General features: G+C 40.9%; 1 long non-coding RNA gene across 1 annotated transcript; it reads right to left on the reverse strand.

Moving 5' to 3' along the window:
* Positions 1–38,497: 38,497 nt before the first annotated feature.
* Positions 38,498–115,863, reverse strand: LOC136397742 (uncharacterized). The gene is made up of 3 exons (XR_010749911.1): positions 115,672–115,863; positions 114,292–114,343; positions 38,498–38,573 (listed from the first exon to the last, which is right to left on the reverse strand). It is a non-coding gene; the product is annotated as an uncharacterized lncRNA (long non-coding RNA).
* Positions 115,864–144,179: the final 28,316 nt, after the last annotated feature.

Here is a 144,179-nt window from a genome sequence, read left to right on the forward strand (position 1 = left end):
TTTACTTTGTTAAATCTGTACAAATAAAGTAGGAATATGAGATTTCCATGCTAACTTTTTTGACTTAACAAGCTTTACATTGTGAGATCTTTTTTAAAATAATGTGATTTTTAAAAATTATTTTAGAGAAGAGAGATTTGTTGTTCCACTTATTTATGCATTCATTGGTTGTTTTTTGTATGTGCCCTGACCCGGGATCAAGTCTGCAACCTTAGCATATCAGGACAAGGCACTAAACATATGACCTACCCAGCCAGGGCTAAGAAAGATCTCTTGATAATTGAGTTTGAATATGACAGCAAAAAGGAAGGCATTTGGTAGAAAAGTCAACTAGAATCAAAATTACAAAAATTTAATTGATAACATTAAATCTTGTCTAAATTTATTTCTCTTTTCGCCTCAAAATAAATACAGCAAATATACCACTGGTTATTCTGGTTTTGAACAGAATTAATCATCATGCTATTCTCTTATAAAGAAATATACTATGTATTATTTAATAAAGTTTGCTAAAGTTTTTACTTACGTTCGCATAAGTAAAGAATGTAAAATGAATAATGAAAGATTTTATTTTTAAAATGTTGTAAATCACTTAGCTAATAACTTCACGTTATAACTGATAAATACACATTTAGAGTTCTATTAAGCCCTGATGTGCACAGGGAAACTATTCTTCTTGCCGTGTAATTACAGTATTTTTCTTAGTAATTGTCAGTGTGTATAAGAATTGTTAAGATTTTACTCTGGCACTTCCTTTGTACCCAAACTGAGTATCTAGAGATAAAGGAGAGATTCTGACTCAGTTTCTTTTTTAATTCAGTTACTCCATTTTAAAACTTACATGAAATTTCAAATATACATTAGAGGTTCAATTCCTCTAAAATTTTCATCCACTTTCAAAAAGTACCATATTTCCCCATGTATAAGACACACCTTAATTTGGGGGCCCAAAACTTTGAAAAAAAAATATTACATAGTAAGTTATTGAACTCAAATTTTATTCATCATAAAATATATACAACTCCTCATCACTGTCAAAACTCGCATCCATTATTAGCCTGTCTTTATCTGTGTCTGATGACGAATCACTGTCTTCAACAAGTACAAACACAAGCGTGAAAAAGAGGGAAATGCCAGTAAAATACTCTATAACCACTGTATAAGATGCATGCAGTTTTTAGACCTCAAATATACATGAACTCTCATTTAATCTCTTGAAAATTTTAATGATTATCTTACTATCTTTACAATAAGCTTAGTCATCACTGCTGATTTTAGCAGTAATTTTAAATAAATTTCATTGTTAAAATATAAAACCTCTATAAGTGGGATAGCTGGGTCAAAGGGCAGTTCCATTTCTAATTTTTTGAGAAATCTCCATACTCTTTTCCACAGTGGCTGCACCAGTCTGCATTCCCACCAGCAGTGCAGGAGGGTTCCCCTTTCTCCACATCCTTGCCAGCACCAATCGTGTGTTGTTTTGTTAATGAGCGACATTATGACTGGTGTGAGGAGGTATCTCATTGTGGTTTTAATTTGCATTTTTCTAATGATTAATGATGTTGAACATTTTTTCATCTGTCTATTGGCCATCTGTATGTCCTCTTTGGAGAAGTGTCTATTCGTTTCTTATGCCCATTTTTTGATTGGATTGTTTGTCTTCCTGATGTTGAGTTTTACAAGTTCTTTATAAATTTTGGTTATGAACCCCTTAGCAGATGTATTGTCGAATATGTTCTCCCATTGTGTAGTTTGTCTTTTTATTCTGTTCATATTGTCTTTAGCTGTGCAAAATTCTGGCTTTTATGGCTCTTTAATATTTGGTTTCAGAATTTAAATCAGAGTCTTTTTCCAAAGTACAGAATGTTGGGCCTTTAAGAGAAGGAAATTGTCTTGCTTTGAAGCTCCAGATGCATTGCTTAAAAGTATCTAGATCTTCTTGTCATTCTTCATTCTTTCAACAGATACGTGCCAGGCACTGTATTTGGCTCTACAAATACAAAAAATAGAAAAGGGATACTTATCCTCAAACAACTTACAGATCAGAGACAGACCTTACAAACATGATTATTCAGACAATTGTTTAATTGCACTTGTAAAGGGTACTATGAAAGACCAGCATGGGGTTCCTTGGGGATTTATAATAGGTGAATCAACATAAAAAGTCAGGGAGAGCCTTTCTTAGGAAGAGGCAATTTGGCAGAGACCAGAAGGATGGATGCATAAGCATTGGTCAAATGAAGACGAGGGGCTAAGAAAAATTTCCAGCAAAGGAAAAAGTGTGTGGGAAGACCAGGGTTTTTGGTCATTGGAAGAACTAACAGAGGTGACTGTGTCTGGAGCATGGTAGATGATAAGCTCAGGTGATTCTAAATGAGTCCAGAGGTTAGGCAGGGGCTAGTTTTGTCAGCCCAGTTAAGGAGTTGTGATTTCATGTCCTTTGAGAAATGGGGAAACTATGGAAGGGTTTTAAACTAGGGGAAAGGATTCCATTTTAGTTTTAAAATCACCAATCTGCCCTCTCTTTGGGGACTGGATTGTAGAGCCCAAAAGTGAAAGCAGAAAGACCATTGGGAGGCACCTATAAGAGATTTAATGGGGGATTGGATGAGGGCAGGTGAAACGGCTGTAGAGAGGATAGAATATTTAGGAAGTGGAGTGGGTACAATTTGCTGATTGGTGAGGGGAAGAAGGTATATTAGTTCTCTGTAGATGCTACAAAATAACTTTACAGACTGGGTGGCTTAAACAGCAGGAATTTATTTTTTCATCGTTCTGAAGGCTAGTAGCCCAAGGTCAAGGTGTTGGCAGGTTTGCTTTCTCCTATGGCCTCTCTTCTTGGCTTGCTGTGCCCTCATATGGCCTTTTCTTTTTTTCCCCCTGCACATGCACATCCCTGGTTTCTCTGTATGGTCCACTCTTTTTTCATAAAGACACCTGTTAGATTGGATTAGGGCCCACTCTCATGATTTTATCTTAAGCTTAATGACCTCATTAAAGGTCCTATATACAAATACAGGGTGGGCAAAAGTAGATTTACAGTTGTGAGTCTGTGAAACACAGTTTATTTCTATATTATTATTCATTAATTATTGTATTATTTTCCATATGAACAGCTATAAACCTACATTTGCCCAATCCTGTATTATATTTTGATTTTGCCTTCCCATATTTATTCAGCTAAACTGCTAGATTTCCACAAGGCAATAGTTTCCAACTTTTGCTTAATCACAAAGGACTCCTGGGTTTTTCATTTTAGTGAGTCTAATAAGTTTTCTTGTAGACAAATGTTCAATGGATATTAGATCATTTCTTAAATGTTGAAAATATCTTTTGGATTCTTCTAATTATAATAGAGCTTAAGGATTCAGGGATCCCAAGCTAGGGATCCTGGTCCTAAAAGAATTGCTTTTCTTTGGTTGCCAGAGGGATTACCATGTCACAGTCTCTTCTTTCTCTTTTATCCTGCTCTCAATGTACCTGTCATCAGCAAGTGACAGGTTTTCCTAATGGAAACATTTTAGTCCCACCAGGAGTTAAACAACTTCCCTGTCTTCATATTTCTCCAAGAGACAAGAATATCTCAGTTTATATCTCATGGCGGCTCTCAACCAAAACACCCAAGTGTATTTTCTATTTGAAACAATAACTTGCCCTGCCCAGTTGACTCAGTCATAGAGCATTGGCCCAGCATGTGGAAGTCCTAAGTTCAATTCCCTGTCAGGGCACATAGGAGAAGCGCCCATCTTCCCTCTTCTCTCTTCCCTTCTCACTTCTCTTTCTCTCTTCTCTTCCCTTCCTGCAGCCATACCGGATTGGAGTGAGTTGGCCCAGGTTCTGAAGATGGCTCCATGGCCTCCTCCAGTTGCTGAGCAATGGAGCAATACATCTAGATAGGCAGAGCGTCGCCCCCTAGTGGGTTTGCCAGGTGGATACCGGTCGAGGTGCATTTGGGAGTCTGTCTCTGCCTCACTTCCTTTCACTGAATAATAATAGTAAAAAAGAAAACAATAACTAAACATTGTAAATATATCACATTATGCAACAAAGTATATAATCTGAACAAATATAATCAGACATATGGCTGAATTAAGAATCATCCTATCTGAATTTCTGGCTTTATTATTGGAAATTTACGAAAATGCATTTAGTTTTGCATTTAATAAACAGTACTTACAATTTGAAGGTTTAAATATTGCATATGAATAAAAATGATGATAGAATATTCTTACACCAAGGATTTTCAACCTCAGCTCCACTGATACTGTACACCAGAGAAGCAGTGTTGGGGTGAGGGCTGTCCTGCGCACCGCAAGGCATCTAACAGCCTCCCTGACCTCTACCTCCTGGGCCCGTCTCACCCCTTCCCCAAGTTGTGACAACCAAAAATGTCTCCAGACATTGCCGCTCTCTTCTTGGATTTACCACTCCAGATTGAGAACCACTGTTTTATGATAATAAAAAGAATCCACAGCTCCACAACCATATTTTCCTCTTTAGATGATATGTCCCTCTTAAATGTTAATGGATATTGTCTTCACACATGGTAGATACTAACGTGCAAATCTAATGTCACCAGACTCCAGCACTAAATCATGATTTATTTTTTCATGTTTTTTATGACTTAAACATGTGTCCTGATTTATGTATGTCCATTTTTTAAAATAGCCCAGCTTTTCAAATCATATTCCTATTTACACACAGCACCTGTTATGGGAAGTAGGCCTCTCTGGGGTCTGGGTCCATGATCCACGCATGGAAAAGGCAGCTTTCTCATGTTTGAAAATTTTCAAGGCGTCTGGCCACAGGAGGGAGCCCTGTTTCCATGCTTGGTGGTTTATTTATTTATTATTTTAATATATGCTTGTTGGAGAGAATTAAATGATGCAGGAACATTCAAATCTAGAAATCAGAAAGAGAGCTAGTATATTAATCAGGATTTTCCATAGAAACAGAGCAATAGGACAAAAGGAGATTGATTATGAGAAATTGTCGCACACAATTATGAACGCTGAGGAGTCCCATGATCGCAGTCTGCGAGCTGGAGACCCCGGACAGCTGATGGTGCATTTCGGTGGGTCTGAGGCCTAACAACCAGGGAGCCAATGCTGCAAATGCCCGTCTGAGGGCACGGAGGGAGATAAGAGGTTCCAGCTCAACAGTGAGGAAAAAAGAAAAGTGGTAAATCCCTCTGCTTTTTTAAAAAAATTAAATTTATTGAGGTAACATCAGTTAATTACATGATATAAATTTCAGGTGTGAAATATTATAACTAGATACCTGTATACTCTATTGTGTATTCATTACTCAAAGTCTAGTTTCTTTTTTGTTACCATATATTTGACCCCCTCCACCCAATTTGCCATCCCCCCAACCCCTTCCGTGCTGGTAACCACCATTCATTCTGTTGTCTGTATCTGTGAGTTTGTTTTGTTAATTTGCTTATTATTTTTCTGCCTTATTTTTTATAATCAGGCTCTCAAATAAGTAGATGATGTCCACCCACATTGAGGACACCAATTTACTGAGTCCACTGATTCAAATGCAAATTTTATCTGGAAATACCCTCACAGACATCCTGAAATAATGTGTTAATCTGGGTACTCCAGGCCTAGACAAGTTGATACATAAATTAACCATCACAACTAGATTATACATTCAGAATCTAACCACATCTCCATTTTTGTTTTTGAGAGAGAGTGAGAGAGAGAGAAAGACAAGGATAGACAGACAAGAAGAGAAAGAGATGAGAAACATCAGCTTGTAGTTGTGGCTCCTTAATTGTTCATTGATTGCTTTCTCATATGGGCCTTGACAGGGGGGCTCCGGCTGAGCCGGTGACCTCTTGCTCAAGTTAGTGACCTTCGGCTCAACCCAGTGACCATGGGGTCATGTCTATGATCCCACACTCAAGCCGGAAACCCTATGCTCAAGCTGGTGAGCCCGCGCTTAAGCTGGCGACCTCAGGGTTTCAAACCTGTGTCCTCAGCATCCCAGACTGATGCTCTCTCCACCGTGCCACAGCCTGGTCAGGCCATATCTCCATTCTTATCATCTAAGCTCATGCCTACCTGTTGCTGCATTTATTTTTGTAGTTATAATTTTTGGAATCAGTAATGTAAGATAGCACCTTTGGAAGATTGCTGCACTACACAGTTTTACAAAAACTCGGGATAAAGGTATTAAAATGAACATCCTCTCTTTTGAAGAAAACACATGGTATATGGTGACATTTGACAATGGGTAAGTTCCACCTTTCTATACTATCTACCAGTATATTGAGAAGGTGTTAAGGATAAGGTAGCATTTTTTCTTTTTATAAAGATTCAGTGTCTGTCCAAATGTTTAAAATTTTGATTTGTGAAGATGGCCTTAATAAGTGTACATCTGAATTTATTAGAAAATAAATGTACACATACTCCTTATTGTAATAAGCTTGAATTGGCTCTAGACCAGGGGTCTCAAACTCGCGGCCCGCTGAACAATTTTGTGCGGCCCGCAGACTAATCCACGAAGTTCAAAATAATGAGTTTGAGACCCCTGCTCTAGACAATATTAGATTTGGGTCCAAGTCCCTTTGAACTCAAACTCCCCCTCACCCAACCTCCTGCTGGGGCAACTTCCTCAGTAAGCATCTCCCTCACCCAATCTCCCCTTTCCCTCGAATAAGTCCCCTCACCCTGGGAAGGTTCTGGGAAGTGTCCTTCAGACAAGGCCTTCAAGAGGGGCCTAAGGTCTGGAGAAAGGGAAACGGTCTGTTACCAAGGCCACAAACCAGAATGTGCTAATCTGAGCGTGTCCAGGTGCACCAGCAGATGGCTGCAATGGTCCCTGTGTCAGACACCCCTTTCTGCAGCTCTCTGCTGATGCCACTAGGGTCTGTTTGCAGATACATAAATAAACTTCTCAGAATTCATCAGGCCCTGATGTCCCTTCTTTGGCCAAGCCTAAAAGACAACAGCTATGAATGATGTTGAATAATTTGATCAAAATTTACTTTATGGTAATTTAGATTGGGGGAGATAGAGTTAAGTAGAATAAAGCCTGTATGACATGGCCTGCTATTTGTTAAAGATGTGAAAACATGTGCATTATGAAGTAAATGTAATAGGGTGTTTGGTTTCTTCTTTCTTGTCCTCCTACTTCTGGCTTGAGCAAATTCCTGATATAAACTTGTTTTGTCATTTGTCTCCTTCAGGTTAAAATTACTCGTGGGAAACATCAATCAGGTTACAGTGTGTGCTGGGTGCTTATTATGTACACTTTTACTGCATTTTAATTTAATATGTTCTTAAAGCCTTTTCATTTGTTCACAGAGAAGTTTTTAAAAGAGCTCTTCAAATCCATACCCTGTATGATCTTACTGCAAAATCTAAAAATGTCATTGTCGTTGGGAAATGATCAAATAGGTCATAATACTGAAGGTTGATAAATGTTACATTGTGTAATCATTGACACTTCTGTAGTTAGTTTATCATTAAGTTAGAAATCAATGTATATGAGTAGAAAACATTAGGGTTTCTGGCCTTCATTAGGTGTTTACCTTCCATGCTAATCCTGGTCTTATATACATTTAATAAAAATGTTTAAAATTAGAATTCCCAAACTTTGAATGACATTAGAACATAATAGTTCACTAAAGTAGCTCTTTCCATTAATCTAGAAAGTGGACTGCAGTTAACCAATAACTTCTGTATCAGTGACATAATTTCCTGCAAAATTGTTATGTTGTAATGGTTAACTTCTCTCTCAGTTCTTCGCAGCAGGGGGTAGTTTTCTTTTATCAAAACTCTCTGTGCTACAATTCACTGTGGTTTAGGCATATTACCCTAAAACAAAACAAACAAAACAAAAACCTCCCAGGTACTAAGAGACAGTACTGGTTTACCTCAGCAACTGTTAGTAAACTAAAGAAAATACTTCAAAGCACTAATTAGAAAAATGATGGTCCAAACTAGACATCTAACATTTTCCCAGCAGAAGCCTCTTGGTGATGACGGAGCCAGAGACAGCCATTCAAGCACACTTGATGGTGTTAAAGGACAGTGACTTCGATTTTGAAATTTAAAAAACAAGAACAACAAAACGTTGGTTCTGAGGTTGTGTAGAAGAAAGGTCAGTGGAGAGATTTAGCCTGTTTGTAGTGTGACAATATGAAAGAAGCCTCTGGAATATTGGAGAAGTTTTATTGCATTGTTCTGTTGTTTCAAATTTGAATCACAGAAGGATTAGCACATTTTACCAACAAAAATATCAGCAACCTTAGATATACATTACTCCAATTTTTACTTTAATGAAATCTGATACTACTTTGGACAGGCAGCAAGTTAAATTATGGACCCACAGTACCTTGAATTATTTGGGTGTTGGCGGGAAGGTATTAACCACTTGTAAGCTTTGGTTTGATTTGTTTTCATAAACACTGCTACTGACTTATGTAAAGATGTTTATACCTACTTAATGGTTATAAAAATTAATAATTGAGAGCTGAGACATAGGAAAGTGAAACTTATTCTGGCACAGTAAAACCCTTTATAAACTATTTGCCAGTTTGTAAGGTCAAGCCAAGAAAGTGAGTAACAATCTTAACTCAGAATCTAAGAAAGTCTTGCTTCTTTTGAAACTGACAAAATAATTTCATTATAAGTGAAGGGAACTGAGACTTGCCTCAAGTATGGAAGGGATTTTCAGTTTAGGTTGCCTAGTTTCGTGAAAGTTTTTTTCTGCCGATAGCTGGACTATTAAGTCACCATGCAGGTGAAGTTCTTTCTTTAAATAGCTTTCCTGTTCAAAGACTCAAAGTATCACAACAAACTCTTTGTGAGAGACAATGAATTGGGCCATAAGTGGTGTCATCAATGAAAAGTTTCAATATTACATGTCCTTCCAGCTGTCCTGTGGGCCAGTAAAGTCGGCCTAGCAGCTGCTTACTCCTCCCACTGAGGACATCATTTAAAAAGCCAAGTCCTGTGCCCTGGTTCTCATTTGTCACACTTAAATGTCACAAAGGTTCTGGTTTCCTGTAAGATAATGTAGTACTTTGTTCTTCGGTTTTCAGAAACTAGGGTGTATAAGAACTTAACAAATCAATGATACAAATGATGTATACGTTGTAGATCCACTGAAACAAATCAAAGAGTGAACAAATTAATAATTATTTCACTGAATGAATTCCTAATCACTGTAGTCCTGACTCTGGCCACATCCTTCTCTAGTACCTCATGCATTTAAAGGCTTTTCTAGACATTTGAGGGTTATCATGTTTCCATTTCCCACCAGCTTTAATCTCACCTACAGTTCATTCTAACCTGTAGGCCTAGCCACTTTTCCAGAAAGAAAGTAAATGGGCATAACTGTATAGTAGATGTATGAAACAAAAAGGGTGGTGACTGGTTAGAATTGGCACTACTGAAATGACTAATGACACGAGGAACAAATTTTATTTTCATTTTCTGTTGCATGAGGTTTTAGAACTGTTTCTATATATCTCTACATCGCTGATTCCAAATCTTAAATCTGTTTTTTGGTGCATGCTCTAGTTTTTATGCAACTTTAATTTCTTTTTGTTACAGTTAATGACATGCATTGGTTTTCAAATTGGAATTAAAGGGCAATGACTCTTGGATTGAACATAACCACAAGGCAATTAATGTTTTACAAACATCACTTTTACATAATTGTAGTTGGTTTTAAATATAAAAAATTAGGCCTGACTTGTGGTGGCGCAGTGGATAAAGCATCAACCTGGAAATGCTGAGGTTGCCGGTTCAAAACCCGGGGCTTGCCTGGTCAAGGCACATATGGGAGTTGATGCTTCCTGCTCCTCCCCCTTCTCTCTCTCTCTTTCTCTCCCTCCCCCCTTTCTATAATGAATAAATAAAATCTTTAAAAAATTAAATATAAAAAATTATTAACTGATAAAACATCCTCTTATTTTGTTTTAAGATTGAATCATGGCTTCTTTGAGTAGGCGTAAATGTAAGAATAGTCCCGACACCTTCTGTTATATATGTGGCTGTTACACACTTTAACATCAAAGGCATAATATTTTATCATTTGTGACATATGCATAATATTGCCTATTTTCAAGTTCCCCTTGACAATCAAGACAAGAATTGGGCTCCTCATATTGTGTGTCAAAATTGTGAGGAAATGCTTCGTGACTGGACAAAAGGAAAACACAAAGGAATGCCTTTTGGTATTCCCATGGTTTAGCGTGAACCTAAGGACCACTGCAGTGACTATTATTTCTGTCTGATCCATACAAAGGGCACTGGCAAGAAAAAATGGCATATGATCGCATATCCTAATATTCCTTCAGCAATATGACCTATCCCACACTCTGAGACACTCCTGGTTCCAGTTTTCAATGGTTTTATTTCTTCTAAGGATGAAGAAAGTGAACATGGTGATCAAGTGTATTTTGATAAGATGCATGAGGAAATGGTTGTAGAATCTGAAGGGTCTTCTTCTGATGCCAAGCAGTCATTAACCCCTCAGCAGTTTAGCAAACCCGAATTGAATGACTTAGTAAGAGATTGGGGCCTATCAAAGAAAGCAGCTGAGTTATTAGCCACCAGCCTTCAAGAAAAGAATGTATTTCACGGGTCAGCCAAAGTATCCCATTTCAGGAAGCATGAACAAATTTTTGTGGACTTTTTTTCGAAAGACAAACACTTTGTTTACTGTCATGATATCGGTAGTCTTCTCAGCCAGCTAGGTGTTACCACTTACAGACCAACAGAAGGGCAGTTATTTCTTAACAGCTCTAAACGGAGTCTGAAATGTGTTCTCCTACACAAGAGTAATGTTTATGCAGCGGTTCCAATTGGTTATTCAACTCATCTGCAAGAAGATTATAATGACATAAAAATTGTCCTCAACTTTCTGAAGTATGAGGAGCATAACTGGATCATTTGTATGGATCGTAAAATGGTAAATTTCTTGCTAGGACAAAAGAGGGGTTTCATGAAGTATCCTTTTTTTCTGTGTTTGTGGGACAGCCAAGCTTGGGAGAAACACTAGACACAGAAGGAGTGGCCGAAACGTGAAGCTCTGGAAGTAGGGATGCAAAATATTGTGAATGAACCTGTAGGTAATCGAAACGGGATCATTTTTCCCCCACTTCACATCAAACTTGGCTTAATGAAGCAGTTTGTTCAGGCTTTGAATAGGGAAAGTGAATACTTTCAACATACTTTTTCTGTTTTTTTCTGCCTTGCCTTTCAAGAAGATAAAAGCAAGTGTATTCAATGGACCTCAAATTTGAACCCTCATACATGACGAAGAATTTGCCAGGAAGATGAATAAGGAGGAGAAAGCAGCATGGCAGTCTTTTGTGACAGTTATAAAGAACTTCCTTGGCAACAAAAAAGCAGAGAACTATGAACTTCTGGTTCAAAGGATGCTGTTGGCTTTCTGAGTGATTGGATGTAACATGAGCATTAAGATACTTCCTAAACAGTCACTTTGATAAGTTTCCCGAAAATCTTGGAGCTGTTAGTGATGAGCAGACTACTGCTGGAGCATCAAACGAGATTGTCCTCAACAAGTACACAAACGCAAGAGCTACAAACGCAAATTTTTGCCTGAATAGAATTTAAATAAGTTTTGTGTAATTTTATGATTAAAATAAGTGTTTTAATATATCCTATTTTGAAATTGTAGACAAATTTTGATGCAATCATACCTTTTAAAATATTAGTGTATTTACTGCATTATATAAATTATTATATTTTCACAATGGTGATGCCCAAGAAGACATTCTACTTCATTATGTTAAATTAAATGTTGAAAATTTTACAATAAGATGAAAACCTAAAATCTTGAATTACAAAAAAACTGTAGCTTACAGAGAAAACTAATGTCAGATTTGAGATCAACACACTTGAATTAGGTAAGAACAAGTGTTTCTGTGGATGCAACAAAAATTTTGTTCCCCATTGTAATAGGTATTTGAGCTGAATTATGCACCCCTCATAATTCATATGTTGAATTACTAATCCCCTTTACTCAGAATGTGACTATATTTAGAGATAGGTCTTTAAAGAGGTAAGTAAGTTAAAATGAGGACCCTAATCCAATATTACTAGTGTCTATAAAAAGAAGAAAGTAGGGTATAGACATATACAGGGAGAAGACCATGTGAAGACACAGCAGAAACACAGCCATCTCCAAGTCACACAAGAGAGGCCACAGAAGAACACAACCCGACCAACACCTTGATCTAGGACTTCCAGCCCCTAGAACTGTGAGACAATAAACTTCTGTGGTTTAAGCCCCCCAGTCTGTGCAACTTTTTTATAGCAGCCTTAGCGAACTAATGCAAATGGCATGTAAATATTCTATAAATGGGAAGACTCCCTCCACAGGAACTTCTTACTTTAAAAAACTCTAATGTTATGCTGTTCTTTTAATGTAAATACATAGGGTTTTATTTATATTATGGGCTAAATATTTTAACCCCAGAACTTACCATTATGCATTTATTATACTTTTTTCTTATGAGCATATAGAAAAAAGATGTTTTGTAATACAAGAACTTTTTAATTGAAGATTTTGAAAGATATAACAATTAGGAAAGGAACAAATAGATGATTTTTCAAAATATAACAAGCACTAGAATTTATAATTAGCTGTGCTAAATGATCTACATGCATTATGTCACTTAGTCATCACTACAATATTAAGTAATATTATTCCTCTACCATCTTCTGTATGAGAATACTGTAGGCATAAAGAGAATAAGTAACATGCCCAATGTACAAAATCAAAAGTTAACACCAGGCAGTCTATTAAGAACCCACTCCTCAAACAAAGGATAGAAAAACAAAAGAGAAGAATCAAACAAGATACAAAACTAACAGAAAGCAATTTATAAAATGGCAATAGGGAATCCATAAGTGTCAATAATTACACTAAATGTAAATGGATTAAACTCACCAATAAAAAGACACAGAGTAGCAGAATAGATTAAAAAAGAAAATGCAACTGTATGCTGCCTACAAGAAACACATCTAAGCAAAAGGGATAAAAACAAATTTAAAGTTAAAGGCTGGAAAACAATACTCCAAGCAAATAACACCCAAAAAAAAAAGCAGGCGTAGCAATACTCATATCTGATAATGCTGACTACAAGACAGCAAAAGTACTCAGAGACAAAAATGGTCATTTCATAATGATTAAGGGGACACTGAATCAAGAAGACATAACAATCCTTAATATATATGCACCAAACCAAGGAGCACCAAAATATATAACACAGCTACTTATTGACCTGAAAACAAATACTGACAAAAATACAATCATACTTGGAAACCTCAATACTCTGCTGAGGCTCTAGATCAGTCATCCAAACAGAGAATCAATAAAGATATTTGGCCTTAAACTAAACACTAGAGCATCTGGATATGATAGACATCTACAGGACATTTCATCCCAAAGCAACAGAGTATAATTTTTCTCTAGTGTACATGGAACATACTCAAGAATTGACCATATGTTGGGCCACAAAAATAACATCAGCAAATTCAGAAAAATCGAAGTTGTACCAAGCATATTTTCTGATCATAAGGCCTTGAAACTAGAATTCAACTGCAAAAAAGAGGAAAAAAACCTCACAAAAATGTGGAAACTAAACAACATACTTTTAAAAAATGAAGGGGTCAAAGAAGAAATAAGTGCAGAGATCAAAAGATATATACAAACAAATGAAAATGACAATACGACATATCAGAATCTATGGGATGCAGCAACAGTAGTAATGAGAGGGAAGTTCATATCACTTCAGGCCCATATGAACAAACAAGAGAGAGCCCAAGTGAACCACTTAACTTCACACCTTAAGAAACTAGGAAAAGAAGAACAAAGACAACCCAAAACCAGCCGAAGAAAGGAGATAATAAAAATCAGAGCAGAAATAAATGAAATAGAGAACAGAAAAACTATAGAAAAAATTAATAAAACAAGGAGCTGTTTCTTTGAAAAGATCAACAAAATTGACAAACCCTTGGCAGACTCACCAAGGAAAAAAGAGAAAGGACTTCATATAAATAAAATCCAAAATGAGAGAGGAGAAATCACCACAAACATCATAGATATACAAAGAATTATTGTAGAATACTAGGAAAAAATATATGCCACTAAATTCAACAATCTAGAAGAAATAGATAAATTCCTAGAACAATACAACCTTCCTAGACTGAGTCATGAAGAAGCAGAAAGCCTAAACAGACTGATTAGCAGGGAGGAAATAGAAAAAACTATAAAAAACCTCCCCAAAAATAAAAGTCCAGGCCCAGATGGTTATACTAGTGAATTCTATCAAACATTCAAAGAAGACTTGGTTCCTATTCTACTGAAAGTCTTCCAAAAAATTGAAGAAGAAGCAATACTTCCAAACACATTTTTTGAGGCCAACATAACCCTTATACCAAAACCTGGAAAGGGCGGCACAAAAAAAGAAAACTACAGACCAATATCTCTAATGAATACAGATGCTAAAATACTAAACAAAATACTGGCAAATCGAATACAACATATTAAAAAAATAATACATCATGATCAAGTGGGATTCATCCCAGAATCTCAAGGATGGTTCAACATACGTAAAACGGTTAACGTAATACAGCATATCAACAAAACAAAGAACAAAAACCACATGATCTTATCAATAGATGCAGAAAAGGCTTTCGATAAAATACAACACAACTTTTTGTTTAAGACACTCAACAAAATGTGTATAGAAGGAAAACATCTCATCATGATAAAGGCCATATATGATAAATAATCAGCCAACATCATATTAAATGACATAAAACTGAGGACTTTCCCCCTTAAATCAGGAACAAGACAGGGTTGTCTACTCTCTCCACTCTTATTTAACGTGGTGCTAGAAGTTCTGGCCAGAGCAATCAGACAAGAGAAAGAAATAAACGGCATCTATATCGGAAAAGAGGAAGTAAAGGTATCACTTTTTGCAGATGATATGATCCTATGCATCAAAACCCCCAAAGACTCCACAAAAAGATTACTAGAAACAATAAACCAATACAGTAAGATGACAGGATACAAAATTAACATTCAAAAGTCCATAGCCTTTCTGTATGCCAACAATGAAATATTAGAAAACGAACTCAAAAAAATAATCCCCTTCACGATTGCACCAAAAATAATAAAATACCTTGGAATAAACATAACAAAGAATTTAAAGGACCTATATAACAAAAACTACAAAGCATTGTTAAGGGAAATCGAAAAAGATACAATGAGATGGAAAAATATTCCTTGTTCATGGATAGGAAGAATAAATATAATCAAAATGGCTATATTATCCAAAGTAATATACAAATTTAATGCAATTCCCATCAAAATTCCATGACATTCCTTAAAGAAATGGAACAAAAAATCATCAGATTTATATGGAACTATAAAAAACTCCGATTAGCCAAAGCAATCCTAAGGAAAAAAAATGAAGCTGGGGGCATTACAATACCTGACTTCAAACTATATTATAGGGCCACGACAATCAAAACAGCATGGTATTGGCAGAAAAATAGACACTCAGACCAATGGAACAGAATAGAAAGTCCAGAAATAAAACCACATATATATGGTCAAATAATTTTTGATAAAGGGGCCAAAAACACACAATGGAGAAAAGAAAGCCTCTTCAACAAATGGTGCTGGGAAAACTGGAAAGCCACATGCAAAATAATGAAACTCGACTACAGCTTCTCCCCTTGTATGAAAATTAATTCAAAATGGATCAAAGACCTAAATATAAGATCTGAAACAATAAAGTACATAGAAGAAGACATAGGTACTAAACTCATGGACCTGGGTTTTAAAGAGCATTTTATGAATTTTTCTCCAAAGGCAAGAGAAGTGAAGGCAAAGATAAATGAATGGGACTACATCAGACTAAACAGGTTTTGCTCAGCAAGAGAAACTGACAACAAAATAAACAGATAGCCAACTAAATGGGAAATTATATTTTCAAACAACAGCTCAGATAAGGGCCTAATATCCAAAATATACAAAGAGCTCATAAAACTCAACAACAAACAAACAAACAATCCAATAAAAAAATGGGAAGAGGACATGAACAGACACTTCTCCCAGGAAGAAATACAAATGGCCAACAGATATATGAAAAGATGCTCATCTTCTTTAGTTATTAGAGAAATGCAAATCAAAACTGCAATGAGATACCACCTCACACCTGTTAGATTAGCTATTATTAACAAGACAGGTAATAGCAAATGCTGGAGAGGCTGTGGAGAAAAAGGTACCCTCATGCACTGTTGGTGGGAATGTAAAGTAGTACAACCATTATGGAAGAAATATGGTGGTTCCTCAAAAAACTGAAAATAGAACTACCTTATGACCCAGCAATCCTTCTACTGGGTATATAACCCAAAAACTCAGAAACATAGATACGTAAAGACACATGTAGCCCCATGTTCATTGCAGCATTATTCACAGTGGCCAAGACATGAAAACAACCAAAAAGCCCTTCAATAGAAGACTGGATAAAGAAGATGTGGCACATATACACTATGGAATACTACTCAGCCATAAGAAATGATGACATCGGATCATTTACAACAAAATGGTGGGATCTTGATAACATTATACAGAATGAAATAAGTAAATCAGAAAAAACCAAAAACTACATGATTCCATACATTAGTGGGACATAAAAACGAGACTAAGAGACATGGACAAGAATGTCGTGGTTACCATGGGTGGGGGGGGAGGGGGGGCGCAGGAGGGGAGGAGGGCAAGGGGAAGGGGGAGGGGGAGGGGCACAAAGTAAACTAGATAGAGGGTGACGGAGGACAATCTGACTTTGGGTGATGGGTATGTAACATAATTGAATAACAAGAAAACCTGGACATGTTTTCTTTGAATATATGTACCCTGATTTTTTTATGTCACCCCATTAACATTAATAAAAATTTATTTATAAAAAAAAAAAAAAGAACCCACTCCTCTAAGCACTACATTCCTTGATTCAAAACACATATAAACAAAGTGCTTAACACAGTCCTTGCTGGGCACACAGTAATTATCAAATGCTAGTTGCTTCCCTCCCATTTTAAAGACATACTTGGCACAATGAAAAAATTCATAACCAGATGAACAACATGCTGATATTATGCATCATGTGTCAGGATCTGGAAATGTGTTTCTTTGGAAATTTTAAACCCCAAATTACAGTGGGTATCCTACTCAAAAAATGGCAACATAATGGAATTACAAAGTAATATTTTTTATGTTGACCAGTAAGAATTTATTTACAGAATGGTGTTTATTTGCAACTACTATTGAAAAAGAATTTTTTTAAGCAAAAGAGAGAGACAGAGAGAGGGATAGATAGGGACAGACAGACAGGAAGAGAGAGTGATGAGAAACATCATTGTGCCTTGAGGTGGGGGGACTCCAGCAGAGCGAGTGACCACTTGCTCAAATCAGAGAACTTGGGCTCAAGCTAGTGACATTGGGCTTCAAGCCAGTGACCTTTGGGCTCAAGCTAGCGACTATTGGGTCATTTCTATGACCTTACATTCAAGTCAGTGACCCCGAAATCAAGCCAGAGGAGCCCGCACTCAAGCTGGCAACATGGGGCTCGAATCTGGATCTACTGCATCCCAGTTCAATGCTCTATTCATTGTGCCACCACCTGGTCAGCTGAAAAAGAATTTTTTAAAATCTGGTGGGTTTTTTTCTCCATTGAGAGACATAACGAGTTTCTGAAATAGTAAGCCAGAGTAATCCTTTTTTATTTTTGAGAAGAATTTATACATATATATATATATAAATTATATTATATTACATTATTATTACTGTCAGGAATATAACATAATGATTCAATATTTGTATATATTGTGAAATGATCACCACAAAACTCTAACATCTATCATCATATATAATTATACACAAAAAAATTTTTTCTTGTGATGAGAACTTTTAATATCTACTCTCTTGGCGACTTCCAATTATGCAATTCAGTCTTATCACACAGTCACCATTCTGTACATTATACCCCATGACTTAATTATTTTATAACTGAAAGCTTGTACCTTTGACCACCTTCATCCATTTAACCCACTCTCACCTCTGGTAATCACCCATCTCTTTTCTGTATCTATAAGCTTGGGATTTTTGTGTTTTGTTTTGTTTTTAGAATACATATATAAATGAGATTATATGATATTTGTCTTTGTCTGACTTATCTCACCTAGCATAATGCAAGACAATCCTTTTAAAATACTTCAAAAATTTTATAAGACTCTCAGGGGACCCAGAAACTTTGTTCTATCTCTGCAGGACTTTGCTTATTTTCTCTCTTAAAAAAATATCCTCGGTCCTGGATGGTTGGCTCAGCGATAGAGCATTGGCTTGGCGTGTGGAAGTCCTGGGTTTGATTCCTGGCCAGGGCACTCAGGAGAAGTGCCCATCTGCTTCTCCACCCTTACCCCTCTCCTTTCTCTTTGTCTCTCTCTTCCTCTCCCACAGCCAAGGCTTCACTGGAGCAAAGTTGGCCCGGATGCTGAGGATGGCTCCATGGCCTTCACCTCAGGTGCTAGAATGGCTCTGGTTGCAATGGAGCAACACCCCAGATGGGCAGAGCATCACCACCTAGTGGGCATGCCTGATGGATCCTGGCCGGGTACATGTGGGAGTCTGCCTCTATGCCTCCCCGTTTCTCACTTTAAAAAAATAGAAATATATATATCTTCTTAGTGGTGGTTAGAAGATGATGAAGAGACTATGCCATTAAGTGAAAGAGGGACAGAAAATTGAGATGGAGGGAAGTACCAAAGGTAAACCTTGTTTTAGCCCCACAGTTTCTGAGTGATGGATTAAGATTGTCTAGCAACTGAACAGAAATTGACCACATCCTAGTCTTAATTTGTAGTTTACCACAGGTTAGAGAGTAAGAGGGTGTTGTTGACAGTGTGTGTGCGTGCATTTATGTTCCTAAGATCTACTGTTGAATTCAGTTAACAATAAAACTTTCTTCCCTTCCTATTCTTTTCTCCCTTTCTGTTCTTATTCTAGGATATACAGTTAAATATTGGAACTATAGAAGAGACAAAAAGAAGGTGGAGATAGGTGGAGAAAGGGCTGAATGTTAGTTGTACTATATAAATGAGAAATAGTGCTTTGCCCAGAGTAGGTTCTGAGATAGTATTTGATAATGATGAACGAATGAATGAATGAATGAAGTAGGTAGGTCCCTAAGGTCTAGGACTGGAGGTTAAAGAGTCAGAATGGGAGAATAGGTAGAATCATAGGTTTGGATACAGTGACTTATTACAGAAGTGTTTCCAGGGTAATTGATAAGAAGCCAGGTAAGGGTATGATTTCAGACAGCATCCCACTGAGGGCAGCTTCAACTTGATTCCATAGGGGAGATCTGAAGTATACTTTATGCTTCAGAATTAGCCCAACCAAAAGCAAGAGAGCTTGGCTTTTATACACTTGCACTGGTTAGTCAGTCGAAGGGTAAGGAACAGTGGGTAGATGTGGGGTGGTGGCGGTGGAGGTGGCAGGATAGAAATAAATTATCTGACACTCTTTGCTCTTGCCAGCCTAAGTAATGCTGTCTCCGTGCCTAAAGTCCGCCTGTGAAAAAGAGTCACTCACGTGGCACATAGAAGCCAGGGGTGCAACACACAGCATCCCAGGGATTCAAGAGGATCTGCACTGATCACTGACAGTGTCCTATTTCAGATAGCAATCAGCTTCAAGATTAAACCAAGACAGGGTTGTTCTCTCTTTGCTTTGTTGTATTACACAAGTTTGGTCATTTGCTGTATGTGTCACTGGGAATTGACAACACTCATATACACAAGAGAAGAAGAAAGATTTACCTTAAAAAATAAGAGATAATATTTACTTGGTGGATACTATGGGTCAGGAACTCCTCAAAGCACTATACATTCATGATCTCTTTCAAGCTTATGCAAATGGGGTTTGTTTCTCATTATATTATGAAGAAACTCAGGCTTAGAAAAGTTAAGTAATATGCCCATGATAGCACAGCTATTAGGCGATGGAGCCAAGATTCAAAACCAGGTTACACATTTCATGTTTAAATAAAACAACACAATCTATTTTGAAGTATATTGACATAGTCAGTGAAGCAAGTTAGAATCAGTTTTACAACCATCCCTGTGAAATAGATGCAAATTTTTCCAAGTCTAAAGAGTTAAATAATTTGACAAATGCAGTACAATGTGCATGCATTTAAAAAAATGTGTCTCTAGCCTGTCCAGGCCGTGGCGCAGTGGATTGAGCATCGGACTGGGAAGTGGAGGACCCAGGTTCGAGACCCTGAGGTTGCCAACTTGAACGCGGGCTCAGCTGGTTTAAGCAAAAGCTCACCAGCTTGGACCCAAGGTCGCTGGCTTGAGCAAGGGGTCACTCGGTCTGCTGTAGCCCCCAGGTCAAGGCACATATGCGAAATCAATCAATGAACAACTAAGGAGCCGTAATGAAGAATTGATGTTTCTCATCTCTCTCCCTTCCTGTCTGTCCTTATCTGTCTCTCTCTCTCTGACTCTCTCTGTCTCTGCCACACAAAAAAACCCATTTAAAAAAATAAAATAAAAAATGTGTCTCTAGGCATCAGTTTTCTTAGTTTCTCTCCTATATTATGTCTATTGAGTGAATCAGTTTCAGAGACTGGATTCTTTGTCATCAGGAATATAGGATTTTTGGTCATATCTATATGCTATCCAGTGTAGGAAAGAGCAGTCTTTCAATATTAAAGTTTTGTGCTTAACTGACCTGTGGCAGCTCCACAGACCATCTGACATGTTTATTGACTCCAGTGAATGTGACTCCCATTGAAAACCTCAGGCAATATTGTCTTCCCTTGCTGTGAAATAATTGTCTAGAGACAGGGAATCCTCCAGGCGGCTAGTTTAATGCTTCCAGAAGGCTTGGGGCTTTGATGAATCCCTCAGAGGATTTCTGTAGTTTACCAACTGCCTTATTGGTCAAAGGATCTCTTTAGTCACACCCCCTTTGGAGTGGCAGCTCCAGGATTGCTGTGTTTGTGGTGGAATCATGAGGATGCTGCGTCTCTGCAATTCCAGATGAAACTCTCAAGTGCAGAGTGTTTCTCATCTTTATAAACCCACGCCGGTATTTAGAATAGTTACTAACTTGTCTTTTTCACTCTTACAAGGTTCTATTAGTTTTTTGCATATACCTTTCTCCCTCACTCTCACAGTTCAGAGTCCTATATTTCACCGGACCATGCCAGGCCTGGGGGTAAAATGGTCAGAATTAGCTAGGCAAAGTTTGGCAAGCTCCTGCTTCCTAGGAAAGGGACATGCGCATCCCATAATCACCCCCTCAAAGTTTCCCAGGTTATTTCATGAGCTCCCAGGAGCGAACCCTTAAGTCTGCACAGCCTCTGTATGCCCCACACCCCCTACTCTAGCTCCCTTTGGTGCTGTTTACTACTGACAACGCCGCTGCTTGTGCAGTCAGGGCCGGCACCTGTGCACCTTTATCAGGGTTGGATGACGCAGTCGCTGGTCAGACGTCACTGCCGTGGGTGCCGTGTTAGGGTCCTCGGGGTCTAGGGAGGCACTGCAAAGATGACTTTGCTCCCTGCCCTAGAATGCCTCTTTCCTTCTCCCTTCCTTTCTTAGATTACTCTTTGCAGACGGTGTAATAGGGCTGTTGTATTGTACTTAATGCTTTAGATAACTTACAGTAAAATAGTTATTTCAGGTGTTCCTTACAGTCGTGTCTAACTCCCCAGATGGCTACCTGGGGATTGGAAGCTGACAAATGAGAGCTAAGCTGCAGTTTGCCCTCTCCATCTAAGCTTTGTTACTAGGACCAAGTTTACTTCTCTCACCAGTTGTTACTACAGGATAAGTATTTTTCCTCAGGAGATGCCCCAGCTGCTCACAGAAACACATTCCTGTCGGCCCACCTGGCAGCCTGGCAGACATGCTCAGATATGGGTGAATCCCTGAAGTGAACACAGACCTGAGACTCGGGCTAGAACATCTTTCCGTTACTACTCCCTCCCTTCCTCCCCTCCACCCTTTTTTATCTCTCTCCTTTAACACTGTGTGCCAGGCACTGCTCTAGGCACTTCAGATGGAGCAGTGATGAAGTATACAATGTCCCACCCTCCTGGCCACTCTAGACAGTGGCAAGTACTATGAACAGGAACTAGAATAAAGTGTTTGAGAGACAGTAACTAGGGGATACTTTACATGGTGTTATTCAAAGGCCTTTCTTTTTTTTTTAATAATTTTATTTTTAATGGGGCGACATCAATAAATCAGGATACATATATTCAAAGCTAACAACTCCAGGTTATCTTGTCATTCACTTATGTTGCATACCCATCACCCAAAGTCAGATTGTCCTCTGTCACCTTCTATCTAGTTTTCTTTGTGCCCCTCCCCCTCCCCCTTTCCCTCTCCCTCTCCCCCCTCCCCCCCGTAACCACCACATTCTTATCAATGTCTCTTAGTTTCACTTTTATGTCCCACCTACGTATGGAATAATACAGTTCCTGGTTTTTTCTGATTTACTTATTTCACTTCGTATAATGTTATCAAGATCCCACCATTTTGCTGTAAATGATCTGATGTCATCATTTCTTATGGCTGAGTAGTATTCCATAGTGTATATGTGCCACATCTTCTTTATCCAGTCATCTATTGACGGGTTTTTTGGTTGTTTCCATGTCCTGGCCACTGTGAACAATGCTGCAATGAACATGGGGCTGCATGTGTCTTTACGTATCAATGTTTCTGAGTTTTGGGGGTATATACCCGGTAGAGGGATTGCTAGGTCATAAGGTAATTCTATTTTCAGTTTTTTGAGGAACCACCATACTTTCTTCCATAATGGTTGTACTACTTTACATTCCCACCAACAGTGTATGAGGGTTCCTTTTTCTCCACAGCCTCTCCAACATTTGTTATTACCTGTCTTAGCCAAGACCTTTCTGATGTGATAAACTTCTGGCTGAGAACTGAATGACAAGAAAGAGCCAAGGCTCTGGCCGGTTGGCTCAGCAGTAGAGCGTCAGCCTGGCGTGCAGGGGACCCGGGTTCGATTCCCGGCCAGAGCACATAGGAGAAGCGCCCATTTGCTTCTCCACTCCCCCCCTCCTTCCTCTCTGTCTCTCTCTTCCCCTACGGCAGCCAAGGCTCCATTGGAGCAAAGATGGCCTGGGCGCTGGGGATGGCTCCTTGGCCTCTGCCCCAGGTGCTAGAGTGGCTCTGGTCGCGGCAGAGCGACGCCCCGGAGGGGCAGAGCATCACCCCCTAGTGGGCAGAGCATCGCCCCTGGTGGGCGTGCCAGGTGGATCCCGGTCGGGCGCATGCGGGAATCTGTCTGACTGTCTCTCCCCATTTCCAGCTTCAGAAAAATACAAAAAGTAAAAAATAAATAAAATAAAAAAAAGAAAGAGCCAACTATACAAAAACCTGTCATCTAAGCATTCCGTGAAGAGAATAGCAGTACTTTTAGTTTTATTTATATTATATGTTTATTCTGCCTCTAGAGCTTCCATTGCCCCAGAAACATGTCAGGAGTGGGATTTTACACTGAACCCAACTCTGCTGGCTTCTTACACTCACCCAGAGATGATGTTGGAGCCCAAATGGACCGAGATCATAGGAGTGGCCCTGTCTCATGGAACCTCAGCTGTAGGGATCCTCTGCTGATCCGCTGTGAGCACAACCACATTTCCAAATTGCTGTGCACTGTGACAGGGCCTCCAGGCGTATGGTTTTCCGGGTTCCTAATCTAACTCCACAGGGAGAAGAGCCTTAGGGAAATCCCAGCCCAGGTGCGAATCCCAGGGAGGCAAAGGCAGTGGGAAGCCCGCATGCCCCGTTCTTAGGGAATTCCAGAGTCCACATAATTAAGCGCTAGAGCTGAAGAGTTGGGATTTCTCCAGCCACCACGGGGCATTTCTGCTAGATCAGGAGCATGAGGCCTGTATTCCCTGAGATGGTCAAGGGACTCAAGGAGCTCTAGTGGCCCCGTGAGGGCATGATGGTCAGGGTCTCCCTTTCAACTCCTTGGAGGGGACACAGAGCACCACAAGCTGGCCTCCTCTCAGGCAGCTTCACCGCCTTCTCCTGGCCCCCCTTACCCCACCATGAGACTCTGCCATGTAGCATCCCTGTCCTTCCACACAGGCACGCCAACAGAGAGAGGCCTGCTCACCATCTCCTCAACAGGCCTCTGGAGACCGCTTGTCGTTTGGAGTCTTCCTGGTTTTATTCCTCCATTTTGTCTTTGCTTCTCTTCCTTTCCTCTCCATCTCTTCACTATATCACATGCAACCAATTCTTTAAGGCCTATGTGAAGACTCACCTCCTCTGGGTTGTCCCCCTGATTGCTATTGCTATCATTAATTTCTTCCTGCTGAATGCCCACAAGCACCTAGAATCTTACTCATAGACTCCTTGTGGTTCCTTTCCCTCCTCACTTTCTCCTCCTCTTCCACCTCTCCTTTCCCCTTTCTCCCTTCTCTTCCTCCCTCCCTTTCTTCTAAATAAGAATAAACTTATTCTTCTCAGTTCTTCTTTTTATTTTTTAATTGAATTTTATTGAGGTGACACTGGTTAACATAATTATACTTGTTTCAGGTGCCCGATTCTACAACACATCTCTCTGTACATGGTATTGTGTGTTCACCTCCCCAAGTCAAGCCTTCGTCACCATTTACCCCACACACCCTCCTCTACCTCCCTCATTAACTCATTTTGGAAAAAAAAATTATTAGAGTGCCTGGATAGCTCAGTCGGAAAAAAAATTATTACTAAATTTTGAACATATAACAATAACATTTTTTTTAAGAACAGGAAACAGCTTTATTACTTATACATGACCCAGAAAAGGTAAACGTGGCAAAAAATAACAAAGTGGACAACGTGTATTTGTTGGGAAAGACAGGCCTGCTACTATGGGAGGAAGGGGAGAGTAAGACTTAAACAGAAACAACCAGCTTCATGGCCTTGTTCCACTCACCAACCTTCTGCTTATAATCAGTAAACAATAACATTTTAAATGTATGTGAAGGGTATAAAATATTAACAATAATATGAAGACATGTACAATTCAGTGGTTTTTAATATATTCACCACTTTATAGAATCATCACCACTAATTCCAAAACATTTCCATCACTCTCAAAAGACATCCTTTACCTTCCAATTTTACCCTTTCCCTAACCTCTAGTTACCACTAATTGACTTTATGTCTCTATGTATTTACCTTTTCTGTACATTTTTTATAAATAGAAACATGGTGTGTGTGACCTTCTGTGTCTGGCTTGTTTTCCTTAGTATGTATATAATGCTTTTGAGTTTTGTCCATGTTGTAAATGCATCAGTACTTTTAACAAGTAATATCTCATTGTATGGATATTCCAGTATTTGAGTCTTTTACTAAATAAATTCTAGCATTTTAAATATTTGCAGATCTGCTCCCCCTCCTCCTTTTTTTGGTCTGCTGTGTTTCTGTGCTGCTGACTTTCTCAGCCATCTGACAGCATTTCTAACCCCAAATTACTTTAAATTTAATTTTCTGCTTCACATTTTTTAGATTGTCAACACAGAGCAATTAGGTGCCTAGCCACCCAGGAGGCAACTGTTCGAATTATGAATTCTTGGGGAAATTCCTTGATCCCTCTCTCCACCTCTGCCTTTAGGACAAATGTAACTCTTTTATGTAGCTCTTTTGAGGTTCCAGGTATACACAAAGGGCTCCTCTTCCACTGTGCATGTTGGAAAGGACCTGGACTTCCCCTTGTGCTGCCTCCCTCCCTGTGCAGCCTGCAGAACAGCAGTCCCAGGTCATCAGGGCACACGCAGGGGTACTTAGGGAAATGCTGATTTCGGTGCCGATTCCTTCCCAAGGTTTCTGTTTCACTCAGCTTTTGGTTTTTCTGAATTCTATTCATTCTTGCCAAATTGGCAATGCATTTTAAAAAATATTAAATATATTCTTTAATCTAACATTTTTGATTGTTTTAGAAAAAGTGATTTTAAGACATTTAGCTTAGCATGTTGTTGAAAATGGAGTTCTATCAAAATCTTTCTCTCTCTTTTTTTTTTTTTTTTTTTTTTGGTGAGAGGAGGGAAGACAGTGAGGCAGACTCCTGTATGTGCTTTTACTGGGATCCACCTGGCAACCCCATCTGGGGCCAATGCTCAAGTATAAAGCTATTTTTAGCACCTGAGGCTACTGTGCTCCAACGGAGGTATTCTCAGTACCAGGAGCCATGCTGGAACCAACTAAGCCACTGGCTGCAGGGGCAAAGAGGAAGAAAAGGGGGGAGAGGGAGAGAAGGAGAAACAGATGGTCGCTTCTCTTGTGCGCCCTGACCAGGAATCAAACCTAGGACCTCCATATGCTGGGCCAACATTCTATCCACTGAGCCATCAGCCAGGGCCAATGAAATATTTTTTATTTGCTGATCTGAAACCATGTTTCCTTCTAGAGGAATAGTTTCTAATTTTTTGAAGTTTTTCTTAAATTGTAAATTTAATATATTTTGCATTCACTCACTCATTAAATAATTATTTAATACTGAAGGTATACTGGCCTCTTTACTAGGCACTGGAGATACGTGAATGAATGAAGTGGCCACAGTCCTTTTGTTTAGGGAATTTATACATACAAATATATAATTCTACAAAGAATTTGGTAACTGACTGAAGAACTCTTATAAGCCCAAGGTCCAATGTGATTTGTTTTCAGTGCAGTATTAGGTTAAAATAATTATTATTTTATCAGAAAAATATAATTGGAATCATTTCAGAGATTTACTCAGGCTCTCTAGAAAGTGGCAAATATCTTCATGGTATTATTTCTAATGCACTATAAATCTTCTTTAAGAATTGTCTTTTAGGCCCTGGCCGGTTGGCTCAGCAGTAGAGTGTCGGCCTGGCATGCAGGAGTCCCGGGTTCAATTCCCGGCCAGGGCACAAAGGAGAGCGCCCATCTGCTTCTCCACCCATCCTCCTCTCCTTCCTCTCTGTCTCTCTCTTCCCCTCCCGCAGCCGAGGCTCCATTGGAGCAGAGATGGCCCGGGCACTGGGGATGGCTCTGTGGCCTCTGCCTCAAGCGCTAGAATGGCTCTGGATGCAACAGAGCAACGCCCCAGAGGGGCAGAACATCACCCCCTGGTGGGCATGTCGGGTGGATCCCGGTCGGGCGCATGCGGGAGTCTGTCTGACTGCCTCCCCGTTTCCAGCTTCAGAAAAATGAAAAAAAAAAAAAAAGAATTGTCTTTTGTTATCTCTCACTCTCTATATCTTTCATACACTTAGGAAGAAGCTTAAAAACAAAACTTCCTGGTACTTCATAAATGCTCCATAAATATATGTTGAGTAGATGAATGAGTGAGCAGATAGATGAATGGATGGACAAATATACAGCATGCTTTGGGAGCATTGTGGAGAAAGGAACAAATTCTGCTATTTATTTTTCTAAGTCAGAGCATGGAAATATAATTCAAAGTCTCTGCTTTCTATGAGATGAAAACTGTCTGCCGTTAAAGGTCACTTACTCAAAGAAGCCCTTTCTGACACACCTCTGGAAGTTAGTTCTCCTTTGACTGTCTCTCATATTGCTCTGCACTTTCATTTTCAACACACTTTGTGATGACATACAGATTTGCGGAATTGTTTGTCTCTCCCAGTAGACTATGCGCCAAAAGAAGCACCATGACTCTCTGCTTATCATTGTCTCCCTGGAGCCTTGTTTCATGCCAGACACATGGAAAACTCAATAGCACAGATTCTAAACTGCGCATGAGTGCCTCCTTCACAAGAATTTTAAAGCAGGAAACTCATTACACATTATTTAATTTTAAAAACTAGACATTACAAATTACAGAATAGTAAGACATAATTCTGAAGTTCATTCACTGAATGCAAAGAGTTAAGTCATGACCTTGGTTCTGGCATCAACTTTCCCTGTGACCAATGGTCAATTAGTCAACCACACTGGGTCTCTGTTTAATCATCACTCTTCCAGGTGTACTGTGAGAACTAATGAGCTCATATTTGCCTGTACACAGAAGAGATTCCACTCCAAAGTTCTAAAGAAGAATAAGAAGGTAAAATTTCCAAACCCTAAATTCATGGATTTATTTAGCTTTATCGTGGCTAATACATACTTTTCAGCTATTGAATATTCTCCATATCGCTTCTCTCTATACCCATAATATAGCTGCCTCAAGCTGGGGCCCTCTGTGGCTCTCACTGCAGTCTCTCTCCAGGCCTCACACACCAGCCTCACACTCAGTGACACGATGAGGACTGTGCCCTGCCAGGCTGTGCTGAGTGCTAGGAACACTACAGTGACAGGTATCTGCTCTTCAACCATAACCATTATGTGGATGAACTTTCAAATCCACATCTGATACCCACATCAGGCCACAGACTCCACCATTTATAATTGCTTGCTAAACACTTTATACTAGATTTTATGATGACACATACAACTTATATGTTTGAAATTCAGCAGGTCATTATTTCTTCTAACTTCTTCTTGGCCATAGTACTACCATTTTCTCAGGCATCCAAGCTCAAAGACTTGCAGTTACCTTTGGCTTCAACTTCTCCAATAACCACATGTACCCATTACCAAGCAAGTCTCTCATTTATTCATGGGCAGTAATCCCTTCCTGCTCCCTCTCCATCTACCCATCTAGACTCATTACTTTATGCCAAGCCTATTGCTTATAACTGCCACATAATTGAGGTCTCATCTATGACCTCTCACCATGTAAGTCTTTCTCCACATAAAAGATCTGGCCTTCCTAGAATGAATTTGGATTAACATTCTCACCTCTCAGAAGCCCTCATGAGCTGCCCTCTACACAAAGATAAAGACTAGACTCTTCATTCTGACATTCAAAGTCATCCAAAACTGCTATCCCCTACCATTTCAGGCACCTCACACCCCTCACACCACGATGGACCTCCTGTTCCAGTAGGTCAGCCTGCACAACTCACTGTCCCGAGGTCAGAAGCACCAGCGTCCTCCCGGCAAGCCCTCTGGATGCAACCCCTCCCCTGCCATTTGCTCAACAGAAACCTCTATAGTCTGTGCTTCCTTTTCTCATTTTTAAATGCAGTAATAGTAGTGCCTGCCTCGGGGGGTGAGGATTAAGTAAATCCTATCTGTAATGACACTCAGTGTTGAGCCCTCAAGTGTTCACTAAGTATCAGCTGGCATTACCGCTTCTCCGCATGCTCGCTCATCTCCTCCCTCACACCGTCCCTGCTGTCGGGACCCTCTCCCCCACTGACCTGTGCCTGAACCTTAAACTGTCCTCAAAGGCACAGCTCAAACTCAACTTCCTCCATCTACTCCGAACGATGTACATTGATTCCTTCACTCTCATTTTTACCAATCTCACCATAAAGTCAGAGTTTAGCTTGTTAACCTATCTTTTCAACCTATCTTCTCTATTTCAATGAGACTGTAAGTTTTTTTGAGGCAAGTGCTTTGGCATAAGTAGTATGAATCTCAGCAAATGGGTGAGTAATACATGTCTGCTGTTTGTTATGCTGGGTTTAGCTCTATTTCTTTGCATAAAATTATTTTTCTTTTTTCAAGAATTTCAAGTGATATAACCAAAAGGATAGAAGAGATACAGATACCTAAACTGTCACTAGGAGACAGTATCATTGACAAACAGTCACTTATTTTTACACAACAGCATTATAACACTTTTGCTCAGTTAATTCAGAGACAAGTAAGTGTCAAATCAATCCTGATTGCTACTGGTTTGGAAATTCAATCAGAAAAGTAGAAGGAAAAGCCTCAGCTGAAAAAAAATAACCTGTCAAAGCAAAGCTACAGCAAGACATCAAACCCATCTCCATGAGGGTACAAACAAAACATACAGAGAAGTTACGAGGTTACCTACCAAATGCCTGTCACAGTTCCCACATAATGGGTATTTAATAGATGGTTGCTGAATTAACAAATAAACAATGATGAATAAAAAAGATGCTGATAGGGAGTAAATATTTGGAATGATTCTCAATCTTTTTAAAAATATATATTTTAGGGTAACCATTTACTTTCAAACACTGTTTTAGTCTTTGTCAGAGAGAGGAACCGAGACTGGGTGACCACTGGTGTGACTCCCACAGCATTTCTTCTCGTTTTATGTGTCACTGCCGAGGTTTCAACATGATATAAATTGTACCAGGTCTCTACACAAAGAAAAAGAGATCTATTTCATAATCTATATTTTTTAAATGTTAGCATTAAGATCTTAATTGTAACATTAATGTTCTAGTGTTATTTCACGTAATAGCTTATATGCCCACCAAGTTTTATGTCTTCAAATTTAATTGAAACCCAAAGGATAGTGTCTCTGCATTATATAGAAATATAGAACACTAACAAGTAAGCCTATGATACTTACACTCTCTTTAGACTTTTGGGATCCTACAATAGGAGGCAGTGAAGAAGCTTTCTGACCGTGGAAACAGATTACAATTTAGAAGTATGAGTGTTACTGACAAATAACATATAATACAAGATAATTTTCATCCAAACTTGTCATTTCAACCTGAAAGCCAACTGTTTACTGATATCAGTGTTTCACAAAAAGTACTATATACTTTCCCAGATTCACAAAGACCACCATAAAATTTCTAAATTCTATCCTGAAAGATGTTTAATGTTTTCCTATATACTACTGTAATTGATACTTACTTTTAGCACCACCTTAAATTATTTCATAGCATTTTTAATTCCCCAAATTTTCTATATAAATTAGAAAAAAATCATTTCTCAAGCTGAGTAATGATTCTGCCAAATTGAGTTTAAAACAATATATTCTCCCCCCTTTTGTTAAATGTCCATGCTGTCTACTTCTGATAGAAGCTCAGAATGATAACACACTGACATTTATAGTCAGGGAGTTTCTAAACCACTCCTGTCAAAAAACAAAAACTGTCCTCAGCCATAGGAATGTTGTTTCACAGATGTCTATATGATTAGGAAAAGACCAACTGAACCTCTCTGTAAACAAGAAGATACAAAGATAAATGTAAGTCTTACTAATTTGTCTGAGAAAGTCCACTATGAGTTACAGGGCTCCCACTGCCACCAATTATACATTGAAGCTAACAGCAGACTAACCTGGTGTCACTTAGCAGATTGTGGAAGGATTTAATTTCATGGATGGGTAAAAATGGTTAGCAATAGATCCGCTAGTAAATAATTCTAAAGTGCTGGAAAACCATGTGCTCTTGCATACATCAAACAGCACCCCTGAAATTTCATTTCATCTGATACTTCTCTAGAACGCAGCTAGCTTCTTCATCAGGCTTCACAAATTGCAAAGTAATGGACAGCACGTTGGTGATATTCTGCTCTATCTCAATAAGCATCACCCACCCTAACAGAGAATAAATCCGTTTCCAATAGCAAAGTGGCCACAGAACTTCTGTAAAATGTAGCAGAAGTGGATCCGGGACACCATGGGCAAGCCGAGGGAGGGACCCTGCATGTGCCAAGGGCCAGGGCTCTTCATGCATGTCCCCGCAGTCCAGCTACTCAGCTGGAATAAGGCATCTTTCACAAATATATGACATTTCATAGAGAAAAAGATTCATAGTGCATTATCTGTAATTAACATTGTAATTTTTAAAATTTTGCATGTATTAACTATAAAGGCAGTCAATCTACTTATGTAACACAAGGGACATTATATTATTTTTATATTTTCCAGTTATTATTAAAAAGTATACAAAAATAGTATGGTTTCTTAAACACTTTTAGATGTTTTATATGACTAGCTGAAAAATTACTTGATCTAGCTAAAAAGTTGACATTAGAACTGCTAATAATGTATGTGTTATAGAAGCTCATTGCTCCAATTCTTCTTTGCAAGAGTAAATCTTTATATATACTATAAAATCAAAAGTGAATGGTAAAAAAAATAAAAGTACAGGCAGTCCCTGGATTATGAGTGAGATAAGTTCTGTAGATTTGCAAATGTTGAAGTATTTATATGCACAGAAAGGTCAAAATAAATACTATGTTAAATCTGTCTAAGTTACATTTAATAGGTAAATGTTCCTGTTCCAATTTACATACAAATTCAACTTAAGAACAAACCTACAGAAACTATTTTGTTCATAACTCAGGGACTGCCTGTATATAGTAAAAAATATACCATACAGTCTTTCATAGATTCTCCAAAATTATTGTGTAATAGCTCTCAATCTCTAATCATGACAAAGAAAAAAAGATCAATATATATGATACATGCTTTCCAGTCTAACTGATAAACAAGATTATATAAAACATAGTGATCAGCAAAAGACTCAATGCTATTTCAAGCGATAACTAAAATATGAGAAGTGAATGAGGATGGAAACTTACCCAAAAGACCTTCTCATTGTTGACTTGTCAAAGAGTAATTCACTGTAAGGCAATTTCTTAAACTTATCTCTGCCAACAGCCACATAAAATTGCCCGTTCTCCAACTCTGCGCCACTTTCAACCAGCTTTCCTTGTAAAGTATAAAGTCTGCCAAAATATGAATGCCAGCAATTAAAATTTTAACAAGCATGGGAAGAACTGCTTAAAATAAGTAAGGCCCTGGCCGGTTGGCTCAGTGGTAGAGCGTCGGCCTGGCGTGCAGAAGTCCTGGGTTCGATTTCTGGCCAGGGCACACAGGAGAAGTGCCCATCTGCTTCTCCACCCCTCCCCCTCTCCTTCCTCTCTGTCTCTCTCTTCCCCTCCCGCAGCCAAGGCTCCATTGGAGCAAAGATGGCCCGGGTGCTGGGGATGGCTCCTTGGCCTCTGCCCCAGGCGCTAGAGTGGCTCTGGTCGCGACAGAGCGATGCCCTGGAGGGGCAGAGCATCGCCCCCTGGTGGGCAGAGCGTCGCCCCCTGGTGGGCAGAGCGTCGCCCCCTGGTGGGCATGCCGGGTGGATCCCGGTTGGGCCCATGCGGGAGTCTGTCTGACTGTCTCTCCCCATTTCCAGCTTCAGAAAAATACAAAAAAAAAAAATTAGTAAGTAAATAAAAACATTCTGTTCTTAATTTGGCTCATTTGTTATCCTAATTATTGCATTACAAATTCCTTAAAGTCATTAGATTCAGCTAAATGCCAATGTTATAATACAGGCACAGTTGCCATCTAGCTGTACAGGGTTTCCATCCCAATGAACTTAACAATCTAACCAGAGTATCCCCTGTGGCTGCCTTATTAAGATTTCAGAAGGAAAGCTTTAACTTGTACAGAATGAAGTGCTTTAAATAAAGCTCAACTTCTGTTGAAGTTTGACTGTTCTATGCATATTTTGTAAGCACTTTTAAATTTTATTTTCTTAATTTGTTTCTCAGATTGATATATCTCTTAAAGCAGTAGTCCCCAACCTTTTTTGGGCCACGGACCGGTTTAATGTCAGAAAATATTTTCACAGACCGGCCTTTAGGGTGGGACGGATAAATGTATCACGTGACCAAGACAAGCGTCAAGAGTGAGTCTTAGACAGATGTAACAGAGGAAATCTGGTCATTTTTAAAAAATAAAACATCACTCAGACTTAAATATAAATAAAATGGAAATAATGTAAGTTATTTATTCTTTCTCTGCGGACTGGTACCAAATGGCCCACGGACCGGTACCAGTCTGCAGCCCAGGGGTTGGGGACCATTGTCTTAAAGCACTTTGTATACAAGCAGCCATCAGCCAAAATATTACATCCAAACACACATAACTGGGTCAGAAAACAGGGGGCTAGAGAGAGGTCAGCAGGTGGAAGAACCCATTACCAGCATTAATGGTGCAGAACTGCATAACATTCGTGCTTCTTTCTTTTTTCCCTGCCTTCTCTCATTTTCCCAGAATAGATTTCACAAGAATCTCCCTTTACTGTAAAACTATAATTAATAAGTTACTTATTAAAACAACAGTAATAATTTCCTAGACAATCTAGAGTGTCCAGAAAAGTTCTTTAAAGAATGAGAGACCAAAAAACAGACTCTTAGAGACAAAGAAAGACAATGTATATATTTGAAGATTAGAAGCAAGAGTGAGCAACCAGAAGGATTTCAAAAAAATTATTTAAAAAATTCTCAGACTTCTTATATTACATAATAAAGGTTAGTGGCATTTGCAAAGAAAGAAAAAACATCCGTTGACCTGTCTGCTTGTTTACTGACTATGTAAATGGCCCATCATCTGGAGCCATGAAGTACAAAGAAACTAGTCACCAAAATCCTTGAAATGTGTTTAATAGAAAGATGCCAAAGTCTGTTCTTTTACAACATTGTACTCCTGTTCCTACAAGTCCCTACAACTAGTGCTGGTTTTCCTACTTTGACCTAGACCAGGGTTTCTGAACATTGTTGACATTTTGAACACGACTATTCTCTGCTGGAGAGGTGGAGAGGCTGTCCTGTGAACTTTAGCATAATAGCACCCCCGGCTTCTAGCCACTAGGTGGCAGTAGTAGCCGTCCCATCCCCAGTTGTGACTATCAGAAGTGACTGGACACTGACAAATATCCTCAAGGGGCAAAAGCGCCCCTGGTTGATAAGCTCTGGCTTAGGCCCAAACATTCTCCTTTCATTTTCCTTCAAAATAGGAAGTTCTGAATCAGTAATTAACTTTTATAGAGAGAAATTAAAAGGTAGCATAGCTGTGGACTTGGAAACAAACAAGATTTGACTGGTTTCCTCTGCAAGAGGGGACAGGGTGCTGAATAAAGCTGAGCCCATGATTTTATCCTTTGTTTGAGGGACTCCTGTTGACCTGTTTTCTTCCTTTGCTACAAAATACAAGAAATATAAGTAGGAAGTTAAAACAATTTTTATGGGATACTTTTAATATCTAAATATACTGGTGTGCAGGGAGGATCCAACCGTAATATTTTTAATGTCCTGTTAAAGAAAGATGGACATGTTCAAAGTGAACAGCAACCAAATCTTACTCATATCTAACCTTATATTAAGAATTTTAACTATTTAAGTGTTCAGGGCATATAAAAAAACTTAATTTCCTTTCTGTATTTTTACTTGCATAAATTTTATTTCTATGTATGAACTTGTTCATATTAATATATGTATGAATAAATGTATCTTGGGCATGAAATGGTGTGTATATATATATATTGTGCTTTATATAATTTATTTAGTAGGTTTATGTCTATGTATATGTCAAAAGATACAACTATATACTTAAAATAAAATATCAATATATAACTATTGAGATCTGCTTTCACACTGATTCCAAAATAAAATCTAGAAGGATCAAAAGTTTAAATAAAATTTAAAAGTACAAGATGAAAACAGAATATTTTTATAATCCTGGAGTGAAAAAAGACCTAAACTAGTCATAAAACTCAATGATCATAAAAAAAAATTGAAAATTCAACATATCCGTATGCAAAAAGAAACAAAGAGTATCGAAAATACAAACTAGAAATATACTTAAAACTATATGAGCAAGGGCTAATTTACCTAATATGTAAAAAGTGCTTATAAAGCAATAAGACAAATTTGCAAAGCCATGACAGGTAGTTACTATATAAAAGAAGATAAATATCTGGCAGTTATTAAGAGAATAATCAAGAGAACAGGCTCTGGAGCCATACTGCCCACTAATTTGGTTGAATCCAGTGCTGCTAGCCACTATCTACATAATCTTGGGCAAGTTACTTTCCCCCTCTGTGTCTCATGTTTCATTAAAAGAGAATAATAACACTGTTTACCATGTAGAATTGCTAAATTAAGTTAAAAATGTAAAGCACTTGGAATAATGCATTGCACAAAAGAAAAGCTCAGTCTGACAGGTGGTGGTGCAGTAGACAGGGCTTCAACTTGGGACACTAAGGTCCCAGGTTCCAGGTTCGAAACCCCGAGGTCACTGGGTTGAGCATGGGCTCATCAAGCTTGAGTGCAGGCTCACCAGCTTGAGTGCAGGATTGCCAGCTTAAGCATGGGATCATAGACATGATCACAGGTTGCTGGCTTGAGCCCAAAGATCACTGCCTTGAAACCCAAGGTCACAGGCTTGGGCAAGGGGTCACTGACTCAGCTAGAGCCCCAGTCAAGGAACATACTAGAAACAGTCAATGAACAACTAAAGAGCCACAACTATGAGTTAATGCTTCTCATCTCACTCCTTTCTTATCTCTCCCTCTCTCAAAAAAAATTAAATTAAATTAAAAAAAGAAAAGTTCAATATCTGTTGTCACTGAATTTACATAAATAAAAATAAACAAACAGTGAAATATTTTTACTCAATATGAATAAAAAGACAAAATGTTAACTTTACAGTGCAGATGAGAGTATAGAAAACAGGCCCTCTCCATCACTTCCAGTGAGAGCACAGGTTAGAGCAGACTCTCTGGAAGACACCTGGCAGCACCTACAAATATTTAAAATGCATCTGCCACTAGGCACAGCAATTCCACTTCTAGACTTTAGTTTGATGATAAACTCTACTTATCTACAAGGACATGAATAAATAATAGTGAGTGACTGGGAATGATATAAGTTTCCATCAAGAGTAGACTGTTAAATAGATCATGGCACTCTCATAAAATGGAATATTTCGTAGTCATTAAAAATAATAAGAGTAGAGCTGTTTGTGCTAATAAAAATCCCAAGATTTGTAGAAACAGTAAAAAAGTAAGGTATATTTATATATTTATTCATGTATCGCCTGACCAGGTGGTGGCGCAGTGAATAGAGCATCGGACTGGGATGTAGAGGACCCAGGTTCGAGACCTCAAGGTCACCAGCTTGAGTACAGGCTCATCTGGTTTGAGCAAAGCTCACCAGCTTGGACCCAAGGTCGCTGGCTCGAGCAAGGGGTTACTCAGTCTGCTGAAGGTCTGCGGTCAAGGCACATATATATGAGAAAGCAATCAATGAACAACTAAGGTGTCACAACAAAAAACTGATGATGGATGCTTCTCATCTCTCTCCGTTCCTATCTGTCCCTATCTATCCCTCTCTCTGACTCTCTCATTGTCCCTGTAAAAAAAAAAACATAGATATAGATGTAGATATGTAATATTCATTCATGCATGTATGGTGTGTTCCCATTTGTGTTTCTAAAAAATAAAAGATGCATGGGTTTTCATATGCCTAGAATATCTCTGGAATAATGCAGAAAAAGTGCTCGAAAAAGGGACTAGGGAGGGGAGAGAAGTAGTGTTTATTTATACCTTTTGTTTGTTTGGAATTTTTTTTACCACATGTAAAATATTACTTTCAATTATATATATATTTATATATATACCTAATTGTATTTAAAATCCAAATGGCTATGAAACTATATATAAATATATGTGAATTATGTATACACATTAAACTGAAAGACAATATGCAATCATCTGAGAATTTATCATATGCATGCATAGATAGATATATAGATAAGAAAACAGGTATACGATCTTGAAAGCAGGAGTGTATTCTACCAGTGGAGTATGTTAGAGAGACTGGGATGAAGACAGGACTCAAGAACTACCAGAAAACTCTTTATTACATGTTAAGTATTTGTGTATCACATGTTATATATATTCTTACTATGTTCTGTACTTGTGTATGGTATTTACAAGCCTCCCACCTACAAGAATATGTCAGCTTCCATCAAGAAATAATTTCATAGGCTTCACAATTTAAAATCCATGATTTTAGTCTTCACTTACATTTCAGATCTTGAGAAAAATGTTTCTGATTTCTTAAGTTTCAGCAACCCCATTTAATCAACTTCTCTGGCCTGCCTCTTCCTCAAATCCACTAACAGCTCCTGATGCCTGATGTTTTATGCTAGGCAAATATTTTGGACCATCAGAGAATCATATATATCTCCTGAATAAAAGGACAGCTAATTAAGAGCCAAAAATCTGGCTCAGTCAGAATAAAGTTCTTAACAAAAAGAATGCTGCCTATTTGCTCTAAAGCAAAAGAATAAAAATAGTTAATATCTGTTGACATGCTACTATGTGCCAAGAACTGTTTTAAGTGCCTTATATTCATATTATTCCTTAAAGCAACCCTATAAGGTAAGTACTATTATATACCCATTTTACAGATAAAGAGACTGAGGCATGTGGAGCCTAACTTGAGCCAAAATCCAAATTTGGGACCAGCAACTTGAGAGCCTCTTGGGAATATTTTTAACAGTTCTGAAAACCATCCACTTATAAGATTACTCTGACATACCTGTGAACAGCCCCACTCCTCAAAGTTATTTTTTCTGTGACCATCTGTAGCACATGATCCCACTGATTCAAGGCCTTTCTAGGGATGAGGAGGCAAGACGCTGGGCTAATAAGGTCTCCATTTGCAATCAAGCTGGACAAAAAGCAAAGCCAATGAGCCACACCATTCAAAACAGTAATGCCATTAACTACAGCACAAACCCCAAATGGAAGGGAAATCACAGCCAATTTTCATTTGAACGGTAAAGGCCTCCTACTTACAAGATGGTACAGAGTTCTGAAGTGATTTTCTAAATTGTGCTGACACATTGATCCTGCTGTGGATTACTGGTTTTACCTTTAAAAGCAAAGAAATACAAATCACTAAGCTTATGTTGTAATAGTTGCTTTGTTTTTTTCTACTAAGGAAATTCTATAGGTTTCCAGAGAAATGGCTGAGAACTGTTATGACTGTGGTAAAATCTTGCTTTCTCCCCCACTTATGTAAATGTCTGGGCTCGCCTTCTATTGATATTATGTGGTTTTAACAAATGCTTTTAAAAAATCGCTTACACCCTGGGAATACCGCTCATGATTTTTCCAACATAGAAATTGTTGGGCTGTTATGAGAATTTCAAGGCAACTTCTTTAAAAAATGCTTTCTGTAAAACAAAAATAAAATAATCCTATAAAATCTTGAACTCTGAGGTTCTCCTTCCAGCCTGTCTTGTCCCCTCTCCTCTCCCACCTTCATTGCATCTACTCCCTAAATTAGACCCCAATGCATCACTGACTCCATCCTATTCTCTTAAGACTGACTATGTCACTTTTTCTAGATGTTGCTTCTTCCTCTATCCATCAGCTGCCTTTGAACCAGTGCCCTCAATTCCTGAACTCCTTGCATCTGAGTGGGTCTAGTCATCACTCCTTCTTTGCTTCTAGAGTCCAGGCTGCTGTTGGCAAGAACCAGATGGCCCCCTGGCGCCTTCACCCATGACAAAGCTTTTGTATCAGCCAGGCTTTTGCTCCTCCCAAGTCAACTAGTTCTCACATTTCCTACAGTGGATGATCCAAATCCCCGCCTCTCATCTTAAACCCTACAATCCCACTCCAGACATGCACACTCTCAGCAGACCATTTTCTTCCAAACTTCAAGAAAAGAGGCTGACAGGTATGCAGCTTTCCAACCTCCACATCCTGCACAACCACTTCCACTACACCCTCACTGCTTTTTGCCTTTTATGCTTGCCTCAAAAGGAGCTTTACCCCTTTAAAAAGCAAACACCCATCTGGATTTAGTCCCCTGATGTTTCTATTTGTCCCATTAATTGTCTAGGTCCCTTCACCCCTTTGGCCCCATCAAGCCCTATCCTGTCCCTATCTGTCCTCATCCTTCACATTCCTACTTCCTCCTGCCCCATCCTCTCTTCCATCTTCTGCTATCCAGCTTCCATCTCTACCACTGAAAGACAACACCCAAGTCCTAAGCATGGCCTATAAGAACCCCCCATGACCAACCACTGCTTACTCAGTTTCCTCACCTCCTACCAAACCTCCTTCCATGCAGACCCTTAGTCGCGAGCTTTAATTGAACTAGCCTACTCCCCTCCAGTCCCAAAACATACCACTCACCCACTTCCATGCCTTTGTTCACCTCGCTCTCTGCCTACAATGTCCTTCTCATTCTCCATTTGCTGGGTTCAGCTCAGTTATCACTAGCCTTTCTCTTTTGTTTGTTAGCTTTCTGTACCAAACTGCTACTGCTACTGTAGTATAGATGACAGTACTTTTGTTTTTAGGGTTTTCCCCCCTGATTCGAAAAGAAAACTTATAAGCAAAGGAAAATTATTAATAAAAATAGCTAACATTTATTGCACTGTACTTAATGGAAAGCACTGTACTAAGTAATTAACATGCATCATATATTATTTAATCATCAAAGCCATGCCCTGAAGTACTATTACTATTGTTCTATTTTATAAATGAAGACACTAGAGCTTACTTGTTTAAAATCACACATAATAAGGGGCCAAGTTGTTAGTGAACCTCTAACTATTTGTTATACAATTTATGAGTTATTTTAGAGCTCAAATATTAACCCTACATAATTAATAGGACTCTCTCCTTTGTCAAAATATACCATTTTGAGAAGAACAAAAAGCATGAATGTTTCTGACTCTCACTGATGATTAAAAGGAATCTTTGCAATGGGTGCTAGTTGTATAAAAATGTTTGTTACATTTTAATTTAAAAATTATCCAATTTAAGGTACATGGATCAATGGAACAAAACAGAAAGCCCAGAAACTAACCCACACATATATGGTCAATCAATTTATGACAAAGGAGCCAAGAATATATGTACAATGGGGAAAAGACAGTCTTTTCATGCAAACTAAACAGCTATGTGCAAAAGAATGAAACTAGACCCCTATTTTACACCATTTACAAAAATCAACTCAAAACAGATTAAAGATTTAAATATAAGACCCAAAACCATAACTGCTAAAGGAAAACATAAGGGTAAGTTCCTCAACAAGAGATAACAAGTGTTGGTGAGGATGTAGAAAAAGTCAACCCTGTGCACTGTCAGTGGGAATGCAAATTGGTTCAGCCACTATGCATTCACTCCACAATATGGAGGCTCATCAAAAAATTAAAAATAGAACTACCAAATGATCCAGCAATCCCATTTCCAAGTATTTATTCAAAGGAAATGAAAAAAGGATAGTTGAAGAGATATCTCTATAGACTCTCATGTTCGTTGCAGCATTATTTATAATAGCCAAGACACAGAAACCGCTTAAGTGTCTGCTGATGAATAAATGGATAAAGGAAATGTGGTATATATCTCACACATTTACATATACAGTAGAATATTATTCATCCATGAGGAAGAAAAATATCATGCCACTTATAACAACATGGATGACTTTGATTGCATAATGCTAAATGAAATAAGTCAGACAAAGAAAGACAAATACTATATGATATCACTTAAATGTAGAATCTTTAAAAAAAAAAAAGAAGTCAAACTAATAGAAACAGAGAATAGAAAACTGGTTGCCAAGAGGTGGGGTGGGTGGGAAAAGTGGAGAGAGTAAATAGACACAGTGTTCAACTATAAAATGAATAAAGTCTGAGGATTTAATGTACAATATGGAAGAAAAAAGAACTCCAACAGTGAATAAAAAAATTTTAATTCAATCATAATTCAACGTTTTAAATTCAGGGATTCTTAGACCTAAGCTAATATTTACAATGATGTTAACTTTTTAAAATAAATTTGTTTAATAGGCAATGCAGGCACCTAAACAACCCTTGATTTATTTAGTTCATATTATAGCATAAGAAAATAAATTGATTCACAAAGACTGTGTTATGAGACCATGTGGTTTACAATGCCTTTCGGTGACCACAAATCCCTCTCCCATCAGATTGCTTACTCGTAAGGCTCTGCATGAGTAACTGCAATAAGTCTTCAGTTGGGTGAATGACAGGCCTCTCTGACTTTTTGTCTGGGTTAACAATATCTTCCTTTTGAAATCTTCCACAGTTTTTAAATATAGCTATACTGCCTCCTTGATAACTTGACTTAAAGCTGTGGCCACATCCCTGGTTCTCTGTTGCATTCCTACCCTTATTATTTTTGCCCATAACACAACCATCTGACATATTGTACATTTTATTCATTTGATTTTTATTTTCTTGTCCCTCTTGTTACCTTTTAGTTATTCTCAATATTAACTAGTAACATACTGAGCACATATTTCATACCCAGTTGTTAATTTTTCAAAAGTCTTGCCTATCATTGATTGTTTAATACCTTGTTCAATTATTAAATTCAAGATAAAGATAATAAATTATATAAACAAATGGTATTACAACTTTCATTGTTGGCTAACATGCTACTTTTCTTTGGAGTATACATATTTATAATACACAGAATTTCATAAATAACACGATTTTTAGAGTAATTATATAACTATTGTGACTCTATAAGTTGTTTAAATTAAAGCAAATCATCTGCTTAAATAATTTGATTTTTTTCATTCAACATAACAAAAATATTTCCCAAATGTTCATAATTAACCAGCTGAATTAAATAGTAATCTTAAGTATATATTTCTCTAAGTCATTGTAGTTCAAAATAACTGAATTAGTCTGTTTTCAGGTATACTAATAAAAGAATCTTAAGGTCCTGGCCAGTTACCTCAATCAGTAAGAGAGTCATCCTGAAATATCAAGGTTGCGGGTTCAAGTGTGAGTCAGGGCACACACAGGGAAGTAACCAATGAATTCACAACAATTGAATGCTTTTCTATCTATCTATCTATCTATCTATCTATCTATCTATTTATCTATCTATCTATCTTTAACTCAATCTCACTCCCTTCTTCTCTCTGTCTCTCCAAAATCAATCAATAATAATAAATCTTAAGAAAATAATCCAAGTAATATTGGATTGAAATCTGAATTGAAAAAATATATACAAGACCACTTTATAAAACAACTGGAACTTTTTGGAAAATAATACTTTTTTTCTTTAAAATGTATTTTTCCACTTGGCATTTTAAATAATAAGTTAATAATAAAATATTAAGTTACCCTGGCAGGGTGTCTCAGTGTATAGAGCATCATCCCAATGCACCAAGGTCCCATGTTTGATCCCCAGTCGAGCAGGTATGAGAAGCACCCAATGAGTACACAACTAAAATAGAACAACTAAGTGGAGCCACAAGCTCATGTTTATCTTTCACTCTCTTTCCCTTCCCCCATCTTCCTTCCTCATCCCTCAAGTCAATGAAAAAAATTCAAAAATTAAAAACATAAGCTAAATCTACTACATATAAGGGAGCCTTTCCAGAGAGCCCTTACAGGGATTAAGTACTGGTCACTTGACACTAATCTAGAGATATGGCTGTAGACAATGGAAGGTGACAGAAGACAATTTTATCAATGTTACCCCATTAAAATTAATTTAAAAAAAAAAGAATTTGTCTCACGGCTAATTCAGGCAGTTAGAAGAATAGTATAAGGATGCTAATTCTGCTTCTCAGGCCACATCCTGCAAAAGGGGCCCCAAGCAAATTGGTGATTTGGCTCCTCTGATTTTGCCAATTGGATTAAAAAAAATAAGTCAGGAATGCCCTGAAATGGAACTAACAATACATGAGCAAAAATTTAAAGGACTTTTAGATACTGGAGCTGATGTATCTGTTATTGCTAAGCTTCCTGGCCCACTCATGCAGCAGCCACAGAATTACAAGGTATAGGGCAGAGTAAATCCCCTCAACAAAGTTCTAGTTTTCTACATTGGGAAGATTAAGAAGGTCATTCTGGATTTTTTAAGCTTTATGTGCTCCCTGGATGGCCAGTTAATTTGTGGGGTAGAGATGTTTTAAAAAATATGGGAGGCCCTGGCCGGTTGGCTCAGCGGTAGAGTGTTGGCCTGGCGTGCGGGGGACCCAGGTTCGATTCCCGGCCAGGGCACATAGGAGAAGCACCCATTTGCTTCTCCACCCCCCCCCCTCCTTCCTCTCTGTCTCTCTCTTCCCCCCCCCCCCCCAGCCGAGGCTCCATTGGAGCAAAGATGGCCCGGGCGCTGGGGATGGCTCCTTGGTCTCTGCCCCAGGTGCTGGAGTGGCTCTGGTCGTGGCAGAGCGACCCCCCGGAGGGGCAGAGCATTGCCCCCTGGTGGGTAGAGCGTCCGCCCCTGGTGGGCGTGCCGGGTGGATCCCGGTCGGGGGCATGCGGGAGTCTGTCTGTCTCTCCCTGTTTCCAGCTTCAGAAAAATACCAAAAAAAAATAAAAAAATTAAAAAAAAATAAAAATATATGGGAGCGTTGCTTGTCACCCTAATGGTTTAGTCAGTACTCAGATGCTTGATCGGGGATTTTTGCCCACCAAGGGACTAGGGAAAGAACAGCGAGAAATTTTCACCCCCATAGAAGGGGCACCCAATGCCAGAAGGTGTGGATTAGGATATCAAAATTTAGCATAGGGGCTTTGGTAGCTCCTGCTACCTCAATAATGCATTGTGCAGACCCAATTACTTGGAAATCAGATAATCCTGCATGGGTAGACCAATGGCCCCTTTCTCAGGAGAAATTTAGGGCAGCTGCTCAATTGGTACAAGAGCAGCTACAGCTTGGGCACATTGAACCATCTAATAGCCCATGGAATACACTTCCATATTTTGATCTTGTTGCCTCCTGGATTATCAAGGGGCATAGGCGACGCTTACAATTTATAGGTTTTGAGCCTCAAAATTATTGTTGTTCCTGTTTTCAAAGGATCAACAACAATGGCTCTGGGAAACTTCCACTAAATGGCAAATCGCTCTTGCAAATCAATGGACAACTTTATACTGAAACTGTCAACTTAAAATCAGCTCAAAGACTAGAATTATATGCCATTATCATGGCTTTTCAGCATTTGCCATATTCTCCCTTTAATCTATATACAGACAGCAAATATTTACTTATGGTGTTTCCACTATAAAGACTGCTGTCTTAGGGACAAATGCTGATGAACTATTCCAGCAGTTCCTACTTCTTCAAAGACTTGTATGTCAACATAGAGCTCCATGTTTTATAGGACATACTCGAGCTCACTCCATGCTCCCTGGAGCTTTAGCACAAAGGAATGCCCTTGTTGATCAAGCTACCCAAAAGAAAATTATTTGGAGCAACCATGACAGATCAAGCAATTCAGTCTCGTACTACTCATCACCAGAATGCTGCAACCCTGTGTAAACAGTTTCAACTTTCTCGGGAAGCAGCACGGCAGATTGGGAAATCCTGTCCAAGGGGTCCTATACTACAATCTGTCCCTTCATTTGGAGTTAACCCTCAAGGACCCCTACCAGGACATCTTTGGCAAATGGATGTTACTCATATACCTTAATTTGGCAAACAGTCCTATGTCCACGTTACAGTGGATACCTATTCTGGATTTATAGTAACCTCTGTCAGAACAGGAGAGGCTGCTAAGCATGTTGTAGCTCATTGTCTGTATGCATTGTTCTATTATTGGATTTCCTAAACTGGCTAAACTGAAAAGGCTCCTGCATATGGAGCAAAAGCATTTGCTGTATTTTGTCAAACCTTTCGAATTATGTGTATTTCTTACAATCTTTAAAGTCAAGGTATTATTAAAGTGTACCCAGCAAATATTTTAAGGTCAATTTAAAAAAATTTTAAAGGGGGGAGTCATACCTTGGAAATCCTATGGGTCTACCATATCATGCTTTTTACTTTAAAATTTTTAAATTTCTTTTGAATGCTGATGAACAGGAGATGCCAAATCTTTTTCTCCTGCAAACTACTACCTTCTTTTATTTGATCCAGCTAATAACACTGTTTTGTCTTTTTCCAAATAGCTCCAGATATATGGAAAAGATTTATATAGGTGGATAGGGATCCTCAAACCCCTCAGCGAGATCTTCTGAGCATGGCTTTTAAGATACCAAGAGGCAGAAAAAGCCCAATAGAGATCAGGGGAACTACCAGCTTTTAGGATACGCCCTTAAAGGCTCCAATGCCCCAAAGGGGTCTCCTAGGATGCCATCTGGGTCCTGCTTCAATAGTGGCAAAGGAAGGTCATTGAGCTAAAGCCTGCCAGACTTACATGCCTCTGCTGTGAGGAAACAGGGACACTGGAAGGTAGGCTTCCCCCTCGCTCCTGTAAGGGAGGGTTCAGTCTCTTCCAGCCCTGCTCCAGCCACCTATGACCTAACCTTGCCCAGAATGCTGGGGTTTGCCACTGAAAGCTGAAGGTCCCCAGGGCTGTTGGTCCCATCTACAACACTGTGGACGAGCCTAGGGTATTTCTTCCAAGAAACAGGTAAACTGATCTCATTTGCACAAGGGCCACTTAACTATGTCTTGCCTGAATAGTCAGGTTTTTTATTCTTCCCTTGAAGATCTCTGTTGTGGGTGTTGATAGTCCTATTTTCTGCTGTTTTGTTTAATATATAGTGTTTCCTCTATTCCTTCTACCTCAATGCCCCACTCATATTTCAGGCTGGGACCTACTCCTAATTTAGAGCTCTCTTTACCCCTTTTGCCAATTTCTATTATGAATCTACCTTTGCCACTCAGCTTAGTGTATCCCAAGGTTCTCTTTACCACGCCACAGTCCCAGAGCTCCAGGGAAAGCAACCTGGTCTCATCTCTCCAGGCAGAGGAGAACAGAAGCTCCATATCCACGCATGCTGCAAATGGCTTTTCCAGTCTACTTGAATCATTACTAGCTAGAAGCAGCGGTCATTGGGACTTGGACGTGAGCTGCAAAGTACAGAATTGTGACAACAATTCCAGTGCCATGCGGACTTTTCCTGGGTGTGGACTTTTCCTGGACTCCTGCTCCTTGGGATAGCTCCTAACAGAACTGGGGCTGGGTTGCATTTTCAGGGATTTGGCATGGTGATTGTGCCAACTTGGACTTGGTGAACATGTTAAGGACACTACTCTTTTATGGATTCTTGCTGTATTGGCCAAGAGTTTGCTTAAAGGCTTTAATCATGTAAAAAAAAATAGAAGACTGGATAAAGAAGGTGTGGCACACATACACCATGGTATACTATTCAGCTATAAGAAATGATGACATCGGATCATTTACAACAAAATGGTGGAATCTTGATAACATTATATGGAGTGAAATAAGTAAATCAGAAAAAAACAAGAACTGCAGGATTCCATACATTGGTGGGACATAAAAATGAGACTAAGAGACATGGACAAGAGTGTGGTGGTTACGGGGGGTGGGGGGAGGGAAGAAGGGAGAGGGGGAGGGTGAGGGGCACAAAGAAAACTAGATAGAAGGTGACGGAGGACAATCTGACTTTGGGTGATGGGTATGCAACATAACTGAATGACAAGATAACCTGGACATGTTTCCTTTGAATATATGTACCCTATTTATTGATGTCACCCCATTAAAATTAATAAAAATTTATTTATAAAAAATATATATATATGTTTTTAAAATTTGTGTATTTTCTTAGTAACTCATATACTTTCCATTGTCTCTTGAAAATAAATAGTATTTGAAATAAAATAACAATGTTAAGAGCCAACACACCTAGTTACAGCAGTACAGACACATAAGGATGAACTCTGAGGTACTCCCACTCAGATCCCTGTGTACCAGGAATGGCTATCAATGGTAAGCAGGCTGACCAGTGTTCGTTATGCAATCTGTGACCACAAAAATCAAATGAAATATATCAATACAATTTTAAACCCAGCAGAGCTAATATTCCTAAGTTGGTCTAGTCAGTTGGTGAGAGAATCACCACCAAGCAAAAGTAGGACGTGCTTATAGCAGACTTGGGCCTTGAGTCTGCTCTGGGCCAGCATTATTTTAGAAAATGCAGTTTATTTGGGTATTGAGAAGTAGGTTAGCTGGGTGAACTAGAGAGAGAAGTAATTCCATGAGTAAGTTGATGTAGATAGATAGATAGATAGATAGATAAACAGACTGACAGATACAAACTGTCTAAATATTCAGCTAACACACTTCCTCGAAATATTTTCAAAGTCAAAGATGGCAAGGATGACTTAACCATGTTCAGATGGCTAGAATGAGTGAGCCAGGACTGCAGTGCAAGTCTTTGGTAACAAATCACACAGGCTTTCCAATATATCACTCTGTCTATGGTAGCTTATTTAGCCTGTGGTTATGTCACAAATGTCCATTCCAAAAACAAAAACAAAAATATCAATGCTTCCTGTGAAACTGACAAATCTAAGTACATAATTTACCTAAGTTCACAAATTCCACATGGCACAGCAGGACAGCACAGCAGCTGGGTAAAATTCAAGTTAAAGCCTGCCTGACTAAAAAATATGAATGTATTCATTATACCAAAGTCAATGAAACTAGAAGTGTTGCTGTGAATATACAGTGTGTCTATAAAGTCATGGTGCACTTTTGACCGGTCACAGGAAAGCAACAAAAGACGACAGAAATGTGAAATCTGCACCAAATAAAAGGAAAACCCTCTCAGTTTCTGTAGGATGATGTGGCAGCATGTGCGTATGAACAGATGATGATGTAACACCGTGTATACAGCGGAGCAGCCCACGCCATGCCAGTCAAGATGTGGACAGTACAGAGGAAAGTTCAGTGTGTTCTGTGGCTCGCGAAATTAGAATCCATGACCAGACTGCAATGTGAATATTGGTGCATTTATAACGACGCGCCACCACATAGGAATAACATTACTCAGTGGGATAAGAAGTTGAAGGAAACCGGCAGTTTGGTGGAGAAACTCCATTCTGGTAGGCCATCAGTCAGTGATGAGTCTGTAGAGGCTATACGGGATAGCTACTTAAGGAGCCCTAAAAAATCTGTGCGTAAGCCCACATCGAACTGCACTGAATAGGTATGAAACTGGGAAAGTTTTCCTTTTGGGGGAGCAGATTTCACATTTCTATCATCTTATGTTGCTTTCCTGTGACTGGTCAAAAGTGCACCATGACTTTACGGACACGCTGTATATATTTGGAATAATAAGATCAAAATCTATAAACTAAGCAACTGACTAAAGGTCTAAAATTCTAAGTTCCAGGACTAATTGCCAATTCAGTGCCTTACCTACCTCATTTTCTTGATGAGTAAAAATAAGAAAAATCCTACTAAACTAGCCCAGAGGGATGCTCCATGGACTAATTAATGAAGTGGCAATATGACCCTGGGGCTGTTAGGCTGATGCTTCAGAGGATCCACCTGCCTCAAACCTCAGCACCCCCATCGCTAGAACCTCAAGCCTAGGAAACCAAGCTCAGTCTAAGGACCCCAGGAAAATGATTATGCTAAACAAACACCACTTCAAAAATCTAGTAACCACTGAGCTCTTATAAAAACTCACTATCCTATTTAAAAACTCAAATGTAACTCATACATAAAAACTCACTTTTAAAGACTATTTCAGAATTCTGTGACTGTCCATAACACAAACTTAAACCTTAAGGAAAAAGTTAAGCACTAAAGTTATTTATTTGCAAAATATAGGCCAACCTACACAAAGATACTTTGACACTATTCCTTATTAAGAAAAGTGAGTTCTCAAAATAATAATCCTGAGGAAATTTTGTTACTATTTTGAAAAGACAGCACACAGCATCAAAGAGGAGGACCAAATCCTTTATAAATTAATTATTTAATCAATTTGCACCACTCTCTGATAAATGAGAAGGGATAAAAAATTTTAAAAGACAACAGAGTAAGAAAATAACTTACCCTAGAGGCAATATAACAGATGCAAACAAACTATAGATTACCTTAAAGAGCTTCCTAAAGTAACTATCCATGTGTTTTTACATTACTATTTTTTTATATGGACAAACAACTAGCTAAAATGCCTGACACATGGTAATGGTATGATCCACCAAGCTGAGCATGTCTCCTGTGTGGATGCTGTGTATCACAACTGACCATTGGAACGTGCCTCTATCAGAGGAGGTATCATGCTGAGAACTCCTAGACTTCAAGGAATAAAACTATTTATCATGAAAATACTTCAGATGCATGAACTAAAAGAGAAACTTAAAAATGGAAAGGCAATATAGCAAGAGGTTGAGGACAATAATCAAACTTTTCAAAAGGAAAGTTGACTAACCCTCTCCTTGGATTTCTACCAATGTTGTTACATCAAATCTTAATAATTATGAGTTCTGACATACCCTAATCTGCTGATTAAGATAGATCTCCTGAGACACAAAAATTACATTGTTGTATTCTCATTATCTTCACTTTTTCATATCTAAGGAAATAAATACTGATAAATTGGTACAAAATTTGACAAATAAAATGCACTTGTGCTGTACCATTATGATTATACTTTCATCACTATATATTTCAGTGTTTCTCTTTCCATTTTAAAATAAACTAAGAGAGTTCCATTTCTGGAGGTAAAAGGTTGAAGGAGACTATTATTCCCAACATAACAATGAAAACTGAGAAATTAGCTAGATGTAATAATTTTTAAAAATGCATTAAATCTTGATGAACTAAATCCAGAGAAGAATGAGCCCTTTCCAAGTCAAAGGAAACATACAGCTGTTTTCATCCCCAAGGGCACAGCAGGCAGAGGAACAAACCTTCCCATAATGAACAGCCAGTATGTAGGCTGGCATGACAGAGAGACTCAAGAGCAAGTCCACACTGCCCACCAATTCTTCACCATGGGATCTTCTTTAAGTGTCCAAAAGTGCAACTAAGCTAAGAGCAGAGTAAAAGAGCAGAGAAAGAAAGCTCATGGTGTGGAAAATTGGGGGTGGAAATGGCAGAGAAAAAGAGATAAATTCCAAAAGATGTAAACAGCTAACAGTTGAAATAAAAGTTTAAAGAAAGTTGAAAGATGTCTCTAGAATTTCACCAATATCAAACCCAAAGCCTTGCTGGAAAGAGAGCAAGGCCTGATTTCACCGACTAAATGTTTGAAACCACTGTTCAACTGAAACTAAAGATGCAACTCAGTCTACACCCAGCTCAACAATGAATTACACTGATATCAGTCCTTCACACTAGCAGCTCAAATGAAAAGGGGGTGCACTTTTTTCCTGTGGGTAAATATTAACTTTAAATTTCTAGAAATTTTATACGAAATGACAAGTATACATGAAACTATAAATCATGTCAATAAAGAGGACAATATGACCCATTATCAAGAGAAAGAAATTCAAACTCACAAATGATTGAGATAAAACTAGCAAATTAGGATTTTTAAGTAATTATAAATATGTTAAAGAAATCAATAGAAACAGTAAACAAAATATATGAAAGATGGACAATTTCAGCCCACAAATTAAAACTATAAAAAATAACCAACTGAAAATTCTAGAACTAAAAAACATAGTAGATAAAACAAAGAATTCATTTCATGGGCTTACTAGCAGATTAGATGCAAGAGAAGACAGATAAGTCAACCAAAAGAAAAAAATTATTGAAGGTAAAGCATAAAAAAGTAAAAACTGGTCAGAACATCAGAGATATGTAAAACAAAGATCTAATGAGAAGTCTGAAGTCAAGGAGAAGAGAAAGAGAATTAACTGGCCAGAAGAAATACAGAGAAAATGGCAAAAAGTTTTCCAAAACCAATAAAAAACATCAATTCATATACTCAAAAAGTTCAGTAAACCCCAATCAGTATAAATAAAAAAACAAACAAAACAAAAACAAACACCTAGTTGCAGTACAGTCAAACTGCAATCAAGAAATTACACGCCCTGGCTGGTTGGCTCAGCGGTAGAGCGTCGGCCTGGCATGCGGGGGACCTGGGTTTGATTCCCGGCCAGGGCACACAGGAGAAGCACCCATTTGCTTCTCCACCCCTCCGCCGCGCTTTCCTCTCTGTCTCTCTCTTCCCCTCCTGCAGCCAAGGCTCCATTGGAGCAAAGATGGCCCGGGCGCTGGGGATGGCTCCTTGGCCTCTGCCCCAGGCGCTAGAGTGGCTCTGGTCACGGCAGAGTGACGCCCCAGAGGGGCAGAGCATCGCCCCCTGGTGGGCAGAGCTTCGCCCCTGGTGGGCAGAGCGTCGCCCCTGGTGGGCGTGCCGGGTGGATCCCGGTCGGGCGCATGCGGGAGTCTGTCTGACTGTCTCTCCCCGTTTCCAGCTTCAGAAAAATACAAAAAAAAAAAAAAGAAAAAAAAGAAATTACACACATTTAATCACAATTCAGAGAACAATAAAAATCATAATTGGCTTCTCTCAGAAACAATGTAAGCCAGAAAACAATGAAAGAATATCTTTATAGTACTAAAAGAAAAAAATGTTAACGTGGAATTCTATATCCTAAGAAAATATCTTCTAAAATTGAAGGTAAAATAAAAACATTTTTCAGACAAACAAAGGCCAAGAGAATTTTGCTAGCATACTCACACTACCAAAATCTTGTAGAGAAAGTTCTTCTGACTGAAGGGAAGTCATACAAAATGAATGTCTGGATCTATACAAAATAATGAAAAATATTGAAATATAATATGTGAGTGATTTTAAAGGCTTGAAATTTTTTCATCTTAAAGACTATTTTAGGCCCTGGTCAACTAGCTCAGTGGTAGAGCATCAGCCCAGTGGGTGGATGACTCAGGTTCGATTTCCAGTCAGAACACACAGAAGAAGCAACCATTTGATTTTCCACCCCTTTCCCTTTCTCTCTTTCCCCCCCTTTCTCTCTGTCTCTCACTTTCAATCTCTCCCTCTCTCTTTTCCTCCTGCAGCCATATCTTGATTGATTTGAACAGATTGGCTTCAGGCACTGAGGATGGTTCCATGGAGCCTCCTCTCAGGTGCTAAAAATAGCTCAGTTGCAAACATGGCCCCAGACGATCAGAGCATCAGCCCCAGATGGGGGTTGCTGGGTGGATCCCAGTCAGGGCATATGCAGGAGTCTGTTTCTCTATCTCTTCTCTTCTCACTTTGAAAAGAAGGAAAAAAAAGACTATTTTAAACCAAAATGAATAGTAATGTTTCATGATGTTTGTAACATGTAGAAGCAAATATTTAAAAGGAATGCAAAGGTACAAGTGAAGGTAAATAAAATTATACTGTAGTAAATTCTTCATTATTCATAAACTGGTAAAATATTATTTGAAGGCAAACTAAAATAAGTTACAGACATACATTGTCAAACCTAGAGTAATCACTAAAAAATCATGAGGCACAACTAAAAAGCCATAGAAAGATAAAATGGAATAATTTTTTAAATAGCCCATGAATCTAAAGAAGGTAGGAAAAAAACTAAATGTTAGATGGAATAAACAAAAAATAATACGTTAGATTTAAACCACACCAGTAATTTTGTAAATGTAAGTAAACAAAAAACTTTAATTAAAAGACAGATAATCAGATTGAATAAAGAAACAAGACCCAACTATATACTGTTTATAAGAGACACATTTTAAATATAAAGACACGAGTAGATTGAAAGTAAAAGAATGGAAAAATATATCTTGCAAATATTAATTAAGAAAATCCATATTTTCTGATCTATGCAAGATTACAAGAGATATCATAATGCTCACTTGCTCTATTAATTTCATAACAAATTTATACAAATGGATTTTTAAAACAAGTGCATATTTTAAAATTGGATATTTCTTACAAAATATATTCTATACAATATCTGACACACTAAAGAATATTTTTCTAGCCTGACCAGGCATTGGCGCAGTGGATAGAGCATCGGACTGGGATGTAGAGGACCCAGGTTCAAGAACCCAAGGTCACCAGCTTGAGCACGAGCTCATCTTGTTTGAGTAAGGCTCACCAGCTTGAGCCCAAGGTCGCTGGCTCGAGCAAGGGGTCACTTGGTCCACTGTAGCCCCCCAGTCAATGCTCATATGAGAAATCAATCAATGAACAACTAAGGAACCACAACGAAAAATTGATGTTTCTCATCTCTCTCCCTTCCTGTCTGTCTGTCCCTATCTGTCCCTCTCTCTGACTCTCTCTTTCTCTCCTACAAGAAAAAAAATCTTTTTCTAGTATTATGCTCTTTTAAAATAAGAAAATATGCCTAATCTGTGGTGGTGCAGTGAATAAAGCATCAACCTAGAATGTTGAGGTTTCTGGTTCTAAACCCTGGGCTTGCCCGGTCAAGTCACATACAAGAAGCAACTACTAAGAGTTAATGTTTCCCACTCCCCCACTCTTCTCTCTCTCTCTCTCTCTCTCTCTCTCTCTCTCTCTCTCTCTCTCATCTCTCTAAAATAAATAAATAAAATCTTTTAAAAAATAAGAAAAATTAAGCCTCTGAAATATTGGTAATCTAAAATATATCCAGATGTTTTGGATATATGATCTTTTATGGTTTGGAACAAAAAGCAAAAAAGAACTATCACTGGAAACTCCATCACAGTTCAGAAATATGTTATTTGAACTCCATCTTCTGTGACCAGTCTCAGTTTCCTATACTAAGGACTCCTCTTCTGCCCATGCTTAAATGTTGATAGTTCCTCCATGGTTCCATGCCGCGGACCAGCGCAGCTCCTAATAACAGTGGGAATTGAGGAAACACACTTTGTCAAAACAAAACCAATGGGACCAGGAGGACTCCTCAAACTGCCTGGCAGCATCTGAGTGCCTCATAGCCCCAGTTCGCTTTATTATATAGACCTATGCAAATCAAGGACCCTGATACAAAGTTGCACATCAAAGGCTAAGACAGGAACTCTCCCAAGGCAAAAACAGGATACATTAGTGAAATTTACAAACATCTGAAACAAACAAAGAGTCAGAGGAAGGGCATGTATATTGCTTCCTGCAACCCAAGGAAGGAAGTGGAGTGGGTGCAAATATTCAGCATCAAAGCCAAATAAGGAGATAGAGGGGGGAGAACTTAGCCCCCTGCCAAGCCTCGAATCTATAATGGCTTTTTGCCATTAATGGTCCACAACAGTTCCATCCCTGCCCTCTTCTCTTTGTAATTCAAACTCTCTCTGGTCAAATTTATCCAACCCAATGTTATTTATTATCAATATCATTTTGTTAAAGATCATCAAATATCTATTTTTAGTCAGATCTTTCTCCTGACATCAAACCTGTATAACCAACTGGTTATCTCTAATTCTTTGCAACTGTTAAAAGTCAGGTTTTACAAATATTTTGTACCTAAACACTCATCAGTTCAGAAGAGTCACTATAATACAAGAATTTATTTGCATTATTAAATTTGTATAAATCTCTTGCAATTTTTAAAGCAGTTGAAAAAAATCTACCACAAGACACATCATTACTCCTACATCCAGTGATGAAGTGAAATAGCTTATCCCTCCTCAAAACTCCTTCATCTGTCTCCTCCTCTACACACCCCATGGCCCAGGTCAAGGTCCTCACAAATCCTGACATGAGCTACATCCAGCATGATCTAACCAGTATTTCTACCTACAGCATCTTTCCTCTTTTATCTACTTACTTCTGAATTAGCCTTCTTGAAGCACAAATGCAAACATGTGACTTTTCTGTGCAAACACCTTCCAAAGTTGCCACTACCTTCCTATAAAGTCAATGTGTTTTAGAATTGAATATTTGAGATCATATCTGAGTTGGGACCATCATACCACACTTGACCTCATTTCTCACAATTCTGCCTTTACCCTTCACTCAGATGGATATAACTTTTTCTTCAGAAATCCCATATCATTTTGACTGAGTATCTTATATAACATTTTTCATAGGTGTAACATATTTCCCTTATATTATTAATATTTATGTGCACCACTTCTCTTTTCTGTTACTTTAGTAAACAGCCTCATCTATAATTTAAAGACCCATTCATGGTGCTTTGTATGTAACCATTCATGGTTACTTTGTAAATACTTTAAACAAAATTAGTTTCAGTATTTTGAGCATATACCATGCCCAGAACTGAAAAAGCTAAGAATTAAATATTTTCATTTATAGTAACATTTGTTCCTAAAAGTAATACTATGATGTCAGTATTATCCCAGCTGTGCAGATGGGAAAAGCTGAGCCTCCCTACCCCTCAAGGCTGCACAGGAAGCAAGGAAACAATCTCATGAATCTGCCTCTTCTGATTTCCAGTCCAGGCTTCATTCCTACGGTGAATGTGTTTCGGGACAAAATGGCTGTGAGGTCAGTTGGCAATAAGGGAAGGTCATGTGAGGAACCAGGTCTGGGGACTTTGGCTGGAACCACCCACACCCATGCCCGCCAAAAGAAACAGCCCAGGAGCACATTGAAAAGAACGACTGTCTGTCAGCCAATGAAATTTTGCCACATCATATCAACCCACCACCACCATACCAATGTTATAAATTAACACACACACCCCGGGTGGGGGAGGCTGCGTGACTTCCCTGGCCCCTGTCTCGCAGACCAGTGATCTTCGCCCGGGATGTGCTCCAAATAAAGCTTTTGCTAGTCCACACTTGGTAGCTACACCCTTCTTTCTTCCTCAGTGGAAAATACCTTACATTTGGTGCTGAAACCCGGGAGGAGCTTGAAGCTCGCAGGGGGGGGGGCACTCCTCTCCCCTTCCCTTCAGAGGAAGAACAGGACCTCTGACCTCCCACCCACTTCGGCATATGATGTGATAAGTCCCCTGCCTCCAGCCTCCCCTCAGTTCTTTCCACCTCCAAGACTCCCTGTCCATAATCGCAGCTGCATCAGGGACCTCCTATCCATTCCAAGTGCGTGTGTGCCAGTGGAGAGGTCCCGGACACTCCCACTCTACCTGACTGTCCGGTGGCCAGAGATTGAGTTGCAGGATGCCAATTCTCATCTCTAATCACTCTGAGGATGAAGGCGGCCATGGGGGCATAGGAATCTAAACCTGGCTCAAAAACACCCCTGGGGTGCCTTATCCAAAATCTCTCCCTCCCTAAAGAAGAAGAAACTGATCTTCTTCTCCAATGTGGCCGGGCCACAGAACCCACTGAATAACCAGACCAGGTGCCCTCCTGAAGGGACTTTCAATTTTAACATCCTCACCAATTTACAGAACTATTGCTAGAGAACTGGGAAATGGTCAGAGATCCCTTACATTCAGGGCTTCTAGCATTTGCACTCCTGTCCTAATCTCTGTGCTGCCTGCTCTATGGCGCAGATCCTTTTGGCCAGAGAAACCTCAGCTAAACCCTCCACTTCTGATCTTTCCTCCTTTGCCGACCTCCTTAGGGAACTCTCTCCCCCTCCTGCTTGACCTCTGGGGGCACCCCTCTCTCAGGACCCCTCCTCTTACGCTCGGGTCTCTTCCCTCCAGAAAGCCCCCTCTCCTGCCGGCCAGGGGCCCCTCCCTTCTCCGCTGTGTTCTTAAGCCCCTCTCCTGTCAGACCGCCCTCCACCAGCCACTGGCCCTCATGTGGGTTTGCAGAGCTCCTGATCCCATGGCCCAGCCCCAAACCCCAATCCGAGACCTGATGACCATAGCATTAAAAGTTTTTATGGTCGGGAGGAAAAGGCCGAGGCTGCTTGCCAGACCCATATGCAGCAGAAGGTAACACTCCAAACCAGACACTTGTGGCAGCCCTGAGGCTGGCAGAGCAACAGGGTCAAAGCATAGGAGGTGCCTGACCCAAGTCCAGGCCGCAAGGAGAAATCCCATCAGGAGCTTGTTTTATTTTATTTTTTTATTTATTTTTTTACAGAGACAGAGAGAGAGAGTCAGAGAGAGGGATAGATAGGGACAGACAGACAAGAATGAAGAGAGATGAGAAGCATCAATCATCAGTTTTTCATTGCGACACCTTAGTTGTTCATTGATTGCTTTCTCATATGTGCCTTGACCGTAGGCCTTCAGCAGCTTGAGCCAGCGACCTTGGGTCCACGCTGGTGAACTTTGCTCAAACCAGATGAGCCTGTGCTCAAGCTGGCGACCTCGGGGTCTCGAACCTGGATCCTCTGCATCCCGGTCCGATGCTCTGTCCACTATGCCACTGCCTGGTCAAGCCAGGAACTTGCTTTAAATGCAGCAAAGAGGGTCACTGGGCCTGACAGTGCCCCTGCCCGAGGCCACTCACTAAACCCTACCCTGACTGCATGCAGCCTGGTCACTGGCGGAGCGATTGCCCCCTTTGGGCAACAGACTCTTCTTCAGCGCCTCCATGTGGAAGACAGCCACCCAAATGGGAGGCCAAGCCAGCCAGGCGGGCCCATCATTCAAACTTCTTGACCTCATGGATGACTGGCGCAGCCCAGACTCAGAGACCCCCATCACCTTCACCGAGCCCAGGGTAATGCTGCAGGTAGCAGGTAAGTCCATCTCATTTCTTGTGGACAGAGGGCTACCTTCTCTGTTTTGCCATCACAGTCTGGACCTCTAGTTCCCTCACAGGTCTTGGTAATGGGAGTGGATAAGACCCATTTTTTCCCCTTCACACACCACCCCTGACATGTAGCTTGGACAGATTCCCCTTTTCGCACTCATTCTTAGTTATGTCCTCATGCCCTGTACCCCTTCTGGGTCAGGACATTCTACAAAGTCTCAGAGCCACTATCCAACTGACAGCATCTTCCCACTTACTTCTACCACTCCTGACTGAAGGCTCTCCCACTACCAAAGATCACCCTAACCCAATCACACCCCCTATTCCACCAGACGTTGTCAACCCTCAAGCCTGGGACACTTCTACCCCTGTAGTAGCTACCTACCACCCACCTGTACACATCCACTTAAAGAATCCCTCCCAATTCCCATCTAGACCCCAATTCCCTATCTCAGTAAGTCACCACCAGGGCCTTAAATCAATAATTATCCGCCTCTTAAATTGAGGCTTACTCATCCCCACAGACTATTCCTGCAACACCCCCATCCTTCCTTGTTCGAAAACCTTCAGGGGCTTATCATCTCATACAAGACTTATACCTAATTAACAAGGCGGTAGTTCCCCTCCACCCAGTAGTCCCTAATCTCTACACATTACTGTCACACATTCCCTCAGACACCACTCAGTTCACTGTCCTACACCTCAAGGATGCCTTCTTTACCATTCCTCTACACCCTGACTCTTACTTTCTGTTTGCCTTTACTTGGACTGATCCAGACACTAATGCAATCCAACAGCTTACATAGACTGTCCTACCCCAGGGGTTCAGGAACAGCCCACACCTGTTTGGACAGGCGCTGGCTCGAGATCTAGCTGCATGCGATCTCGAACCTAGTACAGTACTCTCTTACAATATGTAGATGACCTTCTCCTCTGCAGCCCCTCCTTGTCCACCTCAAGGAAACACATTGCCACCCTTCTTAACTTCCTTGCCATGAAGGGGTATCGAGTCTCTTCTACTAAGGCTCAACTTCACTCTCAGTCTGTAGTCCATCTGGGCATCCCCTTAACCCCCACCACCCAATGTCTCACTCTAGATAGAACTCAGACCCTCCGCAGTCTCCAGCCACCTACCACCGCAAATCAAATTCTTTCTTTCCTTGGTCTAATAGGCTTCTTTAGACACTGGATTCCCAATTTTGCTCTCTTAGCCAAACCCCTCTACGAGGCTGCAAAAGAGACTCCCACGGGACCTCTCACATCCCAATGCCGTCAAAAGGGCTTTCTCTACCCTTCAAGATGCCCTCATCTCCTCTGCCCCTCTCACTTTACCTGACCCCAGATGCCCCTTCCATCTTTTCACTGATGAAAACACGGTAATGCTGTTGGCATGTTAACTCAACCTGTGGGGCCTACATACCTTCCCATAGCATACCTCTCTAAACAACTGGACACCACCGTCGAAGGCTGGCAGCCCTGCCTCTGAGCACTGGGTGTGGCAGCAGAACTCACCAAGGAGGCTACTAAGCTCACCCTTTCCCAACCCATCACTGTCTTCTCCTCCCACAGGCTCACCAACCTCCTTTCATACAAATCTCTTTCTCAGTTAGGTCCTTCTTGCCTACAAGAATTTCACCTCCTGGTCATCGAAAACCCTTCAGTCACTCTTTTGCCCTCTCCCCGACTCAACCCAGCCACTCTACTGCCAGCTCCAATGACACTTCTGGAACCCATCCACTCTTGCACAGAGCTAATAGATTTCCTCAACAAACTCTGAGATGGATTACCAGATTCTCCTTTAAAAGATCCAGATCTAATATTCTTTGTAGATGGGAGCTCTGTACAGGGACCCGACAGACAATGACAGGCAGCCTATGTGGTGGTCATCACCTCCTCCACCCTAGAAGCCCAACAGCTGCCAGAGGGCACCACCTCCCAGAAAGCAGAGCTAATTGCCCTCACGCGGGCACTCACTGGGGCTCAGGGGAAACACACATATATAGCCAGTAACCATATATACTGACTCTAAATATGCTTTTCTTATCACCCACAGCCACTCTGCCCTCTGGAAGGAAAGGGGCTTCCTCACTACCAGGGGCTCCCCCATAATCAATGCTACCCTCATTTCTAAACTTTTGCAGGCATTACAGCTTCCCGCTGAGGTGGCTGTGGTACACTGTAGGGGCCAACAAACCTCTCAGAACCCAGTGGTCTTAGGAAATGCTCGGGCCGATGCAACAGCTTGAAACCTCTCCCTGGAGCCTCCCCCACTCCTCTCATGTTTCTCTCCACCTCCTTGAAACCTTCCTACACTCCTGAGGAAGAACAGGCCCTCCTCGGAAAAGGTGGAGACATATGCAACCAGGGATGGATATTTCTTGGAGATAGAATTGCCTTACCAAAAGAACAGGCTGAAACTCTCCTTTTTGATATCCACTGTTCCTTACACATAGGCCAAAAGCTCTCTATCGGTTCTTACAACCACTCTTTTTCCTCCCAGGCCTCCAGCAGACTATCGAAAAGGTACAGGCAGCATGTGCTGTCTGTTCCAAAGCCTCTACACAAGGGGGACGCCACCCCTGCTTCCCCACTCATCAACTGAGGGGCACATGCCAGCCCAGGATTGGCAGATTGACTTCACTCATATGCCCCCTCACAAAAAACTCCCATTATCTCTTAACTTTTGTTGGTACCTTTTCAGGGTGGACAGAAGCCTTTTCCACCTCTCAAAAAATGGCAGACATCATTGCCTCCATTCTCGCTGAAAACATCATCCCATGGTTTAGACTGCAGACTACCATCCAGTCAGAAAGCGGCCCGGCCTTCACTGTCCAAATAGTCCAGCAGGTTGCCACTCTCTCAACATCACCTGGAGACTCCACATACCTTATCACCCTCCATCGTTGGGTAAGGTGGAAAGGGCCCATGGCATCCTGAAGAGTCAGCTAACTAAACTTTCCATCGAGACCAGATTCTCCTGGCCAAACCTCCTCCCCCTGGCACTCACCAGAATCAGAACAACCCCACAACACCCCACTGGACTCAGCCCCTTTGAGCTGGTTTATGGTAGACCATTCCTAATCAATCACAACTTACCTGTCAACCCCCCTCCTCTTGCCACGTACCTCCCCTTTGTAACCTTACTCTGCCATCTTCTCAGGGAACACATGGACTGGACCCTTCCTCCCATAGGGGGTCCAGATGATGCACACCCAGTGGTCCCCCTTCAGCCAGGAGACAGGGTTCTTCTGAGGGAGCTCCAGCCCGGCTCCCTATAGCCCAGGTGGATGGGACCCCATACGGTAATATTGACTTCTCCTACAGCAGCCAAGCTCCTAGGGCAGATACCTTGGTACCATGTCTCTCGCCTCAAGCTTGCCCCCATGCAGGACCACTGGCAGTCAGAACCACTGGGCCCACCCGTCTTCGGCTCACCAAAAGGTTGGGCCCTGCAGATCCTCCTGCTGCTCCTGTCCCTCCCACCGGGAACCTGCCGCCAGAGTGAGCTAAAGCAGGGAGCAATGCTGTTACTGTATCAATGAGAGTGGCCTGGTGGAAGAAAACATCAATGTCCTCAACCATCTGCAAGAGACTGTGCAAGGACCTCTCTTCCTATAACCTGCATAACTCCTGGTGGCAGCCACTCATCCTCACTTGGGCTGCCCCTATCCCAGGTCCTCTTCTAATTATCAGCATATTACTCATATTTTCTCCTCTTTTTTCTTAAATTCTTACAGGGCCACATCCACGAGGTTTCTCGAGTCACAGTCAACCAGATGTTCCTACACCCATATACATGACTCCCCTCAGAACTACCACCTTCCTACCTCCCTTCCTCACGACGCCCCTAATCAGCAGGAAGTAGCCAGACGAATAGTGGCGCCCCTATCTAACATAAAAGGTTGGAATGTGAGGTTGGTTGGCAATGGGGGAAGGTCATGTGAGGAACCAGGTCTGGGGACTTTGGCTGGAACCACCCACACCCATGCCCGCCAAAAGAAACAGCCCAGGAGCACGCTGAAAAAGAACAACTGTCTGTCAGCCAATGAAATTTCACCACGTTATATCAACCCACCACCACCATACCAATGCTATAAATTAACCCCCCTGGGGTGGGGGAGGCTGCACGACTTCCCTGGCCCCTGTCTCACAGACCAGTGAACTTCGCCCAGGATGCGCTCTAAATAAAGCCTTTGCTAGTCCACACCTGGTGGCTAAGCCCGTCTTTCTTCCTCAGCAGAAAACACCTTACACTGGCCACTAGAAGTGGTAGTAGACACATATCTGTACCCATTTAAATAAGATATTTCTTAAATTACATACCAATAAAGATATGCCAATATTTATATACAGGCATATCTGGACTGCCTTCTTTTTCAGTAGTCTCAGTATCTTTTCAAGAACACTCAGGTTTCTCTCCCCTTGGCTAGCACCTGTCAAATATTCTTTACATGAGTATATCAGCATAATTTACAGAAGCCCAAATGAATGAAAATTGAAATCCTTTAAACGCCCAAACTCCTAGAAATTCTAGAATTGCATGGTGGAAAAAATCAATCCAGCCACTTAAATATTTTGGAGAGAATATTTTCATCAGCATTGTTATATAATAATAAAAAGTTCCAACTACTCAAACTTCAGTGAGAACCTAGTTATAAAAGATGTCTCTAATTATAATGAACAAGATGTTTAGAACATTCCCAGAAGAGTCCAAGTAGTTTCTATGAGCTGATGACACTACTCACCAGAACCTGGGTCCTTGCAGGTCTGTTTGTTGTGCCCAGCAGCACAGGACCTGACTCCCTGAGGAAGGGTTAGGGTTCATCTACTAGGTGTGGACTATCATCTCTTAGTCTCAAGGTTATTCTTCTGCCAATAATGTTAGCATCAGTTTGCAGATTTGTCTTTTGAATTATTCTCTAAGTTAGAACAGGAAAAAAATTCAAAACAATATTGTGAACCTACAAATTGTGAACACAGGTTTATCAGTGGTAACACGGGCATGGAGGGGGAGGCTGGAGATAGTGTGGCTGTGCCTGCAGGGGGGGTGCTGGTGATAGTGAGGAGGCTGTGCCTGCAGGGGGGGTGCTGGTGATAGTGAGGAGGCTGTGCCTGCAGGGGGGGTGCTGGTGATAGTGAGGAGGCTGTGCCTGCAGGGGGGGGGGCTGGTGATAGTGAGGAGGCTGTGCCTGCAGGGGGGGGGCTGGTGATAGTGAGGAGGCTGTGCCTGCAGGGGGGGGGCTGGTGATAGTGAGGAGGCTGTGCCTGCAGGGGGGGGCTGGTGATAGTGAGGAGGCTGTGCCTACAGGGGAGGGGCTGGTGATAGTGAGGAGGCTGTGCCTGCAGGGGAGGGGCTGGTGATAGTGAGGAGGTTGTGCCTGCAGGGGGGGGGCTGGTGATAGTGAGGAGGCTGTGCCTGCGGGGGGGGGGGGGGGGCTGGTGATAGTGAGGAGGCTGTGCCTGCAGGGGAGGGGCTGGTGATAGTGAGGAGGCTGTGCCTGCAGGGGAGGGGCTGGTGATAGTGAGGAGGCTGTGCCTGCAGGGGGGGGGGGGCTGGTGATAGTGAGGAGGCTGTGCCTGCAGGGGGGGGGGGCTGGTGATAGTGAGGAGGCTGTGCCTGCGGGGGGGGGGGCTGGTGATAGTGAGGAGGCTGTGCCTGCGGGGGGGTGCTGGTGATAGTGAGGAGGCTGTGCCTGCAGGGGGGGTGCTGGTGATAGTGAGGAGGCTGTGCCTGCAGGGGGGGGGGGCTGGTGATAGTGAGGAGGCTGTGCCTGCAGGGGGGGTGCTGGTGATAGTGAGGAGGCTGTGCCTGCAGGGGGGGGGGCTGGTGATAGTGAGGAGGCTGTGCCTGCAGGGGGGGGGGGCGGGTGATAGTGAGGAGGCTGTGCCTGCAGGGGAGGGGCTGGTGATAGTGAGGAGGCTGTGCCTGCAGGGGGGGGGGGGCTGGTGATAGTGAGGAGGCTGTGCCTGCAGGGGGGGGGGGCTGGTGATAGTGAGGAGGCTGTGCCTGCAGGGGGGGGGCTGGTGATAGTGAGGAGGCTGTGCCTGCAGGGGGGGGGCTGGTGATAGTGAGGAGGCTGTGCCTGCGGGGGGGGGGGCTGGTGATAGTGAGGAGGCTGTGCCTGCAGGGGGAGGGGCTGGTGATAGTGAGGAGGCTGTGCCTGCAGGGGGGGTGCTGGTGATAGTGAGGAGGCTGTGCCTGCAGGGGGGGTGCTGGTGATAGTGAGGAGGCTGTGCCTGCAGGGGGGGGGGGCTGGTGATAGTGAGGAGGCTGTGCCTGCAGGGGGGGTGCTGGTGATAGTGAGGAGGCTGTGCCTGCAGGGGGGGGGCTGGTGATAGTGAGGAGGCTGTGCCTGCAGGGGGGGGCTGGTGATAGTGAGGAGGCTGTGCCTGTAGGGGAGGGGCTGGTGATAGTGAGGAGGCTGTGCCTGCAGGGGGGGGGGGCTGGTGATAGTGAGGAGGCTGTGCCTGTAGGGGGGGGGGCTGGTGATAGTGAGGAGGCTGTGCCTGCAGGGGGGGGGGGGCTGGTGATAGTGAGGAGGCTGTGCCTGCAGGGGGGGGGCTGGTGATAGTGAGGAGGCTGTGCCTGCAGGGGGGGGGGCTGGTGATAGTGAGGAGGCTGTGCCTGCAGGGGGAGGGGCCGGTGATAGTGAGGAGGCTGTGCCTGCAGGGGGGGGGGGCTGGTGATAGTGAGGAGGCTGTGCCTGCAGGGGAGGGGCTGGTGATAGTGAGGAGGCTGTGCCTGCAGGGGGGGGGGCTGGTGATAGTGAGGAGGCTGTGCCTGCAGGGGGGGGGGGGCTGGTGATAGTGAGGAGGCTGTGCCTGCAGGGGGGGGGCTGGTGATAGTGAGGAGGCTGTGCCTGCGGGGGGGGGGGGCTGGTGATAGTGAGGAGGCTGTGCCTGCAGGGGGGGTGCTGGTGATAGTGAGGAGGCTGTGCCTGCAGGGGGGGGGCTGGTGATAGTGAGGAGGCTGTGCCTGCAGGGGGGGGGCTGGTGATAGTGAGGAGGCTGTGCCTGCAGGGGGGGGGGGCTGGTGATAGTGAGGAGGCTGTGCCTGCAGGGGGGGGGCTGGTGATAGTGAGGAGGCTGTGCCTGCAGGGGGGGGGCTGGTGATAGTGAGGAGGCTGTGCCTGCAGGGGGAGGGGCTGGTGATAGTGAGGAGGCTGTGCCTGCAGGGGGGGGGGGCTGGTGATAGTGAGGAGGCTGTGCCTGCAGGGGAGGGGCTGGTGATAGTGAGGAGGCTGTGCCTGAAGGGGGGGGTGCTGGTGATAGTGAGGAGGCTGTGCCTGAAGGGGGGGTGCTGGTGATAGTGAGGAGGCTGTGCCTGCGGGGGGGGGGGGGCTGGTGATAGTGAGGAGGCTGTGCCTGCAGGGGGGGTGCTGGTGATAGTGAGGAGGCTGTGCCTGCAGGGGGGGGGGGGGCTGGTGATAGTGAGGAGGCTGTGCCTGCAGGGGGGGGTGGCTGGTGATAGTGAGGAGGCTGTGCCTGCAGGGGGGGTGCTGGTGATAGTGAGGAGGCTGTGCCTGCAGGGGGGGTCTGGTGATAGTAAGGAGGCTGTGCCTGTAGCGGGTACACAGGAAATACAGACTTCCCGCTCAGTTTTGCTGTGAACCTAAAAAGGCTTTCAAAAATAACATCTACTAAAAACAAGTGACTCAAAAAATAAGATACCTATGGTAAGTTATATGTTCCTTGGAAACCCTTAAGTGTAGGCATATATTTTTTAAAAGTCTCCATTTTTTTCTAAAACTTCTGCTCTTCAAAACAATGCCCATTGGCCCTGGCCGGTTGGCTCAGTGGTAGAGCGTCGGCCTGGCGTGCGGAAGTCCGGGTTCGATTCCCGGCCAGGGCACACAGGAGAGGCGCCCATCTGCTTCTCCACCCATCCCCCTCTCCTTCCTCTCTGTCTCTCTCTTCCCCTCCCGCAGCTGAGGCTCCATTGGAGCAAAAGATGGCCCGGGCGCTGGGGATGGCTCCTTGGCCTCTGCCCCAGGCGCTAGAGTGGCTCTGGTCGTGACAGAGCAACGCCCCGGATGGGCAGAGCATCGTACCCTGGTGGGCGTGCCGGGTGGATCCCCGGTCGGGCACATGCGGGAGTCTGTCTGACTGCCTCCCCATTTCCAGCTTCGGAAAAATACAAAAAAAAAAACAAAAAAACAAAAATGCCCATCAATTTTCATCAATTTTGAACCATCAAACCAATTTCTCAGCATACCACAGTTTTAAACTATTGGCATTCTGGTTTAATTTTTCTCTTTATTGTACTTTGTGGGCTATTTTTTAAAATCAGATAATCCTAAGCATTCTGAATATATAATATTAAACCTCACTTTTGTTTTTAACTTTGTTATTCTAAAGTAATTATTTACAATGCCACTTTATCTGATAGGAAAATGGAACAGGGCTGTGTCACTTTTAAGGCACTCATAAATTAAGTCTGCATGGTTTTCTGCAATGCTAACTAAGAGAATAATATGACCCCATAAAGTTAAAAAATAACCCATTAACCTTGTAGAATTCTTAGGAGAAATTACAGGAACCACTACTAACCAAGCATTGAAAAATAATTGTTTTTAATTATCTCTTTTCTATTGTATTCCTTCTTAACTCCTAGAGCCATGTTTACTTGTCACCATTGTTATTTTTGTTTGTTTTGTTTTCCCCAACAGGGCTTTGATTACTAAACCAATGTAAGCAATGGAATGTAAAATTTCCATTAAAAGTGCAGAGCGGCTGGAAGTGTATACATAACAACCTAAGATGAAAGGGAGCGAGGCTGAGTATGCAGGGCAGTCCCTGTGGCTGGAATGCAGCTTCCATTTGCATTTAAATAAGTCATTGAGGCCCCAGGACTCCCCCAGAAGAATGTGCCAATAGTACATGATCTGCATTCAGCCCCTCATAAATATTAAGAACACTATTAACCCCCCAACTGATAGCAAGGAAAGTGCCACTATCATATTTAGCAACTATTAGTTTTTTACCCACATTGCACTGGCTCTGTGCCCCTTGCTGAGGACTCAATGCTGAAGAAGGCAGTCAGGCCTCCACTCTGAGCTCTACAGGGGTAGAAGGCAGGGGTGAGAGGCAGAGAGGAGAACAGGAATGGAGAGCACAGCATTATTCAGTAGCACTGGACTGGGAGTCGCTTCAAGCCCTAGAAGTTCAGCACCTCACTGAGTCACCTGAGGCAAATCCCTTCACCAACCTTTTGCAGTCCTGTCTGCTAAGCTATAGGGTGAGGGGACTGCATTTTGATCACCTCTAAAGCCCTCACATTCTCCAAAAATATTCAAGTGTTATTAAAATACAGCATACATTGAAAAACAATTTAAAGGTTATAAAATTAAACTGAAAAATATGGCCTTGCTAACCCTAAGTGTCAAAGAATTGCTAAATCAATTGGGATCTCTAGGATTTGAAACAAAACATTATTATGTTGTTGGGCAGATAAAATGTATTATGCTCACTTTGTTAAAGTGGCACTGCCCACATGGAGGCCATTGCCCAGGTGATATTAATGTGTGTCTCTCTGGGCAGGCAGAATCCTTGTAGCCTGGGGCTTGGTTTTGGGATTAAGCCTTTCCCACCCTTTTTGATGTGGGGCGGTACAATCCAATCATGCCTCAGAGAAGTGACTTTGTATTAGAGACTTCCCTATTTTGTATATCGGATTAAAGGTTGTGAAGCTACACTATAAAATGGGGGCAGAACGAGAGTTTGCTCTCTTGGTTCCTGGGATGATTAGTATGAGAGGGCAGAGGGAGCAGAGCAGCAGCGGAAAGAAGCCATGTGGCCAGGAGAAACAGCCAAGATGGCGGAGTGCTGAGTGAGATGCCAGTTTGTGTGCAGTTTATGTAGGGAGAAGGAAGGAGATGGGGAACTGAGGAGAATAAGGCTGGTGAGCTAGAAAATGTTGACCGAGGGCGCACCACGAAGACTCTAGACCCAAGGGTGTGGGTAAAACAGAAGAAAAAGTTTATTACACTCGCGAGCGGGCTCAAGGCAAGGAGGTGGCCAAGAGCACTCTCAGTCTTTTTGCAAGGGCTTTTATACTTTGGTAGGCAAGCAAGCAACTGTTTACAGAAGCTGAGTTGGCAGTTAGTCGTTAACCCTTATCCTATCTCTATCTTTATCAGGAACACATACCTATTCGCGTAAGCAGGTTGAGGTCCAGCTGCCTCCTGTGAACTAGCTCTAAGCAAATTTCTAAGTAGTTTATGGTAGGGAGCGGTCAATTCCTGCTTTCTTTAATTTTAGTCAAAAGGTCAAGCAGAATTTTTCTACTCACGGTTACAGAAACCTTTTATTCTAGGAAACTCGGATAAGTCAGTGGCTTTGTGAGCACTGAATGTGAGTGGGTTTTGGAGCCCAGTGTGTATTTTTACTTGCCCGCTGGGTGCAAGCTAGAATTAAAGACTATGGCAAACCAGGCAAACCAGGGCAAACCAGGAACACCTGGGCACACCAGTTTTTGGCTCCGTTGTTTCTTTACTGACTGTCCGAATCCAATGCGAACCTGCATGGGCCAGAAGGCTGCTGTGATGGTGGCCCTGGCTACTGGCCTTACATATATATGTACACCAAATGGAATCTGGTATATATATCCTCTTATAACTGTTAGAAAAATATGTAAAATTGACTAGGTTAACTAGGTTTTTTTTTTTTTTTTTTTAAGATTTTATTTATTCATTATAGAGAGGGGAGAGAGAGAGAGAAGGGGGAAGAGCAAGAAGCATCAACTCCCATATGTGCCTTGACCAGGCAAGCCCAGGGTTTTGAACTGGCGACCTCAGCATTTCCAGGTCAACACTTTATCCACTGCACCACCACAGGTCAGGCCTAACTAGGTTTTTGATAAAATCATCTATAAACTTCAGTCTCAGCTGCTGACTAGATTCCACATAAACAACCATACACACTTCCCAAGGCAAATATATAGGAATTAATTTGAACTAATGTTTGAGTCAACGTTTTAGAAATGTCCTGAAGCCTGAAATGCTTCCTAGCATGGTTGCAATACTTTACACTGTTTACAGCTGACCAATGACACCACTGACTCACATTGTTCAAAATGGTTTAAAGGCAGTTCCCTTGTAGTGCTACCTTACTCAAAACTGAGTTCTTGTGCTACCTGTTTGAGACCTCTGTGAGTCAAATAAGTTTGCAAATATGATGTATATGTTTGCTCCCTTATAGTTTGTATTGGGTGTGGGGGACAGGCTGTAAGCAGGCAGGGTCCCTATAGCCTAAGGCTTAGTTTTAAGACTAAGCTTTTCCCCACACCACTGACTGTTGCATGATAGGGGGTGGTGCACTCTCATAAGGAATCCCATTATGCCTCAGATAAGTGACTTTGTATCAGAGACTTCCTTGTTTGTATATTGGATTAAAAGGTTTTAATTTCTATACTATAAAATGGGGACAGACCAGGGGCTCGCTCTGTCGGTTCCTGCTATCACCATTGCAGGGGCCTCCCTGACCCCTTGCCCTTCATGGGAAAAGCAAGTTTTCTGTTTTTCCCTTGTCTTTTCTTGCGGCTTGCCTGTCTTGGTGAGACACCAATAAACAGAATGGCCCACCATCCTCTGACTCCACCATTTCTTGACCGTCTGCCTGAATTCAATGAGAACCTGCATGTGAATGGCCACGATGGCGGCCCCTGGCCATACAAACCTCTTAAAAGAAATATATTTTTCTTGGACTAGAACTACAACCTAAATTTAAAAATTTAGGCATGTTTCCCTCTCAGATCAATCCAGCCTCAAAAGTTCACATCCTTTCTTTCCCGTTTTCTTCAATCACTATACTTCTCTAATAGAAATACTGATGAAATACACTTTGTCTTCCAGAAATAAGTGTTATGGCCAGGGTTTTAAGCTATTGATATAAAATAATACATATATGCTTATCTTTATTTCAACTACCCACCCCATATATCATCCCAGATAATGCATGTTTCTGTAGCTCCTCAGTAAGCACCTTCAGATGAGGAAACTCCCAGGAATCAGGTCACTCACACCAACTACCTGCCATTCCTGTAGGAGCTGAGAACACAGGAAGTACCCCAATGCTGAGAAGAAAGCAAGCCATCCATGGGTGACACTCTTCTGACAAAGGAATGGGCAAGTACTACAAGGTACCCCACATTCTGTACTCTGACGCTGTCTTCAGTGTAATCATCTAACCATCTCATAGTTTATCTACTGTTGGCAGAAAGAGTTCACTCATTCAATGACGTCTACCACTTGTGCCATTATCTACCGTGCGCCAGGCACTGGGGTAAGTGTTGAGTGCTCACTGGTAAATAAGTCAAGATCCCTTCCTTCACAAAGCCCATAGAAGAGGAAAGGGGGTTAGCAACAAACAAAACATGAGAAATTAAACCAAAAATAGACATAATCACCAATGATGAAAAGGACTCTGAAGAAAATGAAGCAGTCATGAGATAAGACCACTGCAAAATCTATAAAGAAAAAGTGCTGAGCAATGCTTAGAAACAAAAGGGAGGCTGGAGCACTGGGAGTGCAGCAGGTAAGAGGAGAGAAGGACAAGCTGGCCGGCACACTGCAGGGCCCTCTAAGTCATGGGAAGAATTTTAGCCTAAATGCAATCAGACTCCACTACAGATATTTTCAAAGATCATTGTAGCTGCTAAATGGAGAATAGATGGGAAAACAAGGTAACCAAAAAGAAAGCTGTTGAGTTTTCTAAGTGAGAGATGGCAGTAGCTTTTCCTAAAGGATGACTAAGGAGAAAGAGAAAAGCAGATAGACCTGAAATATATTTTAGAGGTAGAAATTAGAACTTGCTGGAAGAAGCAGCTGAATAGTGAGGGAAAGAGAGCTTGAGAAAGAAGAAAAATCGGAACTGGCTGTAGGATCAAGAGTTTACTTTTGGGCATTACGTTTGAGATGTCTATGAGACCTCCAAGGAGAGGCACCAGCCGGGTAGGGAGGGTGAGCTCACAGAAGTGAGGGCTGGAGACACAAATGTGGGGTAATCAGTACATAGATACAGGTACAGCATGAGACTGAATGAGCTCACCAGGGAGGGAGCTGAAAGCAAAAACATGGGCTCAGGCCATGTCTCCGAGTCAGACAATGCAAGAGAAAAATCCAAGATCAGAGGTAAACCAAGAGTGCCATGTTCCAGGTGCTAAGAGAGAAGGGAAGGGCAAGAGCAGTATGAGAGGAATGCAGGAGACAGAACCCTACTGAAGTGAGTGAAGGACTTGAAATGGAGGAAAAGAAGTAGAGAGCACTCTCTCTGCTCCGCATTACTAATCACTATAGGAAACACGGAATACATTTAGGATAAGCTTCTTACTATGTATATGGAACAGTCAGGGCACATAGGAAGCATTTAGGCCAGGAAGTTGAGAAACAAGCTAATTTCAAGAAGCTAAGCAAGGGCAGAACTCTGAGGTCACACAATTACACACATCACATGTATAGGGTCATAAATGAGGAGTGCCTGGAAAACCAGGAGAGGACTCACATGCAGCTTTGTTGCCCAGAAGGGGCATAGAGTAGGTTGGCTAGGCGGAGAGGGAAGAATGAGCCCATGAAAAGCAAACCACCACATCTGCACCAGGGCAGTAAGCTAGCTGGACAGCCAAGAGAACTGGCACCCTGAAACCTCATATTAAATACTATCCTACCTTTCTGTTTCCAAAGACATGGCTTGAACCATTTTTAACAAACAAGTAAGAGCCTGATGAGGCAATGGCGCAGTGGATAGAGCGTCTGACTAGGATGTGGAGGACCATGTTTGAGACCCCAACCATGGTTGCCAGCTTGAGCGCAGGCTCATCTGGTTTGAACAAAGCTCACCAGCTTGGACCCAAGGTTGCTGGCTCGAGCAAGGGGTTACTCGGTCTGCTGTAGCCCCACGGTCAAGGCACATATGAGAACGCAATCAATAAACAACTAAGGTGCAGCAATGAAAAAATGATAATTGATGCTTCTCATCTCTCTTTGTTCCTGTCTGTCTATCCCTATCTATCCCTCTCTTTGACTCTCTCATTGTCCCTGTAAAAAAAAACACAAAAAAACAAAAAAAAGACAAGAGAAACATATGACAAAATACTGCCAAATTCAATGCTTTAAGAAAATCTAAACTTCTACATAGTCTTAAAAATGATCAAGAACCATTCCTCTAATGCTAGGAAATTTGGGGCAAAAAACTATATTACTGATATTTTAAATTTACATAATAGTTTTCCAGAACTCTGTGGAATTATGTATCTGGAAGTATAAGAGGTGCTATGTATGTCCTTTGACACTGAACTTCTCACTCATGTATCCTGAGAAAATAACTCAGAAGCAAAAAAATACACTGTATACATAAAAGATGTTGACTAGGATACTACTTAACAAAAACAAGGTAAATTATCTAAATGTAATTGTATTAAGTAACTTACAACATCAACTCAATAAAACAGTATACATTACTATTAAAAATGACAACAAAGACTATGTGAAGAATATCAGTAACAATGTAAGTGAAATATAGCAAAAAAAACTGCACTAAATATGTATTATATAATAACTCTGTATATGTGTATAGATACATATATTTCTACCAATTTGACTAAATAAAAAATAAAAATTTTTATATACATACATAGAGACAGATATGTATGGATAAAACCTGAAACAGAATTTGTAAAAATGAAATCTAATTTGAATGCTTTATTTAGGGATATACAGTTTTCACTGTAAAAAAAAATATTTTACTTACCCTAAATTACTATTTTTAAAGTACAATTTTAAAAATTGATTTTAGTAGAATGGTACTTACATGTGAATAGACAAACAGGCCAGTGGAACAGACTAGAAACCCTGGAAATAGACCAAAGTAGGTACATTGGCAATTTAGTATTTGATAAAGTTGTCATCTCAAATCACTGGGGCAAAAAAAAAAAAATAGGATTTTAATAAACGAAGCTGAGACAGATGGGTAGCCTAGATATCTTTGGAAAAAGATAAAAATTAGATCTACATCTTACACCTTAAACTGGAGCAAACTCCAAATGGAACAGCAATGTAAAAGTAAAAACTGAAACCATGCAAGTACCAAAAAAATCCATGGGTGAATTCCTCTTTTACATTGGTGTAGAAAAAGGATTTCTAATTATAACTCAAATAAAGACTTAGGAATTTGACTACATAAAAATAAAAAATCATTTTCTATGACCAAAAAACACCATAAGCAAAGTAAAAACACAACAAAGTAGAAGATAATATTTGTAACATATACCACAGATAACTTATAGCCTTAATATATAAAAAGCTCTTAAACATTAATAACAATGGACCAAAAGTCTGAAGAAAAGTGGAGAAAAAACAATGAAGTCACCAAAAATTGACACTTGAACATATGAAATTGTTCACACTTGTAATTAGAGAAATGCAAATTAAAACAACACCAAGATACTATTTATCACCTTTCAGATCATTAAAAAAATTAAAAAGCGTAACAACACATTTTGTTTTCTAGGCTATGAAGACAGATACACTCATACCCTGATGATGGAAATGCAAACTGATACAAGGCTTCCAGAGAGAATTTGGCACTATCTAACAAAACTACATAATCCTTTATCTTTTGATTGAGCAATTTCACTTCTAACAATCTATCTGAACATACACCTCTAAGATGACAAAAATACTTATGTTCAAGGTTAATCACTTTGTAATTGCAAAATATTAGAAACCCAAATACCCACACACAAAAGAACGATTGAGAACAGTATGGTACAACCATACAATGAAGGCTCTTAAGTTGCAACAAAGAATCATATTTTTATGTACCAATATGGAAAGATATCTAGGACATAATGTTAAGTGAAAGATAACAAAGTAACAAAGAATATTTATCGTGTAGATCCTTCATATAGGAAAGAAAGAAATAAAAAATATACATCTGAGTGTGTGTGAAAGATAGAATAAGAACAAGAAGGATAACCAGAACTAAGGAGACAGGGAATGGACAGGAACCAGTTGTAAAGAATGTGGGGATGCAGAGAGAGAAGGGCCCCTTCTCTCAGTATGCCATTTTGTACAGTTACTGACATTTAGGACCAGGGATAATAATTAAAATCAACCATGATATGGGGTGGGGGGCTCAAAATATGACATAAGCAGTAACAAATAAACTTAACTATGTTCCAAATAAAACACACCCACACTGAAAGGGATGAGGAAGAAAACTGGTAATCTATGTAACTGGGGAAAATGAGATTCCTACTTACAAAACGAGATTCCTACTTACACTGAAAGGATAAAGACCAGAAGAACTATACATATAGTTACTCTACTTCATTAAATGTTTCTCATAGAAGTATAGGTCCACAATTCTAAAACTGTTTTGTATGTACATTACAACTGAACAAATACATACATTGTGGATAATGAGAGTGGGGTTTTCCACTTTTAGAAAAGAAGTGGCAACGAAGGAGTGGGAAAGGCTAGAATAAACCCTGCTGTGCTGGTGCGGAATTGGAGGGATGAATGATGAGGAACAGTATACTTGCATAGTCTCAAATGATCTCCCCACAAGACTTATTATTTACAAAGGAAAAAACAATGTCATTGCCATGAAGAAACCTGGCGGACACCAGCACAACCAATATATCAAGTTTAATATGCTCCCATAAGGGGGCACCATCAGCATCATGTACTCTAAGGACAAATACAAATTAACAGGAATAATTCTCCCTGGTGAAAATAAGAGTCCCTCACCCACCTTTTTCTCAGAGTATTTATTTTAGAAAATTTGCAATTGTCAGCACTTTCTCCTCCCTTTGAAATGTGTATAAAATCATTTCTAAGGGCTCATGTATGACTAAAGATGTTAAACCTTTCTCATACATTGCAAATGAAATACCATGTTTTTTGTTATTATTTTACTGTGGTGTTTTACTTTTTGGTTGTACAGTAGTTGTATACTGAAATATAATCATGTTCTGTTTTATTTAAAAAATATTTTTGAAGATTAGATATCCTTTTGTCACCTTTATGACCCAGGAATATCTTTCTAAGGACCTAGGATGAAATAGAATCTCTATTTCCCAGTTGGCCCTTACATCCCAGTTTCTGTGGGAGGACAAGGACCTAGCTTGTGGGGACACCTTGCTCCAAGTTGCAAAACTACTTCTTATCATAACACTATGAGCAGTTTATCTTCTAGACAAAGTGGATTAGCTAACACAGATAGTCACCAACAACCAGGTAACTATTGGATGAATTATGCCAAATGGTGCTGTCAAGTCCTCTACTTAAGGACTAGTTATTGTTTATCTTGAAAATATACTTGTGGTGGGTTGGATCTGCTTGGCTATGCAAGTGAGTAGGACTTCTTTCTGTCCTTGCAGTCTCCTAGTGGACTGGCTATGTGAATCATATACTGGTTTAACACTTATTCTATAATAAAAGTACTTTCTTTCTCTACCACCTCTGTAGAGAGGATTTCTGGATTGAGAGATTTTGTTTTTAATTACATTTCCCAATGATAGCATCTGATAGGATGGACTGAGCAGGGCACAACATCATTTTCCTATAGTCTTGCCAAAAAATAAATAACCTCAACCCAACCACAAGTAAGCATTGAACAAACCCATAATGAAGGACATTCTACAAAATAACTGACCTTCAAAGTCGTCAAGGTCATGAATAACTGGGGGACGGTAACATACGTAAAAACTAAAAGCAACATGAAAACTAAAAGCAGTGTGAGCACCTAGATTGAATCCTGGATCAGAAAAAAACAAAACTGGCAAAAGGCGAAGAAAATCTGTAAATTAGTTATTGTATCAATTTTAATTTCCTGCTTTCAAAAACTACGCTATGCTATGGTCATATAGGATGTTAACAGCAGAAGCTGGGTGAAGTATGATATATTTGGAATCCTCTGTACTATTTGACACTTCTGTCTAAATTTATTTCAAAATAAAAGTTAAACACGTGTAATGTTTATCATCAACATAACTAAACATCTGAAACATAGGAGGCCTTGCTTGCCCTGTCTTTGCCCAGTTTTCTCCAAATAATTAGCCACAACCAAATATGCACTTAAAGTGTAATAAAAATACCTCCTGAGACACCTAACAATAGTTTTCATGTGATTGCTTTTGGTTTTGTGTTTAGTTTCAAAGAAACTTGACTCTCTATTGCTTCATGAAACCAAAAGATGGACTGAAAAGAACTAAAAAAAATCAAGCTAAATTTGACACTAAATTATTTCTTGAGTCACTATAACAGGAAAGAATGCACAGCTATCTCCTGAAGATCAGTCATGGGTTTTGTTACTAATATGCTATCACATACCAGGCTTACTAGCTCAGAACAGTAAGAAAAAAATGGTTCGTTGTTAACCAATGAAGCCTAGCTTAATTGGGGAAATAATATTTGCATTACCTTAGGGTAGAACTAGGTCAAAAGAACCTCACCTCCATCAAAACTGTACCATCCAGGAGGTCAAAGCACATGAGTGAGGTTTTTTTCTTAATTAAAAGCATTTAAAAACCTCAAATTGTAACTGTTCAAGACTACGGATGGCATAGTGACTTCCTTATGGAATTAGCCCACTGTCAGCTTATCTCTAGCCTGCCTCAGTGAAATACATTCACCTGAGAACTGAGAATGACAGAGAGTCTCACTCTTTTAAGGAAAACGCTTGAAGAAATTAAATCTGTATTTGGCCTGTCCAGACCTAAGACCTGCAAAGAAAACAAGTGTGATACTTTGTGTTTCACTTGTAACTGTTAGCAAGAACAGCAAAGTTTGCTTCTTTTTGTCCCATCATTCTCATATTTGCTCCACTTCTATCTGGATTACTCGGGTGAGTATAGCTCATTGAAGAGCCTTGGCACTTTGGTATCTGAAGTATTTCGACAAAATCAAAGACAACGCAAGAGAGAAGAAAGGATTTCACATCAAATGAAATTATGCAAGGCCGAGATCATTTTACTTCCAATCTGCCTGTTGCAGGGAAAGCCTTGGAATCAGGAGGTCCATGAAGTAAAGCCCACTTCTTGGAATAATCCAAAACCAGAATCTCTGGAGCCACCTGGTCCAAACTCAAATATTCTACCTGGAGTGAGGAAGCAAGACAGCCACTGCCTCGCATTCTGCCCCTTTTCCCTCTGCTTTGCTGGCCGCCATCTTTAATTACTCCATGAGCAGTTTTTACACTACAGTAAATAATAAAGCATGAAGTCCTCTTGGTAACAGAAAAGCAACATGGAAGGTAGGTTATGATGCCTTATGGAGAAATTTTTAAAGTCCTAAAGCTGCAATCAACTCCACCTTGGAAGGATAACTAAGACCATGGATCCCATCTGCTAAGGCATTTGGGGGTTTTTCCCTCTACTCTGAGAGACTAGATGTAACTCATATTGTGACCTAATGTATACACACACATAGCCTTGCAGGTTGCCTAGCATAGACTTAGTTAGAATTTTTAACTTAGGTTAACCTGTAAACCCACTTAGATCACCCTACATGTTATAAGGTTGGCAAAACCACAGCCTATGACTTGCTAAGAGTTTATAAAAGGGCTGAGATTTAATTAAATTTTCTTCCATACATACGTCATCTCATCCATGACATTGACAACTGCCAGACCTGTCATTTCAGGGAGATAGATGTCCAGGACAATTTGCAGACCCAGGGTGCTAATCCTGCTCAAACCTCCTAGGGCTGGCCAAAGGGGTCATGGCCTCCTCACAAACTTGACCATTATATCCTCATTATAATACTAAAATCTCCTCCCAAGGGATGAAGATTTTCTACCATTTGTTGTTTTGTTTTGTTTTGTTTTATTGTATTTTTCCAAAGTTAGAAGCAGGGAGGCAGTCAGATAGACTCCCGCATGCGCCCGACTGGAATCCACCGGGTATGCCCACTAGGGGGCGATGCTCTGCTCATGTGGGCCATAGCTCCATTGCTCCATTGCAGCCGGGGCCATTCTAGCACCTGAGGCAGAGGCCATGGAGCCATCCTCAGCGCCCAGGCCAACTTTGCTCTAATGGGGCCTTGTCTGCGGGAGAGGAAGAGAGAGATAGAGAAAAAGGAAAGGCGAAAGGGTGGAGAAGCAGATTGTCACTCCTCCTGAGTGCCCTGACTGGGAATCAAACCCAGGACTTCCACACGCAGGGCTGACGCTCTACCACTGAGCAAACTCTACCATTTTTGAACACATGATGCATGTATAGGCACATTTTCAAACTGCAAGTGAGCACGAATGTCCCATTTATACATGTGATGGCGAAGCTCGTCCTAATGTTTATGTGTGAATTCCCTGACTAAAGATAAATCTGGTCTTTTGTTCAGGGAGAAACCTTTCTGAACAATGACCCTCTCTCCAACCCCCCAAACCACCCCTATGTATCCTCACCTGCTGGCATATAATCTTGTTTCTTCTCATAAAACCTTGCAGTTGTCTTTTTGTCAGGCAACTACTGAGTAACTCGACCCAGTACAGTCGGTAACAACATCCCAAAGAAACAACCAGGGAATCCTGGTGTCCTCATCTTTACAAGGCTGTTGCACAAAGAATGAATAAAACATTTTAGTTACATTAGCACCATGTTCTCAATAAATATGTTCCACAAAATTTTACGCAATTCTAAGGCAGATTTAGCAGTTGGAGTGGATTTTTATTATTTTTTAAAATATATCACTAGAAAATATCCAGAACATTTCTCTTATTTCATCTCTCTCTTCTCTGTCATCACATTCATATCACAGCCTAAAGTAGGGTTAATTCCTTAACATGATGGCTAACCCTCTTTACAAAAAACAAATACATACCTGTAAGTGTGAAGTTAAACACATTTATTTTACCACACTCTGACTTTTAATAAAATTAGAAGACTTAAAACTGTTTTCAGTCTCACAACCTCACTATTCTTACTACCATGGTATTTACTGGCCATTTTTTCAGGTCTGCCTTCCCAACAACCATGTCAAATCCCAGAACAAAAGCTAGTGTAACTTTTCATTATTACCATTATATGTGGGAGTACAGAATTTGATTAAGTTTCCTACAAAGTTCCAAAATCTGAATGAAAGAAAGAAAGAGAGAAAGAGAGAGAGAGAGAAAGAAAGGAGGGAGGGAGAAAAGAAAAAGAAAGGAAGAAAGAAAGAAAGAAAGAAAGAAAGAAAGAAAGAAAGAAAGAAAGAAAGAAGAAAGAAAGAAAGAAAGAAGGAAGAAAGGAAATGAGGAAGGGAAGGAGGGAGGAAAGAAGAAAGAAAGAGAGAGAGAGAAAAAGAAAGGAGGGAGGGAGGGAGGGAAGAAAAAGAAGAAAGAAAGAAAGAAAGAAAGAGAGAGAGAGAGAGAAAGAAAGAAAGAAAGAAAGAAAGAAAGAAAGAAAGAAAGGGAGGGAGGGAGGAAGAAACAAGGAAGGAAGGAAGGAAATGAGGGAGGGAAGGAGGGAGGAAAGAAGAAAGAAAGAAAGAAAGAGAGAGAGAGAAAGAAAGGAGGGAGGGAGGGAGGGAAGAAAAAGAAAGAAAGAAAGAAGGAAGGAAGGAAGGAAGGAAGGAAGGAAGGAAGGAAGGAAGGAAGGAAGGAAGGAAGGAAGGAAGGAAGGAAGGAAGGAAGATAATGAGGGAGGGAAGGAGGGAGGAAAGAAGAAAGAAAGAAAGAAAGAGAGAGAGAGAAAGGAAGGAAGGAAGGAAGGAAGGAAGGAAGGAAGGAAGGAAGGAAGGAAGGAAGGAAGGAAGGAAGGAAGGAAGGAAGAAAGAAAGAAAGAAAGAAAGAAAGAAAGAAAGAAAGAAAGAAAGAAAGAAAGAAAGAAAGAAAGAAAGAAATTTCTGCTCTGTTTAAATGAGGTAATTGAAGAAGCATATGTACTTATGCACAATTTGCAATTTTGTTAACAAGCACACCTACACAAAACTTACAAGTCTCCGCCATTGATGGAGAAGAGAAAGGTTACGGATAATCAAAGTGTGGGTTAATTCAAAGGTCATTTAAAATTAAGTTATTAAATAAGCCCTTTCATTTTTGCCAACGCATTTACAATATCCCTTTCTGAATCAAGCTAATATTAAAATGTCTTCAGTTTCAGAACATACCAACCACCAAAAGGACATCCTCTCATAGCTCCCAAGACAGTGTAAAAAAAAAATCCAAAATTTAAAGTTTACTCTAAGTAATCCTTAAAATCAAAAATCAAGAACTACCCCCCAGTCTCGGCCAGATGCTCAGTCAGTCAGAGTGTTGTCCCACACGCCAAGGTTGCATGTTTGATCCCCAGTCAGGGCACATACAAAAATACAAGATTATTAAGAGCTAGCTGACCTATATTTTAGCTATGAAGAAAACAGATATAGAAAAGAAGCCAAGGTTTATCTAGCAGAAGGGGGAAAAAAAATCATTCATATCGATAAAAGCCAAGAATGAAAAAACAAACAAGAATGCATTAATATTCACTCACATTCTCATTTAACCTATACCATAGCTAACGGTATTTGCTGACTGTTGTCTCCCCAGATAAATGGTTAACTATGTGAACCCAGGGACTGTGTTGTATTATGTCATCACCTTTCCACTGTAGCCCAGCACCTGGCACACCACGAGCAATCACAGCAAATATCTATGGAGTCCTCCATACGACCATGAACAATTCAGTCAGGGCTCCTGGACTAGCAGAGCTTACAATTAACTGGACAGTATGTGTTTGATTAGTTGAATTGAATTGAATTACAAAGAGACACAGGTTAGCACAGGTATTGCATTAATCAATTCACAGTTTCCTGACGTGTGGGGGCGCAGTGGATAAAGTGTCCACCTGGAACGCTGACATCGCCAGTTCGAAACCCTAGGCTTACCTGGTTTCAATGCTTCTTGCTCCTCCTACCTCTCTCCCTCTCTCCCCCTTTCCCTCTCTCTACTCTAAAATGAATAATAAAAACTTTAAAATAAAGAGTAAAAATATCCACAGTTGAGGAAACTGAGTTCATAAAGCAATATAGCCCAGGATTTTTGACTATACATCCTGAGCTCATTTGACTTTACATAAAGCATTTTGTTTTAATTTTCAGTGACACTGTCTTTGTTAATCTAGTTACTTGAAACTAATCTCTTCAAATGTCTTCAGGAACGTTATCAACTGGTCACATGTGATGTGTCTGAATTTCACATATATAATTGGTTTTCACTGTAGTAATTCACTTTTAATCAATCTATTAACACTATAAACTTACAACAAAGATACATGATATCACTAGTCAACAGAATGAATACTCTTTAAATAAAAGAATTTTTAAAGGCTAACTAATGTGTTAATTTGTCTTTCCCTTTACATATATTAGTTTCTGCTTAATATATATTTTGCTTCATTTATATTACACTTTAATGCCCCCCATTTGTTACTTCCCGACAGATGGCTGAAGTGACAAGCACAAGGAAATGAGACCTAGATTAATATTCTTCCATTTTCGAGGAAGAAAGCATACACTACTTTCGGAGTGAAGTACACATTCCCTCACAATGAACAAGAAGAGTTTGTGTGTCAAAGCTGTCCATAAATGTTATTTGTGAACCAAATAGTAATACTTTCTCACCTGACCAGGCAGTGGCGCAGTGGATAAAGCATCAGATTGGGATGCAGAGGACCTGGGTTCGAGACCCCCAAGTTGCCAGCTTGAGTGCAGGCTCACCAGCTTTAGCATGGGGTCGCTGGCTTGAGTGTGGAATCATAAACATGATCCCCTGGCTTGAGCCCAAGGTCACTGGTCTGAGCAAGGGGTCTGCTGCAACCAGTCAGTCAAGACACATATGAGAAAGCAATCAACGAACAACTAAGGTGCAACAACAAAGAATTGATGCTTCTCATTTCTCTCCCTTCCTGTCTGTCTGTTCCAATCTGTCTCTCTCTCTCTCTCTCTCTGTCTCTATCACCAAGAAATAAAAAAGAAATACTGGTACTTTCTCCAAGAATGTACACACCTCCTCCATATATTCAGAAACTTGATAAACTTTTCTGCTTGGGTCACAAGGTAATGCTAAATCTCCCACCTACCGACGATGAGTTGTCAACAACTGAAGATTTTAAAGTGCATTCAGCTGTGTAGATTTACCTTTATGGGTTATTAGATCGCCAGGTAATAAAGTTTAGATTCCTATAACATATGCTAAAAGGAATATTTGAACTAGCTGTGCTTTGGACATCTGACTATGCTTATGATTCAACTGGGGCCCCAACTTATGTGAAGATCTTTGGGTTTAGGGGGAATAGTTGAGAATCACTGCTCTGGGGACTTGTTAAAGCCAAAGTGCATTTCTGTCACGTCTGCAGCCCATGGTCTATCATACCCTGAGGTCTGAGGCCCAAACTAGTTGGGACACCTATAAAATTTTACACTTCTGTGTCCTTGCTTGTGGTCTTCTCAGCTCATCCTCAGTGAATTTATTGAACTACTGGTTTTCCAAGACCCAGTTCCTGTCTGAAGAGTCCTTTCTCTGCTCTCCTTGGCATGCAATAATAACTGCATTCCTCCTGGCAGGCTCCTCCACACTGAGCGTAAGCACTCTGACACATGTTCACATTATACTAGTGCTATTTGTGGGCACATCTCTCATTCCGGCCAGACAACCAGCTGATCTCTGGAAAGCAGGAGCCACACACTTCTCATTTTTCACCCTAATCACCCAGTTCAGTATCTGACACATGACAGAAATTCACTTAGTACTTCTTGATAACTACAATGCCACAACAAATATGACGTTTTTCTAGTTTCCAATGAGAAAACTGTGCTTTAGGTCCCAAAATCAGGATTAAAACTCAGGCCTGTCTGGTTCCAAAATCCATGTTCTTCCCACTGTGCCATTCCATCCCTCAATGAAACAAGGCTACACCGAAGCATTCAGATAAAACCAGACACATGTTCCCTACTAATGGAAACATATAAATGAAGGTTTGGAAAGATCATTCAGGCTAAATAAGCTTTGTTACTCGGCACATATATAAATGTATAGTAAGCAGGGAGACATATACAAAATAATAACACAATTAAAGAAGAATTTTTACTCTCATTCCCTTTGCACACAAGACATAGTTCTTGGAAAGCCTTATCAAGTTTGTTTATTTCTTTTCCTGAGCATAAAGTATCATATTAAGAAGAAAAACAAGTTCGATTAAATTTTTTATTGACTTGGGTTTATTAAAGGATTAGTTTAAAAAAAAATACCACTGCATTATTTTGTTTCTATTTTTTTTTAAGAGAGAGGAGGGGAAATGAGACTCCTGCATGTGTCCCAACCGGGATCCACCCAGTGACTCCATCTGGGGCTGATGCTTGAATCAACTGAGCTACCCTCAGTGTCCAACCCAGGGGTCCCCAAACTACAGCCCGTGGGCCGCCTGCGGCTCCCTGAGGCCATTTATCCTGCCCCCGCCGCATTTCTGGAAGGGGCACCTCTTTCATTGGTGGTCAATGAGTACAGTACTACTTCCGGTGATGCGGGACGCACGCCTCACGGCTCCAGAAGTGCGTCATATCACTTGTTATGGCTAGCAGTGACAAATATGGAACCGGACATTGACCATCTCATTAGCCAAAAGCAGGCCCATAGTTCCCATTGAAATACTGGTCAGTTTGTTGATTTAAATTTACTTGTTCTTTATTTTAAATATTGTATTTGTTCCTGTTTTTTTTTTTTTTTACTTTAAAATAAGATATGTGCAGTGTGCATAGGGATTTGTTCATAGTTTTTTTATAGTCCGGCCCTCCAACGGTCTGAGGGACAGTGAACTGGCCCCCTGTGTAAAAAGTTTGGGGACCCCTGGTCCAGACCAATGCTCGATCCAATTGTGCCACAGGCTGTGATAGGGAAGAGAGAGAAAAAGGAGAGAGGGAGGGGAGAGAAGCAGATGGTCACTTCTCATGTGTGCTCTGACTGGGGATTAAACCAAGGACATACGTACACCGGGCCAATGCTCTATCGGCTGAGCCAACCGGCCAGAGACAATACCACTGCATTTCAACTCCTCTTTACCCTATAATCTTAAAATTATAAAGGTAAGGTAAGGAAGAATGGTGGTAACTCAGAACTAAGAATACTGTGGAGACAGACAATTGAGGTCAAACTTATGAACCATCTAAAGTTCCAGAGTGAGAAACTGGAGAGGGTTTCCTCCTATAGCCCTCCCAGTTGGAATTAACCTATTCCCATGGTTAATCTATGTTTTACAAGAAGCCTAACTTACTCTGTGCCTTAATTTCCTTCAATACAAATTTAAGGGATCCATGAGATGACACAAAATCAGTCCCACATGAAAGCCTGAATGTTCCCTGAACTATTTTCTATTCCATCAGCACTTTACTTATAATGAAGAAACAAATGAATACAGTGGGAAAAGGGAGCTTAGGTTAAAGTGTCCATGCTGTGTTTCTTTCCATTTAATTGTAGCACTTACATGATATGACATACTAAAAATTAAAACCATACAGGGGTCCTCAGGTTACAACACAATTCTGTTCCTATGACAGTGACATAACCTGAATTTTGGTGTAAGCTGAAACACACCCTAGCCTAAGTCACTTACCTACCCTAACAGTTGTAAAATCATAATTTGGAACATAAAAATACAACTAAGCAACTAAGCCACAGAAAAAGGAAAAGGACATAAATATACTGTACTGTAGATTGTACTATAGTAACAAAAAAAAATAACAAAAAATTAGTATAAAAATACTTCTCACCTTTATTTCTGTGGTTGGCTTGCACACTGGAAAGGGCATCACAAGATGGGAGAGAGTGACCTACTGGGAGGAGGAAGCTGGAGAGGCAGGAGAACCTGCAGAAGGTGCTGGAGATACTGGGTCAGGTGAATCAGGATTGCCTCAGGAACATGCAGGAGACGCTGGAGATGATTCCACCGGTACTACAGGTGTTTCATCTTGAGAAACAGCTGATGTAGAGGATACAGGATTTGTTGCAGGCCTCTCTACCTTCTTAAGGAATTGGTGCAGGCTAGTCTGGAAGGAAGGTTGATGATTTCTTCTAACCAAACTACGAACTAACCACGTAGTCCATAAATACGATGCTAATGGCATAAGCTGAAACACTCACATCTCAATATTTTTAAGTTTTTATGGGAGTGAGCATCGTAAACTTGAAACGTTGTATGTCAAGTCTGTCGTAACTGGAGGAGCCCTGTATTTATTTAAGAAAGCCAGTGTCTCACACTTTCTTAGATATGGCAAAAGAAAAAAAAAAGAACAGCTACTTAAACCTTTAAATGAAAAAGAATGACGCTTCATCCAATGTTAGTTCCTACTAAAATCTTCAGTGTAATTATTTTTTTAAAAGTTCCACTAAACATACTTCAGAATTACTGTACTCCAATTAGCAATAACCATAAACTAGAAGCCAATTTTGTTTGCAAGGGTTAGCTAGCCAGTCCCGGTTGGTCCCTCCTGGTATTACTTTCATTATGAGCACTCAGAAGAATAACTGTTTGGATGACTTGTTGTTGCAATTAGGTTTCTAGGGTACCAACTACCAAACAATCCTGGGCTGAAAGTAACTTTGAGACATAATGTTCCAAAGACTCTAAAACCTGCCACAGGCACCAACGGATAAACCACAATCTCCACACCCACAGGGGAGCAGAATAAGAAATCAAAGGAAAGGGTCACTCTGTACAAACAGTATTGGTTGGGCAACCTTGCACTAAAAAGTCATTCTGTCTAGCTTCCAAAGAGGAGGAATTTGACCTCCTAAACTATTTGACAACGGGGCCTTTTAAAGTGGACCTCCACGAAGAACACTTAAGAATTTTTATTATGTAAATTTGCTTTGCTAATAGAAGGCAGGTTATCCTCTTGATTCAAGGCTAGTCTATCGCTTTCTAAATTACTGTGGCAGATAGGATCCCACAACCCAAAAGGAACAAGAGGATCTGGAAGGAAAGAGTGGAGAGCAACAGCCACTGAGGGGCAGGGAAGGAGGACCCACAGGAAATAATGTTTTAAATCAGTGGTCCCCAACCTTTTTTGGGCCACAGACCCGTTTAATGTCAGAAAATATTTTCACAGACAGGGCTTTAGGGTGGGACCGATAAATGTATCCCGTGACTGAGACAAGCATCAAGAGTGAGTCTTACAAAAAGGGCCATTTCATAATGACTAAGGGGACACTGAATCAAGAAGACATAACAATTCTTAATATATATGCACCAAACCAAGGAGCACCAAAATATATAAGACAGCTACTTATTGACCTTAAAACAAAAACTGACAAAAATACAATTATACTTGGAGACCTCAATACACCGAAGATGGCTCTAGATCGGTCATCCAAACAGAGAATCAACAAAGACATAGTGGCCTTAAACAAAATACTAGAGCACCTGGATATGATAGACATCTACAGGACATTTCATCCCAAAGTGACTGAGTATACATTTTTCTCCAGTGTACATGGATCATTCTCAAGAATTGACCATATGTTGGGCCACAAAAACAACATCAGCAAATTCAAAAAAATCAAAGTTGTATCAAGCATATTTTCTGATCATAAAGCCTTGAAACTAGAATTCAACTGCAAAAAAGAGGAAAAATATCCCACAAAAATGTGGAAACTAAACAACATACTTTTAAAAAATGAATGGGTCAAAGAAGAAATAAGTGCAGAGATCAAAAGATATATACAGACTAATGAAAATGACAATACGACATATCAGAATCCATGGGATGCAGCAAAAGCAGTGATAAGAGGGAAGTTCATATCACTTCAGGCATATATGAACAAACAAGAGAGAGCCCAAGTGAACCACTTAACTTCACACCTTAAGGAACTAGAAAAAGAAGAACAAAGACAACCCAAAACCAGCCGAAGAAAGGAGATAATAAAAATCAGAGCAGAAATAAATGAATTAGAGAACAGAAAAACTATAGAAAAAATTAATAGAACAAGGAGCTGGTTCTTTGAAAAGATCAACAAAATTGACAAACCCTTGGCAAGACTTACCAAGGAAAAAAGAGAAAGAACTCATATAAACAAATTTCAAAATGAAAGAGGAGAAATCACCATGGACACCATAGATATACAAAGAATTATTGTAGAATACTATGAAAAACTTTATGCCACTAAATTCAACAACCTAGAAGAAATAGATAAATTACTAGAACAATACAACCTTCCTAGACTGAGTCAAGAAGAAGCAGAAAGCCTAAACAGACCTATTAGTAGAGAAGAAATAGAAAAAACCATTAAAAACCTCCCCAAAAATAAAAGTCCAGGCCCTGACGGCTATACCAGCGAATTTTATCAAACATTCAAAGAAGACTTGGTTCCTATTCTACTGAAAGTCTTCCCCAAAATTGAAGAAGCAATACTTCCAAACACATTTTATGAGGCCAACATAACCTTCATACCAAAACCAGGCAAGGATGGCACAAAAAAAGAAAACTACAGACCAATATCTCTAATGAATACAGATGCTAAAATACTAAACAAAATACTAGCAAATCGAATACAACAACATATTAAAAAAATAATACATCATGATCAAGTGGGATTCATACCAGAATCTCAAGGATGGTTCAACATATGTAAAACGGTTAACATAATACACCATATAAACAAAACAAAGAACAAAAACCACATGATCCTATCAATAGACGCAGAAAAGGCTTTTGATAAAATACAACACAATTTTATGTTTAAGACTCTCAACAAAATGGGTATAGAAGGAAAATATCTCAACATGATAAAGGCCATATATGATAAACCATCAGCTAACATCATATTAAATGGCACTAAACTGAAGGCTTTCCCCCTTAAATCAGGAACAAGACAGGGTTGTCCACTCTCTCCACTCTTATTTAATGTGCTACTAGAGGTTCTAGCCAGAGCAATCAGACAAGACAAAGAAATAAAAGGTATCCATATTGGAAAAGAAGAAGTAAAGGTATCACTTTTTGCAGATGATATGATCCTATACATCAAAAACCCCAAAGAATCCACAAAAAGACTACTAGAAACAATAAGCCAATACAGTAAGGTTGCAGGATACAAAATTAACATACAGAAGTCAATAGCCTTTCTATATGCCAACAATGAAACAATTGAGAACGAACTCAAAAGAATAATCCCCTTCACGATTGCATCAAAAAAAATAAAATACTTAGGAATAAACATAACAAAGAATGTAAAGGATTTATATAATGAAAACTATAAACCATTGTTAAGGGAAATCGAAAAATATATAATGAGATGGAAGAATATACCTTGTTCTTGGATAGGAAGAATAAATATAATCAAGATGGCTATATTACCCAAAGCAATATACAAATTTAATGCAATTCCCATCAAAATTCCAATGACAATTTTTAAAGAAATAGAGCAAAAAATCATCAGATTTTTATGGAACTATAAAAAACCCTGAATAGCCAAAGCAACCCTAAAGAAAAAGAATGAAGCTGGGGGCATTACAATACCTGACTTCAAACTATATTATAGGGCCACGACAATCAAAATAGCATGGTATTGGCAGAAAAATAGACACTCAGACCAATGGAATAGAATAGAAAGTCCAGAAATAAAACCACATATATATAGTCAAATAATTTTTGATAAAGAGGCCAACAACACACAATGGAGAAAAGAAAGCCTCTTCAATAAATGGTGCTGGGAAAACTGGAAAGCCACAAGCAAAAGAATGAAACTGGACTACAGTTTGTCCCCCTGTACTAAAATTAACTCAAAATGGATCAAAGATCTAAACATAAGACCTGAAACAATTAAGTACATAGAAGAAGACATAGGTACTCAACTCATGGACCTGGGTTTTAAAGAGCATTTTATGAATTTGACTCCACAGGCAAGAGAAGTGAAGGCAAAAATTAATGAATGGGACTATATCAGACTAAGAAGTTTTTGCTCAGCAAGAGAAACTGATAACAAAATAAACAGAAAGCCAACTAAATGGGAAATGATATTTTCAAACAACAGCTCAGACAAGGGCCTAATATCCAAAATATACAAAGAACTCATAAAACTCAACAACAAACAAACAAACAATCCAATAAAAAAATGGGAAGAGGATATGAACAGACACTTCTCCCAGGAAGAAATACAAATGGCCAACAGATATATGAAAAGATGCTCATCTTCTTTAGCTATTAGAGAAATGCAAATCAAAACTGCAATGAGATACCACCTCACACCTGTTAGATTAGCTATTATTAGCAAGACAGGTAATAGCAAATGTTGGAGAGGCTGTGGAGAAAAAGGAACCCTCATACACTGTTGGTGGTACCCATGTTCTGTTTTCCAATAGTTTTATGGAAGCACAACCATACCCATGCACTCACAAACTGTAAAAATAGCTGCTTTCATTCTGTAACAGCAGAGTTGAGCAATTATAACAGTCGCTATATGGCCTGTAAAGCCTATGATATAAGTTACTTGACAGCTGACCCAGAGGAAGAGATCCAAAGACTTGAGACAGAAATTGGAGCAGATTTTTCATGAGCATTCTACACACTAATTACCTCTCTATATAACACAAGTGAGGATCCCAAACACACTCCCTTCCATGAGGCCTTGAGAAACACACTGGTGAAGAACATTGTTCAGACAGCACTAAAAGCATTCTAGCAGTTGTTCTCTCTGGACCAAGCATGCTGATGGAAGATGCTGCATTTGAAATGTTCAATCTTGTTTCAACCGAGTATTAGGATTCTAGGATGGCAGAAGAAAAAGCAGCATTTATTCCCCTGACACAAAGCAGGCACAGTAACCATAGGAGGCAGCAGAGACAATGTGGTAACCACAATGAACTCATCTATAAGTACCTATGATACCCACTAAATGATCATGGCATTTCTTTCTTTTTTTCTCCTATTTATTTATTTATTTATTTATTTATTTTTGAGAGGAAGGGAGATAGTGAGACAGACTGCTGCATGTGCCCTGACTGGCATCCATCCAGTAACCCCTGTCTGGGGCCAATGCTCAAATCAACTGAGCTATTTTTAGTACCTGAGGCCAATGCTTGAATGAATCGACCACTGGCTGCAGAAGAGGAAGACGGAGAGAAGGTGGGGGGACATAAAGTTGCTTCTCCTATGTGCCCTGATTGGGAATAGAACCCAGGACATCTATACGCCAGGCCAACACTCTATCCATTGAGCCAACTGTCCAGGGCCAACATTTCTAAGATTAAAAGTATAACACACTACTTGATTTTTATAACAAAGATCTTCAGATCTTGTAAATAGAGGCCTGGTTTAAACTACCAGTTGTCAAACCCCACAGTGAATTACCAGACCTAACAGCCCCTGATACCAGGAAGACTGGTACCCTTGCCAAAGCATCCTACAATATCACAAATAACTACCTTTAGGTACTCCTCAAAATCATTTCAATGAGACCTATAACCATTCACCAAAGAAAAATGGGCCCCGGCGGGGGGCGGGAGTGAAATACTCAGTCCACTGAGGAATGGACATTGCCTCTTAGACACAAATTCTCACTTAGAATGTCACTCTCATCCATAGTTACATATTTCTTAGAGAGAAACTCTTGTACCTGTGAACTGAGATATGTACCAAATATTCACCTTAGTAATACAGAAAAAGAAAGGGAACGGGATGATTAGAAATCATCCAAATGTCACCAGACCAGGTAACTCAGTTGGATGGAGTGTCATCTTGATACACCATAGTTGTGAGTTTGATCCCCAGTAGGAGCACATAAATGAATCAACCAATTCTCTCTCTAAAAATATGTAAATAAATTTTTTTGAAATTATATTTAAAAAGCCTGACTGGTGGTGGTGCAGTGGATAAGCATCAACCTGGAATGCTGAGGTCTTCAACTCAAAGCCCTGAGGTCATTGGCTCTGAGCATGGGCTTGTCAGCGCTGAGTTACTGGCTTGAGTGGGGGAATGAATAGTCTACATGACCCCAAATCTCCCTAGCTTGAGCCCAAAGGTCACTAGCATGAAAAGCCCAAGGTTGTTGGCTTGAGCAAGGGGACGCTGTCTCAGTCCTGCTCAAGGCATATACAAAAAGTAATCAATGTACAACAGAAGTGAAAGGAACTATGAGTTGATGCTATCGCCCTCTCTCTCCCTTCTCTCTCTCTCTCTCTCTCTCAAAAATCATCCAAATATTATTAATTAAAGAATGAATATATAGTGTAATATGTATAAAGTGGAATGCAGGGTTACAAGAATGAAAGAATATAGCTTCCCACAACATGGACGAATATCACAAAACATAAAAAGCACACAGTAATAGAATACATAGAGCTGTATATTGTTTAGGATTATGGTGCAAAATTATTTTAAAAAACAAAATGACAAATATAGAATTCAAGACTGTGTTTCCATGATGAGAATAAGCAGGAAGTAAGACTGGGGAGAGACACGGGGGCTCTAACTGTATTTGTTCTGTTCTATTCCTGAAACTGAGTGCAGTACAGACATCAATTCCATTGTTCTAAAAACTGTAGGTATTGTTTCTCTTTTTATGTATTATGTAATCAGAGTTAATGGCAGACATCAGCAAGACTATATAGAGAACACTACTAAGAGCTCAGATCCATCCAGAATAAACATTTGGGCCACCCCACCCATTTCAGAATCCTTAGCTGATGAAGTACTAATTAAAGGCAAGAAGGGAAGATGAAAACGTGGTAGAAAAGAAAGTTATGAATACCATTTCCAGTCTCACGACCCTTACTTCCTTTCTTGTGACATCATGTAAATATTGGAGATTGTGTCTATAACTAACATCCTTTTCCCCTCTCACTTTACCCCACCAACTTACACCACGTAATAATAGTTACATTTACAGTTTAAGATATAGGTTGCACAATATTGATATGAGACAACAGAAGAACTAGAAAAAGCAGACATCTGCCAGAGATCCTGACTTGAAAGAGGATGCAGTAACTAAGGAGAATGTGGATTCCTCCTTTAGAAGAAGACAGGTATATTTTCAGAGGTATGAGAAATATCAGCATTGATTTTGGCAGAAACAAAAGATATATGCTAATGTTGGACCATCAAGGGAAGTGTAGTTAATGTTTGTCTTATTTTTACTTTCTAGCATCTGAACGTATTTTCCATGTGAATAGAGTTCCCACCACCAGAAACTTGGAGGGAAGCAGATCCCACCACCACACACAGAAGGTAAAAATGCCAATGGTCACCTTATTAGCCCTATTGCAGGTAAGCCTTCAGAACATGACTTCTGCCTGACCCAACAGTCCTACTTAGGGTTTTTACACCAACCCTAGTAATACAAGAAAACAGAGAAAGTAATAGGGGTCCCCTCAATAGCAACAAAGTCCAATTTCTACAGGTAGTGCTTGCAGCATCCACTGTGAAAAGTCTGAGGCAATGGTCTGAGAAGCCAAATGTCTTCATTGTTTGACTGAAGTGGCAGTACTATCCTTAAGGACACAATGTGGCCTGGGTTGTAGCTGCCTCAGCTCCCTTCTAGCTGTTCACATTCTGATCTGAGTTCTCCTGATCTATCAGAGCTTTTAAAGAATAGCCAACATATTTTCAAAAATCCCTTTTTTCCTAAAATAAGACAGACATTTTATTTTGATTACTGAAAATACACTAGCCAATCCACATGTGTATTTTTTCTCTATATATATCTCAGTCTTTGTGAAATTATGTAAACACTCAATATTTGAAGAACAGCTCCAAGATTCAGTCACACATAGAAGTTTATTGCGTGTTATTTTATTTACTAATGTATTTTTTTTTTTTAGCAAGAGAGACAGAGAAAGAGACAGAGAGAGGAACAGATGGGGACAGAAAGGCAGGAAGGGAGAGAGAAGAGAAGCATCAATTCTTCATTGTAGCTCCTTAGTTGTTCATTGATTGCTTTCTCTTATGTGTCTTGACCAGGCAGGGGGTGGTCCCAGCAGAATGAGTGACCCCTTGCTCAAGCCAGTGACCTTGGGCTTCGAGCCAGAGACCTTTGGGCTCAAGCCAGCGACCATGGGGTCAGGTCTATGATCCTACACTCAAGCCAGCAACTCCATACTCAAGCCAGATGAGCCCACGCTCAAGCTAGCAACATAAGGATTTTGAACCTGGGTCCTCTGCATCCCAGTCCAATGCTCTGTGCACTGCACCATGGCCTGGTCAGGCTGTATTTCCTTTTTGTGTATGTATTTATATGAGAATAACCTCAACCATTTATCAAACATCTACTCTATGGTCACTCCAGTGAGAAAGAGTGATAAGCATCACCTAGAATCTACAGAGGGTTTTATAGTTGAATAAGTGCTTAAATGTTCAACTACATGACCAGAGTCTACTAAAGCATTCAATATGATGCTTTATTTCACTTACCAGCCACTCAAATCACATGGTTCTTAGCAACAATGTAGCACAATTCCATTTACTGAGTTCTAAGTATACTTCAGGCATAATGCTAGGGGCTTAGTATATTTCTCTGTATTTCTAACCTTCACAACAATTATTTTAAAAAGGTATTATTATTTCCACATTTGAGATGAAGAAGTGAGGCCCATACTGATCAACTGACATTCAACTGATCTTGGTGGAAAAATGTTTTGTCTCCAACACCTAATGCCTTCCACATTCCCTTCCTCCAACTCTGCAAGTTGCTATGATTGCCTGGTTACTTCGTATATGCTACTCAAAACATCTGGTCAGAATAACTAAAGAGGCCCTGGCCAGTTGGCTCAGTGGTAGAGCATTGACCCGGCATGTGGATGTCCTGGATTCGCTTCCTGGTCAGGGCACACAGGAGAAGCATTCTCCATCCCTCCTCCTTTCACTTTTGTCTCTCGTTCTCTTTCTCTCATCTCCTCCTCTCCTGCAGCTATGGCTTGATTGGAGCAAGTTGGCCCTGGGCACTGAGGATGACTCCATGGCCCCTGTCTTAGGCACTAGAATGGCTCCATTTGTTACGAAGCAAGGGCCCCAGATGGGGAAAACCTGATGTGAAAAATGCTATACTAGCTAATGGAAAATTGATAGTATTGGCAAATGAGTTATTTGTTCACATCTAAGAAAACAGGCTGTGAATGTAGAGTGTTATCAATTAGCACATAATTAAAAATGGAACTTGGGTAATAGTAGATGACTTGTTTTTTTGTGTGTTTTTTTTTTATAATAATTTTATTTTTTTAGTGGGTGACATCAATAAATCAGGATACATATATTCAAAGATAACAAGTCCAGGTTATCTTGTCGTTCAATTATGTTGCATACCCATCACCCAAAGTCAGATTGTCCTCTGTCACCTTCTATCTTGTTTTCTTTGTGCCCCTCTCCCTCCCCCTTTCCCTCTCCCATTCCCCCCTCCCCCCCGTAACCACCACACTCTTATCAATGTCTCTTAGTTTCACTTTTATGTCCCACCTATGTATGGAATAATGCAGTTCCTGGTTTTTTCTGATTTACTTATTTCGCTTCGTATCATGTTATCAAGATCCCACCATTTTGCTGTAAATGTTCCCATGTCATCATTTCTTATGGCTGAGTAGTATTCCATAGTGTATATGTGCCACATCTTCTTTATCCAGTCATCTATTGACGGGCTTTTTGGTTGTTTCCATGTCCTGGCCACTGTGAACAATGCTGCAATAAACATGGGGCTGCATGTGTCTTTACGTATCAATGTTTCTGAGTTTTTGGGGTATATACCCAGTAGAGGGATTGCTGGGTCATAAGGTAGTTCTATTTTCAGTTTTTTGAGGAACCACCATACTTTCTTCCATAATGGTTGTACTACTTTACATTCCCACCAAGAGTGTATGAGGTTCCTTTTTCTCCACAGCCTCTCCAACATTTGCTATTACCTGTCTTGCTAATAATAGCTAATCTAACAGGTGTGAGGTGGTATCTCATTGCAGTTTTGATTTGCATTTCTCTAATAGCTAAAGAAGATGAGCATCTTTTCATATATCTGTTGGCCATTTGTATTTCTTCCTGGGAGAAGTGTCTGTTCATGTCCTCTTCCCATTTTTTTATTGGATTGTTTGTTTGTTTGTTGTTGAGTTTTATGAGTTCTTTGTATATTTTGGATATTAGGCCCTTGTCTGAGCTGTTGTTTGAAAATATCATTTCCCATTTAGTTGGCTTTCTGTTTATTTTGTTATCAGTTTCTCTTGCTGAGCAAAAACTTCTTAGTCTGATATAGTCCCATTCATTAATTTTTGCCTTCACTTCTCTTGCCTGTGGAGTCAAATTCATAAAATGCTCTTTAAAACCCAGGTCCATGAGTTGAGTACCTATGTCTTCTTCTATGTACTTAATTGTTTCAGGTCTTATGTTTAGATCTTTGATCCATTTTGAGTTAATTTTAGTACAGGGGGACAAACTGTAGTCCAGTTTCATTCTTTTGCTTGTGGCTTTCCAGTTTTCCCAGCACCATTTATTGAAGAGGCTTTCTTTTCTCCATTGTGTGTTGTTGGCCTCTTTATCAAAAATTATTTGACTATATATATGTGGTTTTATTTCTGGACTTTCTATTCTATTCCATTGGTCTGAGTGTCTATTTTTCTGCCAATACCATGCTGTTTTGATTGTCGTGGCCCTATAATATAGTTTGAAGTCAGGTATTGTAATGCCCCCAGCTTCATTCTTTTTCTTTAGGATTGCTTTGGCTATTCGGGGTTTTTTATACTTCCATATAAATCTGATGATTTTTTGCTCCATTTCTTTAAAAAATGTCATTGGAAGTTTGATGGGAATTGCATTAAATTTGTATATTGCTTTGGGTAATATAGCCATCTTGATTATATTTATTCTTCCTATCCAAGAACAAGGTATATTCTTCCATCTCATTATATATTTTTCGATTTCCCTTAACAATGGTTTATAGTTTTCATTATATAAATCCTTTACATTCTTTGTTATGTTTATTCCTAAGTATTTTATTTTTTTTGTTGCAATCGTGAAGGGGATTATTCTTTTGAGTTCATTCTCAATTGTTTCATTGTGCCTGACCTATGGTGGCGCAGTGGATAAAGCGTCGGCCTGGAAATGCTGAGGTCGCCGGTTCGAAACCCTGGGCTTGCCTGGTCAAGGCACATATGGGAGTTGATGCTTCCAGCTCCTCCCCCCTTCTCTCTCTGTTTCTCCTCTCTCTCTCTCTGTCTCTCCCTCTCCTCTCTAAAATGAATAATAAAAAAAAATAAAATTAAATTGTTTCATTGTTGGCATATAGAAAGGCTATTGACTTCTGTATGTTAATTTTGTATCCTGCAACCTTACTGTATTGGCTTATTGTTTCTAGTAGTCTTTTTGTGGATTCTTTGGGGTTTTTGATGTATAGGATCATATCATCTGCAAAAAGTGATACCTTTACTTCTTCTTTTCTGATATGGATGCCTTTTATTTCTTTGTCTTGTCTGATTGCTCTGGCTAGAACCTCTAGTAGCACATTAAATAAGAGTGGAGAGAGTGGACAACCCTGTCTTGTTCCTGATTTAAGGGGGAAAGCCTTCAGTTTAGTGCCATTTAATATGATGTTAGCTGATGGTTTATCATATATGGCCTTTATCATGTTGAGATATTTTCCTTCTATACCCATTTTGTTGAGAGTCTTAAACATAAAATTGTGTTGTATTTTATCAAAAGCCTTTTCTGCGTCTATTGATAAGATCATGTGGTTTTTGTTCTTTGTTTTGTTGATATGGTATATTACGTTAACCGTTTTACGTATGTTGAACCATCCTTGAGATTCTGGGATGAATCCCACTTGATCATGATGTATTATTTTTTTAATATGTTGTTGTATTCGATTTGCTAGTATTTTGTTTAGTATTTTAGCATCTGTATTCATTAGAGATATTGGTCTGTAGTTTTCTTTTCTTGTGCCATCCTTGCCTGGTTTTGGTATGAGGGTTATATTGGCCTCATAAAATGTGTTTGGAAGTATTGCTTCTTCTTCAATTTTTTGGAAGACTTTGAGTAGAACAGGAACCAAGTCTTCTTTGAATGTTTGATAAAATTCGCTGGTATAGCCGTCAGGGCCTGGACTTTTATTTTTGGGGAGGTTTTTAATGGTTTTTTCTATTTCTTCTCTACTAATAGGTCTGTTTAGGCTTTCTGCTTCTTCTTGACTCAGTCTAGGAAGGTTGTATTGTTCTAGGAATGTATCCATTTCTTCTAGGTTGTTGAATTTAGTGGCATAAAGTTTTTCCTAGTATTCTACAATAATTCTTTGTATATCTACGGTGTCCGTGGTGATTTCTCCTCTTTCATTTTGAAATTTGTTTATATGAGTTCTTTCTCTTTTTTCCTTGGTAAGTCTTGCCAAGGGTTTGTCAATTTTGTTGATCTTTTCAAAGAACCAGCTCCTTGTTCTATTAATTTTTTCTATAGTTTTTCTGTTCTCTAATTCATTTATTTCTGCTCTGATTTTTATTATCTCCTTTCTTCGGCTGGTTTTGGGTTGTCTTTGTTCTTCTTTTTCTAGTTCCTTAAGGTGTGAAGTTAAGTGGTTCACTTGGGCTCTCTCTTGTTTGTTCATATATGCCTGAAGTGATATGAACTTCCCTCTTATCACTGCTTTTGCTGCATCCCATAGATTCTGATATGTCGTATTGTCATTTTCATTAGTCTGTATATATCTTTTGATCTCTGCACTTATTTCTTCTTTGACCCATTCATTTTTTAAAAGTATGTTGTTTAGTTTCCACATTTTTGTGGGATATTTTTCCTCTTTTTTGCAGTTGAATTCTAGTTTCAAGGCTTTATGATCAGAAAATATGCTTGGTACAACTTTGATTTTTTTGAATTTGCTGATGTTGTTTTTGTAGCCCAACATATGGTCAATTCTTGAGAATGATCCATGTACACTGGAGAAAAATGTATACTCAGTCACTTTGGGATGAAATGTCCTGTAGATGTCTATCATATCCAGGTGCTCTAGTGTTTTGTTTAAGGCCGCTATGTCTTTGTTGATTCTCTGTTTGGATGACCGATCTAGAGCCGTCAGCGGTGTATTGAGGTCTCCAAGTATGATTGTATTTTTGTCAGTTTTTGTTTTAAGATCAATAAGTAGCTGTCTTATATATTTTGGTGCTCCTTGGTTTGGTGCATATATATTAAGAATTGTTATGTCTTCTTGATTCAGTGTCCCCTTAGCCATTATGAAATGGCCATTTTTGTCTCTGAGTACTTTTCCTGTCTTGTAGTCAGCATTATCTGAAATGAGTATTGCTATACCTGCTTTTTTTTGGATGTTATTTGCTTGGAGTATTGTTTTCCAGCCTTTCACTTTGAATTTGTTTTTATCCTTGTTACTTAGATGAGTTTCCTGTAGGCAGCATACAGTTGGATTTTCTTTTTTAATCCATTCTGCTACTCTGTGCCTTTTCTTTGGTGAGTTTAATCCGTTTACATTTAGTGTAATTATTGACACTTGTGAGTTCCCTATTGCCATTTTATAGATTGCTTTCTGTTATTTTTGTGTCTTGTTTGATCCTTCTCTTTCGTTTTTCTATCTTTTGTTTTTATTTGGTTGTATTCCATACATCTTTCCTCTGTTGCTATCTTTTTTATCTCATGTGCTTCTGTGGTGGTTTTTTCAATGGTGGTTACCTTTGAGTAATGAAAAGGGTCCCTACCCTGTTCATTGTAGCGAACTATTTTGTGAGTACTTTTGCATTCCATCGTCCTTTGCTACTGTTAATCTCCATCTTCTCCCTCCACCTTTCTTTTTGTTGTCGTCACAGTTTAAATTTGGTTTTATTGTGTTCTTCTTGGAGCTTTTACTTGTGGCTTTGTTTTGTTGTTTTTTTTGTTCTTTGTATCTGATTGGAGAACCCCCTTTAGTAATTCCTGGAGTGGGGGTTTTCTGATGATAAATTCCCTCATCTTTTCTGTATCTGTGAATGTTTTTATTTCTCCTTCATATTTGAAGGATAGCTTTGATGGGTATAGTATTCGTGGCTGAAAGTTCCTCTCTTTCAGGACTTTAAATATTGAGGTCCACTCTCTTCTAGCTTGTAGAGTTTCTGCTGAGAAATCTGATGATAATCTAATGGGCCTTCCTTTATATGTTGTATTCTTCTTTTCCCTGTCTGCCTTGAGAATTTTTTCTTTGCTGTTGGTTTGTGTCAATTTCATTATGATATGCTTTGGAGTAGGTTTGTTGGGGTTAAGAAAACTCGGAGTTCTGTTTGCTTCTTGACCTTGAGGCTTTAGTTCTTTCCACAGGCTTGGAAAGTTCTCATCTATTATTTGTTTGAGTATGTTCTCCATTCCATTTTCTCTCTCTTCTCCCTCTGATATACCTATTATTCTTATGTTATTCTTTTTGATGGAGTCAGATAATTCTTGTAGGGCTATCTCATTTTTTTTAATTTTTGAGTCTCTTTCTTCTTCTCTCTGTTGTGCCTCAAGTTGCTTGTCTTCTATTTCACTAATCCTCTCTTCTATCTGACCTGTTCTATTAGTTTAGCTTGTTACTTTGTTTTTCAGCTCGTGAATTGAGTTTTTCATCTTTGTTTGATTTGTTTTTATAGTTTCAATTTCCTTGGACATATATTCTTTGTGTTCATTGAGTTGTTATCTGAGCTCCCTAAATTGTCTTTCTGTGTTTTCTTGTATATCTCAGAGGATTTTTAGGATTTCTATCTTGAATTCTCTGTCATTTAGCTCCAAGGTTTCCAATATATTAAAATTTTTCTCCATAGATTTTTCCTCATCTAGCTGTGTTACCTCTCTTTCTTTTGTATCCATGATATTCGATTTTCTCTTCCTTAATGGCATCTGAGGGTGGTTTTGTTGATAGTATTAATGAGATTTAATAAAGAATAAAAAGTTAAAAAAAATAAATCGAAAAGTTGTTTTTTTTAAAAAATTAATAATGAAATAAAGAAAAATAAAATAAAATAAAAATTTTAATAAAAGGAAATTATTCCCCCCCCCTCCTTTTTTCCTCTCCTCTCCTCTCCCCTCTTTCTTGAGAAAATGTTGTGGTAAACTGTGAATTATAACAAACAATGCCTGTAATGGAGGGCCTGAATTGGGGAAAAGTAATAAAGGGGCAAAAAAAAAAAAGAAAAAAGAAGGGGGCATGGACCCACAAAAAGCAAATAAGGAAAAAATTTGGGTCAAGAATAAAATGATTTGCTTTTAGGTGTTGGTTGACTAAGAGTTATGATGAGAGGAATAAGAGGAAAACAGAAAAATGGGGCGACAAATTAAAAAATTACTATTGTATTTAGTGGAACAAGAACTAGATAAAATGGAGAGCCAGGGATGGGAGCACTGCTAGTGAGTTAAAAAGGTGAAGTAAAAACCCCCCAAAATGCCACAAACATAAGTTTGAGTCCCAGATAAGATAATTTGTTTGTTATTGAGGTTTGAATGAGAGGAGATGTAAAGGAGAAAGGAAGAAACTAATATAGAGGGAGAAAAGAAAGAGAGAGAGAGAATGAAAGAGGGAACCACTAAAAGAAGAAAAAAGAAAAAAGAGGAGAGAGAGAGAGAGTTAAGGGTTTTGGAGTGCAACCCTCATAGAGAGAAAGGAAGAGGAGAGAAAAGATAATGGGAGATGTAACACTTATGGGTAGTGTAGTTCAAGGAGAGGAGAGAGTAAGACCGGTAGACAGTTAAACGACCAAATTGGAGGAGGAAAAAAATATCAAGAATGAAGATAAGAGAAACAAACGAACAAATATAATAAAATGGGATAGGTTATAAAGTCTGCAGATTATTCTTGATTTTGAGAGGTTATCTTCTTGCTTTTTCTTTTCTCTCCCTCTTCCTGGTCGGTGACTCTGTACCCTGGGTTCTGCCCCTTTGGCACACTCAGGTAGAGGTTTGCAGTTGATAAGTCTCTATGGTGATGTCATGTATTGTGCTTCAGTCTCGTTGGCAGTCGAGGCTCATTAGCATTTATAGGCTCCGACAATGAGAGAGTCCGTGTTCCTGGAGCCTTTCTCCTAGTCTTTCCTTCCTCAATTAGTAGCCTGATAATCCAGCTATGGGGTTGCTGCTGCCTCTGCCTGGATAGTAAGAGGCTCAAAGAGCTGGCAGCTCCCCACTCTATTTCCAGTCAGCACAGGGCTCTGGGTAAGGCTCAGTCAGTCAGAGCTGCTAGCATAATCAGGTGGGATTTCCGCCCACTCAAAGACCTCTGGCTCTGCCACTCTGTCCGGTAACACAGGCGGGCGCCTACTTCCGGGGCGCTTGGAGGAAACTCTCGCTCACTATCTGTGTGCGCAGACCAGGATATCCGGCCAGCAGTCTCACGTTCTGAGTGAAACCCCCAACCACATGGGAAAGTTGCAGCGTTGGAATTGGCTCTCGCTCCGTCCCCGTGCGCAGCTTTTGCAAGGCACTGGGGCGGCCCGAGATTCCGCTTTGGCCCACACAAAGGCCCCTGAATCTGCCCCTCTGTCTGATAACACAGGCGCGCACTGCTGAGGCACTCGGAGGAATCTCTCGTTCACTATCTGCGCGCACACCAGGATATGAGGCCGGCCGCGTTTCCCTCTGAGTGAATCCCCTACCAGCACGGAAAAGTTCCACTGTTGGAATTAGTTCTCGCTCCCTCCCATGCGTGGCTTTCCCAGGGTGCTGGGGCTGCCCAGAGATTCCACTTTCGGCCCACAGAAAGGCCTCTGACTCTGCCTCTCTGTGGGGTAACACGGGCACCCACTCCCGGGGCTTAGGAAGAAATTTCTCACCCACTATCTGCGCGCTGACCAGGAGATTGGGTAAAATGGCTGCCCCGCCTGTCTTTCTTTGTCTGGGTTTGGCGTGAGTGTTAGCTTGTATTGCCCGGGTTGCCACAGGATCAGTTTTTCCTCGGCTTGGATCGCCATGCCACAGCCTGGTTCGGCCATTTGTGCCACGGCCTGGATCTATTCACCCCCTTTGCCCACCTCAGTTTCTATATTCACGGATCCCAGAGAAAGCTGCCCTGTTTAGGTTAGTGAGGAAGGGGGAGCATTTCTTACTCCCTAATTCCTTCGGGGTTTGGTTATATATTTAGCCAATTTTTCGCTCTATCATACCTTTGGGTGTATTGCGAAACATCTGGAGGCTCCAAGGATAGGTTTTTCTGTTTCTGGTTGAAGATCTTGTTGAGTTTTGGGGGAGATTTATCAGTATCGCTTCCTACCCTGCCATTACTCTGACGTCATCTTGTATGTCGATGACTTGTTTTATAACAATTTCTATACATTAAGTAGTATAATCTGAACTAGCAAAGATGGCCATGGAGGTCCATAAATCTTTGAAACTCAAAAATACTTACTGTTAGAAGATGAGAAAACACACACTAAGCAGCACAGACTGACTGCCTTTAGAATTTCCTAGAGACAAGCGTTCCAGGTTAAACATTAGTCATTGCAAATATACCAAGTCAATTTAATTTCCTCTTTCCCACAATCCCTCACCATTTAGTTTTTCCCCCAGCTAACAGGTGGGCTGAAATCAACCTTATTTCAACAAACCAAACATCTAAACTATGTAATCATGGATGACATCTGGGCTTGATCTGGCTGGCTGCTTAAAAAGGAGTCTTTCACAATGACAAATGAGAATTTCACTGTTGACCAACCTAAACACAAAGGCACACCACCTTTGTACATCATGCTGAAATCAACCAAAGGCAAATAAATAGCCCTACCTTAAAAAATTGCCTCCATCCATCCATTTTGAAGTACACTGAAATATGTATTATTTTACACATAAAGATAAGACTTTCCAATATGTTTTTCCAGTATGGTGATAGGTGAAGGCTGAATTTCACTTACACTCTTGCCCATGCCTTAACCAACACCACAGCTGAAATGACAGCTGGATGATGGGGGACAGTCTGGGGACAGAGACTGTCCCACGGGGTCTAAGCTCAAGTCCTCAGCTTCACTGCACAGTGTTCACACAAGGCTACTCCACCAGAAAAGGAGCCCAAGGATTTGATGCTGCTCTGTGCTACTCTGGATCTTTGAAACAAAGTTAGACATGTGAAGAGTAAACACAAACACACAGAGAATTTGTTCTACATTAGAGAGAAATAAAATTTAAACTGCCTAAACTAAGTTTCTATATTCTAATGAAAAATCAATGCATTGTCACAGATAAATTCACGCACTTATTTCTTATTACTGATTCCTCTGAGTTTCACTTCTCTTATTCCTTTAACACATCCCTCTCTTGGCTTTTCTTTTCTGGGTGTACAATGTGTGGAGAAAAAATGAAACATCTCTTTGAATGGCTGCTGTATCTGTAGAGGATGCAAAGTTACCTTCAGTTCTAAATACAAAACCTCACTCCAAAACAAGAATTTTCTCCAAACCCTTTGTTTTAATGGAGTTGCTTCAAAAAATTTTTTAATATTTTGACTAGGATTTCCAGCAAATTGCAGCACATGCTTATTACTGGCATTGAGGATCTCTCTGAAACTTGAGAAATCACAACAGAAGGGACCATCGTGGACTGCTGCCAGTCACTCCCCAGTTCTCTCCCTCACACAGCTTCCTGCATGGAAGAGGCGGCAATCTGGGCAGTAGACCTTTGGGGTTTCCATGGAAGCTTCTGACAGCAATCCAACCCACAAAACCTCATATTAGAGGACATTTTGTAAATCAAGTCAATCTCAATTCATCTCACCATCTTGGTATACAACTGAATTATGCAAATCAGAAGAATGTATTTATATTTTAAAATATATAGAAAGAAGATATGACACTTTCTTTCAATGAGTATTTAGTAGACTTCACCAGTTTAAAATTTTATTTCTTTCAATCTGACTTAAATTCTTCAACATTCACACCACGGCTTAATTTTGTTGCCCCCTTTGCGGTATCCAGCAGTGATGGAGAAGAACTAGTCACCATATTCTTTGTCAATATTGAAGCCAATTATTAATTAGGTCCAAATGAATTATTTTCTTCCCTTGGGCTAACAATCTCTGGCATTATTTTTCAATCATTGTATTCTTTTTCTTGTAGCTTTTCCTTAAAAGCATTTTTCAGGGTCCTCCTCCTACAATTAGCTTGTTGTAATGTCTGATTGGCACATGGTCAGTGTCTTTTTACATCTTGATGGCTAGAATCCATCAAGCCTGGCATTCAGCAGGCTCTTAATAAATATCCTTGATAAAATGTGAAATCATAAATGAGCAACGCTCAGTAAATGGTTGAGTATAATTTGTCTTCCTTGCTATCTATGTAGTCATGTTTTGCTATTAGTCCTACATATGGAAATAGTCACAATTCTGGAATCTTTTGACTTAACCAGAAAACTCAATAAGCTCCTTTTAACAATTATTCTAAATTAGGAACAGCCTGACTAGGCGGTGGTGCAGTGGATGGAGCGTCGGGCTGGGATGCAGAGGACCCAGGTTCGAGACCCTGAGGTCGCCAACTTGAGCGTGGGCTCATCTGGTTTGAGCAAAGCTCATCAGCTTGGACCCAAGGTCGCTGGCTCAAGCAAGGGGTTACTTGGTCTGCTGAAGGCCCATGGTCAAGGCACATATGAGAAAGCAATCAATGAACAACTAAGGTGTCACAATGCGCAATGAAAAACTGATGATTGATGCTTCTCATCTCTCCGTTCCTGTCTGTCTGTCTCTGTCTATCCCTCACTCGGACTCTCTCTCTGTCTCTGTAAAAAAACAAAATAAAATAAAAATTAAAAAAAAATAAAAATAAAAATAAAGTAGGAACAGAAGTAGTAATTTACTAGTAAGTAAGAGCACAAGTATCCATCAATCAAAAGCTTGGTAAACCTTGGAAGAACTTCAAAGCATACTACATATTCCTAAAATTTTGTCTTCTATGTTTCTGAATCTTCTGCAGTGTAAGAACAAAAAGTTCTTCTCTGTTCAGTAGGGGCTGCTGTTGGAGTGGTCAAAATGACCTATTCTAAGGGGGACTTAACTGAAATTTCTCATTGAGTATAGTTTGATATTTTAATTAAGTAGCATTTTTAAGCATAGACATTTAGCTAGCATTTAACTATTTTATTAGATACTTTTTCTATTTTTTCTTAAAAGGCTGATAATTATTTACTAAATGTTTATTAAATGTATATGTTTATTTAGAACTTTTACTATAAATAAAAAATTATAATGTTCTAATTTGCATGCCCTCCAATTTTACATTCAATTTCCTAAAATCATGTCTAAATGTCAAGTAGAGAGAATGCAAGATATTTGGAACCACCGCCATGATACATGTTAACGGACAAACTAAAATCACCAAACTTCTAGCTTTTTAGGAGTGCTAATTATAGTAATTAATGGGTATTTTTCATTAGACCAATATTTTCCAGGTTGATGTGAACATCTCTTTTTCATTCTTATTCAAACATCACACAGAAACACACACACATCAGTTCAATACCAAGAAAATGCAAAAGAAAAAAGTGCGAAAGAAAACTGAAATGTAGCCAGTTGTCTCTTTAACAGAAAACTCTGTCTTCATAGAGCCTCAGCAAGGCCATACTCAACTTGGATCGCCATGACCACTGATGTGAACTGGCTCCCTGAAAGAACACTTCTTGTTTAGCAGTTACATTGGAGAGGTGGGTAAGGGTATAAAATAAAAAAGTGGGGGAGAGGCTTCAATTATTGTTGAAAGAACTCACAAAGGGGGGTTTTATTTTCTTTGATTTTTTAATACATTAGAAAACCTGACTAATAAAATCTGGAAATCTTCTCCCAAGTTCAAGAAAGAAATATTTTGGTGTTTAACTGTTTAGTAGTTCCCCTTTTGAACCCAGAATTCCCAGGCTAAAGATTAGTGAGTTAAACCACATAGTCCCACGCCTTTCTACAATATGGTTAATAATTAACACCCAATTTAATGTCTAGAATCCCATTCCCAACCAAAAGTCTTTAAGTAACATATCCCATAGTATATTTCACTAGAGATTCTGCCTAATGATTAAACTGAAATGTGAAGTTTTTAATACCGATATTCAAAACCTTATAGACATTCACTGGAGCAACCCCCCTGAAGTATAACCCATGCCCCCACAAACTTTTCAGACAAAGCAAAGCATTGAGGGTTTTGAAAACTCTCTTCCTCTCTCCCGTCCTCTCCAAGGTATCCCTGCAGTGTTCCAATCCACTAAGAAAAAACAATGTTTATCCAAATGTTCCTCAAATGAAAATCTAAAATGAGTGGGCGGATTCAGGAGGATTCAGTATGACAGTTTATCCAACAAGGAGATTTCCACTACTTGAGGACACATTCATTAGGGTCTGACTTCTGATTTCAATCTCAGTTTGTTCTGTAAGGCAGCACTCCTCAGAACTACATATAACACACTCACCCACAGATGGGTCACTTGGAGGAAGTCGAGCATGACCTTTTCTGTTCTCTCTCCTTGCCTATCACTGTGCGTATGACTGGCATAGTTAAATATAAATGTGAGTAAAGCGGTAAAATTTAGCCTCTTCTGCTAACCCTGAGAATAAAGAGTAGGAAGATTCAAGTTAACAAAATAAAGCTCTCAATTGTCTGTATTAGAAATCAGTAGGAACTTGGGCTGGGAGGGGGGAGCAGAGAAGTGCTGTATGGGAGGAGAAAAAGAGAGAGAAGGCCAAGAAACAGGCCAAAAGCTGGAAACTGGGTTCATAAATAAAACCAAGGTGTTATTAAGAATGAGAAAATCTGACATCAAGTTTTGAGTTGTTGATTCTTCTATACAACCTAGAAAACCTACCCCATTTGAAAACCAGTGGTAAATTTCACCACACACAAACTTGTATGAATAGAGTATTTGTGTGGACATCAGTGAAAAGGTTTTACCTCTGAGTTGGTGGGGTCTTAAAGAGACAGAAGCTATAGGAGAACAAGACAGTCCAGAAACTCAACTACCATTTTGGAAGCAGAAGTCCATAAGAGGTGAGCGTGAGACAATAATCCCTGAAGGACTTCACAGAAATCTTGAGGAAAATGTTGGACATTCCAACTAAGTTTAAATACAGGTTTAAAATAAAAATTAAACTAAGTTTAAATTAAAAATTAAATAAAATAATAGAATAAGTAAATGCAGGTTTAAACTAATTTTATCCTGATCATAAGGAGATGGACAACCGTAGTTGTTGATTTCGGTCACAATTAGTTTAGGTGTTTATAACTCTGGGAAAAAGGAACTAATTTTCCAGAAATTAAGTGTTTATTACTCCTCAAAAATTAGTCCATTTCCTGACCCACTATTAATAATGTAGTTCAAAAACTGTTTAGCCCTGAAAATACAGCTCTTGAATTAAAGAAGTCTACCTTACACCAAGTTCTGCAACAAAGATCAGTGTTGGCAGAGTTAAAATCGAAGCACAGCAGGCAAGGAAGACTAAAGAGCATAAGCTCCATGAGGTCAGGGCCACGTGTTTGGTGTCCAAGTGACACACACAATGCCTGGAATAAAACAGGTACACAATAACCCCTGAGTGAATAGCAGTCATTTAATATAGCTCCAAATCATACTAATGTGACAATAAATGTATCACACAAAGGTTTAAGCACAACTAATTTTAGCCCTGAAACAAAATCTAAACAGGTAGTGGCCATGACTACTGTTGAGTTATTTGAGACATCCCACTCCTATGCAAAATGCAGAATAATCAGGCATGCATGAGGCAAACAGACCTCTCCTTTAAGTGCGTGATGGGGAACATTCAAAACTATAGAATTAAAATGATTACCAGCCTATTAACACTAGGTACAGTACAGCATTAGCAGACCTCAAGAGACTTATGATCAAACAGGCAGTTTCGATGCAGATGCTAATGCCTGACCATCTAATGACTGCCAGGAACAGGAACAAACCTGCAGTCCAACAAAAGCAGGGTTGCTGACTTGGTACAACAGGGCATGGCACTGGGGGAAACCACAGAGTGATGCTGAGAAGAGGGAGGAGGAGATCACCTTCAGTAAGGTTTGAGTTCTCACTGAAGGAGGCTGAGGAGAGTGAGGGAAGCAGAGATCAGTTCTGGACTAATTACAGATTTTGAGGTGAGATTAGGAAAAGTGGGGATTAACTAGGAGCTGTTATGAAGTGAGGGCAACAGGTTTAGCAATTAAAGACCCCTGGTAAAATATGATTAGAGCAAAGCAGATCCAGGAGTATCAGCAATAAGAAAGCAGGAATGCATGCGGCAGGGCCTCCCGCAGCTGCTGCATGGCCGTGACCATAGAAGACACACTCTCTACACTAACTCTGCAGCCAGCTTGCTCCGCATCTTTCTCCAAACCTGACAGACAGCAAGGCGACCTTTACCTCCTTCCTTCTAAATCAATGTTCACTCTTTTTGTCAGAGATAGTCTTTGACTCACTCACACGTACAAGTATTAAGTAATCCCCCATAATCAAGGTGTAGAAAGGAACATTCTCAAAACTTTAATAGAAAAACACCAAAAATAAAAGATTCTATTATATTTCAAACCATTACAAACTGACACACACCCCTAATCCCATCTGTACCTTCTCACTCATCTGAGTATACCTCTAGCTCAGCACATGTGCCCTGCAATAGCTGTAATGCATCACAATTGTAGTAGGTAATAACAGTTGGTTTATTTCCCTGTTTCCTCCCCTAGACCCTAAAAGAGCAAAAACTAAGAACTGCCTGACCAGGCAGTGGCTCAGTGGATAGAGCGTTGCACTGGGACACAGAGGACTCAGGTTCGAGACCCCGAGGTTGACAGCTTGAGCGCAGGTTCATCTGGTTTGAGCACAGCTCGCCAGCTTGAGCCCAAGGTTGCTGGCTTGAGCAAGGGGTCACTCACTCTGCTGTAGCCCCCTGGACAAGGCACATATGAGAAAGCAATCAATGAACAACTAAGGAGACTAAGGAGCCACAACAAAGAATTGATGTTTCTCATCTCTCTACCTTCCTGTCTGTCTCTCTGTCTCTGTCAAAAAAACAAAAAAACAAACAAACAAAAATCAACTAAGGACTGATTCCATGCCTGCTGCCTAGCACAGATCCCGGTATATAATATGTGCTCTGGAACCAAGGTCCCTGCTTGTCCTTTCTGCATATAATGTGTGCCAAGACTTCTTAGACAATAAAACAGATTTTGCATTCAAAATACTTAAAAATATCAAAAGGTGAAGGATCCACTGGGCCAGGGATGACTGACGGATCTACAACTCTAGATTTAAAAAGAAGAAAGCTTACATTTCAAGAGTTTACAAATGGCTTTGTTTATTGCAACATGATAAAGTCAAATCATTTCAAATAAAAGATCACAAACTGAACTGAATCCCTGCCCAACTGAGTCACCTATGGTGAGGTCCTAGGGACTAGAGACACTCATACATCTGTATTTCATCAAGACATTTCTGGCAGTGTCTGTTCTGCATGTCTTGTTCATTTTTGCTCCCAGCACTCTGCCTTGCACGCTAAGCGGTATAGCCATCAATCACATGGAAGCAAAGCACAGAAGGTAGAAAAACAAGAAGAAAGGAGGCAAAAATCATAAACAAAAATGTAGGAGCACAGGCCAGGCTGGTAAGGAAGAGGGAGGTGTCCCCCAACCCTCCCCTCCCCCAGTGCATATCAGAGGCTTCCTACACACTGCTTCAGTTAAAGAGGAAAGAGAGAGGCTGGGAGTGGCTTGGAACGTGGAAGCAGAGAATAGGGTCTGAACCTGGGCTGAGAGGAGGGTGAGGAGGCGGGAGAGAGAGGACTGGGAGGAAGGGATATGCTACCGAGATCAGAAGATGAGAAAAGCATCTGTAGTAAAACCACCAGTGATGCAGGGGAAGCAGGATGACAATAAAGCTATGCAGAGTGACTGAGGAGCAGAGGTCTCTAGGTGGTCTCTTTATCTGAACATTAGTAGATGGAGAGAGGCAATTGGGAAGTCTGCTCTGAGCACACGATGCTGCCTGGCTTTGGAGCCAGCGCAAACTACCACAGAGTCCCCTTTCACTTTTCTTATTCCCGTCGCCTTCTATCCACCCCTTTCCTCTTCTCCTGCTACTGGAGTGTTGGCCAAATAAGACCACATGCTTCTTCTGGGGCAGTGGAAGAAGCCCTTAGAGTCCTGCCTTTCTCTGTCCTAAGGATCCACTCATAAGGAGGACGAGGAGGATGACTGGCATCCGTTCAGTGTCTCTTCCAAGATGAGCTTCATGGAACAGTCAAGCAATGACAAGACCCGCAAAAGACCTTCACATGTCAAGGTGACACGCACATTCTAGTTACTGTGACCTGTGGTCAGCAAGTGGATACCAGCATGTCTAAATTATTAACTGTCTAACCAGCAACCAGTATGCAGTCTGCACGTGGGTGAGGGTGCTCTGGGGGTAGGACTGCTGCCAGCTCCCAGTCCTCCTGGGCTGCACTGCCTGTCACATCTGAACACTTAGCCACAACTCCTGGGACTCGGTGCCACACATTCTACGTAACCCCACCCAGCTGTAAAGGTCTTTCCACAGTAATACGTTCTGTGAATCATCAGAATTAACATGTGTTAGGCAGTTAGGATAACCAAATCATGTACACGGGTATTGTGGCTTTTTTTTTCTTCTTGTGACAGAGACAGAGAGAGTCAGAAAGAGGGACAGATAGGGACAGACAGGAAGGGAGAGATGAGAAGCATCAATTCTTTGTTGCGGCACCTTAGTTGTTCATTGATTGATTTCTCATCTGTGCCTTGACCTGGGGCTACAGCAGAGCAAGTGACCCCTTGCTCGAGCCAGCGACCTTGGGCTCAAGCTGGTGAGCCTTGCTCAAACCAGATGAGCTTGCGCTCAAGCTGGCAACCTTGGAGTCTCGAACCTGGGTCCTCCACATCCCAGTCCAACGCTCTATCCACTGTGCCATATGGTGGCTTTTATTATGCAGCCCAGGCACTGAAAATTCAAAGAGTATTAAATTACCTCAGATTTGAGAGAAATGTCCCCAATTTTGATAAGTAATTTTACTCAACCTTGGTCCTAAAAAGTCTTTGCATAAACACTGTTTGTGCTACTATTGTACTGAAACAACTCTAAGCCCTCCATATTCATGACTTAGGTTTTAAGCCCACTTCAGAAGTAATTCTGTGAACCCTTCCCCATGGTTGGAAATAAAGTATGTATCTTACTCCTAAGGATAGTGGTCATCCATAGTATTTAATAAAGTATGCAATCTTTTCTCAGTAGAACAAATATTGAGAGAAAATCACTGTCTTAAATAAAAAATTTTAAAGACCTACAAAAAAAAAACCAGAATCTACAAATTTTGTAGATTGACCAAGTCTATTTACAAATTTTAAATATAGATAGATATTCCTCTAACTTAAATTTTTACTGAGTTCTAAAAGTCGGATTATAAATAAGTAGTAGAAAAGAGAGAGGTATTTCTCCTCAGTAAGAATTACACATAGACAGGTTCTAGGAGCAGCCCACAAAAGCCTTTCTAACTTGTGCTCTACCTAAAACAGCAGTGATAATAGTTACAATGGTATCTCTATGGGAAAATGCATTCAGCATTCCTTTTTTCAGATGCCAGGAACCCAAAATTCTCCCTTTCTGGCAATGAAAGGTGAGGCTCTTCTTGCTCAAGCAGGCTCCGAATGTGTCCATGGGATGGGCTTTGGGAGCAGAGTCTGTGTGTGGAACATCAGGACTGGGAATGCAAAATGCAAAGTGAGGGAAGTGAACACACTGCTCGTCCAGACCGGGAGCAAGTTTGGGCAGGCGCAGAGGAGAGGGCCTGGGGAAGGGGCAGCTAGTGGGAGCGTGGGGCTGGGGCAGGTGAGGGAAGGAGCTGAAGAGCCAGCAGTTCCCCACCACCTCTTCCCATTTCCCCTGCATCCCCAAGTTTCTTCTACTTCTTTCTCTTTCTCCCCTTTGAAAGGCTTTATGGGGAAGGACTAAGAAGAAATGAAAGGCTACAACAGTGTCTGTGCAGTAAGAGGAAAGGAGAAGTGGAGAGGATTACAGTAAAAACCAAAAGTGGAAGAGATACAGTTTTCTAGCTGCAGATAAGGGGTGGGTTTTTCACTATCAGATGTATGTTCATAAATCAGAAGCTGTCTCTGTGGTTGACACATAGGCCCAAAGTAAAGAGAAAACAATAGCTATTACCCCAAAGTAGAAGAGCATTCAGCAAGTTACATTAACCTTAGTGTCTGTGAATGCTTCCATTGTTAAACATAATCTTTAAAGAAGAAAAGGTATTATATTCGAAAAATTTACTGCACACCTGCTGCTCTTTGCCAGGGACAAACTCTTCACCAAGAACACAGGAATCAGAGTAAATATATATATGCCCGCATTTGGAGAGGAAGTCACATATCTCATATCCTATTGCAGAAATTCAGGTAGTCACCAATTTCATGCAAGGTCCCCTACTTCAAACAGTTGTATATCCTTCAAGCAAAATTATATCTAGAATTAATTCACTAATCTGTCCTTTTTTTTTTACTATTTGCTACAGATATTGACTAGCTCTCATTCTTCAGCTGTAACATAAGCACAACATAAAAACCATATACCTTTGTTTATTTGAAGCTCAAAAGCTTATCACTTTCACTAACAAGCACTCTGATTCACATCGAAAACCTAACTTACAATAATATTAACTATTTTAAACATTGTCTGGGATTACCACCTTTTCCACAAATTATTTGAGTAATGAAATTAACCTCACATTCTTCAAATATACAGAATTAGAATTTTTATTTACATGTTTATTTACATGTTTTTTGTCTTTTGTTTTCCTAGAGAGACCTACTTGGTCCTGTTTGGTATAAACACAAGGTGAAAGGAAAAGGCGAGAGCTGAGGCTTCTCTCTGGGGCTCTGCACTACGAATGAGAAGAACCTCCTTTTCCCATCAGCCCCTTATCCCCTGGCAGGGCACAAGCCGTGGAAGCACATGGCATGTGGAATCAAAATGGGAAAAGGGGATGTCTGGTCTGGTGAACAGAGTTCCAGTCTGGGTTTAACTATAATTTTCCCTGTCTCACTGGGATACTTAAAACTGCTGCTTAAAAAACAAACAAACAAAAAACAAAACAAAAACAACTTTGTTTTAATCTATACTGCTTACAAAAATTAGGGGATATTTCAAAATGAATATGAAGCAATAAAATATCCCCTAATTTTTGTGAGCAGTATATATTTCAACCACAAACTAAAGAATACGTCTTACACAATATCTGAAAATTCCACTAGGGCTTTCGTCAGCAAACTCATTAGTCAACAGAGCCAAATATCAACAGTACAACGATTGAAACTTCTTTTGAGAGTCAAATTTTTTAAACTTAAACTATATAGGTAGGTACATTCCTTATCGAGGTAGTGCCCACACGTGGTATTTTGTGGAAGAGCCACATTCAAGGGTCCAAAGAGCTGCATGTGGCTCTTGAGCTGCAGTTTGACTACCAGACCGTGATTAGGGGTTCAGAAGCTGTATAGAAAGTAGTGTTCTGAATATTTCACAAGACTCATTTCCAATCTTCACTCAAGCTTTCGAAAATTGTGCTCCAGTGAACTTTAATGCAAGTTAAAATAGGAAGTGTTTTGGCCCTGGCCGGTTGGCTCAGCGGTAGAGCGTCGGCCTAGCGTGCGGAGGACCCGGGTTCGATTCCCGGCCAGGGCACACAGGAGAAGCGCCCATTTGCTTCTCCACCCCTCCGCCGCGCCTTCCTCTCTGTCTCTCTCTTCCCCTCCCGCAGCCAAGGCTCCATTGGAGCAAAGATGGCCCGGGCGCTGGGGATGGCTCTGTGGCCTCTGCCTCAGGCGCTAGAGTGGCTCTGGTCGCAACATGGCGACGCCCAGGATGGGCAGAGCATCGCCCCCTGGTGGGCAGAGCATCGCCCCTGGTGGGCGTGCCGGGTGGATCCCGGTCGGGCGCATGCGGGAGTCTGTCTGACTGTCTCTCCCTGTTTCCAGCTTCGGAAAAATGAAAAAAAAAAAAAAAAAAAAAAAAATAGGAAGTGTTTTCCTGACATCATGGAAAGTCCAACAGGGTCCTTGGGGCAGCCAGGGTGATCACAGTTATTTCAGACACAGGGCCATCAGAAGCAATGAGAACAGGGGTGTAGTATGGGTAAAGACTGGTATAATGGTGCTCAGAATCTCTTTCCATTTGGCAGGGAAAAGTTCTATGGATTTCAACCGGAAAACATAAAACTAGAAAATGGGGAAATAACAACATGTTGTGCCTAATCCTACATTTTAGTACATATTTGTTTAGGATAATTAGTCTCTTCATTACTGATAATGCTCCAAAAAAAATTGTCTTTGCCTTAAAACACATAGTGTTCCATCTATAAACATTAGACAAGTCATCTGTTATGAGTAGAACATCGTGTAACACTCTAAACACAGCCCAAGAAGCACAAAATTGCCACTATTATTTACTTGAGCCTTCAAAATGTTACTTGTTTTACCTCTGTATTAACTTCCATTGGTCTCCTCTTGATTTCTCTTATGTCCAAGTAACTGGGAGAGAAAAACAAACAAACAAACAAACAAATAATGAGTTTCTTTTATTGCATTTGAGTCAGTTGTATAAATTTCTTTTTTAAAATTGTTAAATAGTAAAACAAGCCATAGAAATATATACTTAAGCCTAAAGCTAAAATCAATAGTTACTAATCAAAGCAATTTCAGCACCACCAACCAGTGTTGACATAGGTCTGTTCTAAACTTCAATGAAACTGAAGTCTTAGAAATGCATACTTCTACAGGGGAACACTTTCCCTTACAATGGTTAGCTACTTGCTATATATACTGTATATGGTATCTCTCATTCTTATGTCAGTTTAGATATAAAGAGTGGTTTGTGTATAAAGCTGCTTAACAGTTCCATTGGTCGGACTTCAGGTTTAACAAAAGTACTGATAGCATGCATTAGCAACTATCAACTGTGAAACTCACAACCGTGAAAGGCTCAAAAATCTTTCCTATGACAGCAATTTCTAATGATAGAGAAATGCTTAGCCATGTGGAATGGTTTAGTTCAACTGAGGCAGATGGGTGGACTAGCTAATTTTTGGAGACCCCTATTATTCCATTACAACATGCTACAGATATTAACTAGTGATCCTTCTTCAACTTTAGCATAAGCACAACCTAAAAATTTTATACCTGTGTCAACTTCAAGTTATCAGTTCATCACTGTGATCTGGTACCACTGTGCTTCACACATAAAAGGTGCTAAATAAATGCTCTAGTATAAAAATAAGTATACATCTAGCATCTAATTCAGGGGTCCCCAACTTTTTACACAGGGGGCCAGTTCACTGTCCCTCAGACCGTTGGAGGGCCGGACTATACAAAAAACTATGAACAAATCTGTATGCACAGTGCACATATCTTATTTTAAAGCAAAAAAACAAAACGGGAACAAACACAATATTTAAAATAAAGAACAAGTAAATTTAAATCAACAAACTGACCAGTATTTCAATGGGAACTATAAGCCTGCTTTTGGCTAATTAGATGGTCAATGTCCAGTTCCATATTTGTCAGTGCTAGGTGTAATAAGTGATATGACGCACTTCCGGAGCCCTGACACGTGCATCCCACGTCACTGGAAGTAGTACTGTAGTGAGCCACGCCACGCTTTGCGGCGCCGCCACATACAGTACTCCAGGAGTGGTGGTCCTCTCACTGACCACTAATGAAAGAGGTGCCCCTTCCGGAAGTGTGGCGGGGGCCGGATAAATGGCGTCAGGGGGCCCCCGTGCAGCCCGCCGGCCATAGTTTGGGGACCCCTGATCTAATTTATAACCTTAGATAGAAAGTAGGTAGATTCTCTATATTACTTCAGGAAGATGTCGAAGGTGGACACCTTCTTCTCGTGGATGATAACGCGGCGTCCCAAGAAGAAGGGGTCCCCGTTGCGGTATACCAGCACGCTCTTGACCACAGGCTGGGCGCGGGGGGTGGGGGGCAGCCCTGGCGCCTGTGCCGCTCATTCTCCCGCCGCCGGTGCCGGCTAGCGCTCAGGGGATCCCGCTGCCCCGAGGCTTCACCACCCACGTCGGTCACAGGCTGAAAGGATGGAAAACAGACCCAGTCAAAGCGAGCAACGGCCAAATGCCGGCGTGCGCCCGGCGAGACTCCGCACCCGCGGCGCTCAGCGCGCACAGTCCAGTCCAGTACTTCACGGTCGGCGCGGCCCATTGGCGGCCGCCCTGGCGCCGCACCTGTTCTCACGCGCCCTGCAGAGCCTAGGTGTGGCCCTGGGACAACAGCCACGTGGGCGCCGGACGAGAGATGGGGACACGCGCGCGCGCGCGCGCGCTGCACGTTATAAAGAAGATGTAACTCAATTTCTCGCATCACGTTTGCGTGATTCTTTGCCAACGGTTAATTTTCTATTCTCTCCTTGCTCCCTCATGTTGGAATCCATGGGAGTCCAAAAGACCAGAGTAACAGGCTTTATTGAAAGGAAGAAAGGAACCCTGCTGGGCACTCCTCCTGGGGGAGAAGAGCACCGGTTACAGACTAGGGGCGAGTTATATAGTGTTTGGGAGAGCCTGAGGGGATGCTGAAGCAAAAGTCCTGGTCTGTCCGGAATGCTCCTCCTTGGGGGGCTTCGAGCATGTGGGTGTTGAATCAAAAGTCCTGGTGTGTCCGGAGCCCCTCCTTGGGGCGGCTTTTCAGCTTTTGGAATTCCTCTGTCTCAGGGTCAATAGTCCAGTAAGGGTGAGGTCTGACAGATAAGCGGAACATCAAGAGGGCAGTTTGGAATTCACGTATCTATCATTTCTCGACTCTGTGGTTACATATAAAAGAAAGGCAGTTATTAATTTTATAATATATGGTGAAGGTTGATGAGGAGAAAAAGGAGAAATTGGAAAATTATTGCTTCTTCTGGAGAGAACTCGAGAAGGGAACCTTGCCAAGCCAAGTCCCTCATCCAGTTAAAGAGGTCGTCAATTTCCATGCTGTAAGGTCTGAACCAGGTGATGTTTCTGAAAACCTGAGTGAGGAAGTAAACAAAAATTTTGCGAGGTAATAATTGTTAGTTGCTTGCTGCTAGTGCCAAGTGGACAGAGTGACATGGTGATACATGGTCTCCTGTATGAGCCTCATGAGACATGCTGGTCTGGTTCCTCTCAAATGAGAGGACAAGTGGAGATTTTAAGAGACAGGGAACCTGTTGGTGTAAATTTTTAGAAGAACTGAATATGTGTGGTTAAAAAGGAAGAGGGTTTGGAGAACATTCAGGAGGGAAATTCTCGGGCTGAGGGGCGGCTTCTTCCTGCTGTCATCCCTACCTATTTGATATTTCCCTCATGAAGTTCTCCTTGGGGTACTGGGGAATAGGAGTGTAGGAGCATTTGATTGTAGGTAATCCTAGAGATTTCTCTCATCCCAGCCTGTAGGAACTTAATAAAGAAAGAGGCAAGTATTTGGAGATTAGCAATGCAGAGATAAGGAGGGTTGTATAGGGGTGTGTGTGTGAAAGTTCTTCCATGGTAAAGTTAGAGATATTTTTTCCTGGCAGACCTGGAGAGAGCAGTTAGCTTGAGTTAAAAGAAATGTTTCATGTCCGTTTGTAGGCTCCAAGAAGACCCAGTGATCTTGTCCTTTTACTATGTGAAAGGTAAAAAGACTGAAAAGCATTAAGAGGTGAATGCTATTCATTCTCCTAGTTCTTCAGGAATATGGGAGAGCTTTAGGGTTAGGGGACCTGTAGGAGTTGAAAGATAGGATTTAGGAGGTTTGCTGATACAGGGTTTCAGATTTTTCTGTTTCGCGAGGGCAGGTTTCAGGGTTGATGTGTAGGGTTAGGTAGATTTTTCCAGTTGTCTGATTGGTGAAGGTCTGCATGCGGTTCTGTAAGAAACTAGTAAACAAATGTAAGAGGCAGGGTCTAAAAGTTAGAAAAATAAATAGGAGAGTGAGTGGAGCAATGAAAGGTAATAGTCAAGATGCCCAGTTTGTGGGAAACCACTGATTCCATGTTTACGAATTCGCTGGGCTTCAGAGAGAGAGAGAGAGAGAGAGAGAGAGAGTAAATAGGAATAAGACAGGGCAGTGTGGCTAGTCCCCTTGTCCCTAGATCTACTTTTGTAGAGATTTCTTAAAGCAATAAGAAGAGAAATTACCTGTATAGCTTGTTTGGTCCTTACATTGATGGATAGTGTATTAGGAACTGGAAGAGGCTCATGGGGTGGGATTAGGTTGATATTTAGGGTGAGATAGATTAGGGTACAGGTTTTTGTCTAATTAGTATGGAGACGCAGATAGGTGTTGATCCCACATGAGTAGAAAGTTCCTGATTGGGTGAGGCAGGCTGAGAGGTGAATAGAGAATAGAAGGACAAGGGGTCGGTTTTGTTTCTCTGTTTCTGAGCTCCAGATGGTCAGGGTGGAGGAAAGAGTTGTCCTAATAAGTGGGGAGGGTAGAGGATTGTTAGCTAGGGTGACTGATTAAACATTCTTTGAAAACCAGTTTTCTGACTGTACAAATTCTTTTTTCTCGGTACAAATCTCCTACAACCTGCACAAACCTTCTACAACTTACATAAACCTTCAACTTTCATGCACTTTCTTATCCAGAAATAACTGGCCTTCATAACAACTTGCTTTTCCTTTTTCTTTCAAAAGTATTTCCATACCTTATACCTTCTATTATCAAAACCATACAATTCCTTTCTAGTCAGAACTTTTGATTTAAAAAAAATTTTAATCTCTAGTGACAATCAAGTTGACTTTCTTTTTATCCTAGTTTCCCTTTTCCCAAAGCCTGATTAAAAGAGTCTTTAGTTTTTTCATATATTTGCCATATGTAGACCAACCAGCTTCAGGTTTGTGGTTGGAGTAAGGCATGCCATTTTTCTATTTTAGCAGCAGTGGGAGTTGTCAGGATCACGGTATATGGACCTGTCCATGTGAAAGTCAGTCCTTGGGTGATGTAATGCTGGAAGTGCCTCTTGGACAGTGTTTGAACAGTTTTCTGAGTAACCTATAAAACCTGCAAGTACTTAGGAAAAGGGTGTTACATTTCTACACTTTGCAGTTAGAGCTTAAGTCCTAGTGACCACTGCTTCTAGCTGGAATTACCAGCAGGTCCCAGCCTATAATAGGCATGGGGCATTGAGATAGGAGGAACAAAGGAGATACTAAACATTAAATAAAGCAATAAAATCAGACAGTCAATACCCACAGTAGAGATCTTTGAGGGATAAATAAAACTTAAATATTCAGGCAAGGCATAGTAGATGGCCCTTGTGTTTACAAGAAATGAGATCAGTTTATCTGCTATTTGGAAGAAATACCTTAGGCTCGTGAACGATGTCCTTGGGCCTTCAGTGGCAATTCCCAGCACGCTGGGCAAGGTCAGGTCACAGGTAGCTGGAGCAGGGCTAGAAGAGACTGAACCCTCCCTCCATGGAGAAAGGGGGCAGCTTACCTTCTCGTGTCCCTTTTTCCACAGCACAGGTGTGTCACCGGTGGGGCTGGGAAGCCTGGCAGGCTTCAGTTCAATGACCTTTCTTTCCACTCTGGAGCAGGGCCTTGATAGAATGCTGTGAAACCCCTTAGGGCGCTGGAGCCAAAAGTTGGTATTTCCTGACTTCTTTTGGGCCTTATTTGCCTTTTCTGTTACTTCCTTGGTCATTATAGACCTTAAAAGCCATGCTCAGAAGATCTCACTGAGGGGCTTGACTAAGAGCAAAATTGGGAATTCAGTGTTTAAAGAAGCCTGTTAGACTGAGGAAAAAAAAGATTTGATCTGTTGTGGTAGGTGGTTGGAGACTGTGGAGGGTCTGAGTTTGATCTAGGGTGAGACTTCAGGTGGTGGGGATTAAAGTAATGCCTAGATAGACTAGGGACTGAGAATAAAGTTGAGCCTTAGCAGAGAAGACAGGATAACACTTCATAGCAAGGAAGTTAAGAAGGGTGGTGGTGAGTCTCCTTGAGGCAGGCAGGGAGGGGCTGCAGAGGAGTAGGTTATCTACATATTGTAAGAGAGTACTAGTTTTGAGATTGCATGCTGCTAAATCCTGAGCTAGTGCCTGCTGAAACAGGTGTGGGCTGTTTCTGATTCCCTGGGGTAAGACAATCCAGGTAAACTGCTGGGCTGCATTAGTGTCCAGGTAAAGGCAAACAGAAAGTAAGAGTCAAGTTGTAGAGGAATGGTAAAGAAGGCATTCTTGAGGGCTAGAACCCTGAAGTGAGTGGTGTTTGAGAAAATGTGTGACAGTAACTTGTAGAGATTAGGGACCACTGGATGGAGGGGAATTACTGCCTCATTGATTAGGTGTAAGGCTTGTATGAGGTGATAAGCTCCTGAAGGTTTTCGAACAGGAAAGATGGGGGTATTGCAGGGAGATTTCATGGGGATGAGTAAACCTGGTTTATCAGGTGGGTAATTACTGGTTTAAGGCCTTAGAAACAGACACAGTTACACATTAAACAAAGACTTCACATATTATGAATAAAGGAATTTAAATGAGCGCGCTTTACTTGTTTCAATTCATTAGAAATATTTTTTGACAAACAATGAGACAAGACAGATTACTTACTCACATAGCTTAATATACAATTCTGTTTTTTTTTAAGTTTTTCGAGATGGCAGAGAGTTGCCAGCAAAGAGGGGAGGAAGAGAGAAAGCAGACGGATAGACAGTGTGAGCAGCTGGATGGAAAGAAGGAGAGTCAGATTCTGCAGGAGGAGAGAAGGAGGTTAAAGTATTGGTGTGGCGCCACATGGTCAGAGGAGTCCAAAGGATTTAGAGCTCTGAGGAGAGAGGAGAGGGTGAGGAGGAAAGAGGCACGTCACAGTTTGTAAGGAAGGAGGAGGGGTCGGAGAGGAGACAGAACTGCAGTTTGTAAGGAGGGAAGAGAGGTCAGAGATGAGACAGGCACAGCTTCTAAGGAGGGGGGAGAGGACGAAGAACACAGTGGAGAAGGGAGAGGCCCCTGGCCAGCAGGGGAGGAGAAAGAGAGACTGATGAATGAGAAAACAGGATTTAGTGAAGGAAAGAGGCTTTCTGGAGGGAAGATACTCCAGCAAAAAGATTTGCTGAGAGACTAGAGAGGGGTCCCGAGAGAGGGGTGCCCCAGGGGTCAGGCAGGAGAAGGAGAGAGTTTGGGAGTCCGCGGAGAAGGAAAGATTAGGAACAGAGGTTTTAGGTGAGGTTTCTTTGGCCAAAACCGGCCTGCGTGTAGAACAGAAAGTACAGAAATTAAGGACAGGAGAGAAAGGAGAAGAAAGCCTGCACGTAAGGAACTTCTGATGCCCTCCCCGTCCGGTGGCAGAAATTGTCAAGATTTCTTAGGATATTATAATCGAATGTCCTGTTTTCAGGCCAATGGGAGTCATTGTCTAGTCTGTACTGAGGCCATGCCGTGTTACAGAAGAAAATTAATTTCTTCGGTTTGAGGTCTGAGAGACCGAGTTTGGTGAGGTTTTTTATGAGACATCCTAGAGGTGTCTGGTCGGAAGGCTTAGACCCTGAAGAGCCCAGAGTGGAGACAGGTGAGCAAGAGGGGGCGTCCCCGCCTTTTGTCACTGTCTCAAGAGGAGAGAATCTCCGTGTGGGGGAGTCGTCCCTGATAGAGGTCGTCACCACCTGTCAGGGAGCTCCGAGGACGAGAAGTCCGAGAGAGTGGAGAGGTTTGGCTAGGCGCCTAGTCTTCCGTGCAGTCCACTGAGACTGAGTCAAACCCCTCAAAACGTGAGGCGTATCAGAGAAAACCATCCGACCAGGAAGGGTGTTTTTAGAGAAATTTAGAGGCCAACCGGGGAAGGGGAAGGGAGAAACTCCTTACCTTCTGGTCCAGCAGGGGTTCAGGACAGGGTTAGACTGCCGGCCAATCAACCCACAATTACACATCCAAACAGAATCAGGGAGTAAGCCCGGGACGAGCTGCCGCTGCCCATTGCTTCCCTGGTTGTAAGTTTGGACGGCAAAGAGGGATCGTCCAGGCAGTTAGTACCCTGTCCCGGGTTTCGGCACCAAATGTTGGAATCCATGGGAGTCCGAAAGACCAGAGTAACAGGCTTTATTGAAAGGAAGAAAGGAACCCTGCTGGGCACTCCTCCTGGGGGAGAAGAGCACCGGTTACAGACTAGGGGCGAGTTATATAGTGTTTGGGAGAGCCTGAGGGGATACTGAAGCAAAAGTCCTGGTCTGTCCGGAATGCTCCTCCTTGGGGGGCTTCGAGCATGTGGGTGTTGAATCAAAAGTCCTGGTGTGTCCGGAGCCCCTCCTTGGGGCGGCTTTTCAGCTTTTGGAATTCCTCTGTCTCAGGGTCAATAGTCCAGTAAGGGTGAGGTCTGACAGATAAGCGGAACATCAAGAGGGCAGTTTGGAATTCACGTATCTATCACCTCACCTCTCAATCTCCTGCTTGCTCTCAAATCAAAGCAATTAAGATTCTGGCTGGAATTACCCAGATTTTTGTTTGCGGAAGGCCAAAGGCGTGTTGAGAGACAGAGGAAACTGGAGCGTTCAGTACCACCCCCTCCTCCACCTTCCCCACCGCCGCGGGCGCCCCCTGGCGAAGCTCCCAGGAGCACTGTCTGAACGCCACGAGCGGCGCGCGCAGGGGAGCCGGGACAGGACTGTTTGTGTGTGTGTGTGTGTGGGGGGGGGGGGGGTCCCTACCCACGCTCGGGGACCGTGGGGAAGGGGCACCGATCGGGGCAGAGTCTCGGGTCACGTCGCTCACGATGCTCCTTCGGCTGCTGCCGCCTCCTAGGGCCCAGCTCAGCCCGCTGGGACCCTAGCTGTTAGTTCCTGCCGTTTCCATAGCAACTGCAACCGCACTGATAACAGGGTTCTCGAACTGGGCCTGAAGCATCCCTGAGGCCTTGGGCTTTACTGCCGCCTGGGGCAGAGGCGCGAAAGAGGCAGCGAGACTGGAAGACTGAAGGGAAGGAAGCCTAGGGGCATCCTATAAATGGGCGCCAACTGTGCCAGGCAGCACATGGTTGGTTAAACGGCAGCAAACAGAATAACCTGCAGTATGCTGAGTGCCCATCCCATGCCTAGCTATGCTGAGAAAAGGCTTTTTCACTACTTCTAGAAGGTTGCATGGCTGTAAGCTGTCTGTGCCCAAGAGCCCACATCCGTGTCGTTTGTGTAGACCAGATCAGTGTGTGGACAAGATAGAGGAAAGGGACTTTGAGACTAAGAAGAGGTGATTTGTCCAGTCCATTCTGGGACAAACATATTGTGGGATTATAAAAATTCTTTTTTTAAAAAATTGAAACCTTTCAGCACATCCATGCCAGTGTTTCATTTATCTCTCCTAAGACCTTGCTACTAAATGTCATGAGCAAATTTAATTATTGGCTGTTCCTAATTCGCCATATATGAATAAAATAATCTTTATAATAACTACCATTAAACACTTACTATGTACCAGACATTGTTAGGCACTTTCCATAGATTATCTAATTTAATATTCTTGATTATCTAAAGAGGTAAATATTCTTTTTACAAACTGAAATGGGATAAATGACCTGCAGGCCCAGCTGCCCGTCACCATGAAAATCAACTACATGGCACAGGTGCTGATGAGAAGGAAAGAAGTTTATTCAAGTGCCAGCCACTGAGAAGATAGGGGATTCCTGTTCTCAAAAACCCTTCTTCCCCTTTTGGTTCAGGCAGGGATATTTATAAGAAGGGAGGAGGGGAAATAAAACAAAGGCATCAAAAGTAGGGATCAGGAGTTCTTTGCTGAAGTAGAGGGTGCTAGTGCAAGCTAGCTCAGCATGTTCAGGTAACAGATTGAAGGATACCCATCCCTCAGAGCTGGCATGTCTGAAGGCTAGAGTCCATTCCCTTGGTTTCACAGGAACTGAAGCTAGGGTTCTTGTAATAAATTAGGGTTCTTGTTTTATGCAGCAAGTGACAGATTCCCACAGTTGGGTTGTCCTTTTGGCCTTGAGTGAGAATCCAGACTGCAAACCTCAGCATGGTGGCAGCAGTAGAAGAGGGCAGGGCCCCAGGTGCAGCTCCCGCTTATGCTTATTCCTCTCGCTCAGATATTAACCCCTGATGTGACGCAACCGAGGGGAACAGGCCTTTTAACTGTAACAAGAACTTGCCCATAGGTAAAAGAGCAGGGTTGGTTTTATAGCAGTGATTTGTTACAGAATACATGATTGTGATTACTAAACTAGTAATATGGAATCATGGTTAGAAGAGCAATAAACTGGATTTCACATTTTACAGAAAATCTTTTATAAGCTTACTTTGTTAGTACATTCTTATTTAGTTCTTTTTTATGGCTAGTCAGACTAATCTCAGTAAATCAGTAATATTCCTGGCTATGAAATTAAAACACGGAGGTATAGAAAAACCAAAGAAACTTACCTTAGGTCACAGGAAAAATTCCACCCAGTCCTCTGATTCCAGAACTACCCTAACCACCATGTAATCCCAAACTGAGAGGTGAGTGTAGGGGACATTGCCATCTGGGGATAAACGTGTTTATTAAACTTAGCATATGAATGCCTTGAAAGTTAACAGTTTTCTAAAGAAGAGAAAATAGAAGGGCACATTACAGATAGAAAATAGAAGAAGGAAATTTTGTGAGCTGGTTGTGAAGAGTATACACGCTGGATGAATCAGCTGGAGAAGAGATCTGTAAAAGTGCTACCAAGCAGGTGAATGAGGCAGAATACCTGTTCTGAGGAGTAGAAGGTAGTAAATCAAGCAACACTCCAAACAGTCCAAACTCCCTACCACCTAGGCTAGCCCAGAGCAAAATGAAAATACACAGTTCCTTATTTGAAACAAGAATTTTAAGATAACAACAGCAGAGCATTTAACCTAGCACCTGTGGATTAAAAAAAAATTGAAAACTGGGCCCTGGCCGGTTGGCTCAGTGGTAGAGCATCAGCCTGGAGTGCGGAAGTCCCGGGTTCGATTCCCAGCCAGGGCACACAGGAGAGGCGCCCATCTGCTTCTCCATCCCTCCCCCTCTCCTTCCTCTCTGTCTCTCTCTTCCCCTCCCACAGCCAAGGCTCCACTGGAGCAAAGTTTGCCCGGGCGCTGAGGATGGCTCTGTGGTCTCTGCCTCAGGCGCTAGAATGGCTCTGGTTGCGACAGAGCGATGCCCCAGATGGGCAGAGCATCACCCCCTGGTGGGCGTGCCGGGTGGATCCCAGTCGGGCCCATGCGGGAGTCTGTCTGACTGCCTCCCCGTTTCCAGCTTCAGAAAAATACAAAAAAAAAAAATTAGAAACTGTTTAAATTTAACCTTCTATGTGTGGGAAGCTGCGACCAGTGCGTGAAGCTGCCCCACATCTGTGCTTCCACAACAGTACCTACAGCCCAGATCTGTCTCTGAGCTCAGACCCATTTATCCAGTTGCCTCTTAGCCAGGGATGTGTAGATAAATGTTCAACAACTAGTTTTCAGGCAAGGAAGGCCTTGATTCATAGCATTTGCCAACTTCTTTAGATTAAATACTGCAAGCAAGGCCAGTTTGCAGCTACCAATCAGACGTCCCTGATGGTAAGAGATGCTCAGTAACATGCTATTATATATGGTATTTCTATCATACATATAACCTCCTAGGCAATAGTAAAATGCAGGTGGTGATGAGTTTTGGGTATTATCTGTTTTTAATGTAATGTATGTAATTGTACATTTATATGACTTAATTTTTAATAAAGACTGTGTTTAAAATCTCTGGAAATTTAACAGTTGACTCTCGCAAGGCAGTACAAGGTGGCTCTCAGGCCTTATCATGAAGAGCTGTGATATACAATGAGAAGCCATTTCAGATGGATACTGGGGAAACTTTGAGAACACACATAGAATGAATGGGAGGCAAGATAAAGTTTTGTTTTTAAGCTTCTTCCTTAGTGTATGAAAGATATAGAGAGTGAGAGATAACAAAAGACAATTCTTAAAGAAGATTTACAGTGCATTAGAAATAATACCATGAGGGCCCTGGCCGGTTGGCTCAGAGGTAGAGCGTTGGCCTAGCGTGCGGAGGAACCGGGTTCAATTCCCGGCCAGGGCACACAGGAGAAGTGCCCATTTGCTTCTCCACCCCTCCGCCGCACCTTCCTCTCTGTCTCTCTCTTCCCCTCCCACAGCCAAGGCTCCATTGGAGCAAAGATGGCCCGGGCGCTGGGGATGGCTCTGTGGCCTCTGCCCCAGGCGCTAGAGTGGCTCTGGTCACAACATGGCGACGCCCAGGATGGGCAGAGCATTGCCCCCTGGTGGGCAGAATGTCGCCCTATGGTGGGCGTGCCGGGTGGATCCCGGTCGGGCGCATGCGGGAGTCTGTCTCTCCGTTTCCAGCTTCAGAAAAATGCAAAAAAAAAAAAAAAAAGAAATAATACCATGAAGATATTTGCCACTTTCTAGAGAGCCTGAGTAAATGATTCCAATTATATTTTTCTCCTAAAATAATAATTATTTTAACCTAATACTGCACTGAAAACAAATCACATTGAACCTTGGGCTTATAAGAGTTCTTCAGTCAGTTACCAAATTCTTTGTAGAAATATATATTTCTATGTATAAATTCCCTAAATAAAAGGACTGTGGCCACTTCATTCATTCACGTATCTCCAGTGCCTAGTAAAGAGGCCAGTATACCTTCAGTAATGAATAATTATTTAATGAGTGAGTGAATGCAAAATACATTAAGTTTACAATTTAAGAAAAACTTCAAAAAATTAGAAACTATTCCTCTAGAAGGAAACATGGTTTCAGATCAGCAAATAAAAAATATTTCATTGGCCCTGGCTGATGGCTCAGTGGATAGAATGTTGGCCCAGCATATGGAGGTCCTAGGTTTGATTCCTGGTCAGGGCACAAAAGAGAATTGACCATCTGATTCTCCTTCCCTCCCTCTCCCCCTTTTCTTCCTCTTTGCCCCTGCAGCCAGTGGCTTAGTTGGTTTCAGCATGGCTCCTGGCACTAAGGATAGCTCCATAGGAGCGCTATAGCCTCAGGTGCTAAAAATAGCTTTATACTTGAGCATTGGCCCCAGATGGGGTTGCCAGGTGGATCCCAGTAAAAGCACATACAGGAGTCTGCCTCACTGTCTTCCCTCCTCTCACCAAAAAAGAGAGAGAGAGAGAGAGAGAGAGAGAGAGATTTTGATAGAACACCATTTTCAACAACACACTGAGCTAAATGTCCTAAAATCACTCTTTTTCTAAAACAATCAAAAATGCTAGATTAGGAGCAGTAGTAGAGTTTCCCTTCTGGATTTCGGCAATTAAGAACTGGTAAGCCGGGACCTGAAGATAGCAGTGGAGTAGGCAGATGCACAGACTCCCAGCTCACACCACTGAACTGGATTATAAACTAATTTATGAACAATCAGTGTGAAAAACCAAATCTGGACTACAAGAACAGCACTCAAAAACCAAGGAGCAAATAAGAAGCCACAACAAACCTGGTAGGGAGCACCTGAATCACCCCTGCTTACAGGAACAGAGGAGGGGGTAAAGCTGGGCTCTCACTCCAAGGAAAAGAGCAGTAAATACTGCTCAGAGCCACTTGCCTGGCAACCAGGGAATGAGGTGTGTTGAAACGGCCCACTTGTCTTCCAAAAAGAAAGGAGAGAGAGAGAGATGGATGGAGAGGGGGAGAGGAATGCAGGTGTTGATCTGAAAAGCTGACTCATTCAGTGCTGCAGGCAGCCATAACTAGGGGAGGGGCTGGTCCTTCCACAAAGCAAAATACAAAAGTACTTCCAGGTCACAGAGATACAGACATCTCTCCAACTCCACTCAGCACAACAAGACACAGCTGAAAACAAGAAGTGGGGAGGAAGGGCAGTAACTCAGGTCTCCATGGAGATCTGAGATACACCTCCCCTTACTAAAGCTGAGAAAGCAACCCGCCCCCAGAGAGATGAACTGGCAGAAGAGGACTTCAGAGCCTCAGGTCACACCCACTGCATTCCTGGATACAGTTTCAAATGAGCCCCCTGCTGAGATCAGCAAACAAGACAATCACCTGTTAAGAAAACAAACAAATCAAGACTTCAAAGCAACTCAAATCCGAACGTGCATTACAAATAATAGCTGATGCCAACCCAAGAAGACCTAGAAATAACACAATTGAAAACTGGAGGCAGACAACACCAAGCCTAGCCTCAACCAGCTCTACAAACAAAACACCCAAATACACAGATACAATGAGAAGACAGAGAAGTACAATCCAAATGAAACCACAAGAGAAATATCCAGGAAATGAACTGAGAGATATTGAAATAACCAAACTTCCAGATGTGGAGTTCAAAATAATAATTGTAAGGATGCTTAGGGATCTTAGAACAACAATGGATGGTCATTACGAACACCTAAATAAATAAATAGCAAGTACAAAAAAGGATATTTAAATATTAAAAAAGAATCAGTTGGAGATGACAAATACAATATTAGAAATGAAGACCACAATGGAAGGAATTAAAAACAAAATGGATAGAGCTGAATATCAAATCAGCAAGTTGGAGGACCACTGGAATGAAGGCATGAAAGCAGAGAAGAAAAGAGAAAAGAGACTCAAAAAGTCTGAGGAAACTCTTAGAGAGCTCTGTGACAACATAAAGAGAAATAACATCCATATTATAGGGGTTCCTGAAGAAGAAGAGAAAGAACAAGGGATAGAGACTTTGTTCAATCATATCATAGCTGAAAACTTCCCTAAATTAATGCAGGAGAAACTCTCACAAGTTCAAGAAGCACAGAGAACTCCACTAAAGAGAAACCCAAAGAAACCTATACCAAGACACATCATAATTAAAATACCAAAGCTAAGTGATAAAGGGAAAATATTAAAAGCTGCTAGAGAAAAAAAGGCTATCACCTACAAAGGAGCCCCCATAAGGATGACATCAAACTTCTCAACAGAAACACTTGAGGCCAGAAGGGAATGGCAAGAAATATTCAAAGTAATGCAGAACAAGAACCTACAGCCAAGACTACTTTATCCAGCAAAGCTATCATTTAAAATTGAAGGAGAAATAAAAAGCTTCCCAGACAAAAAAAACTCAAGGAATTCATTACAACCAAACCAACGCTGCAAGAAATGTTAAGAGTATAAACAGATCAAAGTGGGAAAAGAATATAGCAAAAGAGGAATACAGCTTTAAAGAATAAAATGGCAATAAACAACTACATATCAATAATAACCTTAAATGTAAATGGATTAAATGATCCAATCAAAAGACATAAGGTAGCTGCTTAGATAAGAAAACAGGATCCATACATATGCTGTCTAAAAGAGACACACCTTAAAACAAAAGATGCACATAGACTGAAGGTGAAAGGATGGAAAAAAATATTTCATGCAAATGGAAATGAAAAAAAAGCTGGGGTAGCAATACTTATATCAGACAAAATGAACTTTAAAACAAAGACTATAGTAAGCGATAAAGAAAGTCACTACATAATGATAAAGGGAGCAATCCAACAGGAAGATATAACCATCATAAATATCTATGCATCTAATATAGGAGCACCTAAATATATAAAGCAGACTTTGATGGATATAAAGGGCAAGATCAACAGCAATACTATAATAGTAGGAGATTTGAATACCCCACTGACATCACTAGATAGATCCTCAAGAAAGAAAATTAACAAAAAAACAGCAGACTTAAAGTACACACTAGATCAACTTGATTTAATATATATCTTTAGAACCTTTAACCCTAAGGCAGCAAAATATACATTCTTTTCAAGTGCTCATGGTATATTCTCTAAGATAGACCACATGTTACGACACAAAAGCAGTCTCAACAAATATAAGAAGATTGACATCATATCAAGCATGATTGATCACAATGGCATGAAACTAGAAATCAACCACAACAGAAAAACTAAAAAATACTCAAACACATGGAAAGAAAATAGCATGTTATCAAATAACAAATAAGTTAACAATGAAATCAAGAAGAAATAAAAAAATTCCTAGAAACAAATGATAATAAGCAAACAACAACTCAAAATTTATGGGACACAACAAAAGCAGACCTGAGATGGAAGTTCATAGCACTACAGGCATTCCTTAAGAAGTTTGAAAAGTCTCAAATAAAGAACCTAACCCTTTATCTAAAAGAACTAGAAAAATAACAGCAAGAAAGGCTCAAAGGTAGTAGAAGGAAGGAAATAATAAAGATCAAAGCAAAAATAAATGACATGGAAGCTAAAGAAACAATATGGAGAATCAATGAAACCACGAGCTGGTTCTTTGAAAGGGTAAACAAGATCGATGAACCTTTAACAAGACTCACCAAAAAAAGAAGAGAGAGGACTCAAATAAATAAAATTAGAAATGAGAGTGGAGAAATAACAATCAACACAACAGAAATACAAAATATTGTAAGAAAATACTATGAAGAACTGTATGCTAAAAAATTAAACAACCTAGGTGAAATAGACAAATTCCTTGAAACATATAATCTTCCAAAAATCAATCTGGAAGAATTAGAAAACCTAAACAGACCAATTACAACAAAAGAGATCGAAACAGTTATCAATAAAGCTCCCAAAAAACACAAATCCTGGGCCTGATGGCTTCACTGGTGAATTCTACCAAATATTCAAAGAAGAACTAACTTCTATCCTTCTCAAGCTATTTCAAAAACTTCAGGAGGAAGGAACACTTCCAAGTTCCTTTTATGAGGCGAGCATAATTCTCATTCCAAAACCAGGCGAAGACAACACAAAGAAAGAAAATTATAGGCCAATATCCCTGATGAATTTAGATGCTAAAATCCTCAACAACCTATTAGCAAACCAGATCCAGCAATACATGAAAAAAAATCATACATCATGATCAAGTGGGATTTATTCTTGGGAGGCAAGGTTGGTACTATATTCGCAAATCAATTAACGTGATTCTCCACATAAACAAAAGGAAGGAGAAAAACAACATGATAATTTCAATAGATGCAGAAAAAGCACTTGATAAAATCCAGCACCCATTCATGATCAAAACTCTCAGCAAAGTGGGAATACAGGGAACATACCTCAACATGATAAAGACCATCTATGACAAACCCACAGCCAACATTATAATTAATGGACAAAAATTAAAAGTAATTCCCCTAAAATCAGGAACAAGGCAGGGTGCCCTTTCATCACGCCTATTCAACATAGTACTCGAAGTCCTAGCTTCAGCAATCAGACAAGAGAAATAAAAGGCATCCAAATTGGAAAAGAAGAAGTAAAACTAATATCATTTGCAGATGATATGATACTGTATATAGAAAACCCTAAAGTCTCAGTCAAAAAACTACTGGACCTAATAAATGAATTCAGCAAGGTGGCAAGATATAAAATTAATACTCAAATATCAGAGGCATTTTTGGGTATGCAACATAATTGAATGACAAGATAACCTGGACATGTTTTCTTTGAATATATGTACCCTTATTTATTGATGTCACTCCATTAAAATTAATAAAAATTTATTTATATTAAGAAAAGAAATAAAGATTTAAAATACATAAGGATTTTAAAATATATTTTAAAAAAAAAGAAATCAGAGGCATTTTTATACACAAACAAGGAACTGTCAGAAATAGAAATTAAGGAAACAATTCCCTTCACTATTGCAACAAAAAAAAATAAAGTACCTAGGAGTAAATTTAACTAAGGAGGTTAAAGACTTGTACTCGGAAAATTATAAAGCATTGATAAAAGAAATCAAGGAAGACACAAACAAGTGAAAGCATATACCATGCTCATGGGTAAGAAGAATACACATAATTAAAATGTCTATATTACCCAAGCAATTTATAAATTCAATGCAATACCAATTAAAATATCAATGACATACTTCAAAGATATAGAACACATATTCCAAAAATTTATAAGGAACCAAAACAGAACACAAATAGCCTCAGCAATCTGGAAAAAGAAGAATAAAGTGGGAGGTATCACACTTCCTGATATCAAGTTATACTACAAGGCCATTGTACTCAAAACAGCTTGGTACTGGCATAAGAACAGGCATACAGATCAATGGAACAGAACAGAGAACCCAGAAATAAACCCACATTTTTATGGACAATTGATATTTGACAAAGGAGGTAAGAGCATACAGTGGAGTAAAGACAGTCTCTTTAACAAATAGTGTTGGGAAAATTGGACAGCTACCTGCAAAAACATGAAACTAGACCACCAACTTACACCATGCATAAAAATAAACTCAAAATGGATAAAGGACTTAAATGTAAATCATGAAATCATAAGTATCCTAGAAGAAAACTTAGGCAATAAACTCTCCGACATCTATCACAGCAATATCTCTGCTGAATTATCTCCACAGGCAAATGAAATAAAAGACAGGATAAATAAATGGGACTATACCAAACTAAAAAGCTTTTGCACAGCTAAAGACAATATGAGCAGAATAAAAAGACAAACCACACGATGGGAGACCATATTCGACAATACATCTGATAAGGAATTAATAACCAAAATTCATAAAGAACTTGTAAAACTCAACACCAGGAAGACAAACAGTCCAATCAAAAATGGGCACAAGAAATGAATAGACACTTCTCCAAAGAGGACAAACAGATGGCCAATAGACAAATGAAAAAATGTTCAACATCACTAATCATTAGAGAAATGCAAATTAAAACCACAATGAGATACCACCTCACACCAGTCAGAATGGCGCTCATTGACAAAACAACACACGATAGGTGCTGGTGAGGATGTGGAGAAAGGGGAACCCTCCTGCACTGCTGGTGGTAATGCAGACTGGTGCAGCCTTTATGGAAAACAGTATGGAGATTCCTCAAAAAATTAGAAATGGAACTGCCCTTTGACCCAGTCATCCCACTTATAGGCATATATCCCAAGGACACCATATCACCGACTGAAAAAAAGAAATGCACCCCCATGTTTATGGCAGCATTGTCCACAATAGTGAAGATCTGGAAACAGCCCAAGTGTCCGTCAGTGGACGAGTGGATTAAAAAGCTTTGGTACATATATACAATGGAATACTATGTGGCTGTGAAAAAGGAAATATTACCTTTTGCAACAATATGGAGGGACCTGGAAACTATTATGTTGAGTGAAATAAGCCAGGCAGAGAAAGAAAAATATCGTATGACTTCACTCATTTGAGGAATCCAAGGAATAATGAGAACTGAGGAACGAAATTGAGACAGAGAAGGGATCAAAGGGACCAGAGGAAAAGAGGACAGAGGGAAAGGGGATGATAGGAGGGGATAAACCTGAAGGGAAGGGGGGAGGGTGCTATAGGGAGGGGAAAAAGGGGGATGTTGATGGGAATAGGGGGGAGGGGGGATGCATTCCAGGTGACCCTAGAATCTATGTAAACACAATTAATTTAAAAAATTTATCATTCAACTGGATGAATCGCACCACTCTCATTCACAGACAAAGAGTCAATTCCTTTTTTTTTTTTTTTTTTTTTACACAGAGACAGATAGAGAGTCAGAGAGAGGGATAGACAGGGACAGACAGACAGGAATGGAAAGGGATGAGAGGCATCAATCATTATTAGTTTTTCATTTCAACACCTTAGTTGTTCATTGATTGCTTTCTCATATGTGCCTTGACTGTGGGGCTACAGCACACCGAGTAACCCCTTGCTCAAGCCAGTGACCTTGCGTCGAAGCTGGTGAGCTTTGCTCAAACCAGATGAGCCCACGCTCAAGCTGGCGACCTCAGGGTCTCGAATCCAAGTCCTCCGAATCCCAGTTTGACCTTCCATTTACTGTTCCACTGCTTGGTCAGGCAAAGAGTCACTTCTTCAGAAATTATAGACAACCTCATTTTCAAAATACTCGGGCAGTAGAGAAAATACTTTACCTGAACAGAAGACTGAACATGACCTTCATAGAGGATGCACTCTACTGAATCTTCTCTGTGCACCAGCACTAATGTGTCTTTCTCGAAGATGTCCACACGAACACGCAGGCCATCGCACGGGTGGCGAGTTTAAAGGGGACTGTCTTCTACTCCACTTTTGTGGTAACAAGTACAATTACAAAACAATTACACTGGAAATATTCTAAAAATACTGCATTAAAATCCTTTCACGTTCCAGAAAGCTTCCAAACTTCCACCTCACTAGCTTCTGCTCCAAAGGTGACTATCCCCCAGGGCATACTCGGCCAATATGGTGGGGTTTCACATTGTGAACACACTGGGGCTGACTGAGCAGTGGTGACAGAACAGGTGCTCTCAAGCTCAACAATACAGACTACGTTCACCCGGGACACAGAATGATCTTGCCCGAAAGGTCAATACTACACCAAGAAAAACCCTACTTTCCAGGAAACAAGAGAGTCAAGTACAATACAAACACATGGTCATTTTGTATCCTGGATTAAAAATGCTGCCTCTCAACTAGCCACATGGGATCTCGCACAGACAAGAACAACACAGACAAAACCACCCGTCTTCAACAATTTGGGAGGAGAGCTCTAGGCTGAGAAGACACCCCACTAAATTAGAGACACACGAAACATCTTACAACTTCAGACACTGAATCTCATGTTCATGAGCCAGACGGGGTCTCTCAAGGTCACTGCTTCTTCTCACGAACCATCATCCAGTCTTTAATAACTTTTTCTTCATATCACATAGAATATGTAGTCCTGCTATTTACATTTTAGCATTCACTCTCTAAACTTGTATTATTTTCCTTTGCTGAAATCATGAACAAACTGCTCTCTATAAATACACTTCTTCTTGGTAAAGCTCTTAATATACCAAAAATCAAAGTTTGCTACTACACTCAAAGACCTTCATTCTCCCTACATACTAAACCAAAGCATAAAAAACTGCATATCCTGAACCCTTTTCCTCACCCTCACTCAAACTATACTACACCACATGATATCATTTAAAATTTACAAAAAAACCCTTTTTCCTACTATGCCAGCTGTTTCCTACTACAGCTTCTGCTATTTTGTTGCTGAAAGACACACTGCCTCACCTTTTCCTCCCAAGTGGATGCTGAAGTACACGCAACTATCTCAGCGACATGGGATTATCTGCAGCACTGAGAAGTGTTTCTGGCACACATCCTGACAAGGTAGACCTATCCTGGCCTACAGCTGCACTTCCAGACCACGGGACCAAGGGACAAGCATTGCATACATCACAAAGGCCACTTAGAACCCACCGGCCTGCCTGCTCAGGACAAAGAATGTGGAACACGTTAGGACACTGAATCATGTGTGAACCACAGGATGTTTCAAAGCATCCTGCTTTCTCATGACTCATGACAAGCTCTGTAACACGGCTTCAATAATTTAACTGATCATCGATCACCCTAGTCTTTTACTTTCCTACCTCCACCATCTACAGGTTCCTCTTTCAATTTTTGCACCACCGCCAGTTGACCTAAATGGAGCTCTACTTTACTGCAAAATACTTCCTGTTCCTAGAACACTTTCCACCTAGACCAGCGGTTCTCAACCTGTGGGTCGCGACCCCAGCGGGGTCGCCTAAAGCCATCGGAAAAGACATAATGCATATCAGGTATTTACATTCCAAATCATAACTGTAGCAAAATTACAGTTATGAAGTAGCCACCAAAATTACTTTTTGGTTTGGGGTCACCGCAACATGAGGAACTAACTGTATTGCGGGGTCACGGCATTAGAAAGGTTGAGAACCACTGACCTAGACCCTTCATTTCCAATACTAACAACTCTCATCCTATTTTCTTTCTGAATCAACATAAAAACAATTTTACATAAAATCCCTTCCCAAACATGTCTATAAACTCATTCTGTCACATGTGAAAACAACACCCAGACTTTTAATAGTGCCATTGCCTTGGTTTCACTTCATTTATTAACATACCAAGTAGAGGTAAAGTATACACAAAGCAAAATTGGAATAAACCCAGACTGCGTTGAATAATTCCTTGTAGCATTTAGCTACCAAAATAAACCACTGCGCTAACTATATTAAGTTGTTTTATAAAGATTTATTCTGCCAAACAGCGAAAATCCGACATAAAGTACTTGGTAAGTAATTATTATTATATGCTTTAACTTGCTGTAACTCTGCTTTATAAAATTTATAAAGTAAAGTTACTTCCCTACTTTATAAATCACCATTACTGTGGAACCGGTGGGCAGTTAGAAAATTTTACTACTTACAGAGATACAAAAGTGAGCAGTAGGTATAAAAAGGTTGACTACCCCTTGTCTACACTGAGGCTATCCATGTTCATAAGAAACATGTTCAGAGCTTATACATGTTTAATAGATACATGCTTAAATGGGCCAATAAGTAATAATCAAACAATACATGATCTGAAGAGTCCACAATTAGGGGTTCCATGTCAGGAAGGTAAATGTACAGGGGCTATATAAAATCACTGGGGTACACGATCAAGACAAGCTATTATTATGGAAGATGAATGTCAGGGCATTCCATGATTTGAAGGGTCCACACATACTAGGTTTATATTTAGGAGTGATTACACTGAGAAATTCTATGTTCAGGGTTGTTTACAGTCAGGATTCTTGGGCCTTGCTCAGGGTGTTGATGTTCAGAATTTTCCACATTCAGGGTGTTTATGCTCAGTAGTGTTATTTCTCCACCCTGGCTGACTGGCTCAGTGCACAAAGCATTAGCCTGATAAATGAATATCCCGGGTTCAATCCCAGGTCAGGGCACAAATGAGAAGTGACCATCTGTTTCTAATCCTCTCACTCTTGACCTCCTCTCTCTCCTACTCTATTGCAGCCAGTGGATGAACTGGTTTAAGCTTGGCTCCAGGAACTGAGAGAAGTTTATGATCATGAGTGTTCACTTCTAGGAAAATAATTATTAGAAGATTTACATTCATGCTCGCCTCTGGCTGGTTGGCTCAACGGTAAAGCGTGGGCCCAAGGTGTGGAAGTCCTGGGTTAAATTCTCAATCAGGACACACAGAAGACCCATCTGCTTCTCCACTCCTCCACCCCCTCTTTCTCTCTCTCTCTTCCCCTCATGCAGCCATGGCTCAAATATTTCAAGCAAAGTTGGTGCCGTGTGAGGAGGATGGTGCCATGAACTCTCCTAAGGTGCTAAAATAACTCAGTTGCCAAGCAAAGGAGCAGTGGCCCAGATGGGCAGAACATTGCCTGTAGAGGGTTTACTGGGTGGATCCTGGTTGGGGTGTACGCAGGAGTGTGTCTCTGCCTCCCCACCTATCAATTAATTTTAAAAAAATTTTCATGCTCAGCATGTCAATGTTCAAGACATACACAATTATAAACAAGGGGAGTTTATAATCAAAACAATACATGGGGGAGAGACATACATAGGAATTCAACACAACAGAGAGGGAACACGCTCAAAAATAGCCAGAATTATAAAAGTAGATTACTAGGGCAGACCATTACTGCTAAAAAAAAAAGGTCCAATCTAATGAGCATCATCATGGGAAGTGATCTATGCACAGAAAGTTCACGTCCTGCATGTCCATGTGCAGGATAAACATGCTTACAATTTACATGTGGAGGGTTTAAACATGATCAGTGGAGGGGGTACATGCTTAAGTGGGGGCTATAACAGCAAAGAAATAATAAAAGTTGTACATGATCAGAAGGGTCCTACATAGAAGTTCTGTGCTCCAGAAGGTATATGTACGGTGATTACACAACAGAGCAGGGGAACAATCTCAATAGAAGACATGGTTTAAAAATTCTGTTATGGGCGCTGGCCGGTTGGCTCAGCGGTAGAGCATCGGCCTGGCGTGCGGGGGACCCGGGTTCGATTCCCGGCCAGGGCACATAGAAGAAGCGCCCATTTGCTTCTCCACCCCCCCTCCTTCCTCTCTGTCTCTCTCTTCCCCTCCCGCAGCCAAGGCTCCATTGGAGCAAAGATGGCCTGGGCGCTGGGGATGGCTCTTTGGCCTCTGCCCCAGGCGCTAGAGTGGCTCTGGTCACGGCAGAGCGACGCCCTGGAGGGGCAGAGCATCGCCCCCTGGTGGGCAGAGCGTTGCCCCTGGTGGGCGTGCCGGGTGGATCCTGATCTGGCGCATGCGGGAGTCTGTCTGACTGTCTCTCCCCGTTTCCAGCTTCAGAAAAATACAAAAAAAAAAAAAAATTCTGTTATGAGGGCAGTCCATGATATGGAGGTTCCCAGCTTATGGAGTCCATTCTCTGAAGTGAGTACACCCAGGAATTTCATATTCAAAAGGGTCTTTGCTCAGACTGTTTCCACTCCCAATGTCTCACACTCGAGCAGCTTTACTGAGTTGGATGGTCACTATGAAGTTCCCATTCTCAGAGGCATCCATACTGAGATGTGTCCATTTTCTGTGTGCCTATGCTTGGTGGAAGTGATGGAAATCATGAGATCATAGTCAGCTACATCTGTACTCAGGCCTCCTAGGCTCAGAATGACATAATCCAATTTTATACATGATGAAAGGGATTTACACTCAAGGGGCGGGGCTAGAGAAGGGGAGTTTCTAATCAGAGCAACACATGATCAGCAGAGGACACTCTTGGGATGTACATACTTAGGGACATTCATGTGCAGGTATTACACATAATCAAGGGTGTACGTGATTAAAGAGGGCTATAATTATGGAAGTCGATAGGGCAGTCAATCATCTGGGGGGTCAAGAGTTACTGAGTCTAAATGAGTGGTAATTACACTCTGCAATTTTATGCTCACCCTAGTCATGCTTATGAGCACGCATGCAAAGTTATGAACGTGTTCAGGTTGAAACATAATAATGTGGTCTAGTTGGTCTGTGCTCTAGTTGGACCCCAGACAGGCTAGTAATAATCAAAGCATTACATTATCATGGGGTTCCAAATTTAGGGTTCTATACTCAGCATTACACATGTACCAGGGTTATATCAAATCATGAGGTACATGCTCAAAGTAAGCTACAATTAGGGAATTTGTTTATTAGGGCATTCCATTTTTTGAAGCTTTCTTGCTTATTAGGTCTATACATTGAAGTGAGTACCCTGAGGGCCTAGGTGTTCTGAAGCTTTCTTGGTCGGGTTGTACATACTCGGCAATTTTCACACTCAGGTTGTCGAGGCTCAGCAAGGTTCTATCTCTAATGGCCCCATTTTCATGCTCAAGAAGGTAAAGGCACAGGGGTTTTACAAGTGAACATGGTTACAAGCTCAATATAAGCTCTCATGGGAGTTGATTATCATGGCAGTCCATGATCTGCACAGTCTCAGCTCATGGAGGCCAGACTTCAAATTAATTATGCCCAGTGCTTCCATGGTCAACATTGCCTTTGCTCAGGTTGTTTGTGCTCCAAAAATATTCAACTCCAAGTGCTTCATTATGTTGGGTTCTTTCTGTGAATGGTCATATTCTCAGAGCGCGTCCGTACTTTGAACCTCAATGTTCCCATGCTCTTTGGGGCCTACGTGATCTGGGAAAACAGTCAGCCTGCTTTTTAGTCGGGCCCGCTTTTCTCTGAAAAGTCCATATTCAGAGTTGACACAGGCACAACGAACTGCATGCGCAAGTCTGGCATGACAAGGAGAGTGCTTACAAAGCAACACATGATGATGAGGGTGCATGCGCAGGAGTTAGACGCTCTGGGAGATACACAAAAAGGATTGAAAATAATAAAGGTGGTCCCTGCTTAAAAGAAGTTTGAAATAGGAAGTCAATTTTATTGCAGTTTCTCATCCAGTGGGTCCTCAATGACTAAAGTCAATGCTTAGAAGTCACCCTAGAGTTCCATGCTCAGTATATCAACACTCAGGACACATCTTCGAATAGTAAAGTATATATTCAGGGTTTATTTTTTTATTTTTATTTTATTATTTTATTTTATTTTATTTTTTTCTGAAGCTGGAAACGGGGAGGCAGTCAGACAGACTCCCGCATGCGCCCAACCGGGATCCACCCGGCATGCCCACCAGGGGGCGATGCTGTGCCCATCCAGGGCATCGCTCTGTTGCGACCAGAGCCACTCTAGCGCCTGGGGCAGAGGCCATGGAGTCATCCCCAGCGCCCGGGCCATCTTTTGCTCCAGTGGAGCCTTGGCTGTGGGAGGGGAAGAGAGAGACAGAAAGGAAGGGGAGGGGTGAAGCAGATGGGCGCCTCTCCTGTGTGCCCTGGCCGGGAATCGAACCTGGGACTTCCGCACACCAGGCCGACGCTCTACCACTAAGCCAAACAGGGTTTAAACGTGACCAATGGGGCTGCATATGAGGACATAATCCTTGAAGCAGTACATGAAATGGAGTATCCATGGTTAGGATTCCTATGCTTGACATGGTAATGAACAGGCATTATGCAAAACCATGGGAGTACATACAGCAATTAAGGTCTAATAAGGGCAGTTAATTATTAGGGCACTGCATGATTTGAAGGGTCCACTGTTATTAGGTCCATGCATGAACGAGAGTCCCCTGAGAAACTCGTTGTTCAGGAGAGTCCTTTCTCAACTTGTATTTTCTCGGAATTTCCTGCACTCAGGGTTCCTATGCCCTGTGGGATAATTTCTATGACGTGTCCATTTTCAGAATGGATATATACTCATTCATGATCAATGCGTTATATATTTTGAGGGAATTTATTTCATGGAAAGCAATAAGCAAAACAGCAAATGGTCAAGAGTGTCCACAATTATGGGTTCCTTGCTCAGGATATATATGAACTGTGATTATACCCAGTAACAGTGTATCATCTGAGTGTGAGCTATGGTTAAGGAAGTTGATTATTAGGGCTCTCATGTTTAGTCTTCTTTATTATGCAGTTTATGCTTAGAAATGATTCCATTCTGGGATTCTTTTTCAAACATGTCCTTTGCAGGTAGTTTATGCTAAAAATTTTCACATTCAGATTGTGTCGCTAGAGTGGTTGTTTTTCTGAGATGTTCCATTCTCAGGGTGAATCTATACTTCTAAGGATCCAATCTCGGTGTGTCTGTGTTCATTGACTATAAAATCCAGAAAAACACAGTCAGGTAGGTCTCTATTTAGGTCTTTTATGGTCAAAAAAGTACATTGTAAGGCTTTGTACATGTTTAATGTGGTCTATTTTCAAATTGGGTTAAGATCTGGACTGTTTATATTTAAAGCAATTCATAATCAGTCAGGTGCATGATTACAAATTAAATGCTCAGAGAGGTAAATGTACAGGGAATAAACATAATCTGGGGGGTGTATAATTCAAAGTACTATAATTATGGAAATAATTTATTATATGGTCTGTAATCAGGAGTGTTCACAATCAGTATTTCCATTTATAAAAGTAATTACACCCAGGAATATTATGCTCATTTCATCCACAATCATGCAGGGTAAGGTACATATTCAGGGTTTACACATGATCAATTGGGTAGACACTTAAATTGGATTATATACATGGAAGTAATAATCAAAGTACATGACCAGGTGGGTTCACAATTAAGGGTTCAATTCACAGCATGGTACAGGTACGAGATTTATACAAAATCACGGGGTACATGCTCAAGGTGAGTTTTGACTTGGGAATTCGATTATTAGGGCATACATGACTTCAAGAAGCCACGCTTATTAGGTTTATACTTAGAGGTGATTACACTGAGGAATTACATGTTCAGAAAAGTTTTCCTCAGGGCATTTATACTTACAAATACACATGCATGTGTGTCTCATGGACGTGAAAGAGCCAGAGATCCCGCAAGCATAAGATGATCAGAAATAAAATTGGGAAAAACAACCTAGGAAACAACTCGAGTCTCATCATGGCAGCTGCCTAGGGGGTTTCAAGTTCTTGCAAGAGTATCAAGAGATTTTCTCTTGAAAGGTGTTATTCCCAACATGTCCACAAGATAGCAGCAAAAACTTTAATTCTGGCGCCCCCAAATCAGGAGGCTTTTCTCAGATGCACACTAGATGACAATGTGCATGAGAGTGTCAAAAGAAATGAAAGCCAGATAAACAGGAGGACCCTGCCACCATAGCTCTGTGCCATATTGTTGTGGGGAGAAAAACTACCTGAAAGGGTATTGAGTCCTAGGACATGACATATGGTCCTCACCAAGCAATGGGGTATCATCTCGTGTCATCCCTGGTTCTTAACAGCAAACAAAAGGGTCCCACCTCAAAGGAGAGCTATCCAGTGACATCAAGTCTAGGTCATTTCTGTCAGGACCACACAGCAAAGACTGAGACGTCCTACCAACACTTTGCACTGAGTACAGTGAGAAGGAACAAAGTTCTCTACTTGTGAAATGAGCAGCAACATGACACCACTGCACCCTGTGACTGTGAGAACATATCTGACTGACATACCAAGAGGTCGCTTCCTATCAGGTCTGAATCCTGTCACGACAGGCAGAAGATTCACCCGGAGAGAACAAAGAAAACTGTCGAGTCAGCTGTGGGCCTCATCAGTGTGGGACAGGGCTTCACCCAAAAAGGCTGGTTCATCCAATGCCATGGTCCCTGCATACACACATGTAACAGCGTGTGCAGGGGTCCTGCCATGGAGAATGGAGAATTATCTCGAGTAAGTGTGTGCTGCACACTTCAGATCCTGTAAATTTTCAATGGACTCTCCCTGTGAAACTACGGTGCCCTGTGAGTGTATGCAGGAATCCCTGTAGGAGACCATCAGAGTCCTACCAAATGCCCTCTGATTCTTATGTGTTTAAGGAAAAGAGTGAGTTCTGTCAGGGGTGTTTTCAGGGCAACCACTGAGTGCAGAGGAGACCTTCTCTGCTCTAGATAATGTAACCTGCCTTGGGTGAGCCCATGGTGCAGACAGAAAGATGGAGAGCTCAGACTATTAAAAGGTACTATTCAAAAGATGTCCATGAGGTGGCAGCACACAAAATCATTGACCAGCAGTGTGTATCAAGTAGTGCACAGGGTTTTTCCATTTACAGATGGTAGTAAGACCTGTCCCACCAATTCTGGATTCCACGTGTTTCAACATGTCTCTCCTGAAAGAGCACCGAGTCCTACAGACCAGATGCAAACCCTCTACTTGTAAGAACAGGCCAGACCAAAGAGAATAAAAATGCCCTCTCTTGACTCTTACTCTTTTCAGTATGGGGACATGTCCCCCCAGGAAAGGGTCGGGGAACCTTTTGCATCAGCTTTGGGCCCATGGAATGAAGAATATGGGCTCATCTGAGAGACTAAAGGGTCCTTGGACATCATTTCAGATTCTCCAGAGTGTGGAGAAGACTCTTCACAGAGAATACAAGCCCCTGTGACATGAGCCCTGAGTTAGGGGAAGGTAAGGAGGGGCAGACCTAACAGACTGGGGTGTCCCACCGCTGCTCTCATTGCTTTGTGAGTTCCGGGAGGAGTCTCATCCTCTAAAAGTATAGTGTCCTGTCAGACAACTTAACTGTCCTGTGAGCGTGAGAAGGTTTCCCCCTGAGAGCTCTGGGGGTCCTATCAAACCACCTCTAACTCTGATGAGTGAGAAAAAACATCTTTCCCTGAGAGAGAAGTGCATTTGCTCCTGTAACCTCTAGGACCTACCAAGAAGGGGATGTTCCACATGCTGAGCCAGGGGAGCTCAAAGTACATTGGAGAGTCATTGTGTCCTTGCCAAATGATAAGAGAAGATGCTTAGTAAGCAGGTGGCATTCCCGAGAGGAACATCAGATGACAGCACAGAAAAGCATGCTCTGGCTACGAGCATGGTACTAAATAGAGGAGTTCCAACTCTGAGAGCCTAAACAGCCCTGGGACACCGCTGCAGGTTCCCACACTGTAGAAAGGAGTGTTACCCAGACAGAGTTCACTCATACCATGACAGCTTCTTGGAAAAGCAATGACCCTCTGACATGTTCTCACCTAAATGCACAATTCTATGAAACCTAGCAAATGGTGAACAAGCTCTCACGACGAATTTCATCTTTACAGAGAGGTTTGGAAGCTGATTGCAGACTAAGAAGTCAACTTCCATCAGGTACCCCACTAATGGGATGCAAGCTGTCCCCCAAGACAAATCAGGCCCCTTTATTGTAAACAGTATACACTGAGAACAAGACACCCACTGAAACCACATAAAACAGAACGTGCCATGTCACCTACAACACTGTGAATACATACGAATACTGAGCCAGCCACTCCTAGCACCTAAGGAACATAAGAAAGAAACAGAAATAGAATCACACATATAAAAAGCTTGGCCAACTATCAATACATAATATCCTGTGGATCTCGTTCCTTTCAAACCCCTCCAAAGCAACCGGGAAAGCATATACAGGGCTGCAACATGGCATGAGTCAAAACTACAAAATTCTTCTGCTCCCTTGGCACCTCTATGACACGACATCTGCCACTTCTCTCTCTCCTACCGAGACAAACAGGAGAGCGAAGCAGATTTAACGGCGGGCACACTGGGCACGCCCTGGGCCCCAACTTCTGAAGGGCCCTGCAAAACCC

This window comes from Saccopteryx leptura, chromosome 3 (assembly GCF_036850995.1).
Source record: "Saccopteryx leptura isolate mSacLep1 chromosome 3, mSacLep1_pri_phased_curated, whole genome shotgun sequence".
Taxonomy (NCBI): Eukaryota; Metazoa; Chordata; class Mammalia; order Chiroptera; family Emballonuridae; genus Saccopteryx; species Saccopteryx leptura.